This window comes from Bufo bufo, chromosome 2 (genome assembly GCF_905171765.1).
Source record: "Bufo bufo chromosome 2, aBufBuf1.1, whole genome shotgun sequence".
NCBI lineage: Eukaryota > Metazoa > Chordata > Amphibia > Anura > Bufonidae > Bufo > Bufo bufo.
In genome coordinates this window covers 258187595-258331773 of record NC_053390.1, presented here as the reverse complement: position 1 = coordinate 258331773, position 144179 = coordinate 258187595, and the positions used below count along the sequence as shown (strand labels likewise).

The 144179-nt window shown below is 46.3% G+C and overlaps 4 protein-coding genes across 4 annotated transcripts in view; 2 read left to right on the top strand and 2 right to left on the bottom strand.

Annotated features, from left to right (window-relative positions):
* The first annotated feature begins 18885 nt into the window (after positions 1–18885).
* On the top strand, positions 18886–19728 carry DYNLL1 (dynein light chain LC8-type 1). Its single transcript, XM_040416502.1, has 3 exons — positions 18886–19022; positions 19163–19300; positions 19389–19728. The coding sequence occupies exons 2-3, from the start codon at positions 19169–19171 to the stop codon at positions 19524–19526; spliced, it is 270 nt and encodes an 89-aa protein (XP_040272436.1). The 5' UTR covers positions 18886–19022; positions 19163–19168; the 3' UTR covers positions 19527–19728.
* Positions 19729–32620: 12892 nt separating this feature from the next.
* Positions 32621–63945, bottom strand: COQ5 (coenzyme Q5, methyltransferase). Its single transcript, XM_040416501.1, has 7 exons — positions 63725–63945; positions 57661–57810; positions 52798–53022; positions 49847–49953; positions 48983–49071; positions 33366–33477; positions 32621–32860 (listed from the first exon to the last, which is right to left on the bottom strand). Exons 1-7 carry the CDS (start codon positions 63876–63878, stop codon positions 32759–32761), a joined length of 939 nt encoding a protein of 312 aa, XP_040272435.1. The 5' UTR covers positions 63879–63945; the 3' UTR covers positions 32621–32758.
* Positions 63946–64014: 69 nt separating this feature from the next.
* On the top strand, positions 64015–106508 carry RNF10 (ring finger protein 10). The gene is made up of 17 exons (XM_040416500.1): positions 64015–64618; positions 67548–67729; positions 67892–68088; positions 71034–71124; positions 72568–72752; positions 83281–83417; positions 83848–84008; positions 84183–84299; positions 99558–99756; positions 99836–99969; positions 100067–100184; positions 103292–103393; positions 105171–105332; positions 105420–105505; positions 105653–105710; positions 105994–106149; positions 106218–106508. The coding sequence occupies exons 1-17, from the start codon at positions 64510–64512 to the stop codon at positions 106289–106291; spliced, it is 2268 nt and encodes a 755-aa protein (XP_040272434.1). The 5' UTR covers positions 64015–64509; the 3' UTR covers positions 106292–106508.
* A 35667-nt stretch (positions 106509–142175) lies between these two features.
* POP5 (POP5 homolog, ribonuclease P/MRP subunit) overlaps positions 142176–144179 on the bottom strand; it is a 6572-nt gene continuing 4568 nt past the window's right edge. The window contains exons 3-5 of the mRNA XM_040420247.1: positions 143720–143869; positions 142505–142588; positions 142176–142436 (exon numbers count right to left, since the gene is read on the bottom strand). Of these exons, the coding sequence (XP_040276181.1) occupies positions 142345–142436; positions 142505–142588; positions 143720–143869 (326 nt within the window). The 3' untranslated portion in view covers positions 142176–142344. The remainder of the gene's footprint in view (positions 142437–142504; positions 142589–143719; positions 143870–144179) is intronic.

The following is a 144179-nucleotide window of genomic DNA, read 5'->3' as shown; positions in this document are numbered from 1 at the left end:
ATTGTGGCCCGCGCAGCACGACCACGGGGTGCACACGCCCGTATGAAAGAGGCCTAAGTCAGATAATAATCAGCCAAAAGCCTTTCAGCCTTAACAATGCAGATGCACCAGTCATCACAGGACATAACTGGGCGCCTCCTGCTAATTATACAGCTTAGATGCCTAATACATTAGGTATTTACGGTCCTGCTGGGAGCTCAATAGACGTTTCCATTTTAATGTGTAACAAGTATAAAACAGATTTCTGTCACAACGCTCTACCATAACCTTTACTGTGAGGAGACAATGTGCTGATTCATTAAATGTTATGCTTGTGCCTCCCGCCCCCTTTATCGCTCTTCTAAAAAGCGGGGGAGAACAATGTAAGGTCCAGACTCTGCGTGTTGTCCATATTAGTAGCTTTTTCTAATATGTAACATAGCAGAAAAAAAACACATGTAAGGCTACTTTCACACTAGCGTTCGGGGCTCCGCTCGTGAGCTCCGTTTGAAGGGGCTCAAAAGCGGCCCCGAACGGATCCGTCCAGCCCTAATGCATTCTGAATGGATGCGGATCCGCTCAGAATGCATCAGTCTGGCAGCGTTCAGCCTCCGCTCAGCAGGCGGACACCTGAACGCAGCTTGCAGCGTTCGGGTGTCCGCCTGGCCGTGCGGAGGCAAACGGATCCGTCCAGACTTACAATGTAAGTCAATGGGGATGGATCCGTTTGAAGTTGACACAGTATGGCTCAATTTTCAAACGGATCTGTCCCCCATTGACTTTCAATGTAAAGTCAAAACGGATCCGTTTGCATTATCATGAACAAAAGAAAAATATATATATATTTTTTTTTTTTGTTCATGGTAATGCAAACGGATCCGTTCTGAACGGATCTAAGCGTTTGCATTATAGGTGCGGATCCGTCTGTGCAGATACCAGACGGATCCGCACCTAACGCAAATGTGAAAGTAGCCTAAGTCTAGAATACAAAATAAGGCCTAGTTCACACGAACGTGTGTGATCCGTGGCCGTATTGCGGGCCGCAATACACGGCCACAGTTCCGTGTGCATTCCGCATCACGGATGCGGACCCATTCACTTCAATAGGTCCGCAAATCCGGAATTGCGGAACGGCCGCATGGAACGGGACCCCTCTGAAGCACCACAGAGTGCTTCCCGTGGGGTTGCGTCCTGTACTTCCGTTCCGCAAAAAGATAGAACATGTCCTATCTTTTTGCGGAATGGGCGGATCGCGGACCCATTAAAGTAAATGGGTCTGCGATCCGATGCGGCTGCCCCACGGACTGTGCTCGTGCATTCCGTGCAATTTGCGGGCCGCAGCACGGGCATGGGTCACACAGATCCTGGCATGGATCCTGGCATGGAACCTGTGATTAAAGGGACAGCAACGTTCCAGACATAGCCTAAAAGATAGCCCCCCCCCCCTCCCTTTTGTTTGCCTTTAGTTTCTGAAATAAAAGGGTGTCCTGCAACGTTTGACTCACCTTGTAGATAGATGGACCCTTTATGATAAATAATAGGTCAACCAGGGTATTGATATCACAATCATACAAATGTCAGTCATGAACAATTCAGATAAAAAAGCAATGTGAGGTTTATTGTCCCCTAATAAACACCAAAGTGTACTACAAACATTAAACTCAACATAAAATTGATCAACTGGTCCAAAAAAAGGTCCTTTAAACTACCTTGTAGATAGAAATGCCCTCAGCTGCAGGGTACTGAGAGAACCCCACTGGAGATCCAGATGCGCTTCCCCACGGTCAATGGTTCCTCAGCGGATGATGCAGGACATTCGTACACAAGAACCAGACATACTATACTGTAGTCCAAATTTTAAATAGATCAGATAGTCGCTTCGTTCAAAAACTTTGGAATAATACTGTACGGAGATCTGTAACCCCATCATGTACTTCCTCACATATTGGGCAACATGGCATTAATGTAAGATACATGAGGGGGTTATTTACTATTAAAGTTGCTGTCTCACTTCAGTAAGTGGCATTTATCGTGTAGAGAAAGTTAATACAAGGCACTTACTAATGTATTGTTATTATCCATATTGCTTCCTTTGCTGGCTGGATTCATTTTTCACATTATACACTGCTCGTTTCCACGGTTACAGGCCACCCTGCAATCCATCCGTGGTGGTCGTGCTTGCACACAATAGAGAAAAGCACCAGCCTATGTGAGCTCCCATGTAGGGCTGTAGTAAACTATTATTTTAGTAATCGAGTATTCTATCGATTATTTTTTACGATTAATCGAGTAATCTAATAAAAAAAAATAGACTGTTTTCCTTTATAAAAACTCATCAGACCCCCTGCCATTAGTCCCCAACACCCTTTGTTCACCACTGTGCGATCAGCCCAAGTGCATCAGTTCCCCCCAGTGCCATCAGCTCCACTATCCCCCAGTGCCTTCAGCTCTCCCCACCCAGTGCCATCAGCTCTCCCCACCCAGTGCCATCAGCTCTCCTTCACCCCAGTGCCATCAGCTCTCCCCACCCAGTGCCATCAGCTCTCCTTCACCCCAGTGCCATCAGCTCTCCTTCACCCCAGTGCCATCAGCTCTCCTTCACCCCAGTGCCATCAGCTCTCCCCACCCAGTGCCATCAGCTCTCCCCACCCAGTGCCATCAGCTCTCCTTCACCCCAGTGCCATCAGCTCTCCCCACCCAGTGCCATCAGCTCTCCTTCACCCCAGTGCCATCAGCTCTCCCCACCCAGTGCCATCAGCTCTCCCCAACCAGTGCAATCAGCTCTCCCCAACCAGTGTCATCAGCTCTTCTTCACCCCAGTGCCATCAGCTCTCCCCACCCAGTGCCATCAGCTCTCCCCACCCAGTGTCATCAGCTCTCCTTCACCCCAGTGCCATCAGCTCTCCCCACCCAGTGCCATCAGCTCTCCCCACCCAGTGTCATCAGCTCTTCTTCACCCCAGTGCCATCAGCTCTCCTTCACCCCAGTGCCATCAGCTCTCCCCAACCAGTGCAATCAGCTCTCCCCAACCAGTGTCATCAGCTCTTCTTCACCCCAGTGCCATCAGCTCTCCCCACCCAGTGCCATCAGCTCTCCCCACCCAGTGTCATCAGCTCTTCTTCACCCCAGTGCCATCAGCTCTCCTTCACCCCAGTGCCATCAGCTCTCCCCACCCAGTGCCATCAGCTCTCCCCACCCAGTGTCATCAGCTCTTCTTCACCCCAGTGCCATCAGCTCTCCTTCACCCCAGTGCCATCAGCTCTCCTTCACCCCAGTGCCATCAGCTCTCCCCACCCAGTGTCATCAGCTATCCTTCACCCCAGTGTCATCAGCTCTCCCCACCCAGTGTCATCAGCTCTCCTTCACCCCAGTGCCATCAGCTCTCCTTCACCCCAGTGCCATCAGCTCTCCTTCACCCCAGTGCGATCAGCTCTCCTTCACCCCAGTGCCATCAGCTCTCCTTCACCCCAGTGCCATCAGCTCTGCCCCCATTGTGCCATTAGCTCTGCCCCCATTGTGCCATTAGCTCTGCCCCCATTGTGCCATCAGCTCTGCTGCCATGCTCCTCCTGACACCGGGATTACACAGCGTCACTGGTTTCTATGACGCTGTGCACTCCAGGCGCCTGGCCTTAGTTGCCCCCACCCCCTCGGTTTCACCAACTTACCTTTCCAGCAGGGGTGCTGCCGACACTCCATCGTTCTGCGCTGCTCTACGCCAGACGTCACACAGTGCTTCAGGTCATGGCGTCTGGTACGTCAGAGCAGCGCGGGACCATGGACGTACTGTGAAGTGTCCGGAGGCCCCCTGTTGGAAAGGTGAGTATTCCAAGCGCAGCGGGAGACCACGGAGCGGGAGTAATAGCAAGCGATTCACTCCCGCTCCGTGGTCACATGACACAAACGAATCTTCGATGCAAAAAATTTGCATCGAGGATTTTTTTGTGTCGAATTACTCGATTTAATCGAGTAATCGTTTCAGCCCTACTCCCATGGTCCCGGCCACCAGAGAGGCTGATGCTTTTTTCTATAGTGTGCAAGCACGGCCACTGCTGATAAATTGCAGGGTGGTCTGTAACCATGGAAACGAGCAGTATAATGTGATGGAAAAATGAATCCAGCCAGCAAAGGAAGCAATATGGATAATCACAATACATTAGTAAGTGGCTTGTATTAACTTTCTCTACATGATAAATGCAACTTACTAAAGTGAGACAACCCTTTAAGCCTTTCTGGGCCTTTCTGTACATGTACAGCGGTAGTCCAGTCTTTAAAGATGGGCACCATAACCGTCGGGTTTCTCCTTTTTTCACAGCAGAGGCCCAGGGCTAATGTATGTGATCATCGGAATTTAACCCCTCAGATATCGTGGTAAAATGTGACCACTGCATCTGGGAGCGCTAAAACCAGGAGATGCACACTTCCTGGCCCAAGCCGCCTTTCCCTCGCTGAGATCGGGAAAGGCGGCCCATACTAGTAATAGGCCTAAGCCTGTACAAGGCTTACAGGCTCATTACTAGTATATTCCATTACTGGACTGCAGGTGGCAGCACAGCATTGGAATATACTGAATATTTTATTCTGTAATGCATAGATATTCAGTACAGAATACAATACGCAAAATTCTAATCAACCCCCTTTCACTAGAATAAAAAAAATAATAATTAAACATTTGTATTGTGGGAGTGAAAAAACAATATGGGGTTAAATACACATTGAACTTGAAAGGGTAGGAGGACACAAGCAGGATGGAAACAGAACTTGAAGCACAGCAGAAATACAAGCAGGAAATAAGGCAGGATAAACAGGTAAATTGCAATAGCACTAAATTATCAAACATCTTTGTTTGTCACCAGGGAACCTAAAGCTCAGGCACCACCTGTCTGGAGAAAATGCCTTAAATATTCAGGGAACTTCAGGCATTGACTTGGGATGGTCCCTAGGTATTTAATGCACCCTCTTCAGGCAGAAGGTGCTTGAGCTTTAGGTTTCCTGGTGACCAACAAAGGTGTTTGATAGTCTAGTGCAGGCATGCTCAACCTGTGGCCCTCCAACTGTTGCAAAACTAACAGCCCCCATCATGCCTGGACGGCCTACAGCTATCAGCCTACAGCAGGGCATGGTGGGAGTTGTAGTTTTACAACAGCTGGAGGGCCGCAGGTTGGGCATCCCTGGTCTAGTGCTATGCAATTTACCTATGTTTATCTAAGGGAGCATCAGGCAGAAGGATGGAGACAACACCGGCGACCAGGATACTGAATGGCATGGTGAGTGGCGTGGCGTCCTTTTCCGCAGGGTACAGCAGGACCACAGACCTAACATCTCTCAGCTGCCGTGGTCGCAACTAATGATGACAGATCCTGAGCAGGCACCATATTTAAAGACCTGGTGGTTGTCAGGAACAGGTTAATGTGGAAACAGACTGATGTCTTCAATAAAGACTAGAAAGTGACATGAAAATAAACTGAAACAAGTTCAAGTCTTTTCTTGAATACTGTAAACATAATGACTAACGCTAATAATTATTGTTTTCAGGTAGATAGCTCCTGAGAATCTTCACGCCTCTGGATGCCTTGGTAAGTTAATTAACTAAAAAGGGCAGGTCTCCAGTATGACTATAACAAGGGCGTGCTGTGTATTCTGAAGAGTCTGAGGTGTGGTAGGTATGTTGTGAATGTTGAGTGTTGTAATTCATCTTTAAACATTATTTCATGCCACTATCATCACTAGGAGACATTTCCCATGACCTAGGGTATTTATCAACTAAAGATGAAAAGGTGTTGATCTGTAACATTACACTAAGGCCTCTTGCACACGAACGTTGTGCATCCGTTCCGTGCATTGGGGACCGCAATTTGCGGTGCTGGTAGAAAGACACAGTTTGCGCAGCATTCTACTGATTTATAATGTTGTATGACTTTGAGAGACCTGGAATCTATTGAATTACACTGACATAATGCTGTCAGTGTAATGCCTCATTCACACATCAGTGTTTGGTCAGTGATTTCCATCAGTGACTGAGAGCCAAAAACAGATGTGGAGCCTACATAGACATAATGTATAAGGGAAAGAGCTGCACTTGTGTGCTTAGAGCTGCACCTGGTTTTGGCTCAAAATCACTGATGGAAATCACTGACGGAACACTGACTGCGTAAATGAGGCATAATACAAAAGATTCCAGGTCTAGCAGGGACACACAGCATTATAAATCATTATAATGCCATGCATTCATGTCAGAGAAGCAGAGGCAAGAATGGAAACTCACACTGTCGCACGCAGCGAGTTTCTTACATTGAACTTTCTCGTATGGGTCTGGCCTTAGGGTCCTCCTCTTACTTGACCAATGCCGGACCAATAAAGAGCACAGATCAGGACTATTCAAGTCAGTCAATACTTATTTAAAGGGAACTTCTCACATTGAAAATGCAGTGCAATTTACAGACAGTATGTTGTAAAACAGGAGGAGCTGAGAATGAGAAGAGGTACATAGGGGGAGATTAATCAAGATTAGCGTATTCTACAACAGTCTTGATATCCCCTGCTCTGCTAGAGGATGCGCCTCATTTATGGCAAGGCAATCACCTGACGATCTCATTCCCAATAACTGGACCGATCCTCATCCAGAGTAAAAGAGCCTTAGGGCTTTTTCACACGAGTGGATGCCGTGCGAGTAATCCGCTGCGTGAAGGACAGCCAAGCCCCGTTCCAGAGAGCAGAGACACGGAGCAGTAACATGATTAATAAAGCTCTTTGCCTCTCTGTGACCTTTTTACTACAAAATCTCGGTGAGATATAGTTGTCACTGTGATTTTGTAGTAAAAAGGTCACAGAGAAGCAAAGAGCATTATCAATCATGTTTCCCTTACGTCCTAACCAGTGGCACAAATGGGGTATTCTGCCCCTGTGGACTGGTTAGGACAGGTGGAATTTTAATGAAACAATCAAACAAAAAATACTGGCAGGCACACGCCCTCCCTGCCCCCAATAAAGAGGGGTGTGACTCTCCAACCCATGTGTTTTTTTCTGTCCTGTGGACAGGACGGGACGGGTGGTGCACTCCTCCATCCCTACGGTGGAGAGAGTGTTTGTTTTTCCCCCTTTTTTCATCTCAGGGGTCTTATTTTGTTCCCTTGGGAGCGGCTCCGCTCCCCCGGTGCGGCGGAGGATGTCCTCCGGTTTATGCCGCTCTTTGCCGCCCTTGTTGATAGCCATGCTTCTCCTACCTTCTCTGAGCTGGGTGCTGGAGCGGCGGTGGCGGCGTCCCGCATGTTCGGCCGGGCGCCGCCTTCCGGCGGAAGTGACGTCGGGTGACGTCACTTCCGGGTTTTCGCTCCGGCCGATTGAGCGTCGGCCGGAGGTGTATTTTTACGTTATGAGGCCGTGGGGGGCCTTCAAATGCTTCAGGGTCCCTCTTGGATCCTAAACATATAGTTTTGTCTTTTAGTTTTTTCTTTTAGATAAGATATAAACTCAGAGGTTTACCCCGCCCCTTTGTGGGCGGGGCTTCCTTTTTTTGGCGCCAACAAACCCTATTTAAACTGGATGAAGCTCCAGGTTCAGTCTCCTGGAGCGCAGCTTGCTGTCAACCTTGAGTGTGGTTTGGTGCTAGAGTGTTGTTACCTCTGTGCTGAAAAACTTCTTTGTGTGCTGATTTATATAGAGCTTGCTAGGATCTTCTGGGTAAAGGTCCTGAAGCTTGCGATTAAGCACTGTTTTCTTGAATTTTGCTAAGTTCATGTCTCTTTTTAAATTTCAGCCATGTCGTCTACCGGTGACGGTGAGCGAGAGCCCAGCAGGAAGTCCGCGGGCAAGAGGCGCCACCTGCAGTGCCATGACTGTCAGATTGTCCTGGAGGACTCTTACGACTTCTCCCGGTGCCCATCCTGCAGGGCCAAGACCCTCCCCCCGCTGGAGCCATCTGTCCACGACGTGGTCGATTGGGTGAAGGGGTACATGGAGTCCAACATGACCCAGGTCAACGCCTCCATTCAGGAATTGAAGAGTGCCCTGGTCTCCAAGCGTCATCGTCCCTCCTCCCCCCATCGTGCTATGGAGGTCTCGGGGGCTCAGGAGGCGAGAGAGGGTTCAGCCTCTTCCTCCTCGGATGAGGAGGATGGTTTTGCATATTTTTTCCCGCTGGAGAAGGCCCAGCGACTACTAAAATCCGTCCGGTCGGGGGACCAGGACGTTGATCCGGGGGAAGCCTCATCCTCTGCCTCTAGGGGGCCTAGGGCCTTTAAAGCGGATGATTCTCTCCTATCTCTGATGAAAACAGAGTGGAGAAAGCCAGAGAAAGGTCCAGTGTTGACCAAAAGGTTCAAGGCGGTGTTCCCGGTTAAAGAGGATCAGGTATCGTCCTGGGGGCCTGTCCCTAAAGTGGACATGGCCATAGCAAAGTTATCCAGAAGAACCCTGATCCCTTCAGACGACGGGTCAAGTTTGCTGGACCCGATGGACCGGAAGGCGGACTGCGCCCTTAGGCGCACTTACTCCTCGGCCTCCGCTTCCGCCTCAGTCGCAATTTCCTCGTCCGAAGTGGCGAATTTTCTGAGATCTAGATTTTCGCAAATCCAGTCTGACCTGGACCAAGGGGTTTCTAGGGACGACATTCTGGCCTCATGTAAGACGGCCAGCCTAGCCATTGACTTCTTGTGTGACGCAGCTCCACAACAACTGAAGTTGGCATCCAAGACCATGGCCCTTTCAACCGCGGGCAGGCGTCCGCTGTGGTTGAAACCTTGGAAGGCCGATACGGCCTCAAAACATAACCTCTGTGCCATGGCATATGAACCCGGCAAACTGTTTGGTGCAGAGCTTGACCACATAATGGAGGGGCTGTCGGACAAGAAGGGCAAGTCCCTTCCCCAGCAGTCCTTTCGTGGTCGGGGCAGGGGGTATAGTTCCAGAGCGGAACCGCAACCCAGACCCCAGAGGAATTGGGGTTCCCGTAGAGGAGGAAGATCCTCTCGGGGTTCTAGACCCCCCAAGAAGTCCTCGGCGCTCTGATTGCGGGCCTCCTCGAGGCTCTTGGTATTTAGCCGGTCTGACTGGAGATCTCGGGCTCCCTTCTCCCCACATTCCCGTAGGCGGCCGCCTACATCACTTTCTACCTTGTTGGCAGGATCATATCCAGGACAGTTGGGTCCTGCGTGTAATTTCGCATGGCTACCTTGTAGACTTGAGCAGTTTGCCTCTGGACAAGTTTGTTCAGACAAGGCTTCTTCCCAGCAACAAACAGAAGATTTTAGAAACCTACGTGCTAGAATACTTCCAGAAGGGGGCCTTAGAAGAGGTTCCTCTCCAAGAGAGGGGAACAGGTATCTACTCCCCAGTTTTCCTGGTACCCAAGAATACCGGAGGTTGGAGGATGATTATAGATCTGAGGTTCTTCAACCGTTTCATAAAACAAAAGAAGTTCCGTATGGAAACTATCCAGTCAGTGACCAATCTTCTTATGCCGGGAGATTTCTTGGCAACCTTAGACCTCAAGGATGCTTATCTCCATATTCCCATCCATCCTGGGTCCAGAAGATTCTTAAGGACATTTTCAGTTTGTGGCCCTCCCATTTGGGATTTCTTCAGCCCCACACACTTTCACCAAAGTAGTGGTCTCTGTGGTGGCCGCTCTAAGGCTTCAGGGCCTGAGCATAGTTCCATACCTGGACGACTGGCTCCTCAGAGCTCCTTCCCAAGCGATCCTGTCCCAACACATCCAACAGGCTGTTACATTCCTACATCAGTTAGGATGGATAATCAATTGGGACAAATCCCAACTCCAACCAGCCACCTCGGTAAGGTTCCTGGGGTTCATGGTGGATTCAATCAGGATGACAATTCATCTCACTCCCGAAAGAAGGCAATCCGTGCAACAAACAGCCCGTTCTCTCTCTGTACCAAAACAGGTAACGATTCGAACGTGGATGAGGATGTTGGGACTAATGTCTTCAACCGCAGAGGCGGTACCTTGGGCATTATGGCACTTACGTCCGCTCCAGTCGGAAGTATTAGCCAAGTGGAATCACAGTCCGGTGGGACTCAATTCCGTGCTCTCCCTGCCTTACAAAGTCCGATCCTCTCTGAGGTGGTGGTCCCACCTCATGGACGGCAAGTCCCTGATCCAACCCTCTTGGATCATACTTACTTCAGACGCATCCCTAGTAGGCTGGGGTGCGCATCTTCAGGACAAGACAGTCCAGGGAACTTGGACACCTCAGGAGAGGTTATTGTCATCAAATCTCCTGGAGATCAGAGCAATCAGACTAGCTCTTCTTCATTTTGCTCCCATCATTCGAGGGAAGGCAGTAAAGGTACAGTCAGACAGCATGACCGCTGTACTGTATATCAACAAGCAGGGAGGCACGAGGTCACAAAGTCTCCTGAGAGAGATAGGTGTGATTTTGGATTGGGCAGAACTGAACCTCACCCACTTATCAGCCGTTCACATTCGCGGAGTTCACAATGTGATTGCGGATCGTCTGAGCCGAGGTCTTCCAACCGGAGAATGGTCACTCCATCCAGAGGTCTTCAAGGAGATAACGCTCAGGTGGGGCATGCCAGAGATCGATCTCATGGCAACGAGGTTCAACACCAAGGTGGAGAAGTATTGCTCCCTTTACAGGGAGGACAACCCGGTGGCAATAGATGCACTGTCAATCCCATGGAGGTTCAGGCTGGCCTACATCTTCCCTCCAATTTCCTTGATACCAAGGGTCTTGATGAAGATCAGGCAGGACCAAGCGTCAGTTATCGCCATTATCCCATACTGGCCGAAAAGAGCTTGGTTTACCCAACTCTTACAGATGAGTCGGGGTCAATTTCTGAGGCTTCCCCCAGAGAGAGTACTGGTGTCGGGGGGCACCCAGGTCTCCTCAAATCTTCAAATGTTCAACCTGACGGCCTGGAGGTTGATCAGTCCCTTCCAGGGATAGAAGGGCTATCGGGGTCTGTCTTGAGAACCCTGGAGCACTCCAGATCAGAAGCTACCAATAAGGCCTACTCCAGAATCTGGAAGATCTTTTCATCCTGGTGTACAAGACATCAGCAAAGATCCGCTGAAGCTTCCATCCCGATGATCCTCCAATTTCTTCAGGACGGTCTGGACAGGGGGCTATCACCAGCTACCCTTAAAGTGCAGATTTCAGCTATCTCTGCTTGTCTAAACAGAGCTATTTCTCAAGACCCCCTTATCAAGAGATTCCTGAAGGGAGCCTCAAGATTAAAGCCTACAGTAATCAGACCTATCCCGGCCTGGGATTTGTCGGTCGTGCTCAGGGGGTTATCATCTCCCCCCTTTGAGCCCCTAGAGGAGGCGGGATTCAGGTTCCTGACCTGGAAGATCACCTTCTTGTTAGCTGTTACCTCTGCAAAACGAGTTGGGGAACTCCAGGCTTTTTCTGCCTTTGAGCCATATACAAAGTTCCTACAGGATCGGGTACTTCTAAAATTTCTACCTACCTTCATCCCAAAGGTTCCTTCCTTTGACAACATCAATCAGGTGATCTCCCTACCAACTTTGGCTCCACCCGCCTCCTCTGAGGAAAGAGGGCTCCATACCCTCGATATTGCGAGATGTCTTACGATTTACCTGGAACGCTCCAAGGTATTTAGGAAGGATGAAAACCTCCTTATCCTTTTTTCCGGTACCCATAAGGGGAGGAAAGCCTCTAAGCCCTCCATCAGTCGTTGGATTAAAGAGGCAATTCGGGAGTCTTATATGTCTCAGGGCTCGGAGCCCCCTGAATTTGTAAGGGCCCACTCTACTCGAGCAGTGGCCACTTCTTTTGCAGAGAGAAGCTCGATCCCATTGGATGTGATCTGTAAGTCAGCTTCTTGGAGTTCTCACTCCACTTTTATCTCACACTATAGAGTGGATACCAGAATACATAGTTATTCCTCATTTGGCCGGACAGTGTTATCGTCCGCCAGGCATGAGGACCCTCCCATGGGGGTTTCTACTTGCTAAATCCCCATTTGTGCCACTGGTTAGGACGTAAGGGAATCGTTAATTTCTAACGATAATTTGTTTTCCCTTAGTCCTAACAGTGGCACACAATTTTCCCCCCCTATATTTATTAATTGAGATTGTAGTTGTCTACTTGTAATTACACATGGGTTGGAGAGTCACACCCCTCTTTATTGGGGGCAGGGAGGGCGTGTGCCTGCCAGTATTTTTTGTTTGATTGTTTCATTAAAATTCCACCTGTCCTAACCAGTCCACAGGGGCAGAATACCCCATTTGTGCCACTGTTAGGACTAAGGGAAAACAAATTATCGTTAGAAATTAACGATACTGCTCCGTGTCTCTGCTCTCCGGAACGGGGCTTGGCTGTCTTTCACGCAGCGGATTACCCGCACGGCATCCACTCGTGTGAAAGAGCCCTTAAGGATGATGTTGGTTTGAGCAGTGTAGGTGTAATTAGTTTTCAAGACATAGGTGCAGAGCTTTATTGAAAAATAGCAGATTAAGGCTACGGCTACACGACATTTTGTTGCACTAATGTCGCGCGACAATTTTTATAATGGCAGTCTATGGTGTCGCACTGCAACATGCTGCGACTGCGACGCGTCAGTCGCAGAAAAATCCATCTCGAATGGATTTTCTGCGACTGTTGCGTCGCAGTCGCAGCATGTTGCAGTGCGACACCATAGACTGCCATTATAAAAATTGTCGCGCAACATTAGTGCAACAAAATGTCGCGCGACAAATGTCGTCGTGTAGACGTAGCCTAAGACTACATTCACACGACCGTGGTGTAGCTGTGCCCGTGTTGCAAGCCACAGGTCCGCAAAACATGGGCACCGGCTGTGTGAACTCCATGCTGCGGTGCTGACCCATTGACTTCAACAGGTCTGCGATCAGGAAGATACTGCAAAAGATAGGAAACGGCTCGGAAGCCCACAGAAGCCTCTGCACCACAAAAAACAGTATATGTCCTATCGTTTGCCGTATCTTATGGATCGGTCTGCACTGCAGCATAGAGTTCACAAGGCCGGTGCCATCTTTCCACAGTTTCCGGTTCGCAACACAGGCATGGCTTCACAAGAAAGTCCGTTTTTAACGTTACACAGTCCAACTTACAGTACAGCCATAGTGGTCCCAATGTGGTGCAGATTATTTCCTGACTCAGAGGTTTGTGGCTGTGTATGTGCCTGATAATTGCTTGATCGTCAGGGAGAGAGTTGTGTTTACATATGGCAATCCTTTCTGCTTTATGGGAACGAGCACTCACTAGAGGAATCACTCAGGATTGACTGAGCCCCACAGCATCAGTTGCCACAAGGACTGTCGTGGAATCTGCAACGGGCTGTCAAGTAGCGCAGACATTACCAGCAACAACTAGTCTCTACTCTGGACATGTACGAGACCAAGGACACACTTCAAACACAGTACACACAGGAACAACGCCAATCATAACACTGGAACAGATTTAACGGTATTTAGAGGGTCTCCTCCACACCTTGCAGATTATTGGCAGACTACAGAAAATCCCCAGGATAGGTGACAATCACGGAGGCCCCTTGTTTCTCGCAGTCATGAGAAGGTTGATATTGTAACAGTTAGGCCCCTTTCACACGGGCGAGTATTCCGCGCGGGTGCAATGCAGGACGTGAACGCATTGCACCCGCACTGAATCCGGACCCATTCACTTCAATGGGGCTGTGCAGATGAGCGGTGATTTTCACGCATTACTTGTGCGTTGCGTGAAAATCGCAGCATGTTCTATATTCTGCGTTTTTCGCGCAACGCAGGTCCCATAGAAATTAATGGGGATGCGTGAAAATCGCAAGCAAGTGCGGATGCAATGCAATTTTCATGCATGATTGCTAAGGAGACGAGGGATGAGTTACCCGGGACCCCATTTACTTTATTATTTTCCATTATAACATGGTTTTAATGGAAAATAATAGCATTATTTAATTCAGAATGCTAAGTAAAAGGTCCATTGTGGGGTTGAAAAAAAAAAAAAAAATGAACTCGCCTCATCCACTGGATCGCGCAGCCGGCATCGTCTTCTTTCTTCTTCTTTCAGGACCCGCAATAGGACCTTCGGTGACGTCATCGCACTCACCACGTGGTGAGCACGGTGACGTCAGTGCAGGTCCTGCTGAATGAAGATAGAAATCTTCTATCTTCATTCAGCAGGACCTGCGCTGACATCACCAGGCTAACCACGTGGTGAGCGCAGCGCAATGACGTCACCAAAGGTCCTATTGCAGGTCCTGAAAGAAGAAGAAAGAAGACGATGCCGGCTGCGCGATCCAGTGGATGAGGCGAGTTCATTTTTTATTTATTTTTTAACCCCTAAAGCCACATTTTAGTAAGCATTCTGTATTAAGAATGCTATTATTTTCCCTTATAAGGCTACTTTCACACTTGCGTCCGGAGCGGATCCGTTTGGTGTCTGCACAGACGGATCCGCTCCTATAATGCAAACGCTTGCATCCATTCAGAACGTCTGTGACCGGCCGGGTGCTCCTCCTACTGGTAAGTGAAAGGTCTGTGCTATAAGCAATGCGCCGCACAGACCTTTCACTTACCAGTAGGAGGAGCGCCCGGCCGGTCACAGACATCGCAGGTAAGTATAATGCTTCTAAAATTGCTAAGTAACCATGGCAGCCAGGACTGCAGTAGCGTCTTGGCGTCCATGGTAACCGATCGGAGCCCCAGCGATTAAACTGGGACTCCGATCGAAACTCTCTGCTGCCACCAATGATGGGGGGGGGGGTGATTTTAATTAGGGGGGGGAGAGGGCAGGCCGCACTGGCCACCAATGAATATAATACTGGGGAAGGAGGGGGGGGCCACACTGGCCACCAATGAATATAATACTGGGGAGAGAGGGAGGGGGGGGGGCCGCACTGGCCACCAATGAATATAATACTGGGGAGGGAGGGAGGGAGGGGGGCCGCACTGGCCACCAATGAATATAAAACTGGGGAGGGAGGGGGGCCGCACTGGCCACCAATGAATATAATACTGGGGAGGGAGGGGGGCCGCACTGGCCACCAATGAATATAATACTGGGGAGGGAGGGGGGGGCCGCACTGGCCACAAATGAATTTAAAACTGGGGAGGGAGGGGGGTCTGGCCCCTGCTGCCTGGCAGCACCTGATCTCTTACAGGGGGCTATGATGCGCACAATTAACCCCTTAGGTGCGGCACCTGAGGGGTTAATTGTGCGGATCACAGCCCCCTGCAAGAGATCAGGTGCTGCCAGGCAGCAGGGGGCAGTTATTACACAGTTCTCAGTATATTCTAACTTGAAGCGTCCCCATCACTATGGGAACACCTCTGTGTTAGAATATACTGTCGGATCTGAGTTTCACGATCTAACTCAAATCCGATGATATATTCTAACATAGAGGCGTTCCCATGGTGATGGGGACCCTTCAAGTTAAAATATACCATCGGATTGGAGAAAACTCAGATCCGATGGTATATTAATAGGGACTCCTGACTTTACATTGAAAGTCAAGGGGGAACGGATCTGTTTGCAATTGCACCATATTGTCTCAACGTCAAACGGATCCGTCCCCATTGACTTGCATTGTAAGTCAGGACGGATCCGTTTGGCTCCGCACGGCCAGGCGGACACCCGAACGCTGCAAGCTGCGTTCGGGTGTCCGCCTGCTGAGCGGAGCGGAGGCTGAACGCTGCCAGACTGATGCATTCTGAGCGGATCCGCATCCACTCAGAATGCATTGGGGCTGTACGGATCCGTTCGGGGCTGTTTGTGAAAGCCTTCAAACGGAACTCACAAGCGGAGCCCCAAACGCAAGTGTGAAAGTAGCCTAACGCATTGCACCCGCGCGATAAAAACTGAACATCGGAACGCAATCGCAGTCCAAACTAACTGCAATTGCGTACCTACTCGCACGATTTTCCCAGACACAACGCATCCGGACCTAATACGGACACACTCGTCTGCAAGGGGCCTAAGGATACATTCACATGACTGTATCTGATTTTGCGGACTGCAAATTGCGGATCCACAAAACATGGATGCCGGCTGTGTGCATTTTGCAGATTGGAACGTCCTTCCCTATGATAGAAATGCTTATTCTTGTCAGCAAAAACGGACAGGAATAGGACATTCTATCTTTTTTGCGGGGTCGTGGAACAGAAGGGTGGACGCGGACAGCACACGTAGTGCTGTCTGCATCTTTTGCACCCCTGCCTAAATGAATGGGTCCGCAACTCATCCACAAAATTGCAGAACGGATGCAGACAGAGAAATACGGTCGCGTGAATGGACCCTAAATGGTCCAGTGAGTACGGCCACTTCTTGGTGTTCAATGGTTTAGTTGACTAATCTATGATGTGCACTAGTCCCTATTTTCCAGCGTGACTTACAACTGATATTGTGATTGAGACCACAGTGTCCAGTGCATTTTGGTTAGAGGGTGCCTCATGGGAATGGAGGGGGAGGGGGGGGGGGTTTACAAATAACAGTGCACGTATGTTCTGCAAAGAATAAAAGGGGGTCAGTCAGCACATCCCAATGCGCAGGTGCACGTTGCTATGGCTGAAAACACAAAGAAAAAAATGCAATGCTACAGCTCTCTGCAAACCAAATAAAGTACAAAAAAGTATTTTAATGCTAATGCTTATTAAGTGAATTTGAGGTTCTTGGCAAATTTTTTTGTACTTTATTTGGTTTGCAGAGTGCTGTTGCATTTTATTTTTGCGGACCGGAAAAAACGGCACGGTCGTGTGAACAAGCCCTAATACTGTACTGAGCAGGAGCTCCGCACAGTATTAGAATGTATTGGCCACGATGAGCCGAAGTTATTACTTCTCGAAGTCTCACGAGACTTCGTGTAATAACTTCATAAATTAATTTGTACTGTAAAAAAACATTTCCCGAACTCGGATTTGGTTCCAAGTTGTAGCAATAACCTTGGCTCATCGGAGCCAATACATTCTAATACCGTACAGAGCTCCTGCTCCGTACAGTTTTGGAACTAAGTTTTATGCGAATCGACTTCCAATGTTTCATCCGAAGTCGATTCGCTCATCCCTAGTTGTACCCTGTATTACAGCTCTGCTCCACTGAAGTGAATGGGGCTGAGCTGTAATACCACCGTTTGATGTCTGTGTTTTATCCATGAAGCATCTGTGTGTCCACGGATTTCACAGACAAGGCTCTTCTATCAATGGTCCGTGAAAAACCACTGAAAGAACACAGTTGCCATCCAAGTTGTGCCAGTTGTTTTTCACGGACTCATAGATTTTAATGGGGATGCTTGTTCCACATCACGGACCAAAGTAGTGCATGTCTCCATCGTCAGTGGAAAACCACTGATGTGTAAACAAACACGCCTCATGCACACGACCGTTGTTTGGGTCCGCATCCGAGCCGCCGTTTTGGCGGCTCGGATGCGGACCCATTCACTTCAATGGGGCCGCAAAAGATGCGGACAGCACTCCGTGTGCTGTCCGCATCCGTGGCTCCGTTCCGCGGCCCCGCTAAAAAAATATAACATGTCCTATTCTTGTCCAAGCTTTGCGGACAAGAATAGGCATTTATATTGCCGGCGCCCGTTCTGTAAACTGCGGAAGGCAACATGGGCGGATTCCGTTTTTTGCGGATCCGCGGTTTGCGGACCGCAAAAAACGCCACAGTCGTGTGCATGAGGCCTAAGGCTACTTTCACACTGGCGTTTTGGCTTTCCCTTTGTGACATCCGTTCAGGGCTCTCACAAGCGGTCCAAAACGGATCAGTTTTGCCCTAATGCATTCTGAATGGAAAAGGATCCGCTCAGAATGCATCAGTTCCATCTCCATTCCGCTTTGGAGGCGGACACCAAAACATCCGTCTGATGAAACTGAGCCAAACGGATCCATTCTGACACACAATGTAAGTCAATGGGGACGGATCCGTTTTCTATGACACAACAGAAAACGGGTCCATCCTCCATTGACTTTCAATGGTGTTGAAGACGGATCCGTCTTGGCTTTGTTAAAGATAATACAGACAGATCCGTTCTGAACGGATGCAGACAGTTGTATTATCTGAATGGATCCGTCTGGGCAGATCCATGATGGATCCACACCAAAAGCGAGTGTGAAAGTAGTCTAAAATCAAAGGGTATGGGTTCTGTCCGTTGAAAATGCCGATAGCAGATGTCCATGAACGAGGCCTTATGAGAGTTTCTTTTTTGCAGGACCCATTTTTTTGATAGCACCATTTAGGGTGTATATACATGGTACATATCACGTGCAGAATTTTTGTGTGGAAAATTGGCAGTGTAATACAGTACCAGCGATGAGATCAAATTTTCAAAATCTAATGTACACAGTGCGGAAATTGGCCTGCAGAGCGGACTTTAAAATCCGCAACATGTCAGTCGTTTTTGTGGATTTTAAGCGCAGATTGTTGACAAAAATGGCAATACTTTTTTATCTTTTCACTCATTCACTGTGAAGGATAAGTATTTTTTTTTTTTTTTTAAAGTTCAGACATTTCTGGATGTGGGGATACCAATGATGGGTTTTATATTGTTTAAACTGATGATCGAGATCAGCTGTTGCTCCGCGGCCTTCTCACTGTTTATCCCAGGCCCAGTGACGTCACGACTAGTATCACTGGCCTGGGCGGGGCTAAGCTCTGTTCAGCCTAACAAATATGGTCAGGACTCCGTGTACTACAAATTCGTCAGCACAGTTATTACATAAGAGTCACAAAGCATCATGTCAACTGTTACCAGAGACTAGCACAACCATCCTCTGTGCATGTGTTGTTACCTTGGAGACGCCGCCAGAGGCACACTCCCGCCAGCTGCCGCATGTGTCTCTATGGAGACAGACGCCAATCCGCGGTGCATTTTGGGATGAAACAAAATGCTGAGGAAAGAAGCGGGAACTGATTTACTGAACAGCCAATGAAAATGCGCGTGGGTGAAAATCTGGCCAATCAGAGGAAGCGTGGGAAAGCAAGGCGGCAAGTAATAGTGGCTGCAGTGCGGTGAGGTCCGGAGTGGAAGACAGCGCAGCTACTGAAGAGCCGGGCGGGAACAGAAGCCGAGAAAACACCTCACCGAGTAAGTGTAATGACCGCTTTGCATGCTCACGTTTATGTTGCGTCATGAAGTGCTAATAGGAATATATAGAACTGGTGCATTTGAGTAGTTTATAACTAGGGGGGATCTTTCATGCTCGTGTTAACCCCTTGTATCACTAGGTCATCATGTCTGAGAGAAAAGCAGTCATCAAGAATGCGGACATGTCCGAGGAGATGCAGCAGGACGCAGTGGAAATCGCCACCCAAGCCCTGGAGAAATTCAACATAGAGAAGGACATAGCTGCCTGCATCAAGAAGGTGAGTACCCGGCCTGAGCACGCGCGGTACCGGATGGTGTGTACAGGGCTGCACTGGCACACGCCTGACGCCATGCTTTCTTCCTCAGGAGTTTGACAAGAAGTACAACCCTACATGGCACTGCATCGTGGGCAGGAACTTCGGCAGCTACGTCACGCACGAGACCAAACACTTCATCTACTTCTATTTGGGCCAGGTGGCAATTCTTCTATTTAAATCCGGCTAGAAGGAGGAGGACGACTGGATGGACTGCTGAAATAAGGTCATGTTGGAGGGTGCGGACCCCCAACCGCCCCTGTGATCACTGGGACCCCTGTTCTGTGTACTGTTCACACTGCTCATAAAGACCTCTTGGGAACAAAAGAAATGAAACTGTATTTATTTTGTAAGTTTTGCTTTTCTATATATTAAAGTGTTTTTTTTCTTTGTACGATGTTTGTGTCTCCTGACTGAGAAGGTGTGGTGAATGTGATGCTTGTTAACCCTAACCAGTTTAGTGGCTCCTTCACACGACGGTCGCCGTGCCTGGGTTGTGGTCTGCAGTGCACTGGCCATGTGAATGGGTCTGCGATCCACAAAATACAGCAACAGGTAGGACATGTCCTGTCTGAAAATCCACAGAAGCGCTTTGGAGAGTTTCCTACACCGTTCACCTGATTTGGAGGGAAATCCCCTCAGATTAAAGCTGACGGTCTGCAGTTAAAGCATATCTTGTTTGTTTCATTTCAAATCCATTGTGGTGGTGTATAGAGCCAAAAATTTTAGAATTGTGTCAATGTCCCAATATTTATGATCCCGACTGTATGTTAATGTACCCCAAGAGTGTTTCCCAACCGGGAATTCTGGCATCTTTTAAGCCCTGATCAGCTGCTGTTACAAGGGGGAAAAGCAGACCAGGATACCGCACCTGACCTATGGTCATGCGTGATGTGGCAACAGGCGGACCACGGAGTAATTGAAGTCCATGGGCCTACACCGTGATGCAGAATAGACATGGCTGGAATCATGGGGTAGGTTAAGGCTACTTTCACACTAGCGTTCGGAGCGGATCCGTCTGATGTTTCATCAGACGGATCCGCTCCGATAATGCAGACGTTCGCATCCGTTCAGAACGGATCCGTCTGCATTAAAACTTAGAAAATTTTCTAAGTGTGAAAGTAGCCTGAACGGATCCGTTCAGACTTTACATTGAAAGTCAATGGGGAACGGATCCGCTTGAAGATTGAGCCATATTGTGTCATCTTCAAGCGGATCTGTCCCCATTGACTTACATTGTAAGTGTGGACGGATCCGCTCGCCTCCGCACGGCCAGGCGGACACCCGAACGCTGCAAGCAGCGTTCAGCTGTCTGCCTGGCCGTGCGGAGGCGAGCGGAGCGGAGGCTGAACGCCGCCAGACTGATGCAGTCTGAGCGGATCCGCATCCATTCAGACTGCATCAGGGCTGGACGGAAGCGTTCTGCTCCGCTCGTGAGCCCCTTCAAACGGAGCTCACGAGCGGACAGCAGAACGCTAGTGTGAAAGTAGCCTTAGCCAGTAGACTCTTCAGGCCACATGGTCATGGTGCAGAATATAGCGAAGTAGATTACATTTTCAAAATCGCATCTACTCAATTTGAGAGTTAAATTTGCAACTCAAACGGTGAAACCTCGGGCATAGCTGCAACAAAATCCACAAGTAACATGCAGATTTTGGTGCAAAAAAACCCCTGCAAAATCTACAAAGTGCACTGCTGTTGCATGTACCCTAAGGATACCTGCACTTTTTTTTTTTTTTTTTTGGTGGATTTCTGTGCATTTCCGCCCCAAAAAATGAATGTGTTACTTGCAGATTTGGAGTGGATTTTCTGCAGATGCTCACACTTGCAATGCAAAAGGTGAGATCCACACACACAAAAAAAAACAATGCAGAAGAAATTGCTGTGGATTTCTTAATCCGCACAGAAGGTACTGTATTAGGGCTCGTTCAAACGAAAGTGTGAAGCCCGTGCTGTGGACCGCGCAATGCAGGGGGATCGCAGACCAATTCACTTGAATGGGTCTGCAATCCTTCCATTCCGCAAAAAGATAGAACTTACTCTATCTTTTTGCAGTGAGGAAGCACTGAACGGAATCCCAGAAAGAACTTTGTAGTGTTCCGTTCCGGATTTGCGGACACATTGAAATGAATTGGTCCGCGGAATAGTGCCCTTGTATTGCGGGTCCACAATGGGCATCACACGTACGTGCAGGAATCTCCCATGCACAATCTGCTATTTGTGCAGGTACCCTAAGGCCACCTGCGCGTGGTGCGGATTTGTATGCAGAAAATCCACATGAAAAATGCTTTAAAAACGACACAAACATCTGTACTATTTATTGTGAATTTTCTTTGTATTTTATCCACCCTATTGAAGTCTGAGGAAACCACAATACCTCAACCTCAAATCCGCACAAACAATTGACATTCTGCAAATTTTAACCACACTGCAGGCCAATTTATGTGTATAAAAAATGTGTCATGTTCATTGTACATGAGATTTGGCAAATCTCAAATCACTTTGCTGGTACTGGTTGTTACGCGGAACGGTGCGCTGTCCGCATCTGAAATTAAGATGTCCACATCCATTCCGCAAAATACAGTCGCGTGAATGAGCCTTTCTGCATAATCCACACAGTAAGCATTGCATTGCAAAGGCTGAAATTGGCACAAACAATTAACTAACATGCTGTGGCTTTCTAAATGTGCATGGCAGGTCGCTTTAGGCTGGGGTCACATGTGACTGATTAGCTGCTGATTTACTGTATACGTGGTGTTATACAGTACCAGCAAAGTGGATGACAATTCCTGAATTCTCATCCACATGCTGCTTACAAAAAACCAGCGGAAGAAGTGCAGCATTGCGGATTTGAAATCCTCATGCACACGGCCGTTGTTTTGGTCCGCATCCGAGCCGCAGTTTTGGTGGCTCGGATGCGGACCCATTCACTTCAATGGGGCTGCAAAAGATGCGGACGCATCCGTTGCTTCGTTCCGTGGTCTGCAAAAAAAAAATATAACCTGTCCTATTCTTGTCTGCACTTTGCAGACAAGAATAGGCAGTTATATTAAAGGCTGTTCCGCAAATTGCGGAACGCACACGGACGCCAAAACACTGGTCGTGTGCATGTAGCCTTATAGAGCGGATTTCACCATTTGCAATGGAGACGGTGAAATCTGATGGCTTTTCCGTGGTAGAAACAGCATTTAATACAACTAGTTTTGTTGCATATTTTGATGCGAAAAAGCAGAATATGCAGCACATTTTTCCACTGGATTTTCAGCCACTTGTGGTATCACACAGCAACAGTTCAACTGAATTCTCGAAAATGATGGCATGTTCACACTTAGGCTCAATTCACACCTGAGCGTTCTGAAAGGATCGCTCTGTATGCGCGATTGTACGGACGTTTACAAGCGCGCATACAGAGACAAGTGTGCACACAGTGTCGCGCGTTCCCGAAAGTCTATGTACGGGAACGCGCGACAAGCGCCCAAAAAAACGCTCCTGTACTTGTGTGAGCGTCGGGCGTTTTACAGCGCGATCGTACGCGCTGTAAAACGCCCAGGTGAGAACCATTCCCATAGGGAAGCATTGGTTTCTCCTTGTTGAGCGTTTTACAGCGCGTAGGAACGCGCTGTAAAACGCTCAGGTGTGAATTGAGCCTTAAGGTTACTTTCACATCTGCGCTTTACCTTTCTGCTATTGAGATCCGTCTTAGGAGGAAAACGCTTCAGTTTTGTCCCCATTCATAGTTAATGGGACAAAACTGAACTGAACGAAACAGAATGCGTTCCGTTTGGTTGTGTCCCCATCGCGGACAGAATAATGCACACACTACTGAAATCGAGACTAAGGCCTCCTGCACACAACCGTTTTTTTCCCCCCGTTTACTGGCCGTTGTTTGTGTTCCGTATACGGAACCGTTCATTTCAATGGTTCTGCAAAAAAAACGGAATGTACTCCGTATGCATTCCTTTTCCGTTCCGTTTAAAGATAGAACATGTCCTATTATTGCCCGCAAATCACGTTCCGTGGCTCCATTCAAGTCAATGGGTCCGCAAAAAAACGCAACACATCTTCCATTTCCGTTCCGTTTTTTGCGGAACCATCTATTGAAAATGTTATGCCCAGCCCAATTTTATCTATGTAATTACTGTATATGCCATACGGAGAAACGGAAACGCAACGGATGTCTTCCGTCCCTTGTACGGTATTTGACCGGTATTTTTTCTGGCAAAAATTCCGGAATACTACCGCACTTGCCGGATCCAGCATTCATTTTCCAGTCTGCGCCTGCGCAGTTCTTTTTAGCTTTGAAAAAATACCGGATCCGTTATTCCAGAAAAACGGATACAGTATTTCAATGAATAAGTAACAGAACTGGGGAAAAAAAAGATATCCGTTTGCATACGGATTTCCGGATCCGGCAGGCAATTCCGGCAACAGAACTGCCTGCTGGATTCTAACAACGCTAGTGTGAAAGTACCCGTAGATAGGAACATCTGCCAGGACCTGTGATGACATCATCTTCAGCATCATAGCTCCTGTACATCTAGTAAGGGAACTGCACAGAGCATAGTTCCCTGGTTACGGTATATACAAATATAATAAAAAAAAAAACAAATTGCCAAACTCCACCCTCCAGTACCAAGCCGACAGCTAGGGAAAGAGCCTCCCAAACTAGTGGAATGTCCTCCTGTGTCACCAATTTTTATGGAGTTCGGTGTGGGGTAAATGAAATAAGAACTAGCTTGAGGGTTTAAATGATTATGGAGATATACATTTTTATAGTCCTTTTATTACTTTTCCATCATAAAAATCACTTTTTATCACTTGTATAATATTATAATAGAAACCTTTAGGGCTGTTTCACACGAGCGGATGCCGTGCGTGGCATCCGCTCCGTGAATGACAGCCAAGACCCGATGCAGACTGCAGAGGCACGGAGAATTAACATGACTGATAATGCTCCGTGCCTCTCTGTGACCTCTTTACTACGAAATCACAGTTGTCACTGTGATTTCGTAGTAAAGAGATCACAGAGAGGCACGAAGCATTATCAATCATGTTAATGCTCCGTGCCTCTGCAGTCTGCATCGGGTTTTGGCTGTCATTCACGGAGCGGATGTCACGCACGGCATCCGCTCGTGTGAAACAGCCCTTACACACATAAATGTGAATTATATTCACTACTGAAGAGCAAATAAATCCTTCCTGTCATGCTTAAAAGCCAGATATAGGAAGTTAAAGGGCCGGCACAGGAAATAGTATACATGCATTAACTTTAAAAAATTATACCAAAAAAAGGACCCGCCAAAATACATAAAAAATAAATATATATATATATACACACACACACACACACACACATCATACCCGCTCATACACTATATAAAAAAAAAAATTATGTTACTGTCTGTGGCGAAACCAACCTCGCCACTGGGTTTTGGAGAGGCCTGTTTACCAGCCTCTTGCCTCAGGATTATGGCCCATACTAACTTTAAAGTAGCAGACAGACCGGCCGCACAGCTTAAATCTGTCTTTGGAATTGTATTTTGTTATGTGAGGGTACCCAGATAGCTAATTTTATTGTATTCGTGAATTCTGAGTGCCATTCACCTAATGATATGCACTCAGACTTGAGCTATCTGGGGCTATGTTAAATGTCTGTGGTTGCTGTGGGGGTGTGACATTGTGTGTTTGGGTGGTGATTTCTGTCCGGTTGTCCCCACATGTGTATTGGCGATTTCCCTTTGTCCTGAGAGATAATTGAATTGCTCCTCGGGTGTCTCCAGGGCAGAGAGGAGGAAACCATGATGCATTGTGGGGATGTGTTGTGTCTGTGTATCCTGCAGTGCTGCATATCTGTCCTGTGTCACAGTCTTCCTTCTGGTCCCCTAGGGGCGTGTCCACCAGATGGGGACCTGCATAAATACGGGCGGGTAGCCCTCAATAAAGGGTTCCTGTTTTATACCTTCATGAAGTTTTGGCTCATGTTTGGGGAATGCGATAACTACACTCTTGGGGATTGCTATATCACAATACTCCCCTGAGTATAAGCTCTTGTAAGAGCTTGTTCATGGTTCCTGCTCTCTGGTTTTAGGAGAGGTTCACCCACTGGAAGCTGAAGCCCGGTCTTGGGTCCAGCGTGGGTGGAGGACGGTGAGACCCCAACCAAGCTGCGGCGGTTCGTGGGGTCTGCAGTGCGTACGGTGTCAAGTGGAGTGCTTGGAGTCCTCGGAAAGCACTAGGAGCAACTATCGACGGAGGTACCCGGTCGGGGTGCTAGGAGATCCATTACACTGTCCCTTTAATCCACATGATTATTTGAGTTACTTTGTAAATACAATGGGCCACGTTTATCATTTAAATGCAGAATTTTTTTTATGGCGTGAAAAAAGTTGCAAACTGAACATTTGTGACTTTCTCAACGACACTTGCGCAAAAAAATTTGTGTAAGTGCCTTTTCTCCTCTGGCCTCACATTTATCATCTATACCAGTTTTCTGGCTTAGAAGAATGCGGAAATCTATGCCAGCAAGGGGCCTGCGTAGATTTCAGTTCGGGGCACGGACTGCTGGTGTACACCTACATAAATCAGGTGCAGCACCCGCATAGCATGCCTGGTTATCACGCCAGTGGGCTATGATAAATCTGCCCCATTGTTCTGACCTTTCCTTCCAGCCTGTATTCAGATTGCAGTCATAATTCTGCATTCTTCTGAGCTGATACCTCCCATCATTCCCAAATTTATCATCTGTAGTCTTCTCTGCCAACCGTAAACCGCCAAACCTGATTTACATTGTGCGTTGTCTCTGTAGATGATGAAACTAATATTAAATCTAAGCCCAGTGTTCATGTGTGGCTGTAAACTTCAATACCCATTATAGGCTTAAAGGGGTTTTCCAGTTTTTTGTATGTTTTTAAATTCTGCCCCTGCTCGCCAGACCGGTGTAAGTGAAACATACTCCCCATCCTCCTCTCCCTTCGTGGTTCCCTAGTAAGGACAGCATGCCCTAAACTCCAAAAAGATTGAGGAAGCTTTGTTAAAACAATTATTTTATATGGCAGTCTTAGTAAAAAAAAAAAAAAAATGGATCCAGAGATCTCCCTATTCATTGCTCCAATTGTTCTGCTAGTTTGATTTCAAGCTGGCAGCTCAGGGGCGTGTCTTATCTTGGGGCATGTCCTTTCTGCTGCAGCTCTCTCTCCGTGTAACTCACAGTTTTTAACAATAGATATGGCTGGTGGCAGTTGGAGGATGGAGCTGTGCATGTGTGACCGCCTCAGTAGGACATGCACATTACTATACAGAGCCATTATAATGATGTAAAGAAAATATCTAACAAGTGAGACATTTTTGTAACAGAGTACATCTAGTGCATCTGTCACTACCAGAGCTTTGGGACGTTCTCACAGCTCTGTTTCTCCACCCCTGTGATGATGTCACTACTAGAGCTGGGAGGAGTTCTCACTGCTCTGTTTACTTTTGGTTTCCTTCCTCCCAGCTGTTCCTCATGCGTTTGATTTCCCTCTCTTTATATCACCCCTCCTCCTATTGTAGGGCGTGGATTATAGTTCTCATTTCAGTTGTAGCTCTTGCTTTAGTATCTTCACTTGTAGCTATCAGTTCACTGGACCTGTGTTCTGCTGCAGCAAGCACTCCGGATATTGCCAGCTGTCCTTGGATCCGTCTTCTCTGCGGCTGCAACACCTTCAGCTAAGTGTACAGACATTGTTGTGTTCCTGATTATTTTCTGACTGGATCTGAGGTGGCCACGGTTCCCTCCATATACTGAGTAGGGCACCGGTGGCCGTGCCCCTTCCACTATTGTAGGGGTTACAGTGGTCATCAGTCTTAGGCACGTGGGCATGCCTCGTTCCGCCATTTGGATCCGGGCATGTGCTTTAGCAGCATAGGGAGAGCTTTGAGGGTCGGACAGGGGTCACCCTTTATCCTCCCTAGTTTGGGTCCGGTCAGTAGCTCTTTTACTGTGTATACTATTGTTGCTCACATACAGTCGTGACAGCATCTTTGGGTTCTCAACTTCTGTTTTTTTTTTGTTTTGTTTTTTAAGAGGTGGCATGAAAGGCATAAAAAATACAAAAAGTCACAAATTGATGGGCATAAAAGGGTCTGCACAAAAATTGTAACTTTTTACGGAACAAAGCTGGTGCATGGGGCTTGATAATTTCCCCCCATTGTTTTTATTTAAAAAAGCTTATTTTTATCTGCAAGGAAGCCATGGACCACTACTTTCACACTTGCGTTCGGGGTTCCGCTTGTGAGTTCCGTTTGAAGGCTCTCAAGCGGCCCCGAACGGATCCGTACAGCCCCAATGCATTCTGAGTGGATGCAGATCCGCTCAGAATGCCTCAGTTTGGCCTCCGTTCCGCTCAGCAGGCGGACACCTGAACGCAGCTTGCAGCGTTTTCGTGTCCGCCTGGCCGTGCGGCCATGGTTACCGATCGGAGTCCCAGCGATTAAACTGGGACTCCGATCGGAACTCTCCGCTGCCACCAATGATGGGGGAGTCGGTCATTTTAATTAGGAGAGGGAGGGAGGGCTGGCTGGCCACCAATGAGTTAAAAACAGGGGGGGGGGAGGGAGGGTGGGCCGGCCGCACTGGCCACCAATAAGTTAAATACAGGGGAGGGAGGGGGGCCGCACTGGCCACCAATGAGTTAAATACAGGGGAGGGAGGGGCGCCGCACTGGCCACCAATGAGTTAAATACAGGGGAGGGAGGGGAGCCGCACTGGCCACCAATGAGTTAAATACAGGGGAGGGAGGGAGGGGGGCCGCACTGGCCACCAATGAGTTAAATACAGGGGGGGTCTGCCCCCTGCTTCCTGGCAGCACCTGCCAGGCAGCAGGGGGCAGTCATGTACACAGTTCTTTTAGTATATTCTAACCTGAAGCGTCCCCATCACCATGGGAACGCCTCTGTGTTAGAATATACTGTCGGATCTGAGTTTTCATGAAGTGAAAAATCAGATCTGAAAAAAACTGTTATGCAGACGGATCCGTTCTGAACGGATGCAAGCGTTTGCATTATAGGAGTGGATCCGTCTGTACAGACACCAGACGGATCCGCTCCTAACGCAAGTGTGAAAGTAGCCTAAAAATAGCACCGCTGGAGTCAGGTGAGCTAAGCCTATATAACACTATACATAGCAATGTAGCTGATGACAGACTCTCCTTAACAAATGTCCCAAAAGTCACACTGCCTTTAATAGCCATACACACCCACTATACAGATACCTAAATACAGATTGATACAGTACAGTCTGAATGGGGTTGGCTAAGTCTATCTGGCACTATATGTCAGCATTAGCACACGACCGTGTTGGTATTGCAGTCGCACAGCATGGATCTGCAAAATATGGACACTTTCCATGGGCAATCCCCATCCTCTGTGTGGGTGCTGTTGTTAAGGGATCCGCTCCACAGTTTGCTCTCAGCCCTGCCCACAGCATGCTTGCAGTTTGTTTCCTGCAGCACTTCCTTGGCTGATCTATCCTAGCCCTCCTGCGCATTTATAAGTAGCTCAGCCCCCTTCCCAGATGCCTCAGTGTCAAGGTCCTTGTGCCCTGCCGATGGTCCTGTTTTCAGCTTGTGTTCCTGACTCGTACTTGTATTCCTGGACTCTGCTACCTGTTATATCCCTGCCTGCTTGCCTTGACTCTCCTGTTGCAGACCCGGATTGCCTGCCCTGTACCTGTACCGCCTGCCCTGACCTTTTGCCTGTCTGACTACGCCTTTGCTTCATCCTTCGGTCCTGCACCTCTGGTACTTTTCTCAGGTACCTCCTGGTTAGCCTGGACCAGCTGCCTCATGTGCCTATCCTCCTCAAGAGGTAGCGACCTGGTGTTCCCCTCGGGAAAGTCTATCCCCACCATCAGGGGTACTGTAAAGATCCAGGGGGTCACTTAGACAACGCCCTTAGAGGAGGTAGGACACGTGGCACAGTGGGTTCACACCCGCTGGTTCATGACACTTTTTTTTGACCCATAGAAATGAATAGATCTCTGTGCAATCTGCAAAAATGCAGATCAGACACGGATAACCACTTGCTGCCAAATTGTTCACATTTTTGACCAATACAAAACCTGAATCTGTGTGTTCACAAACAGGACCAGATTTTGCCTAATATGCACCATCTTGTGCCAAAATTGTGCCACTATTCTGGTGTTGGTATATATTTAGAAGAAGTGTCTCTCCCTGCACCACATGTATCATCCAGCCTGAGCCCCTGTGATAAATCTGCTGCAGGGCTAGTTTACTCCATTTATAAGATTAGTAAATCTGGGCCATAGTGTTTTATGGTTTTATTTTTTTCTGAAAAAAAACACTAACTCCAGTTGTTAAGCTGGGTTCACATCACATTTCTAGCATTCACTTAGCAGATCCTTTTAACAGATACCAAAGAAATGCATGGATAGGCGCGGCAGCGTGTTATACCAATGACATTTTCAAAAGGAAAAACAAAACAAAATGCTTGCATGTAAATAAAAACACTGAAATAGTGCCATAAAAAAACATTAGAAAATGCTAATTTATGGCCTTTTTTCTAGCGACCAAAAAACCCCAGAACAAATATTCATATCTTTTCTCAAAGTGACTCCTGGCACATTTCAAAAATGTCAACCAGCGCTTTGCAAAATAAAGGTTCAGGATGTATTCACACATGCCCCTTTTCTAAATGTGCATATCCTCACATGCTTCTAAGGGCTCCTTACTTGGCATGGTCAGCACAGCAAACCAACCCTGTTTTTGTTTTATTAATCTTTGCTTCCTTTATCCTAGGTCTCTGTCGTCAGAAACTTTCATTTTTTCTGTCCTGCATAACGGAAACCAGACGGATCCGTTATGCTTGCCCATAGACTTCTATTATAACATATCAAAACGGAATGCCTCTTAAAGGCTTCCGTTTTGATTTCTGTCTTATGGATTCTGTTATTTTCTGTTATAACCATGCTATAACGGAAAACAATAATGGCATGTGAACCCGGCCTTACAAATACTGATGCAAAATACTGCATAAACACTGACCATGTTAGAGTGGCCTTAGGCCTCATGCACACGACCGTATTTTTTTACGGTCCGCAAAACGGGGTTCCGTTGGTCCGTGACCGTTTTTTCGTCCGTGGGTCTTCCTTGATTTTTGGAGGATCCACGGACATGAAAAAAATGTCGTTTTGGTGTCCGCCTGGCCGTGCGGAGCCAAACGGATCCGTCCTGAATTACAATGCAAGTCAATGGGGACGGATCCGTTTGACGTTGACACAATATGGTGCAATTTCAAACGGACACTGGCCACCAATGATATTAATACAATAGAGGGGGGCCGCACACTGGCCACCAATGATAATACAATAAAAGGAAGGAGGGGGAGGCCGCACACTGGCCACCAATGATATTACAATAGAGGGAGGGGGGGCCGGGGGAAGCCGCACTGGCCACCAAGGAAATTAAAACTGGGGAGGGAGGGGGGTCTGCCCCCTTCTGCCTGGCAGCCCCTGATCTCTTATAGGGGGCTATGATATGCACAATTAACCCCTCAGGTGCAGCACCTGAGGGGTTAATTGTGCGGATCACAGCCCCCTGTAAGAGATCGGGTGCTGCCAGGCAGCAGGGGGCAGTCATGTACACAGTTCGTAGTATATCCCATCACTATGGGAGCCACGGATGCGGCTGCAAAACGGTGCATTTTCCGATTTTTCCACGGACCCATTGAAAGTCAATGGGTCCGTGAAAAAAACCCGACAACGGCCACGGATGCACACAACGGTCGTGTGCATGATGCCTTAGTTGAAGAAAGAAAAAAAATACACCCCTCAAAAAAGTAACAATCAGGGAAAACATACGCTTCCTGAATGGTAAGGGGGGCACAACATTAAAATAAATTCCTGTATCATACTTTTGGGGTTACTTCCACTAACGGCATGTGTCAGGAGAAAATTTAAACATCCCACGGTCCTGTGTGGGGTTGTCAATAAAAACTGTAAAACTGCAAAAGACAGGACATACTGCCATTTGAAAATGAAGACAATAAGCTGTGAATAGGATTTACAACAATCCAATTAAAAACTGATCTCATAATTAGGGTTATATAAAATAAAAAAATGATGCCAAAATTGCTCCTGTTTTGTTTATTTTGCATTGCTGCCAGTTTTTTTTATTTAACTACATGGGAAAGCGCAGATGTCTGTGCTTTTCCATCCAGCAAAAAAACTGATACAATGCTTTCAGTTGCAATTAGGCAAAAAAAAAACTGCTGAAAGTAATAGGAGGATCAGTTATTGATTGGAAAAAAAAAACAGATGCTATTATATGCAATCAGTTAAAGGTGTTGCCCACGTGTTTAATATTGATGACCTATCCTCAGGATAGGTTATCAATATCAGATCGGCGGGGGTCCGACACCCAGCACCCCCCACCATCAGCTGTTTGAGGAGGCTGCATTGCTCTGGTGAGAGCTGCCGCCTCCTCACGGCTTACCGAGCACAGTGCAGTCCACTGTATAGCTGCTGTGCTAAAAGGCCCTTTACACGGGCCAAGAATCTTAAAGATAATATGGGAACGCTCGTTAACGATTATCTGGCGGTGTACATGTACCGCTGATTACCCAATGAACGCGCAAAACGCTCTTTCATCAGATAATCCAATCATTTGTGCGTACACAAAAATTGTTGTTTGCCTGCAGCAGATTGTGCTGTGTAAACACAACCTGCTGCCGGGAAACGAGTCTTTATGGAGTAGAGCGATGGCATTAGTGATCACTCCTCCCCATAATCTGGAGGAGATTGCTGCATGTAAATGCAGCGGTCTCCTCCACCAGCGAGCAGCAGATTGTCAGGAAGGAACGTGTAAGGAGATCTTTAATTTTGCAGCTCAGCCCCATTTTCTTGACAGGGATTGAGCTGCACCTAGGCCATGTGACCCATGAACATGACGTGAAAGGCCTACAAAGAGGCCAAAGTGCTCACTGGAGAACTACAGTCTGATCAGCAAGGGTGCCGGAAGTTTGGACCCCTGCCGATTTAATATCAATTACTTATCTGTTTTAAAAAACAAAGCAAAAAATGTAACCAATCGCAGGTCACGTACCTTGTTTTTAGGTATAAAAAAAAAAATAGTAAAACTGGTTCAGGTTTTTTCTTTTTCAAAAAGAAAAAAAAACCTGATGCAAGCTAAATATTTTCTCATCTCTAATACTTTTACCAAGCATAAACCTTCTTCACCTCCTGTATCGTGTGACTTTTCACTTTAATGATCACATAAGAACATGTTTAAAGCAAACTCTTTAATAAAAAAAAAAATATAATTTACATTATACATGTTTAAGAAACTGCTTAATTATGCCGCCTCAGCTTTATATCTCTCCTCTTTCTTGTTCTATGTCGTTATCACAGTATCTGTTACCTATATGGTATCACAATTTAAAACCTGAGTGGACCGCCACAACACCAGACGTCATGTTGTGATAGGTGACCTTGAAAAAGCCAGCATCTTCAATCATTTCTTTAAACTCCTCCTACAATGACAAAAATAATAATAAACTCTTATTTTACGGTACTTTCACACTAGCGGCACGTACCTCCGGCAGGTGAACAGCCTGTCGAATCCGTCCTGCCGCTAGTGAACGCATGCCCCCGGACTACTGCTCCGGCCCCATTGACTATAATGGGGGCGGGGTTGAGTTTCAGCGGAGGCACAGTAGCACATGCCGTGCCGCCGGAACTCCGCCCCATGCCCATTATAGTCAATGGGGCCGGAACGGTAGTCCGGGGGCACGCGTTCACTAGCGGCAGGAAGAATCTTACAGGCTGTTCACCTGCTGGAACAGCCTGCCGGAGTACCGTGCCGCCAGTGTGAAAGCAGAATTAGGGCCACCACTAGAATGGGATAACATAGGCTAAATGGCTGGGAAAGGAGTTTTGTATGACTACAGTAATTCCTGCTGTCTGTCAAAGAATGTAAAATTGAAAGCATGCCGTCTAAGGATAAAGTCATATAGATTGACAGGATTAGTAGGTTACCTGAGGAGGAAAGCGTCGGATACTCTCTACTAGATATTGGTAAGACTTCCAGTCTCCAGCAATTATTTCCCCAAGCACCGGAATAACCTGGAAACTATATAAGTCATAAATGCTGCCAAGAAAAAGAGAACATATTCAATGTATTAAATTACTTTCATGCATTAGATCCTATGTGTATATTGTGCTACAGTGGATCTCTCTTTAAGGGCTCATTCAGACGGCCGTATGCTATCCGCAAAAATGCGGATCCGTTTTTTTGCGGATTAGATACTGACCCATTCACTTCTATGGGGCCCTTTTCTATTCCACGGTTCCACAAAACAAATGAAACATGTCCTATACTTGTCCGTGAAAATCAGGAGATGGCCCCATTGAAGTCTATGGGTCAGCAAAAAGACTGAATGCTATCCGTTTTTTGCGGATCCGCAAAAAAACGGATAGCATTCAGTATTTTTGCGGACAGCATACGGCCGTCTGAATGAGCCCTAAGGAGAAAATCCTCAAAAATCAGCTCTTGAAAGCCAAAGTTTTTAGAAAAAAAAGTACATTCTATGTGAACTGTTGGGGGAAAAAAAACTGTGCAGTTTATTAACTGCATGAGCCTAGGTATGCAGTATAAACCTGAAATGTACATACTGCATAAGGCCTCATGCACACGGCCGTGTTCCGCGGCCGAGAGCGGTCCGTGGTAACCCGGCCGGGATTCCTTCTGACAGCAGGAGCGCTCTGCGTCATTGGTTGCTATGACGCCGTGCGCTTCATGCCGCTGCTGCTGTACAGTGATACACTTGTATAGATCATACGAGTGTATCACTGTACAGCAGCGGCAGCATGAAGCGCACGGTGTCATAGTAACCAATGATGCCGTGCGCTCCTGCTGTCAGAAGGAATCCCGGCCGGGTTACCACGGACCGCTCTCGGCCGCGGAACACGGCCGTGTGCATGAGGCCTTAGGGAAATACAGGAGATATAAACATAGATATACATGTACATAGTAATATTATTATGAATGGTTTAACAAAGTATTTCAGACACTGTTTGACTCTGCTGACAAGGGGGTTTAGCACAGTGGGAAAGGCAATTCCCTAATAAATGGGGCATGGCATAAAAACATGACAAAAATGTGCCAACATTCTGCCACAACATTCTAAGCCAACTTATAGGTAGTATAAACCTAAACTGCACCAGATTTAGCCCCTCTGATAAATATGCTGCATTTTAGACAAAAAATTAGATTGTGCAAATTTGCCCAATTGTGTATGTATAATAATTCTTCCCAAGTAAATATATATATGTAATTATATTACATGGGGGCGAACATGGATCTCACAGGGCCCCATAGCAAAACTTGTTTGGGTACCCATGGCCCCAACAAGTTTTCCATTATGCATGCATCAAACACTCTTAGGTAAAACGGAGCACAAAGCTCGACTCCACAGATTTCTGTCAAATTTAAGTTTTTTTTTTAATTAAAGGGATTCTGTCACCAGGTTTTGGGCTATAGAGCTGCGGACATGCACGGCTAGATCGCCGCTAGCATTTCCACAATATATCTGTCCTATAGGGCTGTGTGCTTTTAATTTCTTTAAAAAAGGATTTTATAGATATGTAAATTAGTCTTAAATGTGTCCAAGGGGCTTTACTAACCTTCTTGGAGCCTAGCCACGCCCGCCTGTGAAGGAGCCCAGTACCGCCTGTGTCCTCCGAATCTCCTCCTTTCATCAACGATAGATTGCCGTAATCTCGCGATGCGCGAGCTCGCGCATGCGCAGTGCCGGTATAGTGTTCTTTCCCTGTGCTGGCATCAGCCTCAGGGAAAGAACTGCGCAAGAAATTAAAAGCACACAGTCCTATAGGACAGATATATTGCGGACATGCTAGCGGCGATCTAGCCGTGCATGTCCGCAGCTCTATAGCCCAAACCCTGGTGACAGAATCCCTTTGAGCAGAAGAAATGTTAATTCAATTTTTTTCTAAATGTTGTCCTCTGCCTCCCCCACTTTATCTAACTTCTATGTTGAAGAAGGTGGAAAAGATGCTTAATAAATATGGTACTCATTCTGAACATCATACAGTGGGATGCGAAAGTTTGGGAAACCTTGTTAATCGTCATGATTTTCCTGTATAAATCGTTGGTTGTTACGATAAAAAATGTCAGTTAAATATATCATATAGGAGACACACACAGTGATATTTGAGAAGTGAAATGAAGTTTATTGGATTTACAGAAAGTGTGCTATAATTGTTTAAACAAAATTAGGCAGGTGCATAAATTTGGGCACTGTTGTCATTTTATTGATTCCAAAACCTTTAGAACTAATTATTGGAACTCAAATTGGCTTGGTAAGCTCAGTGACCCCTGACCTACATACACAGATGAATCCAATTATGAGAAAGAGTATTTAAGGGGGTCAATTGTAAGTTTCCCTCCTCTTTTAATTTTCTCTGAAGAGTAGCAACATGGGGGTCTCAAAACAACTCTCAAATGACCTGAAGACAAAGATTGTTCACCATCATGGTTTAGGGGAAGGATACAGAAAGCTGTCTCAGAGATTTCAGCTGTCTGTTTCCACAGTTAGGAACATATTGAGGAAATGGAAGACCACAGGCTCAGTTCAAGTTAAGGCTCGAAGTGGCAGACCAAGAAAAATCTCGGATAGACAGAAGCGACGAATGGTGAGAACAGTCAGAGTCAACCCACAGACCAGCACCAAAGACCTACAACATCATCTTGCTGCAGATGAAGTCACTGTGCATCGTTCAACCATTCGGCACACTTTACACAAGGAGACGCTGTATGCGAGAGTGATGCAGAGGAAGCCTTTTCTACGCCCACAGCACAAAAAGTGCCGCTTGAGGTGGGCTAAAGCACATTTGGACAAGCCAGCTTCATTTTGGAATAAGGTGCTGTTGACTGATGAAACTAAAATTGAATTATTTGGCCATAACAAGGGGCGTTATGCATGGAGGAAAAAGAACACAGCATTCCATGAAAAACACCTGCTACCTACAGTAAAATATGGTGGTGGTTCCATCATGCTGTGGGGCTGTGTGGCCAGTGCAGGGACTGGGAATCTTGTCAAAGTTGAGGGACGCATGGATTCCACTCAGTATCAGCAGATTCTGGAGACCAATGTCCAGGAATCAGTGACAAAGCTGAAGCTGCGCCGGGGCTGGATCTTTCAACAAGACAACGACCCTAAACACTGCTCAAAATCCACTAAGGCATTTATGCAGAGGAACAAGTACAACGTTCTCGAATGGCCATCTCAGTCCCCAGACCTGAATAAAATTGAAAATCTGTGGTGTGACTTAAAGAGAGCTGTCCATGCTCGGAAGCCATCATACCTGAATGATCTAAAGATGTTTTGTAAAGAGGAATGGTCCAAAATACCTTCAACCAGAATCCAGACTCTCATTGGAACCTACAGGAAGCGTTTAGAGGCTGTAATTTCTGCAAAAGGAGGATCTACTAAATATTGATTTCATTTCTTTTTTGTGGTGCCCAAATTTATGCACCTGCCTAATTTTGTTTAAACAATTATAGCACACTTTCTGTAAATCCAATAAACTTCATTTCACTTCTGAAATATCACTGTGTGTGTCTCCTATGTGATATATTTAACTGACATTTTTTATCGTAACAAACAACGATTTATACAGGAAAATCATGACGATTAACAAGGTTGCCCAAACTTTCGCATCCCACTGTATTTCTCAATGCATTTACACCAGGCATAAATAAAGTAGAACTCCCACAAAAGTTTTTATTCTCTGACCTGTTAGAAAGGTACATAATGTAAACTGTAGTGAAGTTGATCTTCTTACCAGAGACTGTATTTGTGAGTTATAACCTCCCTTCTGAGCCTTAGCTTTGTCATGTGACCAAGTCATTGATCCCCAACTGACACAGGACAGGAAGTCAGATACTTCTCTGTTCATTCCCATAGAGAAACTGGCTTCCTGTCTACACATAAGATGCAGTGTTATTTGGAAAGTCACTCTGACTGGTCACACTCTGTTGGTCACATGACACAGCTGGGGATCAGAAGGGAGGTTATAACTCACAAATACAGCCACTGGTAAGAAGATTTCCTTAACTACAGTTTCTATCAGGTCAGAGAATAAAAATGTTTGTGGGGGCTCAGTGCATAGCAATTTATGGAGTTATCATTAACTGCAATGGAAGCTGTAAAAAAATATATCTCTTTTCACTGAGCTCACCCTAGTGGCAGCTGCTTGAAAATGCATTTTTTTTCCATGTTTGGAACAGAAGAAATGAAGTACCCCCTCTCCCCCCGCCCCATTGCAGTCATGTGGTCTGTACGCCACTGTGTATTTACTATAACAGACTCATCGGGTAATTGAGTTAGAGCAGTGGTGCCCAACCATTTTTCGTCTGAGGGCCGCACTAGACTTGGTATAAATTTTGCGGGCCGGAACCAGGTAGCTTTGTCAGAAAGAAATGCAAACGCTGTGAGGGGGCACGTGTGAGCATTACTACTGTGAAGAGGGCACATATCTGGCTTAACTACTGTGAGGGGGCACATATCTGGGCATAACTTCTGTGAGGAGGGCACATATCAGGGTATAACTACTGTGAGCTGTGAGGAGGGCACATATCAGGGAAAAACTACTGTGAGAGGGCACGAGTGAGCATTACTACTGTGAAGAGGGCACATATCTGGCATAACTACTGTGAGGGGGCACATCAGGGTATAAATACTGTGGGGGGGGGCACATCAGGGTATAACTACTGTGAGGAGGGCACATATCTGGGCCTAACTACTGTGAGGGGGCACATATCTGGGCATAACTACTGTGAGGGGGCACATATCTGGGCATTACTGTGAGGGGCACATATCTGGGCATAACTACTGTGAGGGGGCACATATCTGGGCATAACTACTGTGAGGGGGCACATATCTGGGCATAACTACTGTGAGGGGGCACATATCTGGGCATAACTACTGTGAGGGGGCACATATCTGGGCATAACTACTGTGAGGGGGCACATATCTGGGCATAACTACTGTGAGGGGGCATGCGTGAGCATTACTACTGCGAAGAGGGCACATATCTTGGCATTATTACTGTGAGGGGGCACATATCTGGGCATAACTACTGTGAGGGGGCATGTGTGAGCATTACTACTGTGAAGAGGGCACATATCTTGGCATTATTACTGTGAGGGGGCATGTGATGTATACATGTGTGTAATGTATGTAGTGCAGTATGTGATGATCACACACTGCACTACATACATTATACACACACATGTATACATCACATACTGCGCTGTCACCTTCTTCTGCAGGTCTACCTTGATGTCTGGTCTTTAGGCTTCAGTCAGATCCTCCACCGCCACGCTTGCGCCGTGTGCCCAACACCACCAGGAGCTGGCCCCTCCTCCTTTCATCTCCCGCTGGCTTCTCCTACAGCAGGGCGCTCTATCGCTCCAGTGCCCGCCCAATCTTAACAATCAGGAACGTAGCTAGAAATGACTGGGCCCCATAGCAAAACAATGTATGGGCCCCCCCTCCCGGATCTCACACCCCCACATACCTATCGGACCTCCCACCCCTTCCAGAGCTCCCACCCAAACACCCCTCCAGGACCTCCCACCCCAACATCCCCCTTCAGTGTCGTCCACGGATCCCCCCTTCAGTGTCGTCCGCGGATCCCCCCTTCAGTGTCGTCCGCGGATCCCCTCCCTTCAGTGTCATCCGCGGATCCCCCCCCTTCAGTGTCGTCCCGCGGATCCCCCCCCTTCAGTGTCGTCCCGCGGATCCCCCCCCTTCAGTGTCGTCCCGCGGATCCCCCCCCTTCAGTGTCGTCCCGCGGATCCCCCCCTTCAGTGTCGTCCCGCGGATCCCCCCCCCCCTTCAGTGTCGTCCCGCGGATCCCCCCTCTTCAGTGTCGTCCCGCGGATCCCCCCCTTCAGTGTAGTTCCGCGGATCCCCCCCCTTCAGTGTAGTTCCGCGGATCCCCCCCCTTCAGTGTCGTCCGCGGATCCCCCCTTCAGTGTCGTCCGCGGATCCCCTCCCTTCAGTGTCATCCGCGGATCCCCCCCCTTCAGTGTCATCCGCGGATCCCCCCCCTTTAGTGTCGTCCCGCGGATCCCCCCCCTTCAGTGTCGTCCTGCGGATCCCCCCCCTTCAGTGTCGTCCCGCGGATCCCCCCCCTTCAGTGTCGTCCCGCGGATCCCCCCCTTCAGTGTCGTCCCGCGGATCCCCCCCCCCTTCAGTGTCGTCCCGCGGATCCCCCCTCTTCAGTGTCGTCCCGCGGATCCCCCCCTTCAGTGTAGTTCCGCGGATATCCCCCTCAGTCTCGTCCACAGATATTCCCACCCAGAGCCGCTTCCTAGCTAATTTATTCACTGCACTTGCCTCTGTGAAATTGAAGAGAAGCTCCGTAATCTCGCACAGGCGCACTGGCAGAGGCCAGGAAGACGGTGCATGCCTCTACCAGTGCGCCTGTGCGAGATTACGGCGCTTCTCTTCAATTTCACAGAGGCAGGTGCAGTGAATAAATTAGCTAGGAGGCGGCGCTGGGCGGGGAGATTGCAGGCACAGGCAGCATCACTTTGCTGCCTGTGCCGTTCGCAGCGCGCCCTGCGCTGATAAAGTCCTGTCACTGCGCGGGCCACATGACACGGCTTCGCGGGCCGCATTTGGCCCGCGGACCGTAGGTTTCGCATCACTGAGTTAGAGCATAAGGTATACTGTATGTTAAATATGTTAGAAATAACTGGTTGTGTAAATAGTATAAGGAAAGAATTGCAGAACCCCCCCCCTCCCCTAGGACTAGTAAGTGAGTTCTCACTGTGCCTAGCAGTCTGCCAGCTGTCTGACTATGGGCGGTTTATTGTGGAAATACCTTCAATGGTTTAGAGGTATACTTTAGTAAAACACTGACAAATACTTAAGAGGGACTGTGATGTGTCTGTAAGGCTGTGGCAGTAGCCACACTCGCTGCCAATCTGTGGGTGTGGGCAAGACAATTCTAAGCATTTGTAGTAGGTGGCATGTGTCCCAGACTGGAGCGAGCTGTATCTGTGTGTGCCTCCAGACTATCTGTTGTCAGTGGCCTGTGTTTCAATGATAGGATCTTTTAGATATACGCAGTCTTAAAAGAATGCAAAACAAAACATGCAATGCAACAGCTCTCTGCAAACCAAATAAAGTACAAAAATGCATAATAATTGCTAATGCTATACTTATAAATTAGAGATGCTTGGCAAATACATTTTGTATTGTATGGTAGCCGTCATGGCACATAACAGGTAGTATTTAGTGTTAGGAAGCCGTCTTACAGAGATTGCCTTGACGTGCGGCAGACGGGCTCAAATAATTTTGTACAAAATGTATTTGCCAAGCATCTCTAATTTATAAGTATAGCATTAGCAATTATTATGCATTTTTGTACTTTATTTGGTTTGCAGAGAGCTGTTGCATTGCATGTTTTGTTTTACAGTGTTGTTTTCAGCCATAGCAACGTGCCCCTGCGCTTTGGGATGTGCTGACTGACCCCCTTTTTCTTTGCAGTCTTAAAAGAATTGTCCGAGTTGTAATTTTTTGGGGGAAAACTGCAGGGAGGCAGTTAAACTAATAATAAGACCCTTAGGTTCAGTTCACACGGGTGATTTTTGCGCATTTTACACGCATAAAGCGCGTCATAAACAGCCTCTCATTAATTTGAATGGGAGTCAGCACACGTGTAAAAAAGAAGCACCATGCCCTATCTTGAGGCTGAATCAGCACTGATTTTCCCATTCAAATTAATGGGAAGCAGAAAAAAATGCACCATTTGCGATGTGCGAGTAAATGCACCAAAACACTTGTGGGGAAAAAGTACTATAGAATTTAATAAAGTTTTGAATGCGTTTTAAAAAAAAAAGGGGAGTGTAGTTTTATTTGTTATGATACATAAAAGTGCAATTCTGGATATGTTTACAAAAATTTTGATTAAAAGGCACATTTCATTTCGGGGTACTTCTACGATTATTGGAGCTCATAGTGAACATACAGTCAGGTCCATGAATATTGGGACATCGACACAATTCTAACGTTTATGGCTCTATACACCACCACAATAGATTTGAAATGAAATGAACAAGATGTGCTTTAACTGCAGACTGTCAGCTTTAATTTGAGGGTATTTACATCCAAATCAGGTGAACGGTGTAGGAATTACAACAGTTGGCATATGTGCCTCCCACTTATTAAGGGACCAAAAATAATGGGACATAATAATGATAATCATAAATCAAACTTTCACTTTTAATACTTGGTTGCAAATCCTTTGCAGTCAATTGCAGCCTGAAGTCTGGAACGCATAGACATCACCAGACGCTGGGTTTCATCCCTGGTGATGCTCTGCCAGGCCTCTACTGCAACTGTCTTCAGTTCCTGCTTGTTCTTAGGGCATTTTCCCTTCAGTTTTATCTTCAGCAAGTGAAATGCATGCTCAATCTGATTGAGGTCAGGTGATTGACTTGGCCACTGCATAACATTCCACTTCTTTCCCTTAAAGGGAACCTGTCACCTGCAAAACGCATATTAAACTGACCACAGTACCTTAACAGTATCCCCCAGTGTGTTGCTACTTGCTAATAATGTTTTTCTTTCCTCTTTGTGTTTCTTTATACTTGTTAAAAAACGCTGTTTTAATGTCTGTTGGCGCCTTCTCCGAGTGAGGCTTGAAGTCAAGAGGGCAGCGGCCTCCTTGCTTCAAGTAAAGCTAAGCCCGCCCCTTACCCCTTCTCTCTACAATTAGATGGACGTGATGCCGGGATCGCGCTCTTCTAGCGCATGCGCGGTACGCTGCCTGTTACAGCGCGATCCTCACTCACCCGCCTGCATTTTGCTGACTGCGGAGGCGCCGGACAGTTCCCGGCATCAGCATCACGGCAACATGTCCATCTAATTGTAGAGAGGAGGGGTAAGGGGCGGGCTTAGCTTTACTTGAAGCAAGGAGGCTGCTGCCCCTTTGACTTCAAGCCTGACTCGGAGACAGCGCCAACCGACATTAAAACAGCGTTTTTAACAAGTATGAAGAAACACAAAGAGGAAAGAAAAACATGATTAGCAACACACTGGGGGATATTGTAAGGTACTGTGGTCGGTTTAATATGCGTTTTGCAGGCGACAGGTTCCCTTTAAAAAAACTCTTTAGCTGCTTTTGCAGTATGCTTTGGGTCATTGTCCATCTGCACTGTGAAGCGCCGTCCAATTAGTTGTGAAGCATTTGACTGAATATGAGCAGATAATATTGCCTGAAACACTTCAGAATTCATCCTGCTGCTTTTGTCAGCAGTCACATCATCAATAAATACAAGAGAACCAGTCTCATTGGCAGCCATACATGCCCACGCCATGACACTACCACCACCATGCTTCACTGATGAGGTGGTATGCTTAGGATCATGAGTAGTTCCTTTCCTTCTCCATACTCTTCTCTTCCCATCACTCTGGTACAAGTTGATCTTGGGCTCATCTGTCCAGAACTGTGAAGGCTTTTTTAAATGTAGTTTGGCAAACTCTAATCTGGCCTTCCTGTTTTTGGGGCTCACCAATGGTTTACATCTTGTGGTGAACCCTCTGTATTCACTCTGGTGAAGTCTTCTCTTGATTGTTGACTTTGACACACATACACCTACCTCCTGTAGAGTGTTCTTGATCTGGCCAACTGTTGTGAAGGGTGTTTTCTTCACCAGGGAAAGAATTCTTTGGTCATCCACCACAGTTGTTTTCCGTGGTCTTCCGGGTCTTTTGGTGTTGCTGAGCTCACCGATGCGTTCCTTCTTTTTAAGAATGTTCCAAACAGTTGTTTTGGCCATGCCTAATGTTTTTGCTATTTCTCTGATGGGCTTGTTGTGTTTTTTCAGCCTAATGATGGCTTGCTTCACTGATAGTGACAGCTCTTTGGATCTCATCTTGAGAGTTGACAGCAACAGATTCCAAATGCAAATAGCACACTTGGAATGAACTCTGGACCTTTTATCGGCTCATTGTAATTGGGATAATGAGGGAATAACACACACCTGGCCATGGAACAGCTGAGAAGCCAATTGTCCCATTACTTTTGGTCCCTTAACAAGTAGGAGGCACATATGCAAACTGTTGTAATTTCTACACCGTTCACCTGATTTGGATGTAAATACCCTCAAATTAAAGCTGACAGTCTGCAGTTAAAGCACATCTTGTTCATTTCATTTCAAATCCATTGTGGTGGTGTATAGAGCCAAAAATGTTAGAATTGTGTCGATGTCCCAATATTTATGGATCTGACTGTACATATGTTCTATTATATGTTATCTAAAATGGTTCCTGGGATGAAGAAGAAGGGTGGAGTTTCTATGGCTGGCATAGAAACCAAGCTGTAAGAAAAGCACTTTTCAAAAAATGTGCATAATTTTCAGGTGTAAAAATCTGCTTGGATTGAGCACAGATTTTTTTTACATGTGTATTTTGAAAATCAACCGTGTGAACTGACCCTTAGATTCACCTTTCAGAGGCCCATCTGATCCAGCTCCATTGCTCCTTCCTCTCTGCCAGCCTGCAGTGTAGACTGCTCACTTACTACTTTGAGGGTCAGACTGACCGGGCAGAAGTAAGCAATATCTTTTTGCCCCCTACCTAGGCATAGTGTTGGGGAGAGTTTATTTCTCTATATACAGGCCAGAGTGCCCTGTAATTAAAGTGAATAAGACATTCCCAAGGACTTGAATACAGGTACTCATTTTAGTGAATACAGCAGGAAAAAAACTCAAAAGCTATGCAGTGCCTGGAATAGTGGAGCTCCCCGCCACTTCACCTACATGAGGGGAGATGACATCAGAAGGTTATTATCTGTGATATGCGCTGCCCATCATCAACCTGGCAGCAGATGTCATATGTGGTTATTTGAAAGTCCCTTGATGAATTGAATTCAGGACAAGTAGGGCTAGTATGACGGTCCTCATGGATACCTTAGTAGGGTGTAACAGAGGCCAACAAAGGCCGAGACACCGGAAAGTGGGGGCGCTCTTTTCAGGGAGATTGCCTTGTAATTCAGGGATAGTCTTAACTATACATGGAGTAGCACAGGACCTGCACAAGACATACCTGAGTAAATCACACCACCGCATGCGGCCTCTACTGGATTTATGGCACCAACCTTTATTGCAGGCTATGCTTTTTATTTTTGATATATGTTTCGCTTAATTTTAAATCTAATAAAAGTTAAGTTTTATATCTGGCGATTAGTTGTTTGCAGTGATATACTTGTATGATCCTCTTAGGACAGCTATATAGAAATGACAAGCGGCAGGTGTCACGTATTAGTGACCAGACCGGCCCACCACGTCACGTGACAAGAGTTGCCCAAGCCCTTCAGGCCGATTCACCTCACGCCCTCACACGCTGTTACGCCCCACGCCGGGCCGTAACTTGAGCATAAATCGCCCCCTGAAGCCTGCAAGCACACCCACGCACTAACACAAAACTTTCACTGCCACCACCCATCAGTTAAAAGGTCGACAGGACACCCCTGAGTGTTCCACTCGCAAGCAGACACCCACACGATAGCAAGCCTCACGGAAAAACAACATACAGCCTCAGACTGCACACACACTTCATGGAGCTAACAGGTTCTTAAGGTTACAAGACAAACCATCAAACTTTTAGATTAATGTATAAAAAATAGACAGTACTTGGTTACAAAAAATGATTAACAAGAGACATACATAAATGGCAAACAATTGTAAAATAAAAAGGAGAAAACAAAGAAAGTTCTAATACTTAACATTTGTGTGGTAAAAGTCCTTTCCTCCCCGGAGATTTGGGCAGAGTAATGGTGAACAAACCAATTCGATTGGATCTCCCACTTTGTGACACCCAAATATCCAGGGATTTCATTTTTATGCCCTTCCTCCAGGGGCATGCCTGAGGGGGATTCTCACTCCCACCTCTGGCTTAGCCCCTCTGGGCCAAGCTACATTACCCATGCAGCCGGCCCCCTGGCCAACTAGGGAACAGGTATGAAAATATCAAAAAGATAGTTTCCCAGTTGCCTTGGTGAAGATACAGACCCCAAACCTTCTTCATAATTCATATCTCATCGTCCTAACATATCAAAAACTGCACGTCCAAGACGTTCGGAAGATGAGATCCTTATTTTAAGAAGATGAAGACGAGTTGATATGCCATGTCTGGTGTCCATGCGATGCCCCCATCATACCAGAGATGATAAGCTAGATTTTGGGGACATCTGATCCCTCCTGAACAAGTTATGAAGGATTACAGATTATGGTTCATGCACTGGTTAGGAAGCCCCCATGCTGACACAAGGCGCCGGAGAGTCTGCTGTCCCCTGTCCTGAGTGTGACCAGCAAACGGGCCCATCCTCGTTAGCACCTCTGTGCTAACTACCCCCCCGGGGTGCAGGCTGCTGTTTTCCCAGGTATGAGGCAGACATCTCGGCGGCCTATATGCAGCCTTCAACCAATTCATCAATGGCTGCTGGCCTGGCAACACAAATACATAAATACATACTGTGTATATATATATATATATATATATATATATATATATATATATGAATCAAACCAGAACATGTTACACCACAACACATAACCATAAAACATATATTATCACAGCAAACATTATAATAACTAGGAATAAGGTGGTCCTTATTCCTGACAACAGGTCAAACTGGAATGTTTCACGATTAATACAATTATGTTCATGTCAAATAAAACACCATCTATAAGGTTTTTTCACGTAAATAACCAGTCTACACACTGCCACTTTCTTTTCTTTTCACACTGAAGCCCCATGCACACAACTTGGCTCGGGTATACATTATTCATAAAAATGGCTAAGGAGTTGTTTTCTCATAGTTATTTTTTTTCAATTGACTGTTGTGTGACATTTGAAGTTGAGTCATAAAAGGTTTGTGTGTAGCCCTGGCTTCAGAGATAGCTAAAGGTACTTTCACACCACATTTTGCAGTGCCCACCGAATGAGTTCCTGACATATCTTCTGTAGATGCTACTGCATAGGCATACAGGAGCATCTGTCGATGACAGGCTCCCATTGATACACCATCATGGCTGAGCAGCCTGACTGGAAAACTCACTAATATGTAGTATATGCAAGTGCTAGAGCGTAATGTGTAGTGAGGCCTCCCCTCCCTCCTAGACAGCTCTGCAAGTGGAGGCAACCAGTCCTCCTCACATTCTAAGACGGGTTTAAATGAATCCCCAGAGAGCCCCTTCAACCCCCTAAGGACCTGCGCCGTACATGTACGGCGCAGATGTCCATGACTTAAGAACCAGCACCGTACCTGTGATCGGGCGGGTGCAGGAGATGCACCCACCCGATCTGCGGCAGGGGTCCGGCAGTCACTGATAACCGGACCCCTGCTGCATGCCGGCGTATTAACCCTTGATGTGCCGCGGTCAGCGCTGATCGCGGCACGTGCGATGTGTGGAGAGAGGGAGAGAGCAGCCATCGGGTCCCCGCGCTGCTGTGACAAGGACCCGATGGCAGGGAAGGCAGCCCAATGCCTTCCTTAGGCATTATGGCTGCCTTCTGGGAGAGCTTGTGAGATCCAGCCCCCTGGATCTCACAGGCAAACAGGCTGTAAGTGTATTACAGTTTGTAATACACTTACAGCCAATGCATCACAATACAGAAATATTGTGATGCATTGTAAAGGGGATCACATCCCCAAAAGTCCCAGAGTAGGACAAAAAAGAAAGTGAAAAAAAAGTAAAAAAATAGTTTTACAAAAAAAATTGAGTTTCAAGAAAAAAATACATTTATAAAAAAGCGTCCTTTTCCCAAAATAAAGTAAAATGAATTTGTAAAAAATAATGGAAAAAAAGACATGTTAGGTATCTCCGTCTCTATAAAAATATCACATGACCTAACCCCTCAAATGAGCACCGTCAATTTTTTTTTTATAAAAACTATGCTACATCACTAAAAGTGCAACACCAAGCGATCAAAAAGGCGTATGTCCCCCAAAATAATACCAATCTAACTGTCACCTCATCCCGCAAAAAATGATATCCTACCTAAGACAATCGCCCAAAAAATAAAACTATGCCTCTCAGACTATGGAGACACTAAAACGTAATTTTTGGTATTGTCGTGTCCGTAACAACCTGCTCTATAAAAAATACCACATGATCTAACCTGTCAGATGAACGTTGTAAATAACAAAAAATAAAAACGGTGCCAAAACAGCACATTTTTTCACCTTGCTTCACAAAAAGTGTAATATAGAGAAACCAAAAATCATATGTACCCTAAAATAGTACCAACAAAACTGCCACCTTATCCCGTAGTTTTCAAAATGGGGTCACTTTTTGGAAGTTTCTACTCTAGGGGTGCATCAGGGGAGCTTCAAATGGGACATGGTGTAAAAAAACTGTCCAGCAAAATCTGCCTTCCAAAAACCATATGGCGTTCCTTTTCTTGCACCCTGCCATGTGCCCATACAGCAGTTTACGAAAACATATGGGGTGTTTCTGAACACTACAGAATTGGGGCAATAAATATTGAGTTTTGTTTGGCTATTAACCCTTGCTTTGTTAGCAGAAAAAAAAATGGATTAAAATGGAAAATCTGCCAAAAAAGTGAAATTTAATCTCCACTTTTCATGAATTCTTGTGCAACACCTAAAGGGTTAACAAAGTTTGTAAAATCTGTTTTGAATACCTTGAGAGGTGTAGTTTCTAAAATTAGGTCACTTTTTTGGAGTTTCTACTCTAGGGGTGCATCAGGGGGTCTTCAAATGTGACATGGCAGCTTAAAATTATCCCAGTGAAATCTGCCTTCCAAAAACCATATGGCATTCCTTTCCTTCTGCGCCCTGCCCTGTGCCTATACAGCAGTTTACGACCACAAATAGGGTGTTTCTGTAAACTACAGAATCAGAGCAATAAATATTGAGCTTTGTTTGGCTGTTAACCCTTGCTTTGTTACTGTAAAAAATGGACAATCTGCCAAAAAAGTGAAATTCTGAAATTTCATCGCCATTTTCCATTAATTCTTGTGGAACACCTAAAGGGTTAACAAAGTTTGTAAAATTGTTTTTGAATACCTTGAGGGGTGTAGTTTCTAAAATGGGGTCATTTTTGGGTGGTTTCTATTATGTAAGCCTCACAAAGTGACTTCAGACCTGAACTGGTCCTTAAAAAGTAGGTTTTGGAAAAAAAATAAAAAATTTCAAGATTTGCTTCTAAACTTCTAACGTCCCCAAAAAATTTAATGGCATTCACAAAATGATCCAATCATGAAGTAGTCATATGGGGAATGTAAAGTAATAACTATTTTTGGAGGTATCACTATCTGTTATAAAAGTAGAGAAATTGAAATTTGCTAATTTTTCTAAATTTTTTGTAAATCTGGTAATTTTTCTGAAATAAAAATGATTTTTTTTGACTCAATTTTACCACTGTCATGAAGTACAATATGTGACGAGAAAACAGTCTCAGAATGGCCTGGATAAGTAAAAGCGTTTTAAAGTTATCACCACATTAAGTGACATGTCAGATTTGCAAAATATGGCAGGGTCCTTAAGGGGTTAATATATAATAACAACAACAACACAACATTATTTACCGGGCTAGTAGTGGATTGTTAACTTGGCTGAATTCCAGACATAAAAATCTTCCTCCTGGTTTCAAGACACGGTAGGCTTCTTCAAGAGCCTTTAGAAATAAAGCATTGAAAATGCTATAGATCATAACACATTAACATGCCATACTTCTATAGTTAAACTTCATTGTAAATGCTTCTCTGCATACTGACACAAAGATGCCTGCAATCTGAGGTCCCCTACTTTGCAGAATTAGTGAATAAGGTGTTGTTTGATTCCGGCAGGCAGTTCCGTTGCCTGAACTGCCTGCCTGATCAGGCAAACTATATGCAAACGCGTATCATTTTCTCTGACTGATCAGGCATTTTTCAGACTGATCAGGATCTTGATCAGTCTGAAAAATGCATTGCAATACCGGATCCGTTTTTCCGGTGTCATCAGGCAAAACGGATCCGGTATTTATTTTTTTCTCATTTTTAAAGGTCTGCGCATGCAGAACACAGAGTTATATTTCAGTCTATAAGACATGTCAGAGAACATGATTAGCCCGATTTCCCCTTTAACAGCGTAATTGGCACATAGGAGCTCAAAGAGTAAAAAGCATACTCAAGCAAAAAGTTACATTGTGCTTTGCCCAAGACAAGGAGGAGAATGACACAGGGATCCAGAAAGCACCAAAGAGACAATCCCTGTGTCACGCACCACCCCCTCTGTAACGAAGGTAATGGGCAGGGTAATGGTGATGGTATGTTTTTTACTGTATGCTACTACATGTTATTACATATCATTTTATACTGTTATGTCTGTGATTTTTCCGTAGCCACAAGAATGAGAATAAACACACATTTTACAGTAAACTATTCACACAATTTTTTTTTACTACTTACTTTCTCTATATGGGTAACATTTCGAATCCCAAAGGCAATGGTATACACATCAAATTTTCCATCAGCAAAGGGCAGTTCCTCAGCATCCCCAGCCACCCAAGAAAGTCCTAGTATGACAAGATATTGAATTTACACCAAAATGCCTTTGAATAAACTTTTTAAATAATATATGCCATAAACGTCTCATAAATAAAGGGCAGAAACACAATGTAGATGTGCTGATACTTCTCTTGATACTCCAGTATTTAAAAGCAAGAAAAACTGCCGTTACAATTCCAGCCTTAAAGGCGTTTTCTGTTTTTCCCATATTAATGGCCAATCCTCAGGAAAGGTCATCAATATCAGATCGGTGGGGGTGTCGGGATCAGATGTACGAAGAGAGTAGGGTTGTTTCGATACCAAAATTTTGATTCGGTTTCGATACCATAAAAAAGTGTTGTGATACTCGATACCATGCGAAAAAAATAAAAACACCACCAAAAAAAGCCGCGTGCATTCTGCATTTTATATAACGTCCGGCCCATAATAGAACAGTCTGATCCTATTTTTTTTGGGAGGGGGGGGGGAGGGGGGGGGGGGGGGGGCAAGGTGACAAAAAAAAAATGGCGAATCGCAGAGTTTTTATTTATTTATTTTTCTGTTACGGCGCTCCCCACATAGGACATTTTTTAAAATATTTTAATAGTTTGGACTTTTCCAACTAGGGAAAGCGGGGTGATTTATACTTAATATTTTGATGTTTTTTTTTTTACTTTTTATTTAATAATTATTTCCCCCCTTAGGGGCTAGAATCTGGGATCTTTTAATCCCTTGTCCTATAATAACTATTTCCCCCCTTAGGGGCTAGAATCTGGGATCTTTTAATCCCTTGTCCTATTCACCCTGCTAGAGATCTATCAGGGTGAATAGGACTTCACACTCTCCCTGCGCATAGTACACACAGCAGCAGGGAGCCGACTATGGCAGCCAGGGCTTCAGTAGCGTCCTGGCTGCCATGGTAACCGATCGGAGCCCCAGGATTATACTGCTGGGGCTCCAATCGGAACTGCCACTGCCACCAATGAGGAGGAGGTGAGGGGGACCCTGTGGCCACTGCCACTAATGATTTTAATGCGGGGGGGTTGAGGTGTGGGGGCGCACTGTGCCGCCAATGATTTTAATATTGGGGGGGTTGAGGAGAGGGGGCGCACTGCGCCACCTATGATAATATAATTAACATTTAATACAGGAGGCGTGTGCGGCACCTGAAGGGTTAACTGCCACTAATCGCAGCTCCCCGCCAGCACCCGCCTCCGGAATTTGTATTAAACATTTACTTTCATTGGTGGCGCAGTGTGCCTGCCCCTCTCTCCTAATTGATGGCAGTAGCAGCAGCGGCACGGGGGAGGGAGAGACTGCTTCCTTCTCCCCTGTGCTGCTGAGGAGAACACGTAGCACGCTGAGAGCAGCGCGCTCCTTGTTCTCTGATACTAGACTGCGCAATAGCGAAGCCCAGTATCGAAAAAAGGCAAATCCTGGTATCGGGGAAGATACTAAGCAAAAGTATTGATTAGGTATTGAAAATTCGATACCCGAAACAACCCTAGAAGAGAGTGCAGCGGTCCGGGATGCACTGCATTCTCTTCATTGTTTACCTGCTCACTGTCAAAATGGCAATGGCGAGCAGTGTAATTATAGCTCCTCCGTCGCATTCACATGAATAGTACAGAGCAGTTGTAGTTACACTCTATCCCATTCAAGTGAATGGCACAGAGGAGCTGTAATTACACTGCTTGCTTCAGCATTATTAACAGCGAGCAGGTAAACAGAAGAAGCAACCCCCTTTAAGGCCCCTCGAATATTTGCAAGAATATTTTTGCGCAATCTTTTTGTTCTCCCAGGAGTTAAGCCATCAGAAGTGTCTGGCAGTGGCTTACTTACAGGTGAAACTCGAAAAATTAGAATATCGTGCAAAAGTCCACTTATTTCAGTAAGGCCTCATGCACACGACCATTGTTGTGTTCCGTTCCGCAAAATGGTGTTCCGTTGTTCCGTTTCCGTGTGTCTTCCTTTATTTTTGGAGGACCACCAGACATAAAGAAAAGTAAAAAAAAGTATAAGACAAGTTTGCCATGCAAATGATAGGGGAAAAAACGGACGCGGATGACAATCTTGTGTGCCTCCGCGTTTTTTAGCGGTCCCATTGACTTGAATGGGTCCGCGAAACCGTTTTCCATGAAAAAAAATAGGACAGGTTATATTTTTTTGACGGACTGGAACCACGGATCACGGACGCGGATGGCAAACGGTGCATTAGCCGAGTTTTCAACTGACCCATTGAAAGTCAATGGGTCCGCAGAAAATCACGAAAAACGGCACAACGAACACGGAATGAAACAACGGTCGTGTGCATGAGGCCTAATGCAAATTAAAAGGAATTGCATTAATGCAGCTTAAAATTTGAATGTTGTGAAAAGGTTCAATATTCTAGGCTCAAAGTGTCACACTCTAGTCAGCTAATTAATCCATACCCCCTGAGCAAAGGGGACCTCAAAATTGTGACTTTGAGGTTTCATAAGCTGTAAGCCATAATCATCCAAATTATACCAAATAAAGGCTTGAAATATCTCGCTTTGCATGTAATGAGTCTCTCATATGTTAGTTTCACCTTTTAAGTTGCATTACTGAAATAAATGAACTTTGCACGATATTCTCATTTTTGGAGTTTCACCTGTATATTTCTTCATTGAATACACCTACACATTTGTCCAAGCGTGTATGGGGTATTCGGAAGAGATAACTATTGGCTGAATCAATGTGTATTAGCGCCTTTAGCATCTATTCACACAGTTCAGTCAAATTCTTGCTAAATCTGGCAATCAACTGTGTTTTGACCGCACCATTAGAACGGCGCTAAACGAAAAATCAAACAGGAGCAACCAGCACAAAATAATTACCTCCCTATTACATACCTTCAGAATAACCAAGCCGTAAGGACTTCTCCTTCCCAACCTTCAACATCTCCTTGTTTATATCACAGATCACAGCCTTAGAGCCCATCAATGAGCCCTCCTGCTCCTGGCTATAAGTCCTTGAGATGTCTGACCATGACAGATTTTGTTGATGATCCAGTTTATTACGGTTGAATTTTTCCCTCTGTGCCTGGATATAATTAATAAAGCGAAACGCAACATCTCCTGTAAATAGAAAGTCATGTCAATAAAAGAGAACATTGGCCCTGATTTATCCTACCTTCACTCCAGAATCCTCACTCACAAAAAATATAAAAAATAAAAATAACAGAATAGGGCTTGTGCGACTTTTTGCACTCACTTGCACAAACATTGTGTGATCTTTTGCATTTTTAGATCGCTTATTCCAGTTTTGAATTGTTTGTGGAAAAGTAGGTTGCGGTTAGTTAGTTAGAGCTGTCTCTAACATCATGTCCTCTCTGTATCTAGCATAGAACCTCTCAAAAACGGAACTTCTTGTCTTTCCCCCATCTACTAACTCACCTAAACTTGATATTTCTATTTCTGTCTACAGCACTATCATAACTCCTGTGCAACATGCCCGCTGTCTTGGGGCCACATTTGACTCTGATCTTTCCTTTGTTCCCCATATTCAATCACTTACACGCTCTTGTCGTCTGCACCTCAAGGACATCTCCAGAATCCGCCCTTTTCTTGCAATGGAAACGGCAAAAACTCTTGTTGTTGCCTTGATTCATTCTCGTCTTGACTACTGCAACGCATTACTAATCGGTCTCCCTCTCACTAAACTCTCCCCCCTTTAGCCTGTCCTAAATGCTGCAGCCAGGCTTATCTATCCATCCAACCGCTACACTGATGCCTCTAGCCTGTGCCTCTAGCCTGTACTTCACTGGTTGCCCATCCACCACAGAATACAGTTCAAACTTCTCACCCTCACCCACAAAGCTCTCCACACATCTCCATCTACCACCCAATTCGTGCTCTCCATTCTGTTAGCGATCTAAGATTAATAACCTCCATAATTCGTACCTCTCACTCCCATCTTCAAGACTTTTCTTGAGCTGCACCTACTCTCTGGAATACTCTGCCCCGGAATATCAGGTTAATTTCCACCTTCTCTACCTTTAAACGTGCCTTGAAAACACATTTTTAGGCAGGCTTATCATGCTCCCTAAACTAACTGTTCCCCGAGTAACCCCTCCCCCACCCACCAACTCCTCAGACCTGAACTCGATCTACAGATCGGCCTACACCACTGCTTTCAGTACAAAAATGGCTTGATTACTACATCTCACAATCAACTACCTTTTGTCTCACCCCTATTTCCCCATAGATTGTAAGCTCTTGCGAGCAGGGCCCTCACTCCCAGTGTTTCAGTTGTAAATTAGCTAGTTACGTTGTGATGTCCTTTGTTTTGTACATGAACCCTCTGAATTGTAAAGCACTGCGGAATATGGTGGCGCTATATAAATAAACAAAGAATAGGTGGCTCACTGTCTGGTGATAATGGAATTGGTGCTCGTATCCAAATCTGACTCGCCCAAGTCAGAGAAAGAGAATTGGACATTAGTCGCTATATTTAGGACAGGCACTCACTATATGGAGTCACAGATCACCTCCTGCGGTTTTTCACAAAAGCTTCATTTCTAATTTCTTAAGAACAAATAAAACGACTTAAAATATACACTAAAATAAGCATTCAAATAAACTTGCATAAAATAACACCATAGATCCTTATAATACCTCTGCAATGCTGCTAATTGCACTTCACGCAGGTATTGCCTAATCCATATCTTTCAGTTCATATACTTCAACTTTACAGCCGTCTTAATATTTATATCATTCCCCAAAAGTTCACTTCATTTCCAGGGTTAGTCTGCGGTGAACGTTGGTAATATGCACTCACAGTGAAGGAGGTTTAATAATAGTCCGTTGCAGACTATGTGGTTCCAGTATCAAACATTCACCTTTATCGTGTGAAAATGACCTTAAACTTCCACCTTGCTGCGTCTGATCAATATCCAGGACACACTCTCCATTCCATCACATAAGTAATAATTAGAATGGTTTACTTACTGTCCTTGTCCGTCTGTCTCCAATTGTGGCGTCCCACGTGGATGGAAGTACAGACTCACCTATGTCCCGTTGTGTGTTCGCTGGGCAATTAAATTAACAGGCGAAGTTGTGAACTGACTCGAGCTCAGCGCCCCACGTGGTTCCTCAGCGCCCAACGTGGTTCCTCAGCGCCCCACGTGTTCTGTTGAATCGCTATGTTCACTTGCGCTGCAGGTTTCCTTTTCAAAGCTTCTCAGGAGCGCTCCACTGAAGCAGTTTTGGCATAACTTTCTTCTTCAATTTATTGTCTTTTTACAGTCCCAGGTATACTTTATCTACACCATTAGCAGCATTGCAGAGGGGATTTTATGGTCTTATTATATGGTTCTATAGTGTTATTTTATGCAATTTTATTTTAATATTTATTTTAGAGTATAATTTAAGTAGTTTCATTTGGTATGAAGAAATTGGAAATAAACCTTTTGTGAAAAACCGCAGGAGGTGATTCCATATAGTGAGTGCCTGTCCTAAATATAGCGGCTATATAAATAAAGATTATTATTTATTATCAAAACGTAGCCTTTATTTGCAAAAAATATAAAAAAATATATAGTTGATAATTCTATACATAAGGACAAAAGAAAACATGAAAACTTTCAGCTGACTTCTATTAACAGGTGTTTTTATAAGGCCGACAGCGATACAAAGGCATGAGATGAGGGGATGTATTGAGAGGCTGGCTGGAGAGGAGAGCGTGTATTAAATAGAGTACCACTATTGGTTTGGCACCTTAGTGTTGCCAATCAGAGATACAAAGTAGTACTCCAATTGCTACAACTTTGCAACGCTATTGGGTTCAGTGTAACAGTCTACAGACTGGTCTGACTGTCCAATCCGTACTGCCAGTAAAATCTGAGCAGGAATAATAGGGGAACAGCACAACATAAAGTCATAAGAATAGATGCTCCAGAATCGTTAGTACATGGGGAATACAAGTAGTTACAGACATGTCAGGAGATGTGACAGCTCCTCTTTAACGGGAACCTGTCACCGGGATTTTGGGTATAGAGCTGAGGACATGGGTTGCTAGATGGCCGCTAGCACATCCGCAATATCCAGTCCACATAGCTCTGTGTGCTTTTATTGTGTCAAAAAAACAGTGCAAATAATATTTGTCCAATTTTAAAGATTTGTCAATTAGGAAAAGACTGTAAACTCCCTAATATTCAGAAGGAAACCCCCAATGTAATTATTCACTGGGGAGCTTTTTCGGTTCCCATTTAAATCATGTTCAAATGCCAAAAGACCACCTCTATGAGAAGCCTCATAGGAAAACTTATCACAGAAAAAAATCAGTCTGCAAAGGGGGGGGGGCCCCTTTGCAGACTGATTTTTTCTGTGATAAGTTTTCCTATCCATTATACTCTATGGAAGCTGCCTCTCTATAAGCAGACCACCCCCTTTCCAACCAAATACAACTTTTTATAGTTAATTCTTTACAGTAACCACTTGGAAAAGTCCACACTTAGGCTACTTTCACACTAGCGTTAATATTTTCCGGTATTGAGATCCGTCATAGGGTCTCAATACCGGAAAAAAAACGCTTCAGTTTTGTCCCCATTCATTGTCAATGGGGACAAAATGTAACTGAACAGAACGGAATGCTCCAAAATGCGTTCTGTTCCGTTCTCATACCGGAAAGCAGCATGCTGCGGTTTGCTTTCTGTCCTGGGATGCGGAGAAAGACAAATCCGTCACGACCCACAATGCAAGTCAAAGGGGACGGATCCGTTTTCTCTGAAACAATCTGACACAATAGAAAACTGATCCGTCCCCCATTGACTTTCAATAGAGTTCATGACGGATCCGTCTTGGGTATGTTAAAGATAATACAACCGGATCCGTTCATAACGGATGCAGATAGTTGTATTATCAGTAACGGAAGCGTTTTTGGCAGATCCAGCAAAAACGCTAGTGTCAAAGTAGCCTTACTTACATACTGTGTGTGTGGTGGACAGGCACAATAAATGACTGGATCAGATAAAACATATCACTTCTAAAGCTGGCCACACACTTAAGGCTACTTTCACACTAGCGTTCGGGGCTCCGCTTGTGAGCTCCGTTTGAAGGGTCTCATAAGCGGCCCCGAACGCATCCGTACTGCCCTAATGCATTCTAAGTGGATGCGGATCCGCTCAGAATGCATCAGTCTGGCAGCGTTCAGCCTCCGCTCAGCAAGCGGACACCTGAACGCTGCTTGCAGCGTTCGGGTGTTCGCCTGGCCGTGCGGAGGCAAGCGGATCCGTCCAGACTTACAATGGAAGTCAATGGGGACGGATCCTTTTGAAGATGACACCATATGGCTCAATCTTCAAACGGATCCGTCCCCCATTGACTTTCAATGTAAAGTCTGGACGGATCCGTTCAGGCTACTTTCAGACTTCGTTTTTTTTTTAAACTATAATGCAGATGGATCCGTTCTGAACGGATCCAAACGTCTGCATTATAGGAGCGGATCCGTCTGTGCAGACATCAGACGGACCCGCTCTGAACGGTAGTGTGAAAGTAGCCTTAGCTAGCTATGAGCCACTACCTGACTTTGGGGTATCTGGAGATAGAGCGCTGTAGTTGGCAGTCCCACAGAAGTGAAGGGAGTGGTGGTCAGGCATGCACACCAAAGTTCCATTCACACAGGGGACTCCAGGACCCCCAAATAATTATACATTTGTCACCCACCCTGTAGATGGTGATAAAAGTGGTTCATGACTATACAATAACATGAATTACCTGTTCCTCCTGCCACATCGAGTAACTGAGTGCCAGGAGTAGGGTTCATGTGACGCACCAGCCAGTCCTTCCACAAGCGGTGAATTCCCAGGCTCATGGAGTCATTCATGACATCATACTTCTTAGCAACACTTTCAAATACATGATACACTAAAAAGTAATAAACAGTAAAATGAGATCAGATTATCAGCATTAGTACTTTGTGAACTAAATTTACCAAATGAGAAAGTTTTAATTACACAAAACCCCCGAAGGATAGAACAAGGAGAAGATTTGTCAAAACTAGTACAAGGGAAAAAGAAAAATGCCCAGAGCTTCCAGTTTTCCAAAGGGCTTGAGCTGGAATCTGATGGTTGCAACTGGTAACTGCTTCAGTTTTCCCTTGCCCTAGTTTTGATAATGCTAAAAATAGGGCTGAAACGATTACTCGATTGAATCGAGTAATTCAACACAAAAAAATTCTCAATGCAAATTTTTTGCATCAAGGATTCGTTTGTGACCACGGAGCTGGAGTGAAGTGCTTGCTACTACTCACCGCTCCGTGGGCACCCGCCGGCCCGTGAGCTGCTCTGTCCTCCTGACACATCGTCAGGGCATAGTGCACTATCACCTGACGCTGCGTGACGTCAGGACGACAGTGCAGCGTGCGGAGAAGACGACAGAGGAGTTGTGGAGCGGCACCCCTACAGGAGAGGTAAGTATGAAAGGGCTGCTGGAGACTAGGAGTGGAGATGGTGGCACTGGGGAGGGGGGGGGGGTGCAGATGGAATAGGGGCAGCTGATGGCACAAAGGACTGATGGCACTGGGGGGAGCTGATGGAACGGGGGGTCTGATAACATCACAGGGGGGTCTGATAACATTTTATAAAGGAAAAGGTTATTTTTTATTAGTTCTTTCTTATTAGAGTACTCGATTAATTGTTGGGTTAATCGATAGATTACTTGATTACTAAAATAATCGATAGCTGCAGCCCTAGCTGAAAAACGCCAAAATTTGGCTGGTGGACGCCTGGTGTCTGCTTCCCATTGTTTTCACTGGAAGGCAAGTGCTGAAGTTCATGGGCCGGCAGTTTAAAGCCGCAACCGCACCAAGAAGGGACATGTCCAACAAATCTCGGAAAGAATTGGACAAGAAGATTCTCTAGTGTTTTATTTACTGACCAATACATTATGTTGGCCAGTAAGGCCTCATGCACACGACCGTTGTGTGTTTTGTGGTCTGCAATGGCGTCCGTGTGCGTTTCCGCAATTTTGCGGAATGGCAGGACAGCCTTTAACCCCTTCAACCCCGGGCCTGTTTTCACCTTCCTGCCCAGGCCATTTTTTGCAAATCTGACCAGTGTCACTTTATGTGGTGATAACTTTAAAATGCTTTTACTTATTCATGCCATTCTGAGATAGTTTTCTCGTCACATATTGTACTTCATGACAGTGGTAAAAAGAAGTAAAAAAAAATCATTTTTATTCATAAAAAATACCATATTTACCCAAAATTTTGAAAAATTAGCAAATTTCCAAATTTCAATTTCTCTACTTTTAGAATAGATAGTAATACCTTCAAAAATAGTAATTACTTTACATTCCCCATATGTCTACTTCATGTTTGAATCATTTTGAAAATGACATTTTATTTTTTGGGGACGTTACAAGGCTTAGAAGTATGGGAGCAAATCTTGAAATTTTTCGGAAAATTTCCAAAACCCACTTTTTAAGGACCACTTCGGGTCTGAAGTCACTTTGTGAGGCTTACATAATAGAAACCATCCAAAAATGACCCCATTTTAGAAACTACACCCCTCAAGGTATACAAAAGTGATTTTACAAACCTTGTTAACCCTTTAGGTGTTCCACAAGAATTGATGGAAAATGGAGATGAAATTTCAGAATTTCACTTTTTTGGCAGATTTTACAATTTAATCCATTTTTTCCAGTAGCAAAGCAAGGGTTAACAGCCAAATAAAACTCTATTTATTACCCTGATTCTGCGGTTTACATAAACACCCCACATGTGATCGTAAACTGCTGTACGGGCACACGGCAGGGTGCAGAAGGAAAGGAATGCCATATGGTTTTTGGAAGGCAGATTTAGCTGAACTGGTTTTTAGATGCCATGTCCCATTTGAAGCCCCCCTGATGCACCCCTACAGTAGAAACTCAAAAAAGGTGACTACATTTTGCAAAGTACGGGATAAGGTGACAGTTTTATTGGAACTATATTGGGGTACATATGATTTTTTATTGCTCTATATTACGTTTTTTGTGAGGCAAAGTAACAAAAAAAATTATGTTTTGGCACCATTTTATTTTATTTTTTTACAGCGTTTACCTGAGGGATTAGGTCATGTGACTTTTTTTATAGAGCAGATCGTTACGCACGTGGCAATACCTAATATGTCTACTTTTTCTTATTTATTTAAGTTTTACACAATAATAGCATTTTTGAAACCGAAATAATGATATTTTAGTGTCTCATAGTCTGAGAGCCATAGCTTTTTTATTTTTTTACCGATTCTCTCAGGTAGGGTCTCATTTTCTGCGGGATGAGATGACGGTCTGATTAGTACTATTTTGGGGGGCATATGCCTTTTTGATCACTTGCTGTTGCAATTTTTGTGATGTAATGTTCACCTGAGTGGTTAGATCATGTGATATTTTTTATACAGCTGTTTGTTACAGACGTGGCGATACCTAATATGTATACTTTTTTTATGTATTTCACTTTAGCACAATAATAAAAGTTTTGAAACCAAAAAAATAATTTTTTAGTGTCTCCATGTTCTGAGAGCTATAGTTTTTTTATTTTTTGGGCGATTGTCTTAGGTAGGGGCTCATTTTTTGCGGGATGAGGTGACGGTTTTATTGATACCATTTTGGGGGCATTCGCCTTTTTGATCGCTTGGTGTTGCACTTTTTGTGATGTAAAGTGACAAAAATGGCTTTTTTTTTTACTGTTTTTATTTTTTTTATGGTGTTTATCGGACAGGGTGGATCTCCTCGGCTCCCGTAGAAGGCAGTTTCCGATGCCGTGCAAGGCATTGGGCAGCCTCTGCACGGCATCAGGCTGCCTTGTGTCGCATCGGGTCCCCGCCACAGCAGCGCGGGGACTCGATGCGATCGTTCACCTGACACAAACCTCTTCTATGTCGCGGTCAGCGCGGACCGCGGCATAGAAGGTACAGCAGGGGCCCGGCTACCACGGACTTTCGGGCCCCTGCAGTGATCGCACCGCTCCGGTGCCCGTGCGATCGCTATGACGTACTATTACGTCAAATTGCGGGAACTCGGTGGTTCCCATGACGTAACTACGTCAAAGGTCGGGAATGGGGTTAATATAACTGCCTATTCTTGTCCGCAACGCGCGGACAAGAATAGGACGTTATTATTTTTTAGCGGACCACGGAACAGAACAACGGATGCGGAAAGCACACGGAGTGCTGTCCGTATCTTTTGCGGCCCCATTGAAGGGAATGGGTCCGCATCCGAGCCGCCAAAACTGCGGCTCGGATGCGGACCAAAACAACTGCCGTGCGCATGAGGCCTAAATAGCAGATAAAAAACTGAAATTCCTTAGTAGTTGATACCTTTTAATGGCTAACTGAAAAGATGAGAAAACTGCAAGCCATGGAGACGACAGGTCTCTTCATCAGGCACGTTATAACACATTATCTGACCGTACTGTACTAAAACATTTTTGCAGCCATGACCACATCATCGCAGACATGAAAGTCTTGATATTAAAAGGGAATTTCAAGTCTCAGAAGGACAGGAGAACGCGGGAATATAAACTCATGACAACCTTTGACACACTCAGATCAGGAATTAATGGGGGAGATTTACTAAGCATGCTGCGCCAGAATTATGGTGTCAGATGCGCCAAAAGAATGGCGTTTTGATTTGCGCCAGAATTTTCACCATAAAAAATGCAACACGCTAGTAACGAGTTATAAATGTCAAAGTGAGAAGGGCTATCAAATTGGTGCATATTACGCCTCATTTATCATCCTCCTATCAGCAGAAATGGCTCCAATTGTTGCAGAAAAGATAACGCCCAACCAAACTATGCGCATGCTACACCGACGGGAAGATTTATCAGGACCGGCGCATTCTGCACTGCCAGAGGATGCGCCTAATTTATGACGAGGCATCCTCCTGCACTATGTATGTATACACTATGTATGTATACACTATGTATTACATGTAAAGAAGTACAGAGCTATGTATGTACAGTACAGACCAAAAGTTTGGACACACCTTCTCATTCAAAGAGTTTTCTTTATTTTCATGACTATAAAGGCATCAAAACTATGAATTAACACATGTGGAATTATATACATAACAAACAAGTGTGAAACAACTGAAAATATGTCATATTCTAAGTTCTTCAAAGTAGCCACCTTTTGCTTTGATTACTGCTTTGCACACTCTTGGCATTCTCTTGATGAGCTTCAAGAGGTAGTCCCCTGAAATGGTTTTCACTTCACAGGTGTGCCCTGTCAGGTTTAATAAGTGGGATTTCTTGCCTTATAAATGGGGTTGGGACCATCAGTTGCGTTGAGGAGAAGTCAGGTGGATACACAGCTGATAGTCCTACTGAATAGACTGTTAGAATTTGTATTATGGCAAAAAAAAAGCAGCTAAGTAAAGAAAAACGAGTGGCCATCATTACTTTAAGAAATGAAGGTCAGTCAGTCAGCCGAAAAATTTGGAAAACTTTAAAAGTAAGGGCTATTTGACCATGAATGAGAGTGATGGGGTGCTGCGCCAGATGACCTGGCCTCCACAGTCACCGGACCTGAACCCAATCGAGATGGTTTGGAGTGAGCTGGACCGCAGAGTGAAGGCAAAAGGGCCAACAAGTGCTAAGCATCTCTGGGAACTCCTTCAAGACTGTTGGAAGACCATTTCAGGGGACTACCTCTTGAAGCTCATCAAGAGAATGCCAAGAGTGTGCAAAGCAGTAATCAAAGCAAAAGGTGGCTACTTTGAAGAACCTAGAATATGACATATTTTCAGTTGTTTCACACTTGTTTGTTATGTATATAATTCCACATGTGTTAATTCATAGTTTTGATGCCTTCATAGTCATGAAAATAAAGAAAACTCTTTGAATGAGAAGGTGTGTCCAAAGTTTTGGTCTGTACTGTATATATATACACTATGTATTACATGTAGAGAAGTACAGACCTATGTATGTATGTATACACTATGCATTACATGTAGAGAAGTACAGACCTATGTATGTATGTATACACTATGCATTACATGTAGAGAAGTACAGACCTATGTATGTATATACTATGTATGTATGCACTATGCATTACATGTAGAGAAGTACAGACCTATGTATGTATACACTATGTATGTATGTATACACTATGTATTACATGTAGAGAAGTATAGACCTATGTATGTATGTATACACTATGTATGTATGTATGTATACACTATGCATTACATGTAGAGAAGTACAGATCTATGTATGTATACACTATGTATGTATGTATTACATGTAGAGAAGTACAGACCTATGTATGTATGTATACACTATGTATTACATGTAGAGAAGTACAGATCTATGTATGTATACACTATGTATTACATGTAGAGAAGTACAGATCTATGTATGTATACACTATGTATTACATGTAGAGAAGTACAGACCTATGTATGTATACACTATGTATTACATGTAGAGAAGTACAGACCTATGTATGTATACACTATGTATTACATGTAGAGAAGTACAGACCTATGTATGTATGTATACACTATGTATTACATGTAGAGAAGTACAGACCTATGTATGTATACACTATGTATTACATGTAGAGAAGTACAGACCTATGTATGTATACACTATGTATTACATGTAGAGAAGTACAGACCTATGTATGTATACACTATGTATTACATGTAGAGAAGTACAGACCTATGTATGTATGTATACACTATGTATTACATGTAGAGAAGTACAGATCTATGTATGTATACACTATGTATTACATGTAGAGAAGTATAGACCTATGTACGTATAAACCTCCAGAAACACTCCACAGCTCTTTACCCCTTCCCCCCTTCTCCTCTTCCGGCACAGTCTGGAAACCGAAGTGGGTCTCTTTCCCGGAGGCCTGTGTCTGGTGGAGGCGCTGACAGACAAGCCTCGGCATCCTCCATGAGGACAGGCACCAGCGGCTGACAGTATTCACAGGAGCCGCCATATTAGCGCTCCAGCCCCGCTGACCTCTGCCTGGTGTACCAGACTCTGCCACACACGTCACAGGCCAGAAACTACATGTCCCAGAAGCCCTGCCGCCGAGCCACACCCCCCAGTATAAAAACTCGTCATCCGGGGACTTTACACCGTCAGGCGGGCAGTCGCCATTACAGGAGCGCTTACGGTTGTTTGCTCCTTCACGGGAGCGGGGGGAATCCTACAGCGAGCAGTGACGCGAGTCCCCTGAGGGGCCGGGCTCCTATTAACCGGGTCCATCCCGCTCCCTGGGGCCCTCTGCTCCCGGACCCTGCACGTCCTGAGGGGCTGCTGCTTCAGCCAAGGCCTTCCTCCCCTCCTGATACGACGACTGTAGTGAGGCCTGCTGCTATCGAGTTCACTGCTGTGTAGCGGGGCCCGCAGCGCCCGGTCTCGCCTCCCGTCAGTGGGGCCCCGCGCTCCCCGCTCTCCCCCGGAATCTTCCCGTCAGCCTTCCTTACTACTTTTCTTTTCTTTCCTGGTTGGATATCAAGATGTCGCCATGAATACCGCTCTCCGTTACCCGCAGCGTCTCAACGCCATGCTCCTGGCTCCAAGCCGGCCCCTGCACGGTGCTTCCCCCGCCCTCCCTGCGGTCTATGCCGCTGAGCCCGGCCTCAGACATGGAGCCCGGATCCAACAACACCAGCAAAACCCAGAACCGTTCGGGCTCTACTGGGCCTTCCGGGGACTCTAAGCCCAAGAATGGTAATGACCGTGTGTGTGGAGGGGGAGTGCTCCCAAATAACAGCCCTGAATGTCTTCGGTTATGTAAGCTGGGAAAGCTGGGTGAAGACAGGGGGCCTCCCCCAGCTTTCCCGGGGCCCTGCTTGTACTGACAGCAGTGGTGGATGTCTCCCTTCATAAAGCTGGGCGATGGCCCCTGTGGGAGCTGGAGACCATATTGGGCAGGTCAGCTTCTTTAGTATACCAGCCTACTTTGTGCCCATCACTGTACACACAGCTGGTGCCCACTTTACCTGGCATGGGTAATAACCTATGGATGAGATGTGTACAGTGGCACGTCTGGGGATCATTCCAACAGGGAGGAGGTGTTCTGCTTTCCTATTATTTTGGGTAGCAGCGTGTGCCATGGCAGGTCAGAAACCTTCAGCCTGTGTAATCTGATCAGTCTGCCTTGTGTCATTCCACCCAGTCCTGCAGCAGCAGATAGTCACTAGTGTCACCACCCCGTCTAATCTCCTGTGCCTCCTGCAAAGTTTACTTGGGCGATAAGACATGATGGCTTCGCTGTCCTGTTATTTGCCCTCTACCAGTGATATTGCTCTGTGTAGACTAGCTTAACCCTCTGTCTACACACGGTTATAACGTCACATGTATGGTTGTGTAATTACACATTTACTATGGTATCTAGAGATGAGCGAATTTCATATTTTGAAGATCGTGTTGTGGTATTTACTGAATTACATTATGGATTCCATTACCACGGACCATAACGCAATTCCATGACGGAATGCCTTTAGAATTATTCCGTTATTCATTCCGTCATAATAGAAGTCTATGGGCTGCATAACGGATCCGTCCGGTTTACATTATGCGGGAGAGGACTCCCCTGCATAACGGAAAAGTGAATTAATCCTTTTTGCAGCCTATAGACTTCTATTATGACGGAATGAATAACGGAATAATTCTAAAGGCATTGTGTTATAGTCGGTGGTAATGGAATCCACAACGCAATTCTGCTCCAAACAAAGCGTGAACGAATTTATAAATGATATTCGCTCATCTCTAATGGCTAGAATACGTCACTTTGGGTCTAACAAACTGGTTATTTTTCCGTTTAGTACTATCGACTTAGAGGACCATAATAATTCTGGAGCATCTATGTTGTGCCGTTCCTCTTATTCCTGCTTTAAAGTTATGAATGAATTGCCAGCAGCTTGAAGTAAAGATACAGATGGGTGTTATGTGTGTGTGGGGGCGGGGTGCACACTGGCAGCACTGATTGGGCAGTCACATACCCGCTACTGGTAAGGCCTGTTTCACACTTGGGTTTTGAGATCCAGGGTTTTTTGAATTTGAAAAACCCCCAGATCCGACATCATTGACTAAGGGTACTCTCACAGTAGCAGCAGGGGAGTCCGGCAGGCTTTTCCGGCGAGTGAACAGCCTGTCGGAGCCGTCCTGCCGCTAGTTCACGTGTGCCCCCGGACTGCCGCTTCATCCACTTTGACTATAATTGGGGCGGGGTTCCGGCGAAAACACAGCGAGAAACAGCCAGACTAAAAGTACTTTTAGTCCGGCTGCCGCCGGAACTCTGCCCCTATTATAGTCAATGGGAATGGAGCGGCAGTCCGTGGGCACACATGAACTAGCGGCAGGACGGCTCAGACAGGCTGTTCACCTGCCGGACTCCCCTGCCTCTAGTGTGAAACTAGCATTACTTTGATTTTGCTGCCGGATGTGGTTTGCTCTGTTTCGCAGACCGGACACAAAACCGCTGTTTGCAGCGATTTTGTGTCAGGTCAAGAGATGCAACAAAACAGACCGGAATGACCCTGATCAGTTTTGTCCCCCTTGACAATGAATGGGGACAAAATTGATCTGTTTTGGCCCAGTTTTGAGATCCTCTGCCAGATCTCAAAATCGGAATGCCACAATGCAAATATGAAACGGGCCTAACACCGAGCAGTACCCTCACTGCAGACTGCTAGCAATTCATTCATAACTTCTAGTTCAATAATAGAGGAATGGCACAAGAGTCATAAGGATAGGTGCTCCAGAATTGTTGTTATATGGGAAATGGAGTGTTTTTCTTCCATATAGAGAATGAGATGGAAAAATGCCTGACAAAAAGCTACAGTTTGCTGCCTAAAAAAACACTAGACAAAAAAATCTCCACAAAGTCAGTAGCAAAAAAAACAAAAAAAAACTTGTCCTTCATTTCCAGTTTCCCATAGACCTTTTAAAGGGGTATTGTTAGGACAAATTACAGAGCTTTGCCAGCCAGACCTGCCACCACTGGTACATCAGCCCTGGTCATGTCAGTGGGGGTCTGGGGTCCCCGTGTGAGTGGTTTGCTGGTAGAGCATGTCTGGTGGAGATGGTTCATTACACAGTTATCTCCACCAGTCACATACTCAGAATGAAGCAATGGTGCACATCCTCAACCAGTGCTACATGCAGAAGGAGATCAGTCCCCCATTCTTCTGATTGTCCCCCACCAATAGAAAAGTTATCCCCTAGCCAACTGAAATGGGAGCCGTCAGTCTCTAGTAGCTTGTGGTACCCTGCCATCATGTGAAGCCCAGCTTTCTAACGTTCCTGAGTTACATATAGCAATTAAATCCAGACCATTTCCACAAGCCCTGTATCTGAGATTGGGCCAATTTCAATAATGGCTCCATATTGTCTAATATACAGTATCTTCTCCAGTGAAGTGATGTTCCTGGTCTGAGGACTTCCTTTCAGACCTGTTTGCAGCTTAAAAGAAAGATGATCCAGCACTGGTAGGATAGTTGCTCCAACTTTTATTAGCGAAATCTCAATAACATACAGTAGACCCCTCTGCACACTAGCACCCCTACAGTTTACGCGTTTCGACCACTACTTGGTCTTAATTGTTTACAGCCCGTGTGGTGAATGTTTACTCATCTTTACTGTTTCTGAATTTCAGATGGAAAAAATGGCAGTAGCTCAAAGCAGCGATATAGCCGCAAACGTGAGAATTCTTGCCCCAAAACTGAGAGCTTTGCCAGTCAGACCCGCCGCCCCGGTCCACAGAAAAGCAAGACTTTTAACAAGGTTCCCCCTCAGAGAGGAGGGCCCAAACAATATGCATATGGAAGAAGAGAAGAGGTGAGACGTAGTCATGATTTGTGTACTTTTTGCTTACTTAATGAAAATATTCTATTATTGCAACCAATGAGATATTTAACATGGCCTCCATACCAGGGATACAGCATGCTGTTTGTCTGAATCGAAGAACAGACACTATTTTTCTTATTTTTTTCTTTGTAGGTAGCAGAATCTCAACGGGCAGAGTTTAGCCCAGCACAGTATTCAGGACCTAAGAAGATAAGCTTGAACCACTTGTTAAACTTTACCTATGAGCCACGTGGTCATCCTGGAGCTCATAGAGATGGACACGGAAATTGGGGCAGAAGGAACAAATGGGGCCACAAACCATTTAACAAGGAGCTCTTTTTGCAAGCCAAGTAAGTTCTCCTCAGATTGTAGTAGTGCCTTAAAGGGATTCTGTCACCAGGTTTTGGGCTATAGAGATGCGGACATGCACGGCTAGATCGCCGCTTGCATGTCCTCAATATATCTGTCTTATAGGGCTGTGTGGTTTTAATTTCTTTAAAAAAGGACTTTATAGATATGTAAATGAGTCTTGAATGTGTCCAAGGGGCTGCACTAACCTTACTTGTGCCCAGCCACGCCCGCCTGTGAAGGAGCCCAGCACCGCCTATGTCCTCCGAAATCTCCTCCTTTCATCAACGATAGATAGTCGTGATCTCGCGATGCGCGAGATCGCGCATGCGCAGTTCTTTCTCTGAGGCTGATGCCAGCACAGGGAAGGAACACTATACCGGCACTGCGCATGCGCGATCTCGCGCATCGCGAGATTACGGCTATCTATCGTTGATGAAAGGAGGAGATTCGGAGGACATGGGCGGTGCTGGGCTCCTTCACAGGCGGGCGTGGCTGGGCACAAGTAAGGTTACTGCAGCCCCTTGGACACATTCAAGACTCATTTACGTATCTATAAAATCCTTTTTTTAAAGAAATTAAAACCACACAGCCCTATAAGACAGATATATTGCGGCGATCTAGCCGTGCATGTCCGTTTCTCTATAGGCCAAAACCTGTTGACAGAATCCCTTTAAGACATCGGCCGGATACTCATAATGGGGTTTTCTGACAAACACTCCATTGTCTGATAGGTGGGTCTGGTGTTTCCTTTCCTCCTAATTAGGGATCGACCGATTATCGGTTTGGCCGATATTGAGGATTTTGAACGTTATCGGCATCAATTATACCGATAACGTATGGGGAACACAGAACGCGCTGCTCTCAGCGCTCTCTGTGTTCCCTCCGCAGCACAGGGGAGAAGGAAGCAGTGTCTCCTCCCCCTGTGCTGCTGCTGCCGCCAATGAGGGGATAGAACATAAGAGGAGGGGAGGGGCTGTGGCCGCTGCGCCACCAATGAAGATAAGCCTTTCATTCATTCATATATACAGGAGGCGGGAGCTGGCTGCAGAATCACATAGCCGGCTCCCGACCTCTATGAGCAATAGCTGCGGTCCGCGGTAGTTAACTCCTCAGGTGCCGCGGATCGCAGCTACCGCTGATGGAGGTCGGGAGCCGGCTATGTGATTCTGCAGCCAGCTCCCGCCTCCTGTATATGAATGATCGAGAGACTTATCTTCATTGGTGGCGCAGTGCGCCCCCCCAAGCCCCCCAGTATTAATCATTGGTGGCGCAGTGCGCCCCCCACCCCCATCCCAATCCCGGCCAATAGTAAAAACATTGGTGGCGCAGTGAGCCCCCCCCCCCACCCAGTATTACTCATTGGTGGCAGTGGCCACAGGATCCCCTCTCCCCTGCTCCTCCGATCGGAGCCCCAGCTGTGTAAGCCTGGGGCTCCGATCGGTTACCATGGCAGCCAGGACGCTATTGAAGCCCTGGCTGCTATGGTAAGCTCCATGCTGCTGTGTGCACTATGCACAGAGCAGCAGGGACAGTGTGAGATCCTATTCACCCTGATAGAGATCTATCAGGGTGAATAGGACAAAGGTTCTAGTCCCTAAGGGGGTTAATAGTTAGTAAAAAAAAAAAAAAACACAAAAATATTAAGTATAAATGAAAAAGATTTATAAAAAAAAAAATACACATTAACAATAAACAAAAAAAAATACACATTAACAATAAACATATTAATTTTCAGCAGATTTGTGTAGGAATTTTTTTTTTTTCTCAAAAATGAAAATTCCCAGAATATCGGTATAAATTATCGGCTATCGGCCTGAAAGTTCACAAATTATCGGTATCGGCCCTAAAAAATCAATATCTGTCGATCCCTACTCCTAATGTATGGTAACAAAAGGCGATCTCTGGTCATATTGTTAGGATATGTCACCTGATTTCTAGATTGTCCATAACCCACCATGCAGCCGCTACAGAGTGAGGCTGACGGGACATAAAGTGGCATTCCTAGCTCTGCTGTCACTTTGGCATATTCTAGCATCCATGAGTTGCATTTTCATCAGTGGGCCTGCAAAATGTGTGCTGTCCACATGTAGAAGTCTTTTCCGTGACCCAGCAAAAAAATTCCTATTCTTGTCTGTTTTGTGGACAAGGATAGGACATTTCTACAGGAGTAAAAAAAAGTCGGCATGCAATCCGTCGGTATTAGTCTTCTTCTGCAGATCCACGACTTGTTGACTGCAAAACACTTACGGTTGTGTGCATGAGCCCTTATACTGATGAACTATCCTCCATATAGGTCATCAGTATCTAATCAGTGGGGGTCAACACGCAGGATTCCCACTGATCACCTGCTTGAGAAGGCGCCGCGGCCTTCTCTCTGCTCTCCCTACGTGATGTCACGTTATTTGGTCACATGGCCTAGGCGCAGCTCAGCCCCATTGAAATCATCCGTAAAAACTCCCATTTCTGCAGGTAACTCCTTTCATGCTGTAATCAAATGGCAGAGGCAAAATTGGGAAAACCAATTTTAGTTGCATCTCGGGCATCCCTGTTATGTAATCGTCATCTATATTTTATATGGGCTGACAACCATGGGTTATTTGATGGACCCCCAGGGCCGGCTGCTTATTGTGCCATTCAGGGCATACCTGGGTATTCTGCTGCAGTTGTATTTTAATTTATATTCTGGTTACTGGCAAAATACTGCCACCCCAGTAACTTATTGGCTTCAAAATGTTTCCCCCTCCTCTAGTCAAACCTTGTCTGTGTTGTATCTTGCATTGTGTTTTCATGTGTGATGCAAAAGGGCTGCTCATAATGGATGGTGGGTGGACCGGTCTTTATGTAATCATGGCCCCATGAGGCATCCTGTTACATGTCCTCCTCACTGAATTGACATAGAACGTGTTGAATCTCATCTCATGCATTCACACGTTTGTTTTTCTAGCTGCCAGTTTGTGGTGCTGGAGGATCAAGATTACAGTGTACACTTCACTGATCCAGACACTCTTGTCAGCTGGGATCTGGTGGAGCAAGTGGTAAGTAATCTATTTTATACACCAGTGCGTCTAGTAAACCAGTATGTCAGGAAATATCAGTACTCGTAAAGTGTCCCTCTGGATGTCTGTGTTCTGGGGCTGCTGAGCTTGTGATTAGGTCTGAATCTGCAGAGCTCAGTTAAATATAACATGGTTATGATCTGTGGCTGTGCGTTCACTGTGTATGGTCTAAATGACCTTATTTTTTTTTTATTTGCCTAAAGATTTGAGGTTTTTAGAAGTTTCAGTTAAAGGGGTTGAACATACCTCCTATCCACAGGATAGGGGAAATGACTAAACAGTGGGGGGAGTCTGACTGCTGGGCCCTCCACTCTTCAAAAGAATGAGGTGCCAGAGACCTGAACAAAGTGGTGGTCACAAATGTACGTTGCTACTCTTATGGGACAGCCAGGGATAGGTGAGCACTGTATTGTTTCTCAATGAATTTAATAGAGCAACACGGCTCTATTTATTTGGGACTCTTGCCCCTCATTCTTGGGTCCCAACATCAGGCCTCCAGCAGTTGGATATTTATTTCCCTATCCTGTGGATAGATGATGCCCCCTTATGGTGGGACAACTGATTACTTTAGTTATCTAAAAAAAATATAACATAAAGCTGTAAATGTGAAAGTTACTAAAGAAGCAATACCATTTTTCTTCACTGCCACTTCTATTGAGGTTCTTTCCTGGTGCACTGTGCACACAGTCACTGGCCTCAGCAGTATATGGGATGTCAATGCTGAGGCCAGTGATTGGCTGCAGTGTGGAACCAGGATAAACCTCATGGAGAATGGGGGGCCCATACCACCCACAGCTCCCCTGAAATGACCAAAGTGGTTAGTTGCACATGTATCTGACTGCTCCATTCATTTTGATGGGAGTTCTGGAGATGGCAGAGTACAGTGCTCGGCCATCTCCGAAACTTCCATCAACATGAATGGAGTGACTAGCTGCTGCGGGGGGCTACAGGGCTCTCGTTCTCGTGATCCTGTGCATAGGGGATAACATTTACCAACCAGAATACCCCTTGAACAGTATTTCTGGAAGTCATGCCTGTGTTTCACACTTGTAGAGATTTTCAGCATACATTGAGTTATTTCCAGTTGCTCTATAAATTTGTACATGGCATTAAAGGGGTTCCGACTGAACAGGGGATCATCAAAACCAACATTAGGCCTCTATAACAATAGGAGATGAGATGGCATTACTAGGGGAAGCTATGGGCGCACATACCACCAGAGCGGGAGCCAGTCTTTGCTGTTGATTTCTGATGTGCACGTGCCCTAGTAATGGGATATTCACAGGGGTTCTCCAGTGAGGATATCCTAACACTTTAGCATCAGCTTGAGGAACTGAATACTTAAATACCACCCATCCCTGCAACGACTGTGACAGATGGCAGCCTGTACTGTGATAACTGTTTTGGTGTTTTGTATTTTAGCGAATCTCCTGTCATGAAGTGCCATCCTGTCCTATTTGCCTGTATCCTCCTATTGCTGCAAAGATCACTCGATGTGGACATATTTACTGCTGGGCTTGTATATTACACTACCTGTCGCTGAGTGAGAAGGACTGGAGTAGATGTCCAATATGTTACAGCTCCGTTATAAAAAAAGACCTGAAAAGGTAATGATCCAGATTTACTGCGCCTAGATGTTTGGCACAGCTTGCGCTTTTCTGACTTGCTCAGGCAACGGGGCAGGGCTTCACAGAAAAGAAAGGGAGCCTAAGATGTGCCATGTATCACTGGTCTAAAATGCTGCTTCATACTTGGCCTACCAGAGTGTCTCTCCCTGTAGAACATGTATCCTCCAGCCGGAGCCCCTGTAACAAATCTGCTGCAGGTCTAGACAGTCTGGCTAAGCTTACACCATCCATAGGATTAGTAAATCTGCTCCTATGTTTCTTCCCATTGTACTTTATGAAAAAAGTGACACGCTGAGTAAGAAAAATCCATTTAGGGAATGCTATTTGGGATTTGTGTTCATTGTTGAGTTAAAAGGAACCTGTCACCATGAAAATTCAATGTAGGCTGCATGTTACGGTCATAGAGCGAAGAGTCAGTCACTGATAGCACTGCCTTAACTTTAAAGACCAGAATGAGCAGCAATTTACACTTATAAACTAGAAAAGCTACAATTTCTGGGGAAATTGTGTGAAGTGTTCTTGCCTCCACCAGTAGTCTACAACTGGAGTAACTGTTGTGCGGTTGGAGTGGCTGGAGTAACTGTTGTGCGGTTGGAGTGGCTGGAGTAACTGTTGTGCGGTTGGAGTGGCTGGAGTAACTGTTGTGCGGTTGGAGTGGCTGAAGTAACTGTTGTGCGGTTGGAGTGGCTGGAGTAACTGTTGTGCGGTTGGAGTGGCTGGAGTAACTGTTGTGCGGTTGGAGTGGCTGGAGTAACTGTTGTGCGGTTGGAGTGGCTGGAGTAACTGTTGTGCGGTTGGAGTGGCTGGAGTAACTGTTGTGCGGTTGGAGTGGCTGGAGTAACTGTTGTGCGGTTGGAGTCGCTGGGGTAACTGTTGTGCGGTTGGAGTGGCTGGAGTAACTGTTGTGCGGTTGGAGTGGCTGGAGTAACTGTTGTGCGGTTGGAGTGGCTGGAGTAACTGTTGTGCGGTTGGAGTGGCTGGAGTAACTGTTGTGCGGTTGGAGTGGCTGGAGTAACTGTTGTGCGGTTGGAGTGGCTGGAGTAACTGTTGTGCGGTTGGAGTGGCTGGAGTAACTGTTGTGCGGTTGGAGTGGCTGGAGTAACTGTTGTGCGGTTGGAGTGGCTGGAGTAACTGTTGTGCGGTTGGAGTGGCTGGAGTAACTGTTGTGCGGTTGGAGTGGCTGGAGTAACTGTTGTGCGGTTGGAGTGGCTGGAGTAACTGTTGTGCGGCTGGAGTGGCTGGGGTAACTGTTGTGCGGCTGGAGTGGCTGGGGTAACTGTTGTGCGGCTGGAGTGGCTGGGGTAACTGTTGTGCGGCTGGAGTGGCTGGGGTAACTGTTGTGCGGCTGGAGTGGCTGGGGTAACTGTTGTGCGGCTGGAGTGGCTGGGGTAACTGTTGTGCGGCTGGAGTCGCTGGAGTAACTGTTGTGCGGTTGGAGTGGCTGGAGTAACTGTTGTGCGGTTGGAGTGGCTGGAGTAACTGTTGTGCGGTTGGAGTGGCTGGAGTAACTGTTGTGCGGTTGGAGTGGCTGGAGTAACTGTTGTGCGGCTGGAGTGGCTGGAGTAACTGTTGTGCGGCTGGAGTACACCCCAGTCCCAGCAGTAAAGGGGTCACTTCACTGGCGGTTGTCATCTTCAAACGGTTGTAGTTTAAAAATTATAAATCATACAGCAAAGAGCTTTATGTTGTGAGAATCACAAGACCCAGACCTACTTGATGCATAGTATGTCTCTGAAATAATTGGATTTTTTGTACTCACCGTAAAATCCTTTTCTCGTAGTAGGCATTGGGGGACACAGCACCATGGGTATATGTCCAACTACCACTAGGAGGCGACACTAGACATAAAAAAGTGTTGGCTCCTCCCCGTTGGGCTATACCCTCTCCACAGACACTAGGCAGCTCAGTTTGTACCAAAAGCAGTAGGAGAGAGAAGAAAGGCAAGGAACCAACAACTCCCGTACCGGGAAAGATCAAGAGACCAGCCCGGAGAAGCGGAAGTAAAACATGGGGTGGGATCTGTGTCCCCCAATGCCTACTACGAGAAAAGGATTTTACGGTGAGTACAAAAAATCCAATTTTCTCGTGCATGGCATTGGGGGACACAGCACCATGGGACGTCCCAAAGCAGTCCCCGAGGGTGGGAAAAGGACAGCCATGCCATCGGTTGGGCATACAGGTGCGGGAGAACCACGTGACCCAACAGGGGGAAAGCACAGAATAGGCAAGAAGCCTCATAATAAGGTAGAAACCCCAATGAAGCAACAGCGAAGATTGCCCGCACTCCAGGACAAATGCCTGGGAGAAGGACCCAAATGCAAGAAGGCGGCAAAAGGGAAACACCGAGCTCCACCAAAGGCTGGAGAGAGAAAGTAGGACAGCACCACGTAGTGGAGCTACCCAGCATTCTAATTGACTCAGGCAAAAGCACAAACACCCTGAAGTCAAACCCTGACAGGCCAGGGGAACAAGGGAACATGGACTCATTGAAGGCCATACGAGTGAGGGAAGCCATAGCAAGGCTCACATGAGAAGGGAGCAGGCCTCCCCTCAGCGCAAAACAGGTGATGAAGATAAGCGCCCTATTGAAAGGAAAAAAAAACCAAAGACGATAACGGAAACCGACAACCCTTGTAAAGGGAAGGGGTTGCAAGTAAAGGCCAGGAAAAAAGATAAGACCTGCATCCCACAACCAGGAGACGAGGAACAAGCCTCTGAAAACAAAATATCGCTGAAAAGCGCAAGACCGGAGAAACTCCGGCCAAATGGAGTATCAGGGAGATGCAGGCCCAGGAAATCTCAGCAGGGACACACTGGACTGAGAGGCATGGGAGGAGAAGGAGAGTACTCCCAACAATCTAAGGAGGAAGATTCTACAAACAACGATTATCATACAGAATCTGCGTGGTCCATGAACGGTGACAGGGACTCCAGAAAGGAGTACCCGGTATGGGCTCACAAGGAACCAGGAACTGAACCACCAGAGGCCAACGAAAGGTAGAATAACCAAGAAAAAATTAAGAGAACCGCTACATGGGAAGGGATTGGTCATGGACAACTAACCATTCTAAGAATAGTGGCTAGCAATCTATATACATTGTCCTGGAGAGGACAAGTACAGCGGCTTGGGTTGTACCACAAAATCGACAAACACCCATACGCATAAGGAATGGTGAATTGGTTATAAAGAAACTGGGAGTGACTACACGAAATGTAGAAACCAGCTGCGACCGACACACAGAAGACTCCCAGGGGGAGAAAGTACCAGACAGGCGCAGACAATAGCAAGGTCCAAGGGAACTGCCCTCTGTCATATAGTACAACTAAGCAGAGAATATAAGGGAACACCCGGACCCAGAAGGAACTACGGGACCCTGTCCGATGCCAGAGCAATCAGCAGAAAATTCACCTACCAGGCAGGTGTGTGGCGCTCAGTGTTTCCGTCCCTGACCATTAGGAAAGACGTCCAACGAGGAAAAAACGGTGACCCCAGAAGGATTTCGTGTGGCGGAGGACATCCAGTGATGGCCGAAAACCGCTGCAGCGGCCGGAGCTCACCAAGCTCGTACCCCAACAAGGTAAAAGATCCAGTGGAGATGACTGTACTCCACCAGGAGTGGTCCGCCCTGTAACAGAAAACAACGCGGGTACTCCTTATGATATGGGGTAACGCGGAGTGCCGTGGACAGAAGTACCTTATAGGGATGGCAAGAGCAACCCTAGCACGAATGCCAACAACCACCTGGCCATGGTGTAGGGAGCGTGGTTGTATGTGGACCACCCACCAGATCAGAACAGATCAGCCATATACTGGGTACACCAGAAGTAGCAGTAGACCGACAAGGTGGGGGTTGGGCTGGCCCACCCCTGCCAGATATGGTTACCGTGCACATGCTGAACCAGGATGGCCTGTTGTAGACAGTGCCTTGAGAAAACATAAGAAGACCATAGAGCACGACAGTAGATGTCTGGAGTATAGAATAGAGTCCAGGGAAGGAAGCACCCCGTAATACAGAAACTGTATGGGCCACAGATTGCACCCTAGGGCCCAGCACGTGGGCTAAAAATACACGCCTAAAACCGAGCTAAAGTGGCAGCATGTTGCACACTAAGGAGAGTGGAAACAAAGCCACAGCATCCAGAAATGCAACCGCATTTGGAGGGTACAGGTCTACAACCTGGTAAAGTAGCAATACGGCTGTGTAGTGCAGAGATACAACCAGACAGGTGCAATGGGTACAGCATCTGGAGCTGGTAGAAGTACTAGATTTAAGATTAGAGAAATGTGGCCGCATGGTGCCCCCTAGGACCAGAGAAGTCCAGCGGCTACCGCGTTAGCAATGCTACCTATATTCCGCTCGGGAGGGGGAAAATAGGGCCACACGGTACCACAAAGAACGACAGGTGCACACCACAATTAAGTGCAATGGCAACTGAAGGAGGCCCTCTATTTCACCAGAGGGAAACAGGGCCGCAAAGTACTCCATAGAGCCAGACAGGTGTAACGGTTGCAGAAATCTACCTAAGAGAGTAAGATGGCTGTTTGGTGCACACTATGATGAGGTAGGTGCAATGGCCACGGCAATTGGAGGAGGCCTCAATATCTCGTCCGGTAAGGGAGAGAAAATGCCACATGGTAAACCATAAAGCCAGACAGGAGTAACGGCTACAGCATCCGGAGATGGTGCAGGTACTCTACCTATGAAGGGATCAATGTGGCAACTTGGTGCCCACTAGACACAGAGAGGGGCAATTCTGTGGCAATTGAAAGTGGCCTCTACATCTCGCCCGTAGGGAGAAATGTTGCCGCATGGAACACAATAGAGCCCGCCAGGGGTATTGGCTACAGCATCAGGAGATGGTGTAGGAACTCTACCTATGAAGGGAGCAAGGTGGCTGGAAACAGACAGGGGCAATTGCAACGGCAATTGAAGGCGGCCTGTATATCTCACCTGGCAGGGGGAAATAGTGCCACGTGGAACACCATAGAGCCAACCAGGGGTAATGGCTACAGCATCTGGAGTAAGTGTAGGAACTAATCGCCACGGCAACAAAAACAGGCCTGTATTCACTGATACAGGCTACTACAAAAGAACCTTTAGAGGCCGAGGAGGGTTACCAACCCTACAAGAGGCGTTTGCCTGAATTATCAGCTTGCCTGGAACATAGCCCCTGGTGAGGGGAACCAGGAAGGTCTGTCGTGTACAGCCTACGAGGGCGCACGTACCAGAGACACCACGTAGGTGTCCCAGTTGCTAAGCACGGAGACGGCTGGCTTACCAGTGCGGTAATTACCTGTGCAGGTAGGAGAGCGCCATCCGAAAGTCCACTAGAGGGACACCGAAACCTGGGTAGGGTAGGTTCCTCCGTGCACGTTTGTCTTGACCTCACAGAGGGCTTCTGTATGGTGGAAGACCGCCTGATGCTCTGTTCCGAGAGAATCGGTGCAGAGGTGTCCCCAGAGGCAACTGACAGAAAAGGCTTCGTCACCAGCCTCAGGCCTGTCCTGGGGAGACCCAAGGATGCCGAGGAGGGGTGGAAGCTAGTTAAGACCACCAGAGGGTTGTCCGTGGGCTACTCCTTGCGTGACCCTGTATCGACGTGAGCCTAGGGGGGAGAGGAGACCGCAATTCGTGGGTAGCGCTCCAGCGACTCCGCCGGATATTGGTCGAGTCAGGCCAGGTTCCCATGGTTCGACAAGGAGGGAGCCCATTCAGGGGGGACCTACACAAAAGGGTGGAAAAAGGGGGGGACGACGACAAGGCGACCACATGGAAACCTCCGTAAGACAACGGACGCACGTGAAATATGTGGCGATCCGATGAGGAGGCTGGGAGAGGAAGCCCTCATAGAGCAGCAGGGCTGACCTAACTGTCCCTGGAGCCACTGTTCCAAGAGGTGCAGCAGCAGCAATAGATCAGGTGGCAGGGCTGCAGGAGAATGCAGCAATTGAGAGGAAGGAGAGGGGGGGGGGGGGAAGCCTGCAGAGCAAATTAGCCAGAGGCTGCCTACCCGACCCCAGGAGCTGTGTCAGCGCGCCCCATGCAGGAGAAGATGGACCCGGTGAAGAGAGAGAAGCCGGCAGCCGGAGGAAGAACCGCCCCTCTGACAGAGCAGGGCAGCTGGAGCTGGATTGGGTAAGGAGCAGAGGCCCCTCCCACGGAGGGAGGGAGAATGAGAGAGCCCGATAAGCCAGGAGTGGGCGGAGAGAAGGCTCCGCCCTACGTGACGCTGGATTGGGCAAGGAGCAGAGGCCCCTCCCAGGCTCCTCCCACGGAGGGAGGGAGAATGAGAGAGCCCGGGAAACCAGGAGTGGGCGGAGAGAAGGCTCCGCCCCACGTGACCTGCGGCCTAGTCGGCCGAAAAGCCGGGGCCTAGATTAGGGAAGTGCAGCCGGAACGGACGCTTGCGATCGCGGGGGCGTCCTGAAGCCGGGAGGAACACAGGGCCGAGGGGAATTGAGGAAGCCCTCAGGAAAAACACCCGAAAATGACCCCCATTAATGCTGCGGCTTCTGTGAAAGTGCCGGACCCAGAAGAGACATGGGCCTCTCTGCAGGTATTTTGGCCCCCAAATAACCCCCCCTTCATGGGGATAGGGGAGATAAAGTGGGTGGACCACCCAGCAAAGTGCCCCAGACCCTAAGAGGCCATGGGAGGGAGTTGGGGAAGGAGGGAGGGAGAAGGGGACTACAGGGCCCTCACAATGGATCCGGATCTCTTACCTTCCGATGTCTTCAGGCGCAGCAATAACCACCCCCTCGGCGGACTCAACACGGGAGCCGTGGGTCTACCGGAATTCCACTGCGGAAGCAGTTACAAGTGGGGACTGGGTGGCTGCCAGGTACCTGAGTACGCGCCCGCAGGGGGGCAACTAAAGTGGAACACGATGGAGCCATCCCTGCCGCAGGCCGAAACCTGCAGAGAAAGAAAAAAATGATTAAAGAAAAAATAAAATAAAAAAGTAGCAGGATGACCTGCACAAAAAAGCAGGTCAGGTCTGCCTCCTATGGACACTAGAACAAGACTGAGCTGCCTAGTGTCTGTGGAGAGGGTATAGCCCAACGGGGAGGAGCCAACACTTTTTTATGTCTAGTGTCGCCTCCTAGTGGTAGTTGGACATATACCCATGGTGCTGTGTCCCCCAATGCCATGCACGAGAAATTAAAAATGAAGGCACAGTCGCAGTTTAGAAATTGCCCTTCAAATTTGAGGTGGGTGGCGTGAGTTGCAAACAAATGGTCATATTGTGAAAACTATCAGAACAGTTTGTGGCAGCAGGGATAGCTGAACGTTTTGATATAAGGTTTGTGTAGGTGGGCTTGAAAATGAGGGAGTGATGGCAGTTTAGAAATTATGTCCTGATTTTTAAGCTCACACTAGTTTTAAACATTCTGCCATTCATTCCTATGGGACCAATTTCGCCACAAACGCCAATATTTTGTGAACCATTCGGCAAAACGTTCCACAAAGTAATAGCACACCAATCGGGAACAATCTGCACGTTTCGGTCTATGTAGTGTAAAAACTGTGGGAGGAGTTAGGGTGGTAAATTTGGCTATAATATATGTGACACTTAATTACAAGCTGTACCGACTCTTCCCACAAAACTATACATTAATCTGCTCAGCTCCTCCTGCTTAGAACATGCTGCCTGCAGCTCGAACACCACGTTTAATGTGACAGATTCCCTTTACTACAGAGAAGTAATTTGTACTGGTCACACCTTTTTATAAATCCATACATACAGAAAGCCAGGGGAGCACCCAGGAATTTTCTTTAGGGGGGGTCCGAAAGGCAAAAAAATGCGGCATGTGTAGTGCGCTATGCTAATTGAATTCTTCAAAGCCCCCTTTATATTTAAAAATGCAGGGAAAGGGTGTAGTGTGTTGTGCTGATTCTTTTACTTGGCGATTCTAAAAGGCCTGCAGGAAAATAACAGCGCGCCGCAAATTTTTTGGCCCCGCCCATTATTAAAAGCCCCTCCTACATATAATAGGCCACTCCCAACAAACACTGTACAGCTGACATTCTATAGTTGCGGCCTGTCTCTACACATCATACGGAGAGGGGAGGACCTGTCCTGGCTGCACTGCCTGCTTATATAACAAGCTACAGCCAGGAAGCTCCTCCGCTCTCCTCCCTCCCCTGATCCTGCTCAAGGCCTGTGGTTCCCCCCACCATCTGCCACCCGCCCGTGGCCTGCTGCCCCCCTTGACCGTCCTCACCCAGCTCTGAATCCTCCTTCTGCAAATGGCAGGGGAGGAGCCGGAACATCTCCTCTCCTACATAGCACCACATACCTCTTACATCCAGTGATGTCACCTTTGTTGTAGACGTTCTCTTTCCTCATCTTCTCCATTCAGACCAGACCGCCATGATGATTTTTCAGCCATCTCCCATCTCTGCAGAGATTAACAAACAGACATTAGTTTCCCACATTTCCATCATCTTCACATCTTCTGAACACCCTTTCCTGCCACCCCCAATACTGTGCCCGCTGTGCCCCCAATACTATACTACAGAAACAGTCCCCCTGGAAATACTACTACCACACAGATAGTGCCCCCCTCAACAATTATTGTCACACAGTGCTCTAAAAAAATAACTGCGCCCAGACACTAATAGTATAAAGATAATGTCCCCCAAAAATTATTGTGCTAAGCTGATACTGTGGCAGGGTGCCCCCCAAAGTAACAGGGCTCCCCAAAATAGAAATAATTCTCTGCCAGAGCACACTTAGTAGTAATAATGCCCCTATAGTGCCCATACTAGTAATCATGTTCCTCATAGCCCCCCAGTATTAGCAAAGCTCTGCATAATACCTCCTAGTACTAATAATTCTCCCTACAATATGACAGTACATGAAATACCCCCGCTTAGTGCCCGCTGTTGAGCTAATGTCCCCATAATGTATGCCAGTATAAAATACCCCTATATAGTGCCCCAGTAAATTCCCTCATAGTGCTCCTCTCCCTTCCCCATAGTGTCCCCCATAATATGCCAGTAAAAAATGCCCCTTCTAAGTGCCACCATATGCACCAATAGTGCTCCACTCCCCCATAGTGCCGCTCTCCCCTATAGTGCCTACCATAATGTGCCAGTAAAAAAAAGCCCCCTTAGTGACACCAGATGCCATAATGCCCCCATAATGTGCCAATAAGAATAAAGGCCCCTTTAGAGCCCCCACTTCCCCTTAGTGCCCCCAAATAATGCCCCTATAGTGCAACCAGATGGCCCATAGTGCCATTCTCCCCTATAGTGCCCCCATAATATGTCAATTAAAAAAAAGCCCCTTTAGACCCCCCCAGATGCCCCCATAGTGCTCCTCTCCCCCATGGTGCCGCCCCATAAAGTTCCACCATATGCCCCAATAGTGCTCCACTCCTCCATAGTGCCGCCCTCCCCTATAGTGCCTCCCATAATGTGCCAGTGAAAAATGCCCCCTTAGTGCCACCAGATGCCATAATGCCTCCATGTGCCAATAAGAAAAAAAGGCCCCTTTAGTACCCCCACTTCCCCATAGTGCCCCCAAATAATGCCCCTATAGTGCCACCAGATGCCCCATAGTGCCGTTCTCCCCTGTAGTGCCCCCCATAATGTGTAAAAAAAAAAGCCCCTTTAGAGCCCCCATAGTGCTCCTCTCCCCCATGGTGCCCCCCAAATAATGCCCCTATAGTGCCACCAGATGCCCCATAGTGCCGTTCTCCCCTATAGTGCCCCCCATAATGTGTAAAAAAAAAAGCCCCTTTAGAGCCCCCATAGTGCTCCTCTCCCCCATGGCCCATGGTCCCCCCCCCCCATAATGTGCCAGTAAGAAGTGCCACTTAAAAAAAAAAAAGAGTACCACCAGATGCCCCATAGTGCCGTTCTCCCCTTTAGTGCCCCCATAGTGCCAGCTCCCCCCCTCCAAAAAAATAAAATAAAAAATACACTGATACTTACCTCCATCAGCAGCGATGCGATGCAGGCTCTTCCGGCCTGTGTCCCTGCTGTGTGCTGCCCGGCTCAGGCGCGTGATGATGACGTCATCTCGCCTGAGCCGGCCTCTGATAGGCTGCAGGCATTAGTGCCTGCGGCCTATCAGAAGAGCAGGGGAGGGACACGCCTCTCCCTCCCCTGCCGCAGCACAGCACAGGCATCTGTATCGCTGTCCTAAGGACGGCGATACAGATGGATTAGATATGGAGATGAGCGCTTCCACAATGGAAGCGCTCATCTCCTAGTACTCCCACTGCCCCCCCACCACCGCCGCGGCCGCAATTACATCCAGGGCCGCGCCGCCTGTGGTGATCGGCGGTGCGGCCCTGAAGGATTAAAAAAATAAAATAATTTGTTTGGTTGTTCTAGGGGGGGTCCAGACCTGCTGGACCCCCCCTGTAGGTGCGCCACTGCAGAAAGCGAAGAGCTTGAAATGTTATCCATATGGTTCAAATACAAGTTAATGAAGTTGGAACTCAAGTTTCTACTTGTCAAATTCTCATTTGTCTTTATTGATTTGTTTGCAGCGTTGTTGCCACAGAGCGAAAACTTTATGGTCTTGGTGACACCATCACAATGCAGCTGATGCGGAGAGAGAAGGGTGTACTGGTGGCGATGCCTAAATCGAAGTGGATGAAACTGGAGGAGCCGATTCATCTAGGAGGTAAGAAACATGCATTTTGACTACACGCTTTGGAGGCAAAGGGGCAGATTTATTAAGACTGGTGTCTCAGTGGGACAGATTTACAGACCATTTAAGTGGGGCTCGCACCCTTCTCCAGAATAGGGTTCTTCTGACCCTTGTCTTACCTGATGCGTTGGTTCCTGCATCCTGACAGATTGAATGGTTGTGGCCACTCCCATGTCTGGCCACCTTCCATGTTAAGCCAAGATGCAGTTCCCACCTCATGAGACAGGTTAGGAAAACTTTGTGTTTTCGAGATCTCACCAGTTGGAAGAGGGATTTGGAAACCCTTATTCTGAAGGTAGGTTGTAGATCCCATCTGCCAAACACTTATGGCATAAATGTTGGATATGCTATAAATGTCTATGGTGGGAATACCACTTTAAGTAACTGCTTATTTTTCTTCTAGATGAGGAGCATTCCTTGTTTTCCAAGCTGCTTTTGGCATCAAGAGACCAGATACTCAACAAAGTGATTTCAGAAGAGAAAGCTGCACTGCTAGAGCAGTACAGTATTGAGGGTGAAACCCCAGAAGCCTGTTTTATAGAAGCTGCCATTCAGGAGTTGAAAGTGAGTTATGAATTATACAGAGTAGTTGGTGGGAGGTGTGATGGCTTGGGGTCTCTAATGTGCACTATAATTGACAGTGAGATGTTTTTCAGTTTGAGATTCTGCATATGTCAGATGTCCATGAAGTTGGTGGGCTTTTGTCCTAGTTCATGAAGTGTCTGTTATAACTCATAGGATCGTCAGGATAGTCTTCCGGCACCCAATCATAAAGTTGAAGCTATTGCAGTTTCTATGGAGACTTTGAAGTTGGAGACAAAGCTTGAAGAGAGAAATCCAGACTTGGATAGTAAGGTAAGTGTCATAATACAATGATGACTATACCACTTGTATGTTTTAGCACTCCCTAGTCACATTGATTGTGGCCAAGTTTTCCATTGGAAATGTTCTTGTTGCTGACCTGTTGAGTAGCCTTTATAAACAATACTGATGGCAATTGACTTATTGTGTAGATACATGTGCCCAGGAAATACCTCTTTTCTCGCCCATATTCATTGGGGGACACAGGAACCGTGGTATAGCTATGTCCTCTAGGAGGTGTTGACACTAGTAAAAGCTGGCAGCTATAACCCCTCCAGCCTGGAGAGAGAGCTTCAGTTTTTTTTTCTAGTGTCAATAGGAGGCAAGACCTCCCTGCTCTGCAGGGATCTCCTGAAGATTTTTATTTTATTTTAGTTTTTTTCCTTTTTCAGATGGGAAAACAGTGGACGCCCCGCCTCCCTGTTCTCAAGGGGTCGAGTTGCGCCAGTGCCGGTCATCCGCACTGCTGCCTCCCCCACAGAAGCCTCGCCCCCCTTTTTCAGCGTCCTGCCACTACGGTGCCAGTAGCTGAAGATGTGACCCTGCTGGACCAGACGAGGGGTGAAGATGGCGGCAGGAAAGAGGTGAGTACACGGGACTAGGTAAGTAGGTCCATTCTGATGGATTAACCCTCTTGAGTTGTTTAGTCGTCTTTCTCCTACCCTCCCTCTTGGTGGCAATAGATTCAACAGGGCTAGCCCAGCACTCCTCCTCTAGTATCACCCCTGGTCTGAGGCCGGCACACAGGGGCTCATTGTGATCCTCCAAGGGAGGTAATAGGGGGTTAATACGGTCGGGAGGCTGAGGAACCCCCTGACAAGCGCTCCTACTTGCCGGAGGCTGACCGCACTGCTGTTCACTCCCTAGATCGGAACATGCAGCAGAGGCTCACGCTCCCGATCACTACTGGAGTGTCTGAGTGGGAGTGGCAGCCGGGACATGAGGAGGTAGCCGACATCTAGTGCAGCCGCCGCCATTTTCCACCCCTTTCGGAGCGGACGCTGACGCGCTGCTCTGGAAGGGGTTAACTGCCATGCAATTCGGCCGGCACCGCATCGGTGTCGGCCACTGTTTGCCCGCCCTGCGCTGTGTCCGCCCGGCCTGCGGGGTGGAGCCCCAGTCTGTTGCCAGGCGGGCGCATTTCGCCCGCAGCTTCACCTGCGCATAGTCTCTGGGTCCGGCCGATGCAGGGGCTGGCAATGCCCTAATCGACTGTGCCCAGGAGTCTGAATCGCTGCTTGCGGCCTGCTGGGCTGCAAACTTAGTCTTCCTGGGGGGGGCGCACTCTGGCGAGAATTTTTCCCGCCCTGCTCTCCCTCCCCCAGAAGCATGCTGAGCCCGCCCCAGTGTGCAAAATAGTTTTTCTCGCCCATATTCCTTGGGGGACACAGGAAACCATGGGTATAGCTCTGCTCCCTAGGAGGCGTGACACTAAGTGAAAGCTGTAAGCCCCTCCTCCATCAGCTATACCCTTCAGCCTGGAGAAGAGACTGCCAGTTTTTGCTTAGTGTCCAAGGAGGCAAGACACCCCCTGCTTATGCAGGGTTGTTTTCCTATGATTTTTTATTTTTGCGTTATTTGTTGTTTTTAATTCGGTTTTTTTCTACTTACAGGGACAACAGAGGCGCATTAGACCCCTCTGTTTCTCCCGGGGTTGAGTTGCGCCAGTGCCGGTAATTCCGCACTGCCGCCTCCCCCACAGAAGACAAGGTGGACCAGGGCAGCCTCGCTCCCCTGCGTCCCGCCAGCTCAGGGTCGCCCGCACGCCAAGTCCCTCCCCCGGCTTCCTGCCACTGCGGTGCCAGGAGCTGAAGGGGCGACCCCGCTGGATGGATTGAGGGTGAAGACAGCGTATGGTGAGACAGGCTGCTCCAGCCTCCCCTTCCTCCCTCCCACCGCTGCTACAGGCCTCCTGGGCTCCCATGGCCACTGTTACTACATGGCCACTGCTACATCGTGCGCCCACCCCTCCCCCCCCCCCGGGCATATATCGGGACCGTTACCGGGCAGGGGAGTTTATCTGGGCAAGTCCTTGGCAGGGACGCTGCCTTCAGGGGACGGCTGCAGGAAAAAAGCAAGCCGTCTGCCACATCCAGGCGCGGAGGGGGCCGCTTTCTTGGCGTGAACGGCGCCATTTCAGGCCGGCACTTCATCATCCTTGGGGGTTAAAATCATTTTGCCGCGCGCGCGCGGCTCTGCTTCAGAGCGGCAGAGAGGGGGCGGAGCTTCCTACATGCGCTCCGCTACTTCCGGGTTCATCGCACAGTGCTGCGTGGAATCCTCTCTGCAGTGCGATCCGAAGCCGGTGCTGCTGCCTCTCCTCCACAGCCTCCTCAGTCTGTTCCCCTTACCGCTGCCGCTTGCATCATCCGGGTCTGGTAGGACTTTTAACCCCCTCCGTGCCACAGTACTGTCGCTTGGGTGTTATCCCCGTTTCTTTCCTTGGGGTCTCCCACTTTAAGTGCAACATCTTTGTTCCACCATGTCAGACCCTTCTGCAGCCGCCAAGCCTTGGTACCATGCCTGTACTGCTTGTAGGGAACCCTTTCCCCGGGGGCAGTCTGATCCGCACTGTACTGCATGCCGGGCTCCACCGCAGCCTCAGTCGCCCGCTGTGTCGCTCCCTGCTGCCTCTGACCCACCTGACTGGGCTAGATCCCTGTCCCAGGCCGTGGAAAGCCTCACTCATGTCGTGGGCCGCCTAATAGACAGGCCGCCTACCCCGCAGGACGCCACTCTTACTGTCGCGCCCTCCGGGTCCACCGCTTCTGCCGCTGCAGCGGGTTCACTCTCCTTTAGTGACCCCTCCCGAGCTAGGCACTCTCAGAAGCGTATTAGAGTAGAGCGAGCCTCCTCCTCGGATGCCTCCCTCTCCCCGCCACGCGTGCGCACCCAGACGAGCCTCTCCTCTCCAAAGGATTCGCTCTCTGAAGGTGAATTGGCGGTTTCAGATTTGGAAATGGACTCGGCCCTGCCGTCCAAGCTAGCCTCAGCGATGGGTCAACTCATCTCTGATATTCGTGACACCTTTAAGGTGCAGGATGATCCCCCTAGCTCGGACGCAGCTAGCGTCTCATTTATCAGACCCAGGCAGGTCTCAAAAGTCTTTCCAATCCACTCTGATTTCTCCTCTGTGGTGTCTAAGGCTTGGGCTCGCCCGGACGCCCGTTTTGTCAACCCCAAGAAGCTGGACATTTGCTATCCTTTTCCAGCAGATGTCGTGGCCACATGGTCTTCCCCACCCAAGGTGGACCCCCCTGTGGCCCGGCTGTCAAAGAACACGGCCATCCCTGTTCCCGACGGGTCCTCTCTTCAGTCAGCGGAGGACCGTCGCATGGAGACCCTTTCTAAGGGCATTTTTGCTGCCTCCGGTTCTGCTCTCAGACCGGTTTTTGCCTCTGCTTGGGCAGGGAAAGCAATCTCTGCTTGGGGTGCGCAGCTGGAACAGGAGTTGGACTCGGACGTCCCTATCCAGGACCTGCGTTCCTTGGCCCAGCTTATTGTTCGGGCCGGGAATTTTGTTTGTGAGGCCTCCCTTGATGCGGGAGCCCTTATTGCACGCTCCTCCGCCCTGGCAGTTTCCGTCAGGAGGGAGCTCTGGCTGAAGGTTTGGAAAGCGGACGCTGCCTCCAAACGTTCCTTGGCGGGGCTACCGTTTGCGGGTTCCCGCCTTTTCGGGGTCCGCCTAGACGAACTTATTTCGGAGGCCACGGGTGGTAAAAGCACCCATCTTCCTCAACCCCAAGCCAGGGGCGCCCCCCGCGGACGCCCTGGTGCGTCTCGTTTTCGGTCCTCCCGCAGGGCCTCTGGGGCTCCCACCACAGCTGCCGCTTCGGCTCCTCCCCAGGACAAGCATAGGAAGCCGTTTTTTCGGGCGCAGCCCTCCTGGCGCAAGCCGCAGGCTGCCCGCACACCCGCAGCAAAGCAATCCTCTGCCTGAAGGCGCGCCCCCACCCACCCGGGTGGGGGGCCGGCTCCTCCTTTTCAGGGACGTCTGGTTGGCTCACGTCTCCGACGCCTGGGCCCTCGAAATTGTGTGCTCCGGATACAAAATCGAATTTGCATCCTTCCCTCCAGATCGGTTCTTTCGCTCCCGCCCGCCACGGGACCCGAAACGCGCGGTTGCGTTCTCCGCGGCCGTTCAAGCCTTACTGGACAGGGGGGTGATTACCCCCGTTCCTCTAGAGGAAAGGTTCCAAGGGTTCTACTCGAACCTCTTTGTAGTTCCCAAGAAGGGAGGTTCCATGCGGCCCATTTTGGACCTCAAAAAGCTCAACCGTTTTCTCCTCCTTCGACGGTTTCGGATGGAGTCCCTCCGTTCCGCGGTGGCTTCCCTGGAGCAGGGAGATTTCATGTCTTCCATCGATATACAGGATGCCTACCTCCATGTTCCGGTAGCCCGGTGTCACCATCGCTTCCTCCGATTCGCCGTGGGGGACCTCCACTTCCAGTTTGTCGCCCTTCCCTTTGGGCTGGCAACAGCCCCCCGGGTGTTCACCAAGGTCCTGGCCCCGGTTTTGGCCTTACTCCGTTCCAGGGGTGTTTTTCTGCTACCGTACTTGGACGATATCCTCATCAAGGCTCCGTCCCTTTCTCAAGCGGTTGCCAGCGTGGATCTCACTCTAGAGACTCTGACGAGGTTCGGTTGGGTCATCAACTTCCCCAAGTCCTCCCTTCCCCCCTCCAGACAACTGGTCTTCCTGGGAATGCTTTTAGACACGGGAGCGGCGGAAGTACGTCTTCCCTCGGAAAAACGTCTGATCCTCCGTGGGGCGGTTCGGGGTCTCCTTCTCCACCGTCGACCGTCCTTCCGCTTCTGCATGCGGGTCTTGGGGCAGATGGTTGCCTGCTTCGAGGCGATCCCTTTTGCGCAGTTTCACTCCCGCCCTCTCCAACGGGCGATCCTCTCCTCCTGGGACAAATCGCCGCAGTCTCTGGATCATCCCTTCCATCTATCGCCTCCGGTGAGGTCATCTCTCCGCTGGTGGTTACAGTCCCCTCTTCTGGGCAGGTCTTTTCTGCCACTCAACTGGTTGGTGGTTACAACCGATGCCAGTCTCTTGGGCTGGGGAGGCGTGTTTCCTCCCCGATCCGTCCAGGGCATTTGGTCTCCATTGGAGTCCAAACTCTCGATCAATGTCCTGGAGCTGAGAGCGGCCCTTTTGTCTCTACGACACTGGACTCATCTGTTGAAGGGTCATCCAGTTCGTGTACAATCGGACAACGCCACGGCTGTGGCGTACATAAACCACCAGGGGGGCACTCGCAGCGCTGCTGCAATGAGGGAGGTCTCCAGCATTCTCCGTTGGGCGGAAGCCCACGTCCCGGCCCTATCGGCAATTTTTATTCCAGGGGTGGACAATTGGGCGGCGGACTTCCTCAGTCGCACCACTGTCGACCCCGGCGAGTGGTCTCTTCACCCGGAGGTATTCGAGGCCATTTGCCTTCGTTGGGGCATACCGGACGTGGACCTCATGGCCTCCAAGTTCAATCACAAGGTCCCCGCCTATCTGTCCAGGGCCAGGGATCCGGGAGCTTGCGGAGCCGACGCCCTCGTTCTTCCTTGGCGAGGCTTCGCGCGTCCATACATATTCCCTCCCATCCCACTCCTGCCCAAGGTCCTTCGGAAGATCGCGGCGGAAGGCGTCTCGGTGATTCTGGTCGCTCCGGACTGGCCCCGCCGGTCTTGGTATGCCGACCTCATGCTGCTCCTGGCAGACGCGCCCTGGCCGCTGCCCGCCAGGGAAGATCTTCTCTCTCAGGGACCGATCTTCCACCCGCGTTTAAGGTCCCTACGTTTGACGGCGTGGTTGTTGAGACCACCGTCCTGACACGTAGGGGTTTTTCTGCGGACGTCGTCCGCACCATGATCCGCGCCCGTAAGCCGTCCTCTTCTAGGATCTATTATAGGACCTGGAGGACCTATTTGGGGTTCTGTGCCGATCTAGGGATTCCTCCGCTCCGCTTTTCTCTCCCCACCGTTTTGTCCTTCCTGCAGAGCGGACTTGCCCAAGGTCTGGGTCTTAGTTCTTTGAAGGGTCAGGTGTCTGCGCTGTCCATTTTGTTTCAGCGCCCACTGGCCCCCCTTGGTCCTGTCAAGACCTTCCTTCAGGGCGTGGCTCACGCGGTTCCCCCGTACCGGCCTCCGGTACCGCCCTGGGACCTGAACCTGGTTCTCTCAGCGCTCCAGGCTTCTCCTTTCGAGCCTCTGCGGACGGTTTCCTTGCGACTTCTGTCCTGCAAGGTTATTTTCCTTGTAGCCGTCACCTCTCTTCGGAGGGTGTCCGAATTGGCTGCACTCTCCTGTCTGGAACCTTTCCTAGTGTTCCACCAGGACAAGGTAGTTCTTCGTCCGGTCCCTTCCTTCCTTCCTAAGGTGGTCTCCGCCTTTCATCTGAACGAGGACATCGTTCTCCCCTCTTTGTGTCCTTCCCCTTCCCACCCTAGGGAGAGGGAACTTCATCGCCTGGACGTTGTCAGGGCGCTCAAGGTTTACCTGGAGGTAACCAGCTCTTTCAGGCGTACTGACTCGCTCTTTGTGGCTCCGGAGGGGTCGCGCAGAGGGTTGGCGGCATCCAAAGTTGCTATCGCCCGTTTTGTCAAGATGGCTGTTACTGAGGCTTATCTCGCCAAGGGCAAGGTTCCGCCCCTCGGTGTTACCGCTCATTCCACTAGAGCGGTCGGGGCTTCCTGGGCTCAGAGAAATCGGGCTTCTACGGAGCAGATTTGCAAGGCGGCCACTTGGTCCTCCTTGCACACCTTCACCAAGTTCTACAGGGTGCATACTCATGCGTCGGCTGACGCTGCTTTAGGCCGTCTGGTGTTGCAGGCGGCAGTTGATTGATGCCTCCGGTGTTGGTCTAGTTTGTTCTGGTCCCTCCCTTCTGGGACTGCTCTGGAACGTCCCATGGTTTCCTGTGTCCCCCAAGGAATATGGGCGAGAAAAGGAGACTTTTGTATTACTTACCAGTAAAGTCTCTTTCTCGCTCTTCCTTGGGGGACACAGCACCCGCCCTTCATTTGGGTTTACAGTCGTGGTTCCGGCTTGGTTGCCCCCGTTGGGGCTTGACGGTTCTTTTTCCGGTTGGTGGTTATCTTTCACTACTTGGACACGCAACTGGCAGTCTCTTCTCCAGGCTGAAGGGTATAGCTGATGGAGGAGGGGCTTACAGCTTTCACTTAGTGTCACGCCTCCTAGGGAGCAGAGCTATACCCATGGTTTCCTGTGTCCCCCAAGGAAGAGCGAGAAAGAGACTTTACTGGTAAGTAATACAAAAGTCTCCTTTTTAACCCTTCCATGCCCAGCCACCTCTTTAGGCCGGCATATCTGGGGATCTACCCCTTGTACAAGCTGGTAATGCAGAGGAATAACCCTTTCCTGCCTCTTGTGCTCTGAGGCCGGCATCTTGGTTTAAAAAAATTAATAAATTAAAATAAATGTGCGTCCATACGGGTCCCCCTTCTCAGCTGCGGGACCACCCTGTCTGTGTGGTACCACACTGGGGCCGTGTCCTATCTCGGATAGGGAGGACTTCTCATGGTTCCCAATCTGCCCTCCGAGGCCGTTTGGTTGATAATTTTCTACCTTCGCAATCCGGTGGAGGACAGCTGAAGTATTCCCAATCCACCCTCCGGGTTGTTTTAGTTGATAATTCCCCACCTGCGCAATACAGTGGAGAACCTCTGAAATTCCCAATCCACCCTCCCGGGTCGTTTGTTTGATAATTCTCCACCTGTGCAATCACTCTTCAGAGTCGTTTGATTGATGGATCCGGTGGACGGACCTCTAGAGGTTCCCATTCCACCCCCTTGGTAGTTTGGTTGATAAGTCCCCACCTGCGCAGTCCGCAACTGCCAGGGGCAAGATTCTGAGGGGTAGACCTCAACCACAGCAAGTCATCTTCCCCTCGAATATCTCCACACCCCCTCCCTTCCTCCCCCGGGTCATGCTCAGACGTACCCTCTCTCACAGGGATGGGTCTGTCCAAGGGAGCGGGTGGAGTCACTGATTAAGACCCTGCAATGAAGCCGAAGCAATCTTCTAAGATTGCGCCTACGGTGGCCAGCAGCACTTGTCATTTGCATTACCCCCTTCCATAGGCGGAGTAATTGCACTACTTCAGGATGCAGTACTGGCCTTATACATTGTCCCCTGCCACAGGTGGACTAAGTACAATAACTCTGGTTTCAATGCTGGATGTAAACATGCTGTAGGTGGCGGAATTGCATCTCCACTGGGTTCAGTACCTGCCACATTCATTAGCCCCTTCCATAGGTGGCGCGATGACATTCTCACCGGTTGCAAGGTGTGCTGTATGAATTACCCCCTTGTTAGGTGCTATTGCACTCCCATGGGGTACAGGACTCTCCATATGCACTAGTTCTTGCCGTGGGCATTTACCCCCTTCATAGGTGGGGTGTTTTCCCTACCACTGGCTTATGTACTTGCCGTACGCATTCCTCCTTCCATAGGTAGGGTAATTGCACCACCATTGGATACGGTCCCGACTGTCGCGCTATCCTTCCATAGGCAGAGTATTGCACATCACCGTGCTTCCTGTTTGCATTCCCCCCCCCCCCCCCCCCCTTCACAAGTGATCCACTAGCGGGGCAATAACTAAACATCTTCAGATACTGCAATTCAACTGTGCCACGGCTCTAGGTAGCTTTGCTTATTTCATGAGCGGGCGCGGCAACAGTCGGTACTTGACAGTGCCCGGCACTCTTACTCTAGTGCTATTTGGGTGCCGCCAGTGGACACGAGGGCTTTCCCTCATTGTATCCTTCTCTTCTTGGTGCTGGTTTTGAGCATGATTATGACATCCTCTTCTCAGAGGGTTTACTAGCATCACTTGTGTCCTAGAGGCACCCATCTCCACAGGCCTCCATTGTTCCAGTCGGTCAAGATATTGTCCGCATCAATACGTCGTGCGTACACCATTTCACATATATGGAGAGTACGTTCCAGCGAGTCAAGTGTTTCACTGACTCTATATTCTCTATCACCACTCCTCCTTCTCTGGGGAAGTGGTTATGCTGGCACTCTGGTTTAGCGCCTACAGCTTGTTCTCCTCCACAGGTGCAGTCCTTCACTAATGCTTCAGTTAGTAGTCGCTGCAGTGGGACGTCCCCTCAGGTAGGGGTCCTACCCTGGCGCTAGCTTGGCAGTTGCTCCTGTCCAGCACCCTTCCAGGTAGAGTTTTTAAGGTTGCTCTACTTAACCTGGGGCAGTATGGTACGTGGCTTCTACAGATAGTCTCAAGGCCTCCCCCTCAGTTTTGCGCTGACGGGCCGAACGCTGGCTGCTCCTGTGGGAGCGGTATTGCCTTACCACTACATACTTGGGTTCTTGCTGCTCAGCGCTTCATCAGGTGATGGACACCTCAGGCAGTTTTTTTGCGCAGCCACTTAATCCTTGGCTACTTCTGTATAGCGCCGGTCTCTGACCTAGCTTATTCTTCTCCATGTCTTTTTCCTCCTCTGGCTCATGGTTTGACACCCCACATGCCTTGGTAGTTCCTTCGTTACTACCTTCCCTCATCTGCATTTGCACGGGGTATTCATTTGGTAGCCTTCCATTCCAGACACTCTCCGGTCCCGACTGGTGGGCGGTGGCGCCCTCCACATCCCTCCCTCTAAAGGGACTCCTTCCATTGGTCTGGGTATGCTAACGGTATCGTCACGGAAGCTCCCCACCTTTCTCTCCCGAGCAGGAGTTCCGGAAGCATACGGCAAGGACGCCCTGATATCTCCTTGGCGGGACTTCTTCCTCCTTACGTGTGTTTTTTTTTTTTTTTTTTTTTTCTCCTACCAGGGTTCTATGGAGGATCAGAGGAGGGCATTCCGACAAATACTAGTCGATTCGGATTGGCTCCATCACGTGTGGTTCGCTGACCTCGTTCCTTGGTCACTGCGACTACCTTCTTTCACAGGGTCCGGTCTTACATCAGCCTTAGTGTCTTGGTTGACAGCGTGGCTATTGAATCCGTAATTCTGATGTGGAGAGGGTTTTCGGCGGACGTCATCCGCGCTGTGATTCAGACCAGGAAGCCTGCACCTCCCAGGATCTGTTATAGGACCTGGCGGTCCTCCTGGGCTTCTGTGTAAGCCAGGACATTCCCTCACTCCGTTTTGTTCTCTCCCCACGATCCTATCCTTTCTACAATCAGGGTTGGACCTTCGTTTAGCCCGTAGTTCTTTGATGGGTCAGGTGTTGGTGCTTCTATCCTGGGGCAGCCTCCAACGTCTTCTGGTGGCCATGGAAACCTTTCTTCAGGGAGTGGCACATATGGTTCCTCCGTACCATCCTTTACTGCCTTGGGATCTGTATATACACTGCTCAAAAAAATAAAGGGAACACAAAATTAACACATCCTAGATCTGAATTAATTAAATATTCTTCTGAAATACTTTGTTCTTTACATAGTTGAATGTGCTGACAACAAAATCACACCAAAATAAAAAAAATGGAAATCAAATTTTTCAAGACTGTGTCACGTCTGTCACATGTGCTCAGTGTAAACCTGCTTTCATCTGTGAAGAGCACAGGGCGCCAGTGGCGAATTTGCCAATCTTGGTGTTCTCTGGCAAATGCCAAACGTCCTGCACGGTGTTGGGCTGTAAGCACAACCCCCCACCTGTGGACGTCGGGCCCTCATATCACCCTCATGGAGTCTGTTTCTGACCGTTTGAGCAGACACATGCACATTTGTGGCCTGCTGGAGGTCATTTTACAGGGCTCTGGCAGTGCTCCTCCTGTTCCTCCTTGCACAAAGGCGGAGGTAGCGGTCCTGCTGCTGGGCTGTTGCCCTCCTACGGCCTCCTCCACGTCTCCTGATGTACTGGCCTGTCTCCTGGTAGCGCCTCCATGCTCTGGACACTACGCTGACAGACACAGCAAACCTTCTTGCCACAGCTCGCATTGATGTGCCATCCTGGATAAGCTGCACTACCTGAGCCACTTGTGTGGGTTGTAGACTCCGTCTCATGCTACCACTAGAGTGAAAGCACCGCCAGCATTCAAGTGACCAAAACATCAGCCAGGAAGCATAGGAACTGAGAAGTTGTCTGTCATCATCACCTGCAGAACCACTCCTTTATTGGGGGTGTCTTGCTAATTGCCTATAATTTCCACCTGTTGTCTATCCCATTTGCACAACAGCATGTGAAATTGATTGTCACTCAGTGTTGCTTCTTAAGTGGACAGTTTGATTTCACAGAAGTGTGTTTGACTTGGAGTTACATTGTGTTGTTTAAGTGTTCCCTTTATTTTTTTGAGCAGTGTAGTTCTCCCAGCGTTCCAGTCTTCTCCCTTGTGCCCTTGGGGAGATCTCTCTCCGGCTCCTGCCCTAGAAGGTAGTTTTTTTTTTTTTTGTTTTTTTGTTTTTTTCTTGTGGCTATCACATCCATCAGACGGGTTTCTGAGTTGGTGGTGCTCTCTTGCAGAGAACCCTTCCTGGGTCTTCACAAGGATAAGGCGGTTCTCCGGCCCATTCCTTCTTTCTCCCGAAGGTGGTCTGTCTTCCACATCTATGAAGTTGTCCTTCCTTCACTGTCCCTCTTTATTTGAGTTAAATCATTGATGTGGTCAGGGCTCTGATCATTACTGGCAGCCTCCAGTTCCTTCCGGCGTACGGAACTCCCCTTTTTTTTTTTTTTTTCATCCGGAGGGTCCAAGCTGGAGATTGGCGGCCTCCAAGGTGACAATTGCACGATGATTTCGGTCTGCAAATACTGTACATTCCACACCCGCAGCAGGATTCTGCCCTCTTAGGTGTCACGGCTCGCTCCACTGAGCAGTGGGCACTTCTTAGGCTCTGAGGAATCGTGCGTCGGCTGCGCAGTTGTGTAACGCGGCTACCGGTCCTCCTTACACACATTCACAAGATTTTACCAGGTGCATACTTGGCATTGGTGGACGCTGCCTTGGGCCACGTGGTTTTGCAGGCGGCAGTATCTTTTTTAATCAGATCAATTTTTCGTCATTTTTTAACATCAATATGACATCATTTATAGACAAGAGGCATGTACAGTCAGGGGCGTAACTAGAAGTGACTGGGCCCCACAGCAAATATTTGTAAGGCCCCCCCCCAGCGCGCTTCGCACCTTCCTCCTCCTGTGTAAACCCCACTCCTTTGGCACAGTGTAGCGGTATACTGTATATTGTGGGGCACAGTGTAGCGGTATATTGTATATTGTGTGGCACAGTGTATGCTATATGTGCATAACAAACATATTTCACATGAAAACTTAGTTACTTGGCCCTTGGGGATCTCGGACACCACTTCCACACTTTGGCCGGGGGCTCGGCGGAGCTGATGTTGTGCTTTATCCTAATGAGAAAAATTTCATAATAAGGATTTGGAGAAGGGTTAGAGGGATAGCAGAGCAGGGAGAGGCTGGTGCTGCTACTAGGGGGTCATACCATGGGGGAGTAATAAAGCCCACCATAATGGCCCCCCCCCCCCCCAGTAGTAATAATTCTCCTTATAATGTGACAGTGCAAAAATACCCCCTTGTAATGCTCCCAGTTGAGCTAATGTCCCCATAATGTCCCAGTATAAAATACCCCTATATAGTGCCCCCAGTAAATGCCTCCATAGTGCTCCTCTCCCCCCTTCCTGCTAGTGCCCCCCATAATGTACCAGTATAAAATGCCCAATATATAGTGCCCCAGTAGATGCCCCTCAGTGTCCGGCCTCTGATAGGCTGCCGGCCTAGTGTCCCCCATAATGCCCCCCAATAATGTGCAAGTAAGTGTCCCCATAGATGCTCCCCCATCATGTGCCAGTATAAAGTGCCTCTCTCTCCTTCCCCCCCCCCCCCCCACATGTCCCAGTATCACAGTGCCACCTCCCCCCCCCACAAAAAAAGTGCCAGTATCAAGTGCCTCTCCCCCCCCCCCCCCCATGTGCCAGTATCAGGTGCCAACCCCCCCTCCCCCCCCCCAGGTGCCAGTATCAGGTGCCAACCCCTCTCCCCCCCAGGTGCCAGTATCAGGTGCCAACCCCTCTCCCCCCATGTGCCAGTATCAGGTGCCAACCCCCCCAGGTGCCAGTATCAGGTGCCTCTCTCTCCCCCCCCCCCCCCATGTGCCAGTATCAGGTGCCAACCCCTCCCCCCCCAATGTGCCAGTATCAGGTGCCAACCCCCCCTCCCCCCCCAGGTGCCAGTATCAGGTGCCTCCCCCCATGTGCCAGTATCAGGTGCCAACCCCCCCTCCCCCCAGGTGCCAGTATCAGGTGCCAACCCCCTCTCCCCCCCCCCATGTGCCAGTATCAGGTGCCTCCCCCCATGTGCCAGTATCAAGTGCCCCCCGCTCCCCCCATGGCAGTAACAGTCGGGTATTAAAAAAAATATATAAACACTTCTACTCCATGTCAGCGATGCAGCCTCTTCCTGTGTCCCGCCCTGTATGTCCATATATGGAGTCAGTGCTTATATTTCAGAAAAGGTTTCTGCTGGGATTCGAACCCACGACCTTCTGTATCAGAGGCAAAGCATCTAACCACTAGACCATAGGAGACACCTTGCTGCTGACTGAAAAAATTTGAGACTTCTACTGTTATAGCTGGCTAAGTGTACATCTATACACATAACAGCTGCTCATATATAGAGATATAGCAGAGCTGAGTGTGCTGGGACAGCTGTCATATAGAGATATAGCAGTGCTGGGTGTGTTGGGGCAGCTGTCATGTGTATAGCTGTACACTTAGCCAGCTATAACAGTAGAAGTCTCATTTTTCAGTTAGTTGTAATGCAGCCTTTATGGTTAATGCTTTGCCTCTGATACACTCTAGACTTTGGAGGTTGTGGGTTCGAATCCCAGACACATCAGAAGACTTTAGGAGACAAAGATTAGATCATATTAGCGAGGGGGCCTGGTCAGCTGCTGTTAAAGGGCCCTGAACAGTTAAGACATCGATAGAACTTGAAAATAAACTGTCACACGCTGCCGACGCCGGGCCCCCTTGGCAGCCCGGGCCCCGAAGCAGCTGCTTCCCCGGTAGTTACGCCACTGTGTACAGTATCAGTCATATATAGTATAAACAATACACAACACATGACTACAAAAGATATGGCAGTTATCCATACATAGAATCATGTAGAATATGCATCCTTCACATAACCCTTAAACCCACCCTTCAATGGGTGACCCTACAACCCCACCCCCCTCCCAGACCCTACAAGAGCAGGACATAATTATAGCAGCTTCTCCTCAACTCTACACTTGGTGTGTCGGCACCGTAGTAATCACCTATACGTCCATATAGTAATAGCGTCTAATAGCCAACCTCCCATGCATCCATACCCCACTTCCATGTAAACTATACATCAGCAAGTACCCATCATGCACACCATTAACTGTGGACTCCCCCTTCTCTCTCTCCTCATGCTGAAACATACCTCCGACTCACAAGCAATCCCCCTCCCCGACACACTCCACGAGTACCCAGTAGACTTCTCGTAAGCGCTAACCAGGGGCTACTACACCCGGAACTATCAATCCAGCTGCCCCATACGCCTCAAATGTAGACAGACATTTCCTTTTCTGGTAAACTCCCCTTTCCAGGCGAATCACCATGTTCAATCTAGCAACGTACTCTGAGATATCAGGGTGCAGTGATTGGATCCATTTTGCTGCTAATGTTTTCCTCGCCTGATACAACATTCTTCCTATTCCAGTAGCTATAACAGATTGCAGATTATCCTCTGGCAGTAAGCCTAATATGAGGCGGCAGTTTCTTAGCTACCAGCAGGGATGCTTGCTTCCATGGGTCTGTGGTTTTTCCCTCCCTGTGTACTGCTTTCGGACGTCCCACGGTTCCTGTGTCCCCCAATGAATATGGGCGAGAAAAGGAGATTTTTGTATAACTTACCAGTAAAATCTTTCTCGCTCTTCATTGGGGGGACACAGCACCCACCCAGTATTGTTGTTCAACCACAGTTGTAGCTGTTGCTGGTTTGAACCCTGTTGGGTCCTTGGCATGGTTGGTGTTCCATGTTTTTTCTTGGTTGGCTTGCTTCTCCTACTACTTTGTGCACAAACTGTAGCGTTCTCTCCAGGCTGGAGGGGGTATAGCTGACAGGGGAGGAGCTAACAGCTTTTACTAGTGTCAACGCCTCCTAGAGGACATAGCTATACCCACGGTTCCTGTGTCCCCCAATGAAGAGCGAGAAAGATTTTACTGGTAAGTTATACAAAAATCTCCTTATTGAACAAATCCTCTGTATATTTTGTACTGCTCATAGGTGGTGCACTACCTCTCCGCTTTTGATGAGGAGACAATTGAGCCACTGGATGAGGACCTTGGTGCGGCACTTGAGTCTGCTGAAGATTGTGATTTAGCCCCTGCAGATGATTCAACCATTACTTCAGACAGTCATCAGGAAGAAGTCCCTTCAGAATCTGGACAGCTTGGGAACCCGCATTACTACTATTTTTACCAAGGTGTGTGCCTACATGTATATTATGAATTTATTTTTACATTTCCCTTGGCAAAAAAATGAATAGACTTTTGTCACTGTAGCTGTGGATGGACAGCATGTGTATCTCCACCCTGTCAATGTACGATGCCTGGTTCATGAATATGGCAGTCTTGAACGATGTCCAGAAACTATTACAGCTACAGTGGTTGAAATTGATGGCTTCACAGTGACTGAGGTGAGTTGGAAATTCATAAGGAATCTATGGCAAATTGGCTTGCAGCTGTTTGACTGAAGTGTTGCATTTTATTTATGAATAAATATTTTTTTTGCAGGACGTGCGTAGGCGTCACCGTTACCTGTGCCATCTGCCACTTACCTGTGAATTCAGTATTTGTGAGATGTCCCTGGGACCCCCAGCTATTTCACAGGAAACGCTAGCATACTTCTCTGGTGAGAAATTAAGACTTGGGGAGCAGTAGATACTGGGATTAGAAACAAATGCAGGTATAATGAACATTAGTTCCCACATTACTTTTCCAACCCTGGATAGTAGTAAAATCTCAGAAAACCCCTTGAATGAGTCTGTCAACAAGTTTTCACTAATAGCAGTACCAGCCATACCCAACAATACATTAACAGCATTACAATCATACCTGTAAGTCCTTTATCATGTTTGTAGATCTGCAGAAAAGAGACTTTCATTGCTAATGTAATTGGGTGTCAAGTGCTCAGTTGGGTGGAGCTTGCAGTGCCTCAGACTAAAAAAAAAAAAATAATAATAAAGGAGCCATTGGCTCCTTACCTCTAAAATTTTGTCGCCAAATAAATTTTTGGGTCGCCAAATTTAACCACCTCAGCCCCCCTAGCTTAAACACCCTTAAAGACCAGGCCACTTTTTACACTTCGGCACTACACTACTTTCACGGTTTATTGCTCGGTCATACAACTTACCACCCAAATGAATTTTACCTCCTTTTCTTCTCACTAATAGAGCTTTCATTTGGTGGTATTTTATTGCTGCTGCCCTTTTTTACTTTTTGTTATTAATCGAAATTTAACGATTTTTTTGCAAAAAAATGACTTTTTCACTTTCAGTTGTAAAATTTTGCAAAAAAAACGACATCTATATATAAATTTTTCTCTAAATTTATTGTTCTACATGTCTTTGATTAAAAAAAAAAATGGTTGGGTAAAAAAAAAAAATGGTTTGGGTAAAGGTTATAGCGTTTACAAACTATGGTACGGAGATGAGTCAAGCGGAAAGGAGCCCAGCACCGCCCCGCGTCCTCCGAATCTCCTCCTTGCCGGCTGACGTCACAGAGCTGGAGCGCCGAAATCTTGCGATGCGCGAGCTAGCGCATGCGTAGTTCGTTCCCTGTGCTGATGCCAGCACAGGGAATGAACATGATGCCGACACTGCGCATGCGCTAGCTCGCACATCGCGACATTTCGGCGCTCCAGCTCTGTGACGTCAGCCGGCAAGGAGGAGATTCGGAGGGCGCGGGGCGGTGCTGGGCTCCTTTCCGCTTGACTCATCTCCGGCTACAGGACTCATATCAGATAATTTGCATATTACTCAAAACGGTTTTTTAACACAATAAAAGCACACAGAGCTATGGGACCTGGGTATTGCAGATGTGCTTGTGGCCATCTAGCAGCCCATGTCCCCAGCTCTATGCGCAAAATCATGGTGACAGGTTCGCTTTAATCTGCATGCCTTGGGACTGTTGCGCGAATCCCTGGAGGGTGGGGGGAATACTTGTCTTGTCGAATGATGATATAGATTATATCATTTATGATCAGAAATGGTTTAATTACAGACGTTACTAGTCTGTGCATTGATGGGACTACGCTGGTTTCACCCCACAGTATGTCTGCAGGAGCTCTGTACTGACCTTCCAGCACTGCCGGGGTCGCATAGCTTTATATTGATTTATGATGCTATGTAACCCTTACAGTTCTGGAATGCACATAACGCTGTCAGTGTTATCTAGTACACTCCAGACCTCTAAGGGTTACATAGCATCATAAATCAATATAATGCTATGCGACCCGGTTAGTGCTACACAGGCGAGGACGGGGGATCCCACCGACATACTGTCGTGTGAAACGGTGCTTTATACATGTTCTAACAGGGTTTATCGATCTCTGGCTTCTCCTTGTGACCTCATGGGGGGGGACCCAGTCCTATAAAACACACTAATAAATCTGCATGCCTAGTGTTATCAGCCGTGGACTGTGCGGGAGATCTGTGCGTCCCTAGTTGACATGTCTCCAGAAGATTACTTCCACCAGCAGCAGCTCCACAGCCAGATTCAGACTGCTGGAGGTGGGAGCCCAAGCCATGCCCACCCTCTATGCCGGGTAGTGTGTGAGGGGCGGATCTTCACCCAGCAGATGTCTGCAGGATGAAAGCCTTTTTTTCTTAAAGCAGCAGAGGAGGGTCTAGGCGCAAATGGCGACAAGACTACAAAGTCTTGTCGCCATTTTACAATTCTAAGTCTCATTGGCGACCATTTTGGTCGCCATATGGGGCACTGCCTTGATTTTCAAAGCACCAAAGTGCTCTACCCCAGGCTTCCTCCCCTCTCCCGGCATCTGCGTAGTACATTCCCTTCTGTGAGCAATCGCATTAGGGAGCTGTTTTTGCGCTGGGAGTGTGGCTGAGGGTTCCTGCCCCAGAGTCTTAGAAGCATCCCTGTGACATAAGGGAGAGGGAAGGAAGAAGAATAAAAACATACAGGTATGTCTGCAATGCTGTTAAAATGTATTGTTGGGCATTGCTGGTACTTGGTGAAAACGTGCTGGCAGGCTCCCTTTAAGATATCTGGCAATTCTAAGGGGTTTTACTGTTGTGCCATTCTTGTAGTATTCCTGCTAAAAGTTAATAAATTGCCAGCATTCTGCAGTAAAGGTACTGCTGGGGGTGTGTCTGACTTTGTCCAATCAGTGCTGCTGTTGTCACTGTGTAGGGACACTGCGAGCTTCTGGCAATTCATGTATAACTTCTAGTAGAGATAACAAAGGGATGGCACCACCTAGCCATAAGATGCTCCACAATAGTTTTTACATGAGGAATGCAAATAGTAGTTACCTTTCCCGAAAGGCCCTCTTTAAAAGGGTTTTCTGAGATTTTAATACAGATGACCAATCCAATGCATAGGTCATCAGTATCTGGTGGGGGTCCAACACCCGGGACCCCTACGATCAGTTGTTTGAGAAGGCACTGATGCTCCTATGAGTGCTGCTTTCTCGTAGCTCACCAAGCACAGTGCCATACATTGTATAGCGGCTCTGCTTGGTATCTAACTCTGCCCCATTTACTTGAATGGTGCCGAGATGTTCAAAGGCCACGTGACCAAAGAATGTGTCGTCACTCAGCCTAGGAAAGGCAGAGCAGAGAACTACTTCAAACGCTGCAGTCTTCTCAAACAGCTGATCGGTGGGGGTCATCAGTATTAAAATCTCAGAAAACCCCCTTTAAAGTTGGCTTTTGAAGAATATGCTGGCACTTTGATTTAATCCAAATAAACTGCTTGTATATTAAAATTCTTTAGATGAAGTGGAGAAGAGAAAAAGACAACGTCAGCGGAAAGCTCGAGATGAGCGACGCAGGGAGAAAAGGATTGAGATCGAAGAGAACCGAAAACAGGGAAAATGTAAGCTCTAATTTTGGCAATTCCTCCTTTTATAGTAAACATGTATAACACGTCTTGTTTCGCAGCTTATTTTGTGGCATGAATAGGGAAAGTGGGACCTACCTATAAACTACAACAGGGGAGGCACTCTTAGAGCGGCTCCTGTTTTTGCTCATAAGGGGAATTCTCAGCCCAATTAATGAATTGCTTTAAAAGGGTAGGTCCATCTCAACATTTATGGCAGATCAATAGGATATTCCATAAATGACCAATAGGTGCAGATTACAGAGGTGGCTCAAGAACGTTGCTCCGCTGTGAACTGCACATGAGCAGCATCCTCTTCATTCAGTGCGTTGAGACAATAAATAGCCAGCGCTTGACTGTTCTTGGAATTCTGAAATGGGTGAATGGAGGGTTGGCTGCGCATGTTTAGCTTGCTCTCCATTCACTTCAGGGCCTCATTCTAGAGATTGGAAAGGGTTGCGGAGGTGAGACCTGCACCTATATCCTATGGATATGCCATAAATGTCCACAGTGGGGATACTCATTTAATGGCCATTCATCTGGTCACCATGCGATACTACATTTCCTCTGCGGTGGCCACTGCAGAGGAATTGGTTGACTGGCCATGGCTTCCCCAGGCAAAAAAACTGCTGAGCTGGACCTACTGCACTGTCCTCAGACAACCCCTTCACAGGGCTGATACAGAAGTGCACATAGAAGCTCTTCCTTACCACTGCAAACTCTTGGCCTCGTCAACATTATGATGGAAAGGTTGGCCTTTTTGCCCAACCTTCATTTTGCCTTTTTCTAAACTGCACTCAAAAGTTGTACATGAACTTTGAATGCTGGGGACAACTGGTTTATTAATCTGACAGTTGTTTGTTTTTTTACAAGTTGTAAAGAACAAAACCATTAAAAGGGTTTGTCCAGCCTGGCAGCCTATCATTAAGATAGCCCACGGCTAGCTGTTTGGTGGGGGTTCAGATACCCTGCCAATCAGCTTTTCTGTGTAGCTTCAGTCCTGGAGGTACGAAGCACTGTTGTCATTGTCGTGGACAGCCCCTGTCACTGCAGTCCTGCTGCTCACATTGATCTCTCTAGGAGCAGCGCTGCAGTAACATGCACTGTCCATTACAAAGTTGTCGATGCAGTGTAGTTACAGCTCTGACTTTTGGTGACTGAGCTGTACAGAACCGGACCCTTGCCAATTAGCTAGTGATGGCTAATCCTGAGGACAGGCCATAGCTTAAAGGCTGGACAGTCCCTTTTAAAGTACTTCTGCATTTTAGAGTGTTTTTCTCCAAAACATATACTAGGTATGCCATAAATTGGGGTGCTTTTAATTCTGACTGACCAGACCCCATCACTCCCAAGAATGTAGTTTAGCACAGGTCACTGGTAGAGAAGACTGAGGGATCCACTAGAAAATGTATAACAAATTGGTAAGGCGCTATATAAAGCATTTCCCAGTATCGCATAACATTTTGTATGTTTATTGTGACGTTTCCACACTAATGTAGTATTACAGAATAAAGCATTATGGAAGTCTGTATGCAGGACAACCCCTTTTCCTATATCCTATAAGGGAGTATGTATATTAGAGAGGTTGGCTGCTTGGATCCCAATTCATTTGAATGTCCTTGCAGCAGAAATATCTGGTCACATTGCTTTTCCTGGCAATAACCACTTGATTAAAAAAATTTGGTTTGTCTCTTTGGCTTCTCTGCATACATATGCACACCACCTTGTCATGTAGTGCAGCTGTAACTGTACATACAATATACTTATATTGCAGATCCTGAAGTGCATATTGCACTAGAAAATTGGCACCAGTTCCCGGCAGTCAGTTCTACAACAGAAGCCACAGTGCCTGGTTCACTGTCTTTGCTGCCCACAGTTGAGCCTCCGAGTTCTTTAACACCCTCTTCACTGAGCTGCAGCCCAGCCTCTCAAACCAGTAAGGTTTCTGCATGTTTTGTATATCATTTAACTTTAATGGAAATATTTGTTTGACTGTTCTCAATCATGTTCTTGTTTTATGAAGGCTCTATTTTTGGTCAATGTGCAGATAGCCCAACCGACTTCCATGGAAACTTTGAAGATGATGTCAAGTGTCCTTCCTTTGCACAGGTGTGTGAAAATCTGAGATATTCTTTATATGCTGTTTTAGTAAGCAACAGCTAATAGTTGTCATAGCGATGGGAAGTTATGCTTGTTTAGGAACTCAAGGACATATTTCAAGACCCCTATATTCATTTATCTTTTTATTTCTTGTAGATGTTAAGGGTTGGCAAGGCAAAGTCTGAGTTGTGGCCGAAGCCTGCAGTAAAGAAAGGTAAATGACAGTGCTCGTCTTCCGGGACTGGAAAGACAATGAGCACCTACCCTGTACCTCTGAGGCACAGTGCTACTAGCAGATGCTGTGTCAGCAATACCACAAGGGGTGTTTTGTCCCATGATTTAATCTAATATCCCCCAATTTCCACAGAATCTGGGAGAAAAAGTATTAGTGTAAAATTGGATGCAAGTTATGGAGTAATTGGCATCCTGAATACTCCCAGTGCCAAAGGGTCTTGTCCAAATTTATAGAATATATAATAATTTTTTTAAATCAACAGAAAACCCAGTTATGAGCACAGCACCTGCAGACAGCGATGGGGAGAGTGACTGTTCTGAGCGAGTTCCAGTACCAAGCTTCCAGAACTCATTCAGTGAAGCCATGGAGGCAGCCTTTCTAAAGCTAGACACTGCACTTCCAACTCCACCAGCACCTGGTAAGATTATGATTTCACAGTTGGTATTTCATATGTGTTCTCGGTCTAATTCTGTTTCCCTTTTACAGCTGAAAAAGGAGGAAAGAGAAAGAAGAAGCAACAGAAACTTCTATTCAGTACTTCTATGGTTCACACAAAATGAGCAGAACGCGTCTCATGGGCTCAATCTATCTTCCCTTCATCTTTGCGCACATTGCTTGGTGTAACATTTAAACTTTTTGCAGTATTTATGGTTGAAAACTTAAAATTTTCTTAATTTTGTCATCTCTGCAAAGTGGGCTTTTTTATTTTATTTTTTCCTCCCAATAGTTCACCTGGTCTGGGCCAATTCTGCCTACACAGTACTAATGATAAATTCAGACAGAATAGTGGTGGCACTACAAATCCCAGAGTTCCTGGATCTGTATCTGAGACACAAATGTATTCGGGTGATCACTGAGAAGCAGCAACAAGTGGTGCTCAGCCATGTAGGTAAAGATGCAAATATCCAATGAATAAAGATTGTGGAGCAGAATACTGTACATTAATTGTCTAACCATAAGGTCTCTTGCACACTACCGTATGAATTTTGTGGTCTGCAAAATACGGATGACGTCTGTGTGCATCACGTATTTTGTGGAACGAAACAGCTGGCCCCTAATAGAACAGTACTATCCTTGTCTGTTATGCTGAAAATAATAGGACAAGTTCTAGCTTTTAGCGGAACGGATATACAGAAACCATTTATTGAAATGAATGGTTCTGCATACGGTCTGCAAAAAAGACCGGACACAAAAATAAGTTTGTGTGCAAGAGGCCTAACATTGTGTCCGGGGAGGTGCAGGCTTAATGCTTGGCTAAAGAATTCATAGACTTTTTGCCATGATGAAAGTACTAAAGCTGCTTATTTGGTTTTAGAGCTGAAAAGGATGGACCAGTGAATTAACTATCATGATTTTTTATTTTTTTTTGTCCCACCCTTTGAAGATTGACATCACTCTGGTTGTGGCTTTTATGTGAAGGGAAATGATTACCCCCCTGACTGTAGTTTAAATAAATTACTTGCAAGTTAATGTTATGTTTTGTATTCTTATATTTCATAGCTGTACCCTTCCAAGTGTATGATGATTATATATATATATATATATATATATTAAATCAGTTACTTGAAAGATCCTTTTTAGTGGATTTAAATAGCGCTGTGACTGACAAGTCATCTGGGTTGTTAAAGGTAATGTCACCAGTTTTATGGTGTCCTAACAAAGGACAACACGAACTAGTGACAGATCCTCTTAGTAAAATCTTGTATCGAACAGTTAAATCACAAGTTGAATATCTAGAATATTCATGAGCTCCTGATTTTCTCTGCCCCCTTCTGCTAAATCAGTTGAGAAAAAAGATCAGCAGCAGGGAGTGAAGAAAGCCAGAAGCTCAAATATCAGTACTCATCGGCCAGAGCTGTTAAAGAGGACCTTTCACCAGAGGAAAGCCTCTAAACTAACTATACAGAGGTGTAGAGCGGCGCCCAGGGATCCCCCTGCACTTACTGTTATCCCCGGGCGCCGCTCCGTTCGCCCGGTACAGCCTCCGGTATGTAAGGAGTTAGGCTCCACCCATTTGATCCTGCCGGCGTCGTCTTCTCCTATGCTGTAGCGCTGGCCAATGGCAGCGCTCAGCTCATAGCCTGACTATGAGCTGAGCGCTGCCATTGGCCAGCGCTACAGCATAGGAGAAGACGACGCCGGCAGGATCAAATGGGTGGAGCCTAACTCCTTACATACCGGAGGCTGTACCGGGCGAACGGAGCGGCGCCCGGGGATAACAGTAAGTGCAGGGGGATCCCTGGGCGCCGCTCTACACCTCTGTATAGTTAGTTTAGAGGCTTTCCTCTGGTGAAAGGTCCTCTTTAAAACCCAGCAGCATAAACCTGGTGACTGCCTTTTTTTTTATTTATTTTTCCTTCACCCATGACAGCACCACGACAGAGAGGATCTGCCCCCACAGACGGGAAACCTGTAGAATAAAAGGGTGAACACTCTCCTCCCAATTCAGTGTGGTTTCCTTTCTGGGGAAGCCTGCAGGCTTTTTTCAGGTCCTTCCCTCTGGTGGTGCTCCTATGTTGATTGTTGATCCTGTGGCTGTGGATCTAGACCTCTAACATACCTGCTATCCCTGAGAATGTGAGGTGACATCAGTTGGTGTGCTTGTAGGGACTGGCAGAGGCACAGCAGAACCCCGGAGGGGACTGGCGGCATCGCGGATGCGCTAGAGGCACGGACGCCGGCCCCAAGGGGAAGACGAGGGAAGCATTAGGAGTCACGTGATCAGAGCGCTACATCGGGAGTGATGTCATCCAGGAGTGCCTATGAGTAGAGCACACTATAGGCTACAGACTGGCGTCCTAAAGCAGCGCTCTTGTGGCCGGCAACAGAAGCATGGAGGACAAACTCACTGAGGAGTCTGCAGTCCCTCCAGCCTTGGTACCTATGAGGGAGTGTGTTCTGGGCATTATACTCTGCTCAAAAAAATAAAGGGAACACTTAAACAACACAATGTAACTCCAAGTCAATCACACTTCGGTGAAATCAGACGGTCCACTTAGGAAGCAACACTTTCACAATCAATTTCACATGCTGTTGTGCAAATGGGATAGACAACAGGTGGAAATTATAGGCAATAGGCAAGAAACCCCCCAATAAAGGAGTGGTTCTGCAGGTGGTGACCACAGACCACTTCTCAGTTTCTATGCTTCCTGGCTGATTTGGTCACTTTTGAATGATGGCGGTGCTTTCACTCCAGTGGTAGCATGAGACGGAGTCTACAACCCACACAAGTGGCTCAGGTAGTGCAGCTTATCCAGGATGGCACATCAATGCGAGCTGTGGCAAGAAGGTTTGCTGTGTCTGTCAGTGTAGTGTCCAGAGCATGGAGACAGGCCAGTACATCAGGAGACGTGGAGGAGGCCGTAGGAGGGCAACAACCCAGCAGCAGGACCGCTACCTCCACCTTTGTGCAAGGAGGAGCACTGCCAGAGCCCTGCAAAATGACCTCCAGCAAGCCACAAATGTGCATGTGTCTGCTCAAATGGTCAGAAACAGACTCTATGAGGGCCCGACGTCCACAGGTGGGGTTTGTGCTTACAGCCCAACACCGTGCAGGATGTTTGGCATTTGCCAGAGAACACCAAGATTGGCAAATTCGCCACTGGCGCCCTGTGCTCTTCACAGATGAAAGCAGGTTCACACTGAGCACATGTGACACAGTCTGGAGACGCCGTGGAGAACGTTCTGCTGCCTGCAACATCCTCCAGCATGACCGGTTTGGCATTGGGTCAGTAATGGTGTGGGGTGGCATTTCTTTGGAGGGCCGCACAGCCCTCCATGTGCTCGCCAGAGGTAGCCTGACTGCCATTAGGTACCGAGATGAGATCCTCAGACCCCTTGTGAGACCATATGCTGGTGCGGTTGGCCCTGGGTTCCTCCTAATGCAAGACAATGCTAGACCTCATGTGGCTGAAGTGTCAGCAGTTCCTGCAAGACTAAGGCATTGATGCTATAGACTGGCCCGCCCATTTTCCCAGACCTGAATCCAATTGAGCACATCTGGGACATCATGTCTCGCTCTATCCACCAACGTCACGTTGCACCACAGACTGTCCAGGAGTTGGCAGATGCTTTAGTCCAGGTCTGGGAGGAGATCCCTCAGGAGACCATCCGCCACCTCATCAGGAGCATGCACAGGCGTTGTAGGGAGGTCATACAGGCACGTGGAGGCCACACACACTACTGAGCCTCATTTTGACTTGTTTTAAGGACATTACATCAAAGTTGGGTCAGCCTGTAGTGTGTTTTTACACTTTAATTTTGAGTGTGACTCCAAATCCAGACCTCCATGGTTATAAAAAATTGATTTCCATTTTTACATTTTTGTGTGATTTTTTTTTTTTTTGTCAGCACATTCAACTATGTAAAGAACAAAGTATTTCAGAAGAATATTTAATTAATTCAGATCTAGGATGTTATTTTTGTGTTCCCTTTATTTTTTTTGAGCAGTGTATAAAATCAGTCCTAAACCTACTTTCTCCTGTTTCATGGCAGTACTCTATCTCAAAAATACATATTATCACGTTCCAATTTTTGCAGGGCATCAAAAGTTCCTAAGGGTCGTAGTCAGAATAAGAGGTCAGTTACGACATTTTCAGTTTCAAGATCTCCCGTTTGGCCTGTCCATGGTCCTAAGAGTTTTTACAAAAATAATCGCAGAGATGGTGGCTCATATAGGGGAGAGGGATTTTCTTTTCATACCATACCTGGATGATTTTCTGATTGTAGGGAAAAACAGTATATGCCTGCGAAATAGCAGTAGCTGTGGTGACAGAAATCCTGAGCAGATTAGGATGAATTATAAACCTGGAAAGAACACATCCTACCAGAAGATTGATATTAGATTCCTCCTGCCAGAGCTGTTTTTTGCCAGAGGCAAAAGTAATTTTTATCCAGGAAAAAAAAAATCTGACATCTGATCAAGAATCCGGTGATCACAATGAGGAAAGGAATGTCTATGCTGGGATCCCTCACATTTTGTATTCGAGCACTACAATAGGCACAACTTCACTCAAGGGGCCTCCAGTGGGAAATCCTGTCTTGCTGGGAGAAAAACGACTCCCTAGATGCAAAAAATAAGGATTTCAGATCAAACTCTCCAAAGCTTGACATGGTGGCTGGAGAGAAAAAAATTGAATTTGGGGAGTTCCGTGGAAACTGGAAGACCTGATTTGCCTAACTACGGACGCCAGTCCCTGGGGATGGGGTGCTCACATTCAGGAGATCTCCCTTCAGGGTCATTGGGGGAGTATCCAAAAAAGGGGGTCCTCCAACCTGAAGGAACATGGCTGTATGCCTAGCGATGAGTTCTGTTCTTCCAAGAATAAGAGGAAAAAAAATCTAAGAATTATGACTGACAACAGGACAGTAGTCTCGTACCTAAACAAACAGGGGGGCACAAGGCCCAGAACTCTAATGCAGGAAGCCCAGATAATCCTCTTTCTAACAGAAAAAGAATGCGCGTCTATCGGCGGTACATATCAGGGGCATGGAAAACAGGCGTACTTTCTCAGTCGTCACCCTCTCAGGGAGAATGGACTCTAGACCAATCAATTTTTAAGAGGATAATGGCCCTCTAGGGACAGCCAGACATAGATCGGTTTGCTACCTACCAAAACAAAGTTCTAAAAATGTTCTCCCTAGATCCAACAGGATCCCCTTGTGGGATAGATGCTCTGGTACAGAAATGGAAATTTCCCCTGGCCTACGCCTTTCCTCCTCTTCCCTTGATTCCTCGTGTATAACGGAAAATCAGGCAAGATGGGGCGAGGGTTATCCTCATTGCTCCATTTTAGCCGAGAAGGTCTTGGTTCACGTGGCTCTGGATCATGTCAATCTTGGATTCGTGGGTCCTTCTAGAGATCCGGGGTCCGTTGAGCCAGGGTCCAGTGTTTCATCCAGACATATAAAATCTCCTCCTAACTGCCTGGAACTTGAAAGGTACCTGTTAGAGAGGAAAGGATTCAGGCGATACAGATGAATATGGAGATGAGCGCTTCCACAATGGAGGCACTCATCTGATGCCTTGATCTCAACTCTTCTTAAGAGTAGGAAAAAAGTAATGGTAGAAATCTATGCTAGAGTGTGGCAGAAAATATTTTGATTTTGGGCATATCCAGATCAATGATATTCCATCTTCTGCTCCCATCCATCTAATATTGGAGTTCATTCAGAAGGGACTATAGCTAGGACTAGCAGGTAATACTTTAAAAGTGCATGTCTCAGCTCTGTCGGCCCCTGTTTAATCAGGACATTGCAGGATGCCCGTGGGTATCAAGGCTCTTTAGAGCGGTAGACAGATCTACCCCGACAGCTTCAGTTAGACCTCCTCCTTGGGATTTAAACCTGGTTTTAAAGGCCCTAACTCGTCCTCCGTTTGAACCTATAGAGACCAGCTCTATTAAATGTCTCACCTTGAAGTTATGTCTTCTAACAGCTTTAACATCTGCTCGCAGGATTAATGAGATTCAGGCCATTTCCATCAATCCTCCTTATACCACAATTTTAGAGGACAAGGTTTTGATACGTCCAGATCCGGCTTTTCTTCCAAAAGTCGTTTCTAAATTTCATAGGTCCCAAGAAATTATTCTTCCTACCCTGTTTTAAAAATCCTGGGTCAGAAGAAGAGATCCCCTTCACTGCCTAGACGTCAGAAGGGCTTTTATTACTATCTATATCACACAAAAAATTGGTGCGGATCTTCACTCTTTATACTCTTTCAAGGAGTGTGCGGCCTCTAAAAGTTCTATTGCTAGGTGGATTGTTTCGGCTATTTCCTTGTCTTATCTTTCATCTAGGTTATCTACTCCAACGGATCTTAAGGCACACTCTACCAAGGCAGTGGCTACCTCCTGGGCAAAAAGATCCTCTGTTCCCATAGAGGATATTTGCAGAGCAGCCACCTGGTCTTCTCCTTCAACCTTTTTTTAAACACTATCGTCTTGATTTGAACTCCTCTCCGTTGGGGAAAAGGTGCTTCTTTCTACTCTCCCATCCTGAAAATTCCTCTGGTAATTCTCTTGTGGTACTGTCATGGGTGAAGGGAAAAATTATGATTACTGTTGGGATAATTATTGGCCCGAAATGAATCAAACATGAATTGCTATGTTAAATAGTGTGGCATCTGCCATTTTATGGTATGTCCACCATTTTGTGTGAGCTTATGGAAAGGCCACACGTTCCTAAAGTGTATTTTTATATTTTTCTATATAATTATACCAGTTTGAGGGAGTACTTTGCTTCCTTACAGATTGTTAAACACCAAACATGTATCCATATATCCTAGTTATAGTGGATTTATTTAGTTTTAGCATAAACTAATTGATAAATCATATATAATATTCTATATTGGCACATGTTATAACAAGGTATTGGGATATATATATATATATATATATATATATTTGATGCCATGTGTATCCCACTAAAAGAAAATGTATTCTTAGGATATATGGAAAGCATTTACGTTGGTTTTCTGCTAATGGGATTTACTCAGAGGAACTGATGTTATTCTAACCATAATGAATCAGTCGTTTGGACAGTTAGAATATACTAACCCACAGTACGAGTATAAGGCCCATTGTATTTCTTATCAAACCCATAAATTTAAGAGTCTGGGACAGTCATGATGTTCCCACTAAGTCTGGAAAGATTACTTCAAAGTGTCAAAGAAGCATCCCTCCTCTTTGATATACATTAAGTAAGGTCAAAGGTATAATGTGTAGCATAATTCTGATGCTAATATGTTACACCAGGGCTTGACAAATTTCCTTGGAATCTAGGAGCTAGCTAAAAGAGTTAGGAGCCAGGCGGAGCCGCGTCATAATGCCCCCATAGTGCTCCCCCCACTTCTCCATAGAGCCCCCCAATAATGCATGCCAGTACATAGGGCCCCCAGTAGATGCCCCCATAGTGCTCCTTCCCCTCTTCTCCATAGTGCCCCCCATAATGTGCCAGTATATAGGGCCCCCATAGTGCTTCTCCATAGTGCCCCCCATGTTGTGCCAGTATATAGGGCCACCATAGTGCTTCCCCTCTTCTCCAAAGTTCCCCCCCATATTGTGCCAGTATATAGGGCCCCATAGTGCCCCCCATAATGTGCTAGTATATAGGGCCCCCATAGTGCTTTCCCTCTTCTTCATAGTGCCCAGCCATATTGTGCCAGTATATAGGGCCCCCACCCCCCTTCTTGCCACAGTATACTATAAATAATAAAAACAATAAACTCATATACTTACCTTATGCTGCTGTCAGTGATGCGAAGCAGGCCTCTTCCGGCCTGTGTCCCACACTGTAGGGCTGAGGCGGAATTCAGTTGGTAAATGAGACTTACCAAAGTCTGAAACAGCTTTTTCACTGCTGAATACTGGAGCAGACACTGTAGTAAATGTGCCCCCTAAACTAGAATGGCATCCAGCCGCTGGACAACTACCGCCTTGCCTCCTTTGTCCATTCCCTCTCCTAGCCACTAGGTGTCAGCAGTAGGATTTTCTTCGGCTAAGCTTCCATCCTCGCTAGTAACACCGCCGTGCAGCAGGGGTCGCTGTGATTTCCTGCCGTGAGCCCAGTACAGCGTCTGCTTTGCTTCAGGCGATACAGATGAATATGGAGATGAGCGCTTCCACGATGGAGGCGCTCATCGCCACTGCTACTGCCTCCGGACAGAACAGGCCCCGCTCCGCAACCGTGCACCTTTGAAAACGGGACCTGGTGCTTGGGATTTGTCGAGCCCTGTGTTACACAACAGTGCCATCTGGAGACAGGTGGATATCATGACACCATTCACAACAATTTTGCATTCTGGGTAAATATGATCTCATAGGATCATTACCATATGAGCACACCCATCCGATGTGATTGGAAAAACCTAATCTGGAAGGGTGTGATCATTTGATAAGTTTTTGGATAAGAAAGCACACATTAGAGGGAGAAGAAAAACTCATAAAAGAGAGACGCATTAGAAGATAAAAAGCAAAGAAAGAAAGAGGGGTCTATCAAGATGAAAGCCAGGGTGAGATGCGCTATGATGGACCACCCAGCTTTTCTAGGAGTAGAAGTGAGATTCCTACTAGGACTTGGTAAGAGACACAGAGAATGATATTTCATTTTATTAAGACTAATTGGATAGTGTGGGTGAAATTATACCATCTAGATTGGCAAATAAATAAACTAATTAATTGATCATCTCCATATTGAGATGTAGTCTTAGGATATTGTGAGACTTCATTCTACCTGCAGAAGAATCAAGTCACGGGTGCTATGTCCCAGGGTGTAACTGCTTACCCAAAAATGTAGAAGGAAACGGACAGCACTTCCAATAGAAGATCGTGATTTATTCAGCCACAGTGGCACAACGTTTCGGCTCGAACACAGAGCCTTTCTCAAGCATAAACCATAAGTGTAATACAAGGTATGAATAGGCAAACATGATTATGGGGTGGAACAATCAATCAGCATAATCGTTACAATATAAATATATAAAAAAGTGAATACAATGTGATGTAACATGATACAGTGTATAGCAGTGGTAATACAACACATGATTATATGTAAATTACAAAAATTTATTATAATAAAGTGCAAACAATGAATAAAATCCATAAATGACACCAATATAAGTCAGCTGCTGTGTATCATCATAATTGAATTAAAATAAAAACAGGAGGAGCAAAGGATAAGATCAGTAACATACCACATAGGACCATCGTGCATCCACATGCGGTCAATGGCCAAACTTGGCGTCTGTCAACTAGCAATGCGCAGGCCTTGTATTACACTTATGGTTTATGCTTGAGAAAGGCTCTCTGTTCGAGCCGAAACGTTGCCTCACTGTGCCACTGTGGCTGAATAAATCACGATTTTCTATTGGAAGTGCTGTCCGTTTCCTTTTTTATATATATATATATATATATATATAAAGAAACGTATGGCAGCACCAATTCACAAAATCAACAACGGGTGCTATGTCCAGGGAATTCACTGCTTACCCTCAGATACAGACGGAAAAGGACAGGAAAAATAAATTTATTGGGCCACAGTGGCAGTGAGGCGACGTTTCGACTCAAAATACAAAGCCTTTCTCAAGCATCAAAACACAAGTGAAAATACATATTATAAATAAGTGTACATAATTAGGAGGTGAAAATAATCAATAATTACAATCAATGAAAAAAGTCAATATATGAATCAATATACAGTGATTACAAAAATGACAATACATAGAAAATACATATTGTGATAGATGATTGTGTATATAATTTACAAAATTGTAATATAGTGTAACATAATCCAAATATAAGTGGCACCAATATAAATCAGCTGCTTTATATATATTTAATGACATTAGTTAAAAACAGGAGGAGCTCAAGATAAAGATGGTGACATACCACACAGAGTCAGCGTGTTCCCACATCCCGGCAATGGCCACAGTTGGCGTCCAACTTAATAGAGTGCGCAGGCGTCAGGGAGCGTCCCGGCAAAATCACTTCATGCTACGTCTAAACTAGGCGTCTCACCTCACAACTCACACAGCGGGATCGATCCTGTCTATCACTCTCCAGTGTGAATGCTCACAACGCTAGGAATGCAGGCACGCCATGTTCAATACTGGAAAGGTTGCCCATAGTTGCTTGATATAATATATGGCTTGCAGGAGGCAACACGAGGAAACCATACATCCCAGTCAAGGGAGCATGGTATCCATACATTGGGCGTGCATTATGAGCCAGACTGGCACCCCCGTGTCGATCGTGCAAACAAGTGCCGCCCCAATTACGTCTCCTGATAATGCCACAAATAGGGTTCTCCTAATAGATATATATTATTATTGTATAAATGCATACAGGATCTGTCGAAACGCAACCTGAGCCAAAGCGCAGTCTAATCCAAATACAACTATAAAATGGATAGAGACAGACGTGGGACACGGTGTTTCCTGATATGGCAGGACAGCATCATCATCATATTGCTCCTCTTCTTATATTGACCAATCATCTATAATAAAAGATGAAAAAAATTAGAGAAAGAAATGAAATGAAATTGTAGGTTAGATCTTATATAAACACTTGTGTTTAATTAATACCTACAACAAGATAAAAGCCGAGTGATAGATGATACATGGCAATATAGGGCAAGCCACCTCTTATCTACAAACCCCTAAATTAAAGTCCACATTGAGACCATTAGTGTCACGACTGTGACTGATCCAGACAGGTCTGGGAGGAGAAGGTCGCAGCGACTTGCTACTCGCGATAGCTTGTGAGTTTGCTCCGTGGTTCAGGGTATGTCATCTGGGTTTTGCCTTGTGAACCTTTTTGTCCTGACTGGGAGTTTGTAGGCATCCTTCTCAGGTGAGTCCTGTCTGCCACTCCCAGCTACTATATTAGTTTCACTTTCACTTGCAGTCATTGCCAGATATAGTCCTTACTTCCAGTTCTATTCTGACCTTTGAAGGAGATCGTTTGATGGTGTTGCTGTGGAGCTCTTGTCCGCCGTGGACTGTCGTGATTGGGATCACCTTCTCTGCTCGTGACTGGATAAGTCTATCTCTGTTATAGTTTGTTTGTTGCTGTCTTCCCCTGCTGTTCTCCTAGACATGAGTGATGGTGACTAGTGCTCCCATCGGCCTTTCCCCACTCTAGGCTTTTAGGGTGACTGAGGGTTTAGGCATCCTGCTCGCCGCACGGGTTCACACCCCGTCTAGGGTATCAGGGCAGACAGGTGCCAGCTTAGGGTTAGTCAGGGGTGGCCATTCTATTTCCCATCCGTAGATAAGGGTCCCCCTTCCCCTCCGTCTGGTGCGACACGACTGCTGCTGGGGTAGCGGTCGTGACAATTAGGTCTCGGAGTATTAAGCGTATGTATCCAAAATAGCTCTTTCCTTTTTAATAATAGGTTTCTATTACCTCTGCGTCTGGGCAGAGGAATGTGATCAATGATCCAGCATTTTAATTGGTGTTCTGTATGGTTCATCTCCACAAAATGTTTAGGGATGGGTAGGTCCCGATGTTTTTTTCTAATAGTGGAGCAGTGATTGTTTAATCGAGTTTTTAAATCCGTGGACATCTCGCCTACATATAATAATTTGCAGGGGCAACTTAAAACATAGATTACAGAATTGCAAGTGAGATAAAAAGAGATAGAGTATCTCACATTAGTCATCGGACGTATGAAAGTTTTGCCCCTGCAAATATGTTTGCAATTGACACAGCTGAGACACGGAAAACATCCAGTGCTCCGCTGTGTCAATGTTGTCTGCGTCAAACCAGGTCCAGGACCAATATCCGCACGCACTAATTGATCTTGTAAATTTCTAGATCTCTTGTAGGAGAATAGAGGAGGGGATCTAAATTCAGGCACTTGATTAAGACAACCTCCTAGAATACCCCAATGTTTGTTAATAATACGATTAATTATACCGCTATGTTCCGTATATTTCGTAATAAAGGGGATCCTATTATGAAGACCCTTCTTCTCCCTTCTCAACAATGTGTCATTTCTATCCAAATATTGGACCCGATCCACTTGGGATTGTAATAGCTCAAGGGGGTATCCTCTGTGTTTGAATTTTTCAACCATGGTCTCCATTGATTTATCCAATGCCCCAGGGTCAGAGACAATCCTCTTGGCCCTGAGGAATTGGGAAAAAGGAAGGTGCTTCACCATATTCCGCGGATGGCTACTCTGAAAATGTAGGAGGGTGTTTTTATCAGTTGGTTTAGTAAATAGCCTAGTCTGTAGCCGACCCTCCTGATAAATAACAGTAGTGTCCAAAAATTGAATTTCAGTATTAGAGTATACTAGAGTATACTGTACTTTTTTGTACTACTGGATGTGCTGTCCTTTTCCATCTGTATCTGAGGGTAAGCAGTGAATTCCCTGGACATAGCACCCGTTGTTGATTTTGTGAATTGGTGCTGCCATACATTTCTTTTTGTATTTTTCACTTGTTGGCTTAGCACAATTTTTTCTACATAGACTATTTTTCGTTTTCATCATGGATATTGAACTTCCACGTGGCCCTACCTATTCACAGGAGGAAGCGGAGCAGATTATACTAGGCATCAGGGGAGATGCCACTTTTTTAAATACCCCATCGATAAAAGAATTGAAGAGACAACTGGAATTTTTATCCAAAAAAACAGCGTCCCTGGGTCTACATATGACCACCCTGGATGAATACTATAAGGCCCAAAGAATTCCTCGAGGTATGAGATCACATCTACGACCTAATTTGTTTTTTCATAACTCAATTTATTGTAAGAAATTGGAAGTGCTGTCGAACAGATATTCTTTGGACTTCATTCTTTTAAACATCCAATATATTCAAGAGGAATTAACCTCTACAGCTGTTGAGATTGGTGATGTGGAACGGGCATTACAAATATCCATGACTCCGGAGGAATTTACTCAGTTCTGTGACAGTGTGTCATTTCATGTAGCTAAACTCAAAGGTGAACTTGAAGAGGGGAAACGCTCAAAATGGATCCGGGATTTAGAGGATTATAAAAGGGGCTCCATCTACACATGGCAGTTTGACAACAATATGCCTAACCAGAAAGACAGAAAGAAAAAGAAAAATATACAGTCGTCAGGAACAGAGCAACCAGCCTCTTTTTTAGGGTACAGAGGCAGCAACCAGCACAAAAGAGAGGCCGTACCAGACGCGGTGGCCGTAGACATTGACGAACCCCCAAAATTGCGCAACAACAAGATTCGTGTACAGGGCAGCAAACCACAGACACAAAAGAAGAAATAACTGTTATTTATTTATCGTCCAAGACACTTACCCCTATGCAAGTAAGTGTCCTGAATAAGGGATTAACCTTTTGCCCGTCGACCCCACTGAATGTATTTGATTTGGATGTTGATCTATCTGCTTTTTTTCGCAGGATCAAGCTCAAAGCTTGGTTCTGTGATAGGATGCGAACCAACACCGCCCAGCATAGTGAACTTACGTTGGGTGGTCTTGGTCTGCATCTTAAAAGTAATTTTACTCCTGTGGTCAGCGAGTCTGCCATTGATGCCTACATAACTGCTGTAAAGTCTGATGTGTCACAATAAAAACAATCTTGTGAGACAAAGGTATTAAAGAGCCCCAATCTCCCTCGATTAGAGATTGAGACTATTGAACAGCTGAGAAATGACCCCCTCCTTACTGTGAAACCCGCGGATAAGGAAGGTGGGATTGTCGTTTTGGATACCACTAAATATATTGCGGAGATCAGACGACAGCTCAGTGACACTGAAGTTTATCTAGCACTTCAGACTGATCCAAAATTTGATATTGCTAGAACTATCCAAAAAGGTTTAACTAATGTGGTTGTAGCTGGCATCATTGACAATGATCTCGCTGATTTCTGTACTATTAATCATCCGATTACACCGGTACTTTATGTACTTCCTAAAGTGCACAAATCATTGGTCGACCCTCCAGGTCGTCCAATAGTATCGGGTTCAGAGTCTATCTTTAGTAATATCTCGATCTTCCTAGATAAACTTTTACATAACTATGCATGTGGGGCGGAATCGTATATTCAGGACACTACTGATTTTTTTATGCAAATTGGAAAATGTTGACCTTGGGGTTACAGATAACATTATTTTAGCATCATTTGATGTGACATCCTTATATACGTCAATCGACCATGATCTTGGTACTGAAGCGGTTAGACGTATGTTAGATTTGTCATCTTTGACTGTACACACTTGTGATTTTGTGATTGATCTCTTAAATATTATCCTGAGACAGAATTATTTTCTGTTTCAGGATACATTTTACAAACAAATCAGGGGTGTGGCAATGGGGTCACACGTGGCCCCTACTTACGCCAATATTTTTATGAGATGTTTTGAGGAGGATGTCGTCCATGTATCCCACCACCGCAGCAAAATTCTGAGGTGGTGGAGATACATCGACGACATCTTCCTCATATGGACTGGTGACTGTTCTGAGTTATTGGAGTTTCAGGGTTATCTTAATAGTATCAATAATGAGTTACAATTCACTCTAGTATACTCTAATACTGAAATTCAATTTTTGGACACTACTGTTATTTATCAGGAGGGTCGGCTACAGACTAGGCTATTTACTAAACCAACTGATAAAAACACCCTCCTACATTTTCAGAGTAGCCATCCGAGGAATATGGTGAAGCACCTTCCTTTTTCCCAATTCCTCAGGGCCAAGAGGATTGTTTCTGACCCTGGGGCATTGGATAAATCACTGGAGACCATGGTTGAAAAATTCAAACACAGAGGATACCCCCCTGAGCTATTACAATCCCAAGTGGATCGGGTCCAATATTTGGATAGAAGAAGGGTCCTCATAATAGGATCCCCTTTATTACGAAATATACGGAACATAGCGGTATAATTAATCGTATTATTAACAAACATTGGGGTATTCTAGGAGGTTGTCTTAATCAAGTGCCTGAATTTAGATCCCCTCCTCTATTCTCCTACAAGAGATCTAGAAATTTACGAGATCAATTAGTGCGTGCGGATATTGGTCCTGGACCTGGTTTGACGCAGACAACATTGACACAGCGGAGCACTGGATGTTTTCCGTGTCTCAGCTGTGTCAATTGCAAACATATTTGCAGGGGCAAAACTTTCATACATCCGATGACTAATGTGAGATACTCTATCTCTTTTTATCTCACTTGCAATTCTGTAATCTATGTTTTAAGTTGCCCCTGCAAATTATTATATGTAGGCGAGACGTCGACGGATTTAAAAACTCGATTAAACAATCACCGCTCCACTATTAGAAAAAAACATCGGGACCTACCCATCCCTAAACATTTTGTGGAGATGAACCATACAGAACACCAATTAAAATGCTGGATCATTGATCACATTCCTCTGCCCAGACGCGGAGGTAATAGAAACCTATTATTAAAAAGGAAGGAGCTATTTTGGATACATACGCTTAATACTCTGAGACCTAATGGTCTCAATGTGGACTTTAATTTAGGGGTTTGTACATAAGAGGTGGCTTGCCCTATATTGCCATGTATCATCTATCACTCGGCTTTTATCTTGTTGTAGGTATTAATTAAACACAAGTGTTTATATAAGATCTAACCTACAATTTCATTTCATTTCTTTCTCTAATTTTTTTCATCTTTTATTATAGATGATTGGTCAATATAAGAAGAGGAGCAATATGATGATGATGCTGTCCTGCCATATCAGGAAACACCGTGTCCCACGTCTGTCTCTATCCATTTTATAGTTGTATTTGGATTAGACTGCGCTTTGGCTCAGGTTGCGTTTCGACAGATCCTGTATGCATTTATACAATAATAATATATATCTATTAGGAGAACCCTATTTGTGGCATTATCAGGAGACGTAATTGGGGCGGCACTTGTATGCACGATCGACACGGGGGTGCCGGTCTGGCTCATAATGCACACCCAATGTATGGATACCATGCTCCCTTGACTGGGATGTATGGTTTCCTCGTGTTGCCTCCTGCAAGCCATATATTATATCTATCAAGCAACTATGGGCAACCTTTCCAGTATTGAACATGGCGTGCCTGCATTCCTAGCGTTGTGAGCATGCACACTGGAGAGTGATAGACAGGATCGATCCCGCTGTGTGAGTTGTGACGTGAGACGCCTAGTTTAGACGTAGCATGACGTGATTTTGCCGGGACGCTCCCTGACGCCTGCGCACTCTATTGAGTTAGACGCCAACTGTGGCAATTGCCGGGATGTGGGAACACGCTGACTCTGTGTGGTATGTCACCATCTTTATCTTGAGCTCCTCCTGTTTTTAACTAATGTCATTAAATATATATAAAGCAGCTGATTTATATTGGTGCCACTTATATTTGTATTTGGATTATGTTACACTATATTACAATTTTGTAAATTATATACACAATCATCTATCACAATATGTATTTTCTATGTATTGTCATTTTTGTAATCACTGTATATTGATTCATATATTGACTTTTTTCATTGATTGTAATTAATGATTATTTTCACCTCCTAATTATGTACACTTATTTATAATATGTATTTTGACTTGTGTTTTGATGTTTGAGAAAGGCTTTGTATTTTGAGCCGAAACGTCGCCTCACTGCCACTGTGGCCCAATAAATTTATTTTTTGTACTACTGGATGTGCTGTCCTTTTCCGTCATTTTATATATATATATATATATATATATATATATATATACATACATACACACTGCTCAAAAAAATAAAGGGAACACTTAAACAACACAATGTAACTCCAAGTCAATCACACTACTGTGAAATCAAACTGTCCACTTAGGAAGCAACATTGAGTGACAATCAATTTCACATGCTGTTGTGCAAATGGGATAGACAACAGGTGGAAATTATAGGCAATTAGCAAGACACTCCCAATAAAGGAGTGCTTCTGCAGGTGGGGTGTTGTGCCTTTTCATAGGTAAATGCATTGATATCCAATTCATTATTGTCAAAATGGATGTTCATTGCCTTTAAGAGCCATGCTCGACTATAGTTGCAATTTTGTATGTCTTGAGTAGGCCAAATTAAGGTCACACAAAGGTTTATACTCTTCAGTGTTATCCTTCTCATGAATGTACCAGTCTGAGAAGAATCCGCCTTGTTTACTTACTTAAATTTATGACAGGAGATAAGATAAGAAGCAGCTGGTGATAATTACCTATACAATTAGGCATTTATAAATGAAGCAAAATACATAATATGTATGTATTCATTTATTGAGCCTTAGTCCTTAGCATAAGAAAATCAGTAGGACATATATATATATATATATTACTTTATATTATATTGTTATATGTTACGAAGACAACATGTATCCAGTATATTGTATATATTTCTCATTAGAAGAGTGTCTGTGAAGATGTGTATTTTGTAACAATTAATCACATCTTTGGTATGACAGAGGAGGTACTGATATCTCTGTGAGAAAACAAGCCATTTACGAGCCATAAATTAAGTGTGAGAAACATTCAAAAGAGACGCCTAGAGGTCTGTCTCTAATTGCTACAAGTGTCAGAATTAATCCCTATGGCTTTGAATTAAAGCTTCTAAGGTCAAAATGTATATTCAGACCTACATAAGTTAACCCTTTATACTATGATGCAGATAGCTTATACAGCAGTGCCACCTAGGTATCAGTAGGTGACATTACAACAGTAGCAAAAGTGCATTCTGGGTAAGGTTATGATGTCACTTTTTTATCAATGGTCACGCCCATCCGACAATGATTGGAAAGTTCCAAACCAGGAAGGTGTGTCTAACTGATAAGTTTGGGATCATAAGCCATACACAGGAGGTAGAGGAAAAAGAAGGATAACACTTCGTCTTCAAACACTTCACAAACTTCACAAAAGGAAAAACTTCACAAGGACTTCTTCACAACGGAACTCTTTACAAAGATTCATTCATCAGCATCACTTCACACGTCAGGAACATACCATAGGACGGGACATATCTGAACCTTGGAAAGCTGGGTCCATACTAAAAGCTCTTTATCCCAAAGCCAGGGGTAATGTATAATCTATTTCATTTGCAGTAATTATAAATCGCTCCAATTGGCATATAGTTGAGACCCCATTATTAGTGGGTCAATAGTGTTAAAACAATAATTTTATGGGAAATTTTAATGAACGTGCACATCATTAGAATTCTTGTAATATTGCTATCAGAGTGGAATCTCTGATCGGATTTTATTATCCGTAGTTAGGCCAACGGGCGTATTTATAAGATGTCTCTTACTGCCATATTCTTTGATTGAGCATAAGGAATTTTCCACAGATTCATTTCTATTGTTTTGTTGTTATTGTTACATTATAATATTTTAATAATCGGTAATAATTTGATAATAATTTGAATAACATTGTATTGTACTTGGTGTACTAAATTAAGTGAGCATCATCTTGTGGTCAATTTTGATATTATCCTTATATTCATTTGTATGCCATTTTTACTGCATGTATTTATTTGTAATAAATTATATTTTATATAATTAATTGCACCCTGTTTCATTATCTGCACAAATTAACTTTAGATCTCATCAATAAAAGAACTGGCGTTTATATGTCCGCCAATTAAATTTTTAATTTTTAATTTTTCATATTTCATAAAAATATGAAATCATAGTTTTTATGATTTCATATCTTATATGAAATAAATACCCGACATATTTTGGAGGCACTGCTGAGATTTATGATTGATGAGATGACATATTAATGATAAATTGTCATGTATATTGTTGCTGGCATTAGAATGCTACAGCCAGATCACGTTTACAACCTTTAGAAGGGCGTGGTCTATACATATTCGAAATTAATGTCCTGGTACTGAAGGGGTTAAGCCCATACCAGAACCGCAGATGAGTTGTTGCAGTAAAGTGTTATTACACGAATGCAACCAGCGCATGACATGTAAATCAACTCAGGAGTTGTTTGTCTATGCTAAACACAATTGATGTTTTTGTATCGCCAGAAATTAATAGTAAATTGTCCCAACATAGGGAACAGATGTAGGTCTCATTAGCCTAGGCGGTACAGGGTCCGGTTCTAGCCCTTTGTTTGACTCAGGTACCTTCCTATTAATTCCTGGCCAATTAACTCCCATAGTTGGAGATTTACCCCCATATACAGGGAGGTTGAGTTTAGTAGCTCAGGGCGTTACAGGATAATAGAGGAACTTTATACATAAAGTCTGACCCAATGTTATTGATAAATAGAATCTATAAGAGAATAGTTTTAAACAGGTTAATTGCTATGTATGCTAATGTAACCATGCTTTCTTATAGGATCCTAATGTACAATTTGAAATTGCCGCAGATATGATAATCCCCTAAGGGGGGAATTGTTTTTATATCATCTCTGATTAATCGTTTCAGATTTTTTAGTTTTATTTGTTTGTGATATATATATTTTTAAGCAGAGCATCTAAAACCTGCTAAGTTGTTTTAATAGTGAAAAGCGCAAAACTGTATTTAAATAGCTCTGTTAACTAACCCTAATTGCCTTAAAAAGTCTCCTAAGGGAGGGGTGAGGAGTACATTCCTTAAGTCTAGATACATGTCAGTGAAAAGGTCAGAGGTCGCAGAGCTGCGCTGCGAGCTGATTTCTTAAGTCAGCCTAATGGAAAGGAAGAGTAAGATTCTCCCAACTCCATTGAATGTAAATTCTTTATCTCATGAAGTAAATAAAGAGTAAAGGAAAAGTTGTTTAATACTTCGCTGACATAGGAATGTCCAGTAAACGAAGCAAACTGCTTCATTAAATTCATAATTATAACAAGTCAATAAATGATTAATGATATTGATTACTAATCAATTTTTTCCACAGGATCATTAACATAGTGTTTGTGTAGAGTTTTCTTTCAGTGCTAAAAACGTCAAGAGATGAACTGAGATTGAAAAATCAAAAATTTGAAGATGGAGACACATCATAAATTTCATATGATTGGTGGTGGTATCGTATGACTGAAAAGATACTGAACAGTTATACTAACCATATTGTTTGTCTATCAATTGTGACTAACTTGTCGTCACTGTATTCCATGCAGATATATGGACGCATATATATTACTCTGTTTCGAGGTAGTCTCAAAGTATTGATTGGGTTATTATCCTAAATAGGCATAACACCTAAAGCTGTATTAGCCTAGCGGAGGAAGAATAGTTATATCTATTCATGGTACCCTGTAGTTTGTTTTTCTTTGAAAAAAAAACAAACATAAAAGTCCTCAACTTGCTGCTGGCTAAAGTATGGCATAAGTCAAAGGCCTAGAATAGGCAGGTATATGTTTGATAAAGTTTTTGCTGCGTTGTTGCTCATACTGTCTGTTGTTTTCTTAAGTTTAGATGGTGGCCCAAGATGGGATCACGTGTTGATGGAAGGACAGATGGCGGAATCCTAAAAGTCTTTATATCCGGAACAAGAGAACCTGAGGTCAAGGTTATCCGTGACGCAAGAGACGTCCAGTCGGAGCCAACCCAGATGTATCCAAGATGTATCTAGGAGGGACAAGTGGGCAGAGCCCCAGGAGATTCGACAGCCGCTGCAAAAGTACATCACACCAGTGCAACATGACAAAGTATTCGAGATCGCAGACATGAAGATATGATGCCAAGCACCGCTCGCTAATTCGAGTTGCCAAGTTGCTGACAAGCCAGGAAGCTATTACTTCCAGTTTTTCATTTTAGCAGCAATATTATTAAGTTAGAGGACCAAAGAAAGATCTTAACTAGAGACACGTTTCCAGAGAGTCCAGAAAATGACCGAAACGTCTTTATCTCTACAGTGGTCATAAAAGAAAAGAACGAAACAATTGTATAATATGCGTTCTATGAACCAGCGCGTTTATCACTAATACAAGGAACGTAACCTACTTGTTGTTAAACTAATCGTAAAGTTTGTGTGTTAAGTTTGTGTCGTAAAAGTACACACAAAATTGTGATAAATGTATTCCAAGGTAAAACTTGTGTTCCCCAATCCATAATGATTTGGAGCATTTAGCCCTTTATTGCATTTCAGCCTATTCAACCTTCTAATAACGAAATTGAATATGCTGAAAAGGGGGGATTTGTTGTGCCTTTTCATAGGTAAATGCATTGATATCCAATTCATTATTGTCAAAATGGATGTTCATTGCCTTTAAGAGCCATGCTCGACTATAGTTGCAATTTTGTATGTCTTGAGTAGGCCAAATTAAGGTCACACAAAGGTTTATACTCTTCAGTGTTATCCTTCTCATGAATGTACCAGTCTGAGAAGAATCCGCCTTGTTTACTTACTTAAATTTATGACAGGAGATAAGATAAGAAGCAGCTGGTGATAATTACCTATACAATTAGGCATTTATAAATGAAGCAAAATACATAATATGTATGTATTCATTTATTGAGCCTTAGTCCTTAGCATAAGAAAATCAGTAGGACATATATATATATATATTACTTTATATTATATTGTTATATGTTACGAAGACAACATGTATCCAGTATATTGTATATATTTCTCATTAGAAGAGTGTCTGTGAAGATGTGTATTTTGTAACAATTAATCACATCTTTGGTATGACAGAGGAGGTACTGATATCTCTGTGAGAAAACAAGCCATTTACGAGCCATAAATTAAGTGTGAGAAACATTCAAAAGAGACGCCTAGAGGTCTGTCTCTAATTGCTACAAGTGTCAGAATTAATCCCTATGGCTTTGAATTAAAGCTTCTAAGGTCAAAATGTATATTCAGACCTACATAAGTTAACCCTTTATACTATGATGCAGATAGCTTATACAGCAGTGCCACCTAGGTATCAGTAGGTGACATTACAACAGTAGCAAAAGTGCATTCTGGGTAAGGTTATGATGTCACTTTTTTATCAATGGTCACGCCCATCCGACAATGATTGGAAAGTTCCAAACCAGGAAGGTGTGTCTAACTGATAAGTTTGGGATCATAAGCCATACACAGGAGGTAGAGGAAAAAGAAGGATAACACTTCGTCTTCAAACACTTCACAAACTTCACAAAAGGAAAAACTTCACAAGGACTTCTTCACAACGGAACTCTTTACAAAGATTCATTCATCAGCATCACTTCACACGTCAGGAACATACCATAGGACGGGACATATCTGAACCTTGGAAAGCTGGGTCCATACTAAAAGCTCTTTATCCCAAAGCCAGGGGTAATGTATAATCTATTTCATTTGCAGTAATTATAAATCGCTCCAATTGGCATATAGTTGAGACCCCATTATTAGTGGGTCAATAGTGTTAAAACAATAATTTTATGGGAAATTTTAATGAACGTGCACATCATTAGAATTCTTGTAATATTGCTATCAGAGTGGAATCTCTGATCGGATTTTATTATCCGTAGTTAGGCCAACGGGCGTATTTATAAGATGTCTCTTACTGCCATATTCTTTGATTGAGCATAAGGAATTTTCCACAGATTCATTTCTATTGTTTTGTTGTTATTGTTACATTATAATATTTTAATAATCGGTAATAATTTGATAATAATTTGAATAACATTGTATTGTACTTGGTGTACTAAATTAAGTGAGCATCATCTTGTGGTCAATTTTGATATTATCCTTATATTCATTTGTATGCCATTTTTACTGCATGTATTTATTTGTAATAAATTATATTTTATATAATTAATTGCACCCTGTTTCATTATCTGCACAAATTAACTTTAGATCTCATCAATAAAAGAACTGGCGTTTATATGTCCGCCAATTAAATTTTTAATTTTTCATATTTCATAAAAATATGAAATCATAATTTTTATGATTTCATATCTTATATGAAATAAATACCCGACAGGGGACAACAGACCACTTCTCGGTTCCTATGCTTCCTTGTTGATGTTTTGGTCACTTTTGAATGCTGGCGGTGCTTTCACTCTAGTGGTAGCATGAGACGGAGTCTACAACCCACACAAGTGGCTCAGGTAGTGCAGCTTATCCAGGATGGCACATCAATGCGAGCTGTGGCAAGAAAGTTTGCTGTGTCTGTCAGCGTAGTGTCCAGAGCATGGAGGCGCTACCAGGAGACAGGCCAGTACATCAGGAGACGTGGAGGAGGCCGTAGGAGGGCAACAACCCAGCAGCAGGACCGCTACCTCCGCCTTTGTGCAAGGAGGAGCACTGCCAGAGCCCTACAAAATGACCTCCAGCAGGCCACAAGTGTGCATTTGTCTGCTCAAACGGCCAGAAACAGACTCCATGAGGGTGATATGAGGGCCTGACGTCCACAGGTGGGGGTTGTGCTTACAGCCCAACACCGTGCAGGACGTTTGGCATTTGCCAGAGAACACCAAGATTGGCAAATTCGCCACTGGCGCCCTGTACTCTTCACAGATGAAAGCAGGTTCACACTGAGCACATGTGACAGACGTGACAGAGTCTTGAGACGCCGTGGAGAACGTTCTGCTGCCTGCAACATCCTCCAGCACGACCGGTTTGGCATTGGGTCAGTAATGGTGTGGGGTGGCATTTCTTTGGAGGGCCACACAGCCCTCCATGTGCTCGCCAGAGGTAGCCTGACTGCCATTAGGTACCGAGATGAGATCCTCAGACCCATTGTGAGACCATATGCTGGTGCGGTTGGCCCTGGGTTCCTCCTAATGCAGGAGACCGTCCGCCACCTCATCAGGAGCATGCACAGGCGATGTAGGGAGGTCATACAGGCATGTGGAGGCCACACACACTACTGAGCCTCATTTTGACTTGTTTTAAGGACATTACATCAAAGTTGGATCAGCCTGTAGTGTGTTTTTCCACTTTTAATTTTGTGTTTGTGTTTTTCCATTTTTTTATTTTTGTGTGATTTTGTTGTCAGCACATTCAACTATGTAAAGAACAAAGTATTTCAGAAGAATATTTAATTAATTCAGATCTAGGATTTTTTATTTTTGTGTTCCCTTTATTTTTTTGAGCAGTGTGTATATATATATATATACACATACATATATATTGATTGATAGAACATTCTTCGCCAAGCTAAATGATGGGTTCCCACAGGAAAGACTTATTTCTCGCCCATTCCATTGGGGGACACAGACCATAGGGTATAGCTTAGGCTATTACTAGGAGGAGACACTATGCAAATAAGAAAAAACAGCTCCTCCTCCACTGGCTATACCCCAATGCTCCAACAGGAGGACCTCAGTTTTAGCTTAGTGTCGGATAAGGAGGTGACACTCCTGCTCATGCAGGGTTGTCCCTGTAGTTTTTTCTCTTCTACCGTTTGTTTTTTTTCTCAATAGAGGACGCAGGGTCGCATGGTGTGTCCCTGGTCTCTCAGGGAGCGAGCGCTGGGGTCGAATGGACGTCCCCGGCTACCTCCCCTTCCCCCCCAGAAGATAAGTGGAACCGGGCTTAACTTGCAGCTCCGGTGGCCTACCAGATCCGGGGTCACCTAGTCCTGCCCTCTATCCAGATCACTGTCACTCCTTGTGCCAGATGACTGAACAGGTGACCCCACTGGTCCGGAACAGAGGGTGAAGACTGCAGGACTCAGATAAGTACAACGGCTCTCCTGCAATCTCCCCTTCCCCCCGTACTGGCTGTGTGACGCGGTCTTTAGGGCTTACCTGTGGATCAGGATGGGCCTTCTGGTTGAGGGAGAGGAGGAATTCCTTCTTGGGGCTGTTACAAGTCGCAGCGCCTTGCTGCTGCCTTGCGCGGCGGGTTCTTTAACCCCTTCTTCCCTGGCGGTGGACGCCATTTTCGGAGCCGGGGTCGGCCTTTTTCATGTTTCCCGCGCGATCTGTTACGGGGGAAGGGGGGGGCGGAGCCTATCGCGTCTGCTCTGGCGCTTCTCCACGCTTGGCTGCTCCTCCATCTCCTCACAGGTCACGGTAGGACTGTAGCGTTCGCAAGGCTTTTGAGACCCTGACTCCAGGATTGTCGCCATCATGCCTAGACCTGGGGCCCCCCAAAAATCTAAAGCGGCGACTCAGGTCCCACTGGGATCCTGTAAGGTATGCTGCCTGCCACTATCGGTTACAGGATCCTGTGACTCCTGCCTTGCCTCAGGACAGGATCATCCTCCTCCCCCTCCACCAATCCAGCCCAGTCCCTCAGTCCGCGGAGCCCTCCTGGGCCTCTGCCATATCTAGGACGGCCGCAGACTTGGCCCAAGACTCGCGCGCGGCCATGGCCTTTATAGAACGCATGGCGGCCACTGATCCTGTGGTTAGCACCGCTCCACCTCCCGGTGCCCCCCACAGAGGACGCTCGACCGTTAAGAGGCAGCGTATGCAGCAGCATCCATCCTCGGATGACTCTGCTTCTCCCCCTCGCAGGGACTACAGGTCTGAAGGGGAAAGGTCCGGCTCGGACGAGGACACTGAGTCAAAACCCTCGCCTAAGCTCTCCACCATGGTGGCAGACTTGGTCACGGCGGTCCGTGACACCTTTGACATCCAGGGGGAACCTCCTTATACTAGTAGCCAGGAATTCCCCCTTTTCCACTCCAGAAAACCAGAGGCAGTCACATTCCCCATTCATGGCGAGTCGCCAAGGTCCTTTCAAAGGCTTAAAAAAGCGCACTAACCACCGTTTTTCTGCCACAAGGCGCATGGATACTCTGTATCCTTTCCCGGCAGATAATGTGCAGCAGTGGTCTTCTCCTCCTAAGGTCAACCCGCCGGTGGCCAGATTGGCTAAGAATACGCCAATACCAGTCCTGGACTGGTCCTCCCTACAGGACTCCGTTGACAGGCGTTTGGACTCTCTTTCCAAAGCCATCTTCGCTCTGGCGGGCACAGGTCTGCGGCCCGCGCTTGCCTCGGCCTGGATAGCCAGGGCGCTTTCGGTGCTAACCTCCCCTTTGCGGGCTCCAGGCTCTTTGGTGCTAAGCTGGGCTAAGCTGACGCTACGGGGGGCAAGAGTACACACCTGCCCCAATCTAGATCCAAGCGCGCCTTCAGAGCTCGCCCTTCTGGCTCTAGAAACCAGTCCTTTCGGCGCTTCTCCTCCTCCAGGTCTGCGACAGCCCCCTCCTCCGGCGGCTCTCAGGACTCCCGCAAGAAGCCTTCCTTTAAGCCTCAACCTTCCTGGCGCCCGTGGGCCCAATTCCAGGGGAGTTCTGCCCGCCCCGCAGCTCCTAAGCAGTCCTCCGCCTGAAGGGGCGCCCCCACTGCTTGCGGTGGGGACAGTCTGCTCTCCTTTCAGCATGTCTGGAGAGCTCACGTTCAAGACGCCTGGGCCCTGGAAATTGTAACTTCCGGTTACAAGATAGAATTTGTTTCCAGACTTCCGGAACGTTTCTTTCCTTCTCGTGTTCCGGGGGATATGGCCGGTGCCTCGGCCCTTTTACAAGCGGTCTCCTCCCTTCTGGTCCGGGGAGTAGTTGTCCCAGTTCCTCTGGAGGAAAGGGGGCAGGGTTCTACTCAAATCTCTTTCTAGTGCCAAAGAAGGAGGGATCAGTGCGTCCGGTCCTAGACCTGAAGCTATTAAACAAGTCTCTGTGGGTGCGGAGGTTCCGGGACATCCGGGACGCCTATCTGCATGTCCCTATCGCAGAATCTCACCACAGATTCCTGCGCTTCGCCATTGGCGACTGTCATTATCAGTTCGTCACCCTTCCCTTTGGGCTGGCGACAGCCCCGCGGGTATTCACAAAGATCTTGGCGCCGCTCATGGCGCTTCTCCGTACTAGGGTCAAATCTCTACTGCCCTACCTGGACGACATACTGATAAAGGCTCCCTCTCGTCCCCAGGCCGAAGACAGCGTCAGAATCACTGTTCAGACTCTGCAACAGTTCGGCTGGCTGTTCAACTTCCTGAAGTCCTCTCTCCAACCTTCCCAGAGGGTGACCTTCCTGGGGATGATTATGGACACTACTGCAGCCCGGGTATTCCTCCCGGATTGCAAGTTCTCACGGATACAGGAGTCTGTGTCTCGCCTTCTGCATTCCCCGTGTCTCTCCATCCGGGAGTGCATGCAGGTTCTGGGGCTTATGGTGGCCTCCTTCGAGGCAGTCCCCTTTGCCCAGTTTCACACTTGACCTCTGCAGCAGGCGATCCTGTCCTTCTGGGACAGGACATCGAGGGGTCTGGACTCTTGGATCCGCCTACCTCCTCGGGTTCGCATGGAACTCCCGTGGTGGCTGTCCCCTCAGAGTCTGACTCCGGGGAGATCCTTCCTCTCAATCTCCTGGACAGTCGTCACCACTGATGCCAGTCTCCTGGGTTGGGGTGGTGTTCTCCGGGCTCAGACGGTTCAGGGGGTGTGATCAGAGGTGGAAGCCCGCCTTCCGATAAACATACTGGAGCTCAGAGCAATTTTCCTCTGTCTCATTGGACCCCCCTCCTAGCGGGTGTCCCGGTAAGGGTCCAGTCAGACAATGCCACAGCCGTGGCCTTCATCAGTCATCAGGGCGGAACCCACAGCTGGACGGTGAGGCAGGAGGTGAAAAGGATCCTCCAGTGGGCGGAGGCTCACGTTCCAATATTGTCTGCGGTGTACATCCCAGGGGTCGAAAACTGGACGGCAGACTTTCTCAGCCGCAACAGAGTGGATCCGGGAGAGTGGTCTCTGCATCCAGACTAATTCGATGACGTCTGTCGCCGTTGGAGCCGCCCGGACGTGGCGTCCAGGCTCAACAACAAGTTTCCCACATTCCTGGCCCGAGCTCGGGATCCGGAGGCGTACGGGGTGGACGCTCTGGTGTCTCCGTGGCAAGACTTCACGCTCCTCTATGTCTTCCCACCACTGCCTCTACTCCCAAAGGTTCTTCGCAGGGTGGCGGCAGAAGGAATCCCGACCATTCTCATCGCCCCCGAATTGCCTCGCCGCGCCTGATTCTCAGAGGTCACTCGGATGCTGGCACACGTTCCCTGGCCTCTTCCTCTCAGGGAGGACCTGCTGTCTCAAGGACCGCTCTTCCACCAGAATTTACAGCCACTTCGTTTAACGGCGTGGCTGTTGAGACCACCATCTTGAAGAAGAGGGGCTTCTCGGACTCTGTCATGAAGACCATGATCAAAGCCAGGAAACCAGCTTCCTCCCGGATATATTATCGGACCTGGAAGGCCTTTTGCGAGAAGATAGGCGTTTTTCCCCTTCGTTTCTCCGTTCCGGTGGTCCTCTCCTTTCTCCAGTCGGGCCTTGAGATGGGAATGTCCCTGAGCTCTCTGAAGGGTCAGGTCTCCGCTCTGGCCATTTTCTTTCAGCGGTCTCTGGCTCTGCTCGGTCCGGTGAGGACCTTCCTACAGAGGTGGCGCATTCGGTCCCTCCGTATGTTCCCCCCCCCTGGGATCTGAACCTGGTTCTGTCTTCTCTCCAGGTGGCTCCTTTTGAGCCCCTGAGGGACATTTCCCTGAGTCTTCTCAACTGGGTGGTCTTTTTGGTGGCCATCACCTCTATCAGGAGGGTATCGGAGCTGGCCGCCCTTTCCTCTAAGGAGCCCTTTTTCGTCTTCCACAAGGATAAGGTGGTACTGCGCCCAGTCCCTTCTTTTTTGCCCAAGGTGGTCTCCGCCTTCCACCTTAATGAGGACATAATCCTGCCCTCCTTTTGCCCCGCCCCGGCGAACCCCAAGGAGCGTGCTCTCCATTCTCTAGATGTTGTCCGTGCTTTGCGGTTGTACCTGTCGGTTACTGCCCCATTCCGCCGCTCGGACTCCCTTTGTGGTTCCGAGGGGCCTCGTAGGGGTCTGGCGGCCTCCAAGGTCACTATGGCTCGGTGGATCCGGTCGACTATTGCCATGGCCTATCGGTCCCGGGGTAGGGTTCCCCCAGCTGGGGTTACCGCGCACTCCACCAGGGCGTTGGGGGCCTCCTGGGCTAGGCGCAATCGAGCCTCTACATCACAGCTTTGTAAGTCGGCCACCTGGTTGTCCTTACATACCTTTACAAAGTTCTACCAGCTGCACTCTCTGGCGTCGGCTGATGCTGCCCTTGGGCGCAAGGTATTGCAGGCGGTGGTTCCTGTTTAACCGTTGGACGTTTCCCTCTGGAGGTGCTGGTCTCCCACCCCATGGACTGCTCTAGGACGTCCCATGGTCTGTGTCCCCCAATGGAATGGGCGAGAAAAGGAGATTTTTTTTGTGAAACTCACCTGTAAAATCTTTTTCTCGTCTTTTCCATTGGGGGACACAGCTCCCACCCATTCTTGTCTGTTGCAGGAGGGGTTGGTTCTATTCTATTGGGACCTTATGGTTAACGGCCCGATGGCGATATTCCTCGGTTCTGTTTTTCTTTGTTAATATTTGGTTTTGGGTCTCCTTCTCCTACTGCTTTTGCACGCACTGAGGTCCTCCTGTTGGAGCATGGGGGTATAGCCAGTGGAGGAGGAGCTGTTTTTTCTTATTTGCATAGTGTCTCCTCCTAGTAATGGCCTAAGCTATACCCCATGGTCTGTGTCCCCCAATGGAAAAGACGAGAAAAAGATTTTACAGGTGAGTTTCACAAAAAAATCTCCTTTTCAAGTCCTTCCCATTTAAGATATGGTCTAGCAATGATCCTAGATCCCTGTTATTTGTCCTTATAGTCTTACCAAAGTCATATGTGTTAAAATAGTCCAGGACGGGGCGGAAGGATACAGTTATCTCTTCTAAGTTATATCCTTGAATGGATTTGCCCATTTTGAGGTCATGTGATGTTGTAGTTCGTTAGAAGGGGCCGGAATGTATTTAGCATTCCATATTGATGTCTAGGATTAAACATGCCCATTCTGATATCATGAGGTTTTCTCTGAACAGAAGTAATGTATATAACTTATGTTCCTATTTTGATAACCTAACCTAATAATAGCTTGGTTATAATGTGACAAGTTATTTCCACTCACATGTATTGTTAAGCTTGTAATGCTTTATATTTATATCTATATATATTTATTTGCATGTATCTGTGTTTATTTACTTGTGTATGTTTATAATCTTGTAACCAATAAATCTGCATATTTTTATAAAACCTGTGTATTATTGTATAATGTAGGACTACATTTTTATCATTAACGTCATCTCACGTCAAAAATAACTTATTATCTGAGGAAATAGTCGGACTCAGATGTGCATTGTATCGATTAGTTTGTCTACAATTCACCAGGTCATGATTTTAAGAATTTATGACAAATTTTATAAAATTTTTTTATTATTTTTATGACCATAATTAATAATTCTTAATTGAATTATTAACGCCCGACATTACTTAACGGTAATTTGATTTTCCAGAGCCCATGACAGCACCCTTATGTTCCCTCCCTGCTGTTTTTTTTATCTGGTTGTCTTATATTCACATGGGTGTAGCACAAAAAAAACCTGGTTAAACGGAAATTATTTTTGACTGTCTAACTATGTTGGCGGCCTTCCTCCGAAGCTTGGATATAACACTGAATTGGGAGGAGTGTCTGCCCTTTTATTCTGCAGGTTTCCTGTCTGTGGTAGCGGATCCTCTCTCTCTCTCGTGGTGCTGTCATTAGCTCTGGAAAATCAAATTACCGGTAAGTAGTAATCATTATTTCTGTAAAAAGTGAAGGAATACTTACAGTATTGTTGTGCCTTTTCAGAAGTATAAACAGTTATATCTACTTAGTCTAGTTATGATGGATATTCATTGCCTTTAAGAGCAATGTTGGTTTATAGTCACTATTTTTATATGGACTTCTGGGAATGAGACTTCGTTCAGATGAAGTTGTGTTTTTGTAACCACTAGTCAATCGTCACAACGTGAGAAGTGTCGATGTTCCTCAGAGTCTATATTATAGTTGGTTCATGTATCAAAGTTTGTTTCTCAGCTGTGAGATAAGGCTTCCAAATGTCAGGTATGTGTAGTGTTGAAGATGTCAGGCATGTATGAGTTAACTCTTAATGGTATGATGCTTATACAACAGTGCCACCTAGGTATGAGTAGGTAACACTACACCAGTGGCAAAAGTGCATTCTGGGTAGTGTTATGACGTCACATTCCTTATCAATGTACACACCTATCTGACAATGATTGGAACGTTCCAAACTAGGAAGGTGTGTTCATCTGATAAGTTTTTGGTTAAAAAAAACACATACCAAAGAGAAAAAGGAGGAAGGATAAAGAGAGAGGGGGGGAAGAACAAAGAAAGAGAGCCAGGAGAAGGATCTTGATTATTAGGAAAACTCTTGAGAGCTGACTTCCCCTACACTCTGCCGATCACCTACATTCTCGGGTAATGTATGATTTTTATGCGTGTGTAGTATTGATAAATTAATTCGCTTGATATCTAGCCAAAATCCCCATTTTGTGTGGATATAGTGTTAAGGTGCTACAGCAATATTGGCGCTGTTCAGTTACGATGCATACAACTGAATAAAGGATCTAATATTGAATTCGGAGAAAACTTCTCTGTTGGGAATCTTTATATTTCCTAGTTTGATATCAAGCCGATAAATTTATAAGCTTTATTGCAATACTACCAATACAATCCGAGATTGGTGATAGTTTTAGCAGAGCAAGGGCTCGTATCTGTCATTTTCTTGATTGACTTTCTGTGCATAATCATTTGATTGGTATATCTCTCATAATGGAAAGCAGTATTGCATAATATTCTTGTGTCGGTTGAATAGTGTTTTGTTGGCACCATCTAGTGGCGAATTTTGGGTACTGCAAATTATTAAACGTTACATTGATACATTTTTTATTGTATTTTAATTTATTGTATAATCATTTATATTTTTGCATAGACGCTTGTACCCTGTTCTTACTGATCGCACAAAATAATTAGGTTCTCGATCAAACTCTTTTTGAGGTGTTATATATATATATATATATATATATATATCTCATTTGCTTTATATCCAAGACAGTATATGCAGCAAAACTTGCAGTCTGTGCTACAGGGTGGCGGCGTGGTATCAGTCTGCCATGGTTTTGAATGATTTAGATGTGGGGAAACCAGCACTCACTCAAATGCACGCTGCACGGGAGAGGACGTCAATCCACGGTAATATGAACAAAGGATCCCAGCAGTCGCGTCTTTGTGAATCAAATGTCTTTTATTCCATAGACCAGGACCAGGTTTCGGCAATGTGCCTTCATCAACCTGTTGATGAAGGCACATTGCCGAAACCTGGTCCTGGTCTATGGAATAAAAGACATTTGATTCACAAAGACGCGACTGCTGGGATCCTTTGTTCACATATGGTTTTGAATGAGGCTGCTCTTGCATTTATATAGTCTTGGTTTATTGCTGTGATCATGACAATAAAGGTTATGTCCTCATCGTGGTCAAACTGCAGCCTCCCATTGAAAATAATGGGAGGTGACTTTTCATACAGCTGTTTAGTGGCTTTTTGCCGCATTCTGTGCCAAATTCTGCCTGCGCAAAATGCTGTGTGAATGGGGACCCTTGGATGTATTGAACAGATTGTACGTGCCACAGATTTGCCATGTCTGTACACCTTAAGCTACACTAAAGTTTTTTGTTTTTTTTCTAATTTAGTTTATTTAGAAAAGGAGTATATTTATAGTAGAAAACTTGCCCAGAATTGTCCCTTAGCAGGGCTCTCTAAATAAGCATTAATGGAATATGTCCTCCTAGTACATTGCAGTACTGACTGGGGGGGACAGGCTAGGCTGCTGCCCTTGCTCTTCCCTCACACATAGAACAATATATTAAATATTGTTAGGGTATAGATATTATCTACCTGGCTCTTTCTCATTGATCAGCGTAGCCAGTGAGTGCTTCTGCTGTATCCCCAGTGTGCTAAGTAACTAACCAGCCGCTGGCAGATACAAGACAGCGAGCAGTAAGTGCTCGCTAATGTTCAAATATGAGGGAACACTTATCTCTCTGTCCCTACACATTTGCCAAAATAAAAATTTGGCATGACAATTTGTGAGCCTGTCGGATGAAATATGTTGCCCTATGCACAAGGTATGATTGAGGGAGAGAAGTTTAGCCCAATAATATATAGCACCAGAAGAGAAGCAGGGGCGGCACAGTGATGTCAACAGTCCTAGTCACACAGCGTGGAGCAGGTAATGGACTGCTTCAAAATATACACACTGACGACTGTGCTCAGCTGCGATAGCAGAAAGACTGTCACAAATGAAATAACGAAGGATGAATGAACAGCGGCACTCACCAGTGTGTGGTACTTTATTCCAACAGGCAGGGGGCAGACACACCCTGTTATGATGACTTCTATTTCTGTTATTATACCTTATTGCCCGGTATTTGTTGTCTCTTGCTTGCTTGCTTGTCTATATACACTTTTGTGTTCACTTTTAATGAAGGCACAGCTGTGTTGTCGATCATATTGACAACCACCGGTGACGCGCAATACATGCGCCGACGCAGAGCCTGAGGAAGCGCTTGTTAGCGTGAAACGGCCGTCGCTGCTCTTTACATGCGTGTATAGAATTGTCTGCCCCCTGCCTGTTGGAATAAAGTACCCACTTGACTTTCATCACACTGGTGAGTGCCGCTGTTCATTCTTTGTTATTTCACCAATAATATATAGGTTTAACCCCTTCCCAACATCTGCCTGACAGAAAATTGTCACATCAGGAAAGGGTTAGGCCCCTTTCACACAAGCAAGTTCTTCTCACAGGTGCAATGCGTAAATGCATAGCATCCGGACCCATTCATTTCTATGGGTTTGTGCACACGAGCGTTGTTTTTCATGCATCTGCAATGTGTGAGAAGCGCAGCATGTTCTATATAGGTAACACAGACATTTGCAGCAACAACCGGGAGCGTTCCCTGTGATGCACAGCTATTTGATGTGTTCAGTGTGTTGTCCCTGGTGCTGAACACAGAACTTTGACTTTTGAACCACAAGAGATGCTGCAAATCTGATTGTGGCAATTGATTTAGGTGAGTGTGTGTGTGTGAGAGAGAGTGTGTGTGTGTGTGTGTGTGAGTGTGTGAGAGTGTGAGTGTGTGAGAGTGTGTGTGTGTGAGAGTGTGTGTGTGTGAGAGTGTGTGTGTGTGAGAGTGTGTGTGTGTGAGAGTGTGTGTGTGTGAGAGTGTGTGTGTGTGAGAGTGTGTGTGTGTGAGAGTGTGTGTGTGTGAGAGTGTGTGTGTGTGAGAGTGTGTGTGTGTGAGAGTGTGTGTGTGTGAGAGTGTGTGTGTGTGAGAGTGTGTGTGTGTGAGAGTGTGTGTGTGTGAGAGTGTGTGTGTGTGAGAGTGTGTGTGTGTGAGAGTGTGTGTGTGTGAGAGTGTGTGTGTGTGAGAGTGTGTGTGTGTGAGAGTGTGTGTGTGAGAGTGTGTGTGTGTGAGAGTGTGTGTGTGTGAGAGTGTGTGTGTGTGAGAGTGTGTGTGTGTGAGAGTGTGTGTGTGTGAGAGTGTGTGTGTGTGAGAGTGTGTGTGTGTGAGAGTGTGTGTGTGTGAGAGTGTGTGTGTGTGAGAGTGTGTGTGTGTGAGAGTGTGTGTGTGTGAGAGTGTGTGTGTGAGAGTGTGTGTGTGTGAGAGTGTGTGTGTGTGAGAGTGTGTGTGTGTGAGAGTGTGTGTGTGTGAGAGTGTGTGTGTGTGAGAGTGTGTGTGTGTGAGAGTGTGTGTGTGTGAGAGTGTGTGTGAGAGTGTGTGTGTGTGAGAGTGTGTGTGTGTGAGAGTGTGTGTGTGTGAGAGTGTGTGTGTGTGAGAGTGTGTGTGTGTGAGAGTGTGTGTGTGTGAGAGTGTGTGTGTGAGAGTGTGTGTGTGTGAGAGTGTGTGTGTGTGTGAGAGTGTGTGTGTGTGTGAGAGTGTGTGTGTGAGAGTGTGTGTGTGTGAGAGTGTGTGTGTGTGAGAGTGTGTGTGTGTGAGAGTGTGTGTGTGTGAGAGTGTGTGTGTGAGAGTGTGTGTGTGTGAGAGTGTGTGTGTGTGAGAGTGTGTGTGTGTGAGAGTGTGTGTGTGAGAGTGTGTGTGAGTGTGTGTGAGAGTGTGTGTGTGTGAGAGTGTGTGTGTGAGAGTGTGTGTGTGTGAGAGTGTGTGTGTGTGAGAGTGTGTGTGTGAGAGTGTGTGTGTGTGTGAGAGTGTGTGTGTGAGAGTGTGTGTGTGAGAGTGTGTGTGTGAGAGTGTGTGTGTGAGAGTGTGTAGCACTGTCAGTGGGGTTTTAAGATTCAGGGGAGACTTAGCAACCAGATTCCACCTTTTAAAAAAAGTTCTGAAAAATAAAAGGTGAAATCTGGTTGCTCTGGGCAACTAAACCAGTATTCCACTTGTGTTCTTTATCCATCCCTTTTTACCCTAAAGAGGCCCCTATATAGTTAAAAAAAAAATCCTATTCTTGTCCGTTTTGCAGACAAGGATAGGCATTGTTACAAAGGATCCACAAAAAAAAAAGTATGCAATATGGACTTAATACGTATTTTTTGCGGATTGCAAAGTACATACGGTTGTGTGCATAAGCCTTAAGGCCGGGTTCACATGTGATTAGCTATGGACTTTCTGCAGCAGATAAAATGCACACCAACGGGTACCTGCACATGCTGCGGATTTTGTTGCAGAACAGCTATAGATTAGACACCGTTTCATTCTTTGCATTGGAAAATGTAAAACCTGCAGTGCAAATTGACATGCTGCAGCTTTCAAAATCCACAATACCACAGCATGTGAATGAGAATTCCTGGTTCTGTACAATGCTGCCGATTTGCTGCACAAAAATCCACAGAGGCAAATTCGCAGCTAATCATTCACATGTGAACCCAGCCTCAGGCCCCATTCATTTATTTTTTTATTACAGATAGGATGCGGACCCATTCATTTCAATGCAGACAGCATACTATGTGGTGTGCGCATCCGTATGTTCTTTCCGTAGCCCCGCAAAAAAGATAGAACATGTCCTATTCCTGTCAGTTCTGCAAACAAGGATAGGCATTGTTACAATGGATTTGCAAAAGAAACAGATGCTAACATGGATGTCCTCTGTATGTTTTGCGGACCGCAAAATGCACCCTAAAGGTTTAGGTCCTCTTTAATATAATCCAGTTCTATGTACGTGAGAAATCTTAACTTCAGAAGACCATTCCAAAACTGGCCATCTTTCCACTTTATTTCTCCTGCCAATACTTGAAGCAATACAATGGAACCTTCTAGATTAACAGGATTGCAACATTGCCTACTCTTCAAAAGTAGAGAAATGCAGAAAATAAACTACAAATAAGTTATGGGTACAGAAAAGGGCAACTCAAAAAGCACCTAATCAATCTCTTCATTAGCCATGAATTCCGGTTCTTCCACATTTTTTAAGGAACAGCTCGCTATAGACTTCTGGATGGCATCCTTCTCCTCTGTAACAGAAGCACATTTAGTGGTGTATAGTGACATTTCCACCACTTCTACAATGCAGTTTACTTACCAGGATTCTTGCAGTTCTTCAGCAACAGCCTTAGTTGTTTCCTGTTGTACTGGATGAGGAATTTTTGACAAGTACGTATTGTACCTGTAAAAGAACACAATGTAATCTTAAAGGGATAGTCAGTGTAGAATGAAAAGCTATACAGACTAGTAATCATGATCAAATGTAACCCCCGCCTATCAGCTGTGTTGAGAAGGAGTGCCGCAACTTACCATGCACAGCATTGTACACTGTATAGCGGCTGTGCTTGGTATCGCGCTCACTTGAATGGGGCTTAGCTGCTCCTAGACCACATGAACGTGTCGTCACACGGCCTAGGAAAAGCGAAGAGAAGGCCTCAAAGGAACGCTACTGCTTTAAACAGCCGATTGGTGGGGGTCTCAGGTGACCCCCAGTGATCAAATCCTGATGACCTATACAGAAGAAAGGTCAGTATAAAAATTTCGGAAAAGCCCTTTAAAGTTCATTGTGTCCACAGTCTGCACTTTGCAGACAATTATAGAACATCATCTTTTTGCACAATGGACATGATGCAGAAAAGCACATGGATCATCGACAAAATATGTCTGCAAAATGCAAACCCACTGAAGTCAACGGGTCTGCAAAAAAAAAAAAAAAAAGTGGGCGGCGCACAGACCGTATCTGTATTTTGAGGATCCATGATTTGGGAACCACAAAATGGATACAGGTCATGTACATTAGGCCATTCTCTAAACAGTTTACTCAATCATGCCAGATAATCCAAAGTACAGCATAGTGGTTTCCATAACACAAACAAGGAATTAAAAAAATTGTGAAAAAAATAAAAATATATTAAAAAATACAGTGCAGAGCACCATAACTACTGGAGGTGTTTACACCAAATACCTTACAAAACTATGGACAATAACTCCAGGTATGAGGAAGTGAGGGCAGAGCTTTCAAATCTGTGAAGAGTTAATGGTTTTGAATTGTGGCTCATGGCAGTCCACCACCATATGCATGTCACATATATGGTAAGACACGATTTATAAAGCAAATTATAAACTTGGCTTGATCAGCCCTTCATCAGACACACAGATAAGCCTAATTAGTGGGACTGAAAAACGGGAGTGTGGATCCACACCCTGCAAATGCCATGGCACAAAAACAGTTACCACTTTACGGTCATTGGTCTTGAGAAGGTCACTGCTGTGTAAAAGCCCAGTGCCATGGATCACTACCAAGGTTACTCACCTCCAATATGTAGTGTGTTGATGAAGCACGCATAGCGCTGCCCTCTGTTCTCCAGGCTGGTGATAAAAGGAAGGGATGACCACAGAAGCTGGTGAGACTCCTTACGACATCGAAGCAAGATGATGCCAGTGTAAGCATTCAAATATTTCACTGTTGAAGAAATGAAGTTTCACCTTAGGATAGTCTCTACCTAAAAACAAAACTATGAAGTACAAGACCTTACAGCCCACCAGGGAAGCAGTCCAGCAGCAGCTCTAATGCAGCCAACATTTTAGCATTCGTATTCCAGCTGCAGATCCCAGCTTGACTGCAGGTCTTATGACCAGGAGGGATTTAGGATGCTGTTCGTTCATGTCCCGAGACCCCACAGTTGGGCCAGCACTGATGCTGTTGTGATGGGTCAGGACTTACAGCTGTAATGTGGATGCTAATATGCAGCTCGATTATGGACATCTGAACG

Coding starts and splice junctions, on each gene's coding strand:
- DYNLL1 (XM_040416502.1), top strand. CDS start 19,169: ATGTCTGAGAGAAAAGCAGTCATCAAGAATGCGGACATGTCCGAGGAG. Junction 19,301..19,388: donor TAGCTGCCTGCATCAAGAAG/GTGAGTACCCGG, acceptor TTTCTTCCTCAG/GAGTTTGACAAGAAGTACAA.
- COQ5 (XM_040416501.1), bottom strand. CDS start 63,878: ATGGCGGCTCCTGTGAATACTGTCAGCCGCTGGTGCCTGTCCTCATGG. Junction 49,072..49,846: donor ATGTTACCCATATAGAGAAA/GTAAGTAGTAAA, acceptor TTATTTCTAAAG/GCTCTTGAAGAAGCCTACCG. Junction 32,861..33,365: donor TCCGACGCTTTCCTCCTCAG/GTAACCTACTAA, acceptor TTGTCATTGTAG/GAGGAGTTTAAAGAAATGAT.
- RNF10 (XM_040416500.1), top strand. CDS start 64,510: ATGCCGCTGAGCCCGGCCTCAGACATGGAGCCCGGATCCAACAACACC. Junction 84,300..99,557: donor ATCCAGACTTGGATAGTAAG/GTAAGTGTCATA, acceptor TACTGCTCATAG/GTGGTGCACTACCTCTCCGC. Junction 105,333..105,419: donor CAGCCCAGCCTCTCAAACCA/GTAAGGTTTCTG, acceptor TGTTTTATGAAG/GCTCTATTTTTGGTCAATGT.